Raw genomic sequence first — 144,179 nt, 5'->3', positions numbered from 1 at the left:
TATTCCATATGAAAATGATCATATCATGAATTTTAAAACATTCTGTTGTGGCAAGTGCTCGACACTGAATTTTTTTAAAAAAATCAATAAAAAACCTACTTATTCTGAAAAACTCAAATGAGCAATGATTGCAAATAAAAATACCTCTTGTCTCCTTGGGATAGCAATATCTTCATGTTTCTTCAATTCTTCAAAGGTACATAATTCCAGGTGTGCCTGCTCAATCTGATCCCAGAGATCGCTCAACTGTTTCATGAGGCCTGTAGCACGTGACTGATATCCTCCAAGCAATATCTTGAGTTTTTTCTCCATTTTTGCTGCCTGTTTTGCTTCTGTGGTCATATGATTTCTGTTGGTCTATAATAAGAAAAATTGTTGCTTACATGACTCAAAAAAGTTGTGATGTAGAGATACCGGTGTTAGACTTGTAAGAAGTCTCACAACACCAGGTTTAAGTCCAACCAGTTTATTTGATAGTAATCCCAAAGCTTTCGGAAATGGTGTTCCTTCATCAGGTGTGTGGAAAGTTCTGATCAGAGAAAGACATATCAAGACACACACAGTTTACAGAATACTAATTAGAATGCAAATCTTTGCAGCTAACCTGCTATTAAAGTCTTAAAGATGCAGACAATGCACGGTACATTGGGGAGACCATGCAGATGCTGTGACAACGGATGAATGAACACCACTCGACAATCACCAGCTTAATGCTATCTCCATTCAATTGTTTGCATCTTTAAGACTTAAATAGCAGGTTAGCTGCAAAGACTTGCATTCTAATTAGCCTTCAGGAGAACAGTAACCACGACACCACACAACCCTGCCACAGCAACCTCTGCAGGTCATGCCAGATCATTGACGCCGATGCCATCATCTCACGCGAGAACACCATCCACCAGGTACATGGTACGAACTCTTGCAATTTGGCCAACACGGTCTACCTGATACGCTGCAGGAAAGGATGTCCCGAGGCACGGTACACTGGGGAGACCATGCAGATGCTACAACAACGGATGAATGAACACCAGCTTAATGCTATCTCCACTCACACTGTCTGCACCTTTAAGACTTGATTAGCTGTAAAGACTCGCATTCCAATCAGTATTCTGTAAACTAAGTGTGCATCCCTACATGCTCTGTTTGTGATCAGAACTCCCCACTCACCTGATGAAGGGGCAGTGCCCTGAAAGCTAGTGGCGTTTGCTACCAAATAAACCTGTTGGACTTTAACCTGGTGTTGTGAGATTTCTTACTATGTTTACCCCAGTCCAACGCCAGCATCTCCACATCATAATTCAAAGCAGTCATCGATGCCAATGCAAACTTGGACATTATCAAGTGCATGATGTTAGAATATGAACAGCAGCAAAATTATTTTACGGAACTCTCTTGAGAAATTGGGGCACTGATACAACATCAAAATTCATAAACTGTCTTTAGCTGATCGACATCCTAATTGAACTTGTTTATGACATTCAATGCTGCAGAAGGTTATGGCAGTGGGCTAGCATCATGAAAGTCATAAGTTTAAATCTCGAGGAAAGTTTTCAAATTAGCTTCAATAAATTGGCAGAAGTTATGGACTCTCACTAGAAAACAGCCACTGTCACAGAAACCTGCTATATTTTCAGCCAAATAAACTTTGACACTCCTATTCTGTCCAGTTCAGATTTGATTAGAGTTATGCACTATGTAGTTGATGCTTAATGCTCTTAAGGGAACTAGGATGGGCAATAAATACTATATTAGATGAAAGATTCAAAAGCATTTCATAAAGATAAGAAAATAACTGGAAGTCTTAAAATGAAAGTAGGCAGTTAAGGGGTGATAACTAAAAGTAATATTTAAGAGAAAAATTCTCAAGTGAGGAAGAGAGCAGTAATACACCAAAGGTGCTTCGTACAATATTTTAGAGATGACAACATGGATGAAGATTATGCAGCCAAAGTTGGGGCAGAGATGGGAGACTACAAAAGCGACCGGAGTCAGAAAAGTTGAGTGAACAAGAAAGCATTATTTCAACCCAATGACACATTCCCTGTTGATTAAGCTTTGCAATCACACCTGACGTGCCCCAAATCCATATTCATAAGACTGCAATGAATTCCATATTATGCTGAGAAAATCCAACTTCACTTCATCATCATTCATCTGAAGGAACACGTAGCTATTTATTTGCTTAATCCCAAATTAAGTCCTTGATAGACTAAAATTTCCTTTAGCACAAAATTAGCAAGGCTGAAGTTATCACATTTGGTTCTCCTAAACCTTCAAACCTTACCATACAACTCCCTCCCCATTTTTGACAATTTCCACAAACAAAGCCCAAAGCGTATGCATCTTTATTGCCATATTTGACTCCGAGGTGAACTTCAACCCTGTAGGTAGCAGTTAATGTTCATGAGGAGAGAAGTAATAAGGGGAATAGGTTTTAATACAGGATAGATATGGATAACAGGTTTGGACAAGTTCAATTGGTAGACAGGCTGGCAAGGAAAATTTTGGACCTATCTAGTTCGAAGGCAATGTATCATGGGTAACTCTTTCAGGTACTGTAGTGGGACAGCAAGGTCAACATGGAGTTGGGGTTTTGCAGAGGTGGATAAAGGCAATATTGGTGGCGGCAATAATATAGGGTTTGAAGGGACAAATAGTGGTGGACCATTAATTAACTTGTTAAAATACTATTTTACCCTAGTTCTAAAAGTGTTCATGTTTATATCTGAAATAATGATTTATATGAAGATTTCTCAATGCACTAGATTTCTGATTAGAACAGATTACATTAAAACAAACTGATAAAATGTTCCCTAAATTAACATCTACTCCAATATCTCAACAATAACAGATGCTTAGAGCTCTACAAATATGTATTTTTTTAGACAATACAGTGGTTTAGTTAATAGGATTTAAAAGGGATCCTTCATATTGTTTATTTTTATAAATGCATTCATTTTTATATCTCTATCAAATATGCCTATTTTAAAAGAAAATGTTTAATCACCCTGAAGTTAAGTAATTTCATCTGATAAAATAGCAGTGTAGAAATAAAGTCTTCAAACAACACCAAGCTGTTCAAATTCCTCTTTTTTTCAATATTGTTTAAGTCACACAATGTATAGTTGTGCATTATATTTAGTAGCTGTACAAACTATTAGAAAAGAAACAACAGAAGAGGCCATTCAGCACATCCATTTCTCCTTGTCATACAGGCTGTACTTGAAAGCTTAAGGCTTTTAAATAAAAATAAATTTCCTGCCACTGTGCAGAAAGAGAAATTGAGCCATTCGCAATTTCAATTGCTTCAAAATGTTATTTTAATTTTTTTAGTGAAAAGGAGTGTGATGGAGGTGGTAAAACTGTCTCAAAATCATTAATTATGCTGGGTTTTCAGACTTTATTCCAACCCACTTCACCAGCTATAATCTTTAGTCACTGTTTTGATTCAAAATGGCAGCCAGAGCTTTGACATTTACAATAATGTAGCTTAGGAGACTGGAATGAGGGGCTAAAAACATTTATTAGAATTAAATTATGGATAAATATGGGACATTAAAAAATAATTGACATTAGTAGTTGTCCTTTACTATCATGACTATTTCAAGTCGTCAACTCACAAAAGGATTAAAGTAATGAACACCTTAGATTTGTAGCATACTGACAAACTTAAAACTTTGCTGAAATATGGTTCGCAGCTGTTTTTAATACCAATTGAAGCAGCGTAAATTCTCTGAATGGAACTGCTACTGCCTGATTCTCAGAACTACCCGTGTGAATGATTTCCAACCTACTTCCCACTTTTCCCTGCCAAGATATTTTAAACAAATCCACCCTTTGTGAATAACTTCCTTGATTAACTGAAACTTATCCATACTGGTATAAATAAAACATACTACCCTTGCAATCCTGTTGTGCTTATTTTTTCAACCAAAAATGGAATTTAAAAAAAGAAACATTGCTCCAAATGCTTACTCTGTATTACAATTCTTGTCACTCATTTTTGTTGTAGAACTAATAATTGTACACTATGAAACAGCAAGACTATCCTAAAATAATAGAAAGGGAGGCTGTTAAAACAGATTATAAAATATAACATTCTTTTGCCAGAAATACAAGGCAAAATGCCTTGGTGCACATTGAAGGATTCTTGTTGCACACTGGCTTGCATGATCAGTCCAGCAATGGGTTTAAAAATGCCCTATTGCCAGTTCTATGCTTCAATACTAAAAATTTAAACATTTTGAGTAATTAATATTTAAAAACCGAAGCTAAACAAACTAATCCAAATTAAACACATAACAGTGAAGTTTGGTAGAGCATTTAGATTCACATTCAACTTTGTACATTCTAACTAGTTTTTATAAGCAAGGACCAAGCACTAACAATGAAAAAATGCACAAACCTTCATCTGCAGGCAAATCATAATTTTCAACTATCTTATTTATTCTGCACTGGGTTAAAGTTCTGATTTAAAAATAGGGCTTAATCAGAAATAGACCAATGCTGCACCCTTCTGGATAGCTACCGGTAAGTGTAATTCTTGCAACTGTCTAACAACACTTCTTATTTTCAAACATGTTCTATCTAAATACAAATACTGTTTAAATTTCAATACGTTATAATGTGTGCACCTCTCGCAAAACCATCAGCACTACCCCACATAGTGAAATTGAAGTAACAAAATTGATCTTACAAGCTTTAACATATTTAGAAAGAATCAAGCATGCGTTTATATTGTGCCCATCATGATCGCAAGGCATCATAAACAGCTGCACAACTTATGAATCATCTTTGAAGTGTAGGCAAAAACAGCAGCCAAGTTGTACAAGGCAAGATTCAACAAACAGAAATTAAAAACACCTAGATAACCATTTGTTGTTATTTTTGGTTGGAAGAATAAATGTTGTCCAGGACAGTGGGAGAATTATTCTGCTCTTCAAGTAATGCTATGTAATGTTCAACATTAAAACACGCTGCCTTCAATAATGCAGCATCCATCAACATTGTATTGTTTGAATCTGATATGTTGGACATGACTATAAAATGAAGTCTCTTGGTGGACCTAAAAAATACCATGCTATTATTGAAAAAATCTGATCAAGTTAGGAAACGGATCATAAACTCACGATCTTCAGAGGAAAATGTTGTCTCTAAACCAAGGGGACAATTGGGTCATATTTATGGTCAGCTCTCTACTATCTCTAAACTTCAGTAGTTTACCGTATCCCTCTATTTCAAATGGAACCGCCTTTGAGACTAAAAGTGCCGGCATGTTTTAATATAGTTAAAGAAAAAGAGCCAGAATTAAATATTGCCAACATTATAGACCAGGAGTGGCTTCCCCTTTCATATTGTTTCCATTTTAAATGTAATCAACAGAGGGTTTTTGAAGTGCATTGCAATTTAAAAATTGATTATTATAGGCCTTTGAGTTTTACTAAAAACATTAGTGTGCCATGTCTGAATGTAGTGGACTTGGTAGACTAGATGGTCCACTCATGTCGTTTTTCTGTGGATGGACATCATAATATCCTAAAAAGGTCAATGTTTTGTGCTATTATAACGGATATTAACCATCTAGAACTAGAGTACAACGATTAGTAAAGTTGTCTCCAGATATTACAAAATTTCTTTCAGATGAGTGACAGAGATGCTGTTATGATGTACAGTTCGATACTGTGATAGCGAATCCAGCAACTTTACATTGGATTTGTATATTAGAAGGTAGATTGATCACCTACCAAACTTAATATAAAAACAGCTTTAGACTTTATGAATAACAAGATCTCTATTCTCTTAACAAATACTGAAAAATACCAAGTGTGAAACTGCATACAATGGAAACCGTGCTTCATGCCATATGCATAGCCACGTGTACAACATGTACAATGGGAATAAACTAAAATATATTATAAGCAATTCTTAAAATAATGGCAGGTCAAGGACAAAGGAAAAGAAAAGCAAAATGCTGTGGACGTTGGAGAGCTGGAATAAAAACAAAGGGCTGGAAAAGCTCATTGTTTCTCTATCCACTGTTGCTGTCAAACCCAGAGTTAATATTTGGAGTCCAATATGGACCTTTTAATTGGAACTGAAGAATCATATTGGGCTCAAAACGTTAACTATTTCTATCTCCACAGATGCTGCCAGGCCTCATGAGTTTTTCCAGCACTTTGGTTTTAGTGAAAAAAAATGTTGACCTAGGCAGACATGATAGGGTGAATTTTTAAACAGATTATACTATGGTACAACACACAGCATACGACTCAGTAAAACATGCTGATAACCTAATTGTCTGCAAATTTTGACTTTCAAATAGTGTTAGTCACTTGATTCAATTGATAAATGGATGGAATTGACATAATCAGCAGGTGCTCACTAGAATTTAAGAGCATTCGGAAATAATAAAGCTGTATTTCACCCTTTGGAGGAGTTTCCCAACCTAACATATTGCAAGCTTAGATCTTCCATTTCCTTCTGTGTATATTCTGTTCAAAATTTTTTTCTAAACCATTACACAGAGGCTCACAGGGGATTAATAAGCAGCTTATATCTTTAGTAAGACAGGAAAATCAGTTAACTCTAAAGGATTCATACTGTGCAATCTTCAAAACTGGTTTTTCAAAAAAAAATCTCAATCTATGATCTTTCAAAAATATATTTGTAATGCAGTTTTTAGAAAAACTAATGAACGATGCAATTCTGTAATATTAATTATTTTTAAAAGTTTCAAAAGGACATGGATCAAAAATTTTAAACCCTTTCTTTTAGAGAATGACTGACCTACATCTTCCCAGTGCATTATTTTAAAATAGTGTTCATAAGTGTAAAAATAAATTAAATCAAACATTATTATTGTGATGCAGAACTTCAGCCACTGGCTAAATATTTGCTGCCTGAGCAAGAAAATTTATAGTTCAGCTGAGAAAGGTTCTCTTACTAACTGGTAAAATACTTCCAAAAAAGCCAAATTTAAAAAAAATTAGAAAACAAGCCAACAACAAGCTTAAGTACAATGTTCCTTATCCAAAAGAATATATTGTAAGATACTGCATTCCAAATTGGCGTCTTTACATTAGGAACATAGAATTAGGAGTAGAAATAGATAAATTCAGCCATTCAAGCCAGCTCCACCATTCAATTAGATCATGGCTGATCTCTCCCTGGTCCCAAATCCACCTCCCTAGCTGTTCCCCATATCCTTTAACCCATTAAAAAAAATCAGAAATATACCTATCTCCTTCTTGAAACCATTTAATGACTCAGTCTCCACTGCGCTATGGAGCAGTGAGTTACACAAATTCACCACCCTTTGCGAGAAGTAGTTTCTCCTCATCTCAGTTTTACATCTACTGCTTGTCAACCTATACCTGTGGCCTCTTGTTCTAGAGTACCCACAAGGGGAACCATTTGATCTACATTTACTCTATCAATCCCTTTTATTATTTTCTATAGCTTAATTAGATTCCCTCTCATCCTTCTATACTCCAGCAGATACAAGCCCAAACTGTTTAATCTCTCCTCAAATGTCAACGCTTTCATTCCTGGAATCAATCTGATGAACCTCCTCTGAACTGCCTCTAATGCCACCATAACCTTCAAATAAGGAGACCAAAACTGGACACAAGACTCCAGACGTGGTCTCACCAACACCCTACACAATTACAACAACACTTCTCTATTTTTATACTTCAGTCAAACAGACTGAACAAATGCCAACATCCCATTTACCTTTTTTATTACATGCTGTACCTGCATACTGACTTTCATGAGCACACACCCAGATCCCGCTGCCCAGATGTTTTTTGAATCTGCTTGCCATTTAGGTAATAATTTGTCTATTTGTTCAGCAAAAATGGATAACCTCACACTTACCCACATTAAACTCCACCTGCCAAATTTTCACCCATTCTCCTAGCCTGTCTATATCCATCTGTAAAATTTTTATTTGCTCTTCATTGCTGCGATTTCCCACCTATTTTAGTATCATCTGCAAATTTTGCTATGTTACACTCTGTCCCTGCTTAGCTATATAAAGGTAATTTGCCACCGATTCAATGAGAAATTATATGAATGTTAATAATGGAAAGATGTGGACAACATAAGTATTGATTTTTACAATTTTTACTCCAACTTTACAGCACAAACAATTTAAGGCTACCAGGAAATCAGACAGCAACTTCTGACAAGTGTTCATGCATGGTTAAATACAGTAATCAGGAAGTTGCCAACTGAGTTGTCCTGCTTCTGCAGAGATATTACTGCAATAACATTTCACCAAGAGAATTGGCATTGAAACACATGCAACAGTGTGAAGTTGCTGTAACCTGAATAGTACCTGCTCTGTTGACAGTATTTCGAGCTTGATTCCTTTATCACCAGCACATGGTCTACTTTGCTGGCCAATTACATTTCAATCAGGAGCTAATCCTTAAATAATATTAATTTTCTAACTCACTCTGATGGATATTTATGCAATTACACCATATAACTTTAAAATCATCACTTGGTAGAGACACAACTTCAGTATAGCTGAAAAAAATGTTGTTGTTGAATGTTTTCGTCTTGCACTCATCAGGACAAATGCAAGAATGCCAAGTTTCAAACTGAGCAACAATTTATACTGCATGAGAAAAAGGTACAGAGTTTATTTATAAGTGTCACAAACAGGCTTACATTAACACTGCGATGAGATTACTGTGACAATCTCAAAGTCACCACACTTCGGTGCTTGTTCAAGTACACTGAGGGAGAATTTAGCATGGCCATGGAGGAAGCCCACACAGACATGGGGAGAATGTGCAGACTCCAGACAGATAGTCACCCAAGCCAGGAACCAAACCTGAGTCCCTGGTGCTATGATGCAGCAGTGTTAACCACAGTGCCACCTTGCTGCCCCAGTTAGCAGTGACAGTCCAGAAACATTACCACTTGTTCTCCCCCCACCCCAACCACTTTTTCCATAATATACTGGCACAGCACAAGTGTCTATGGTTTCTTTCAGTGAAGCTTTAATGACCAGGTCCGCAATGACAAATAAGGACATAGCCACAGTGTTACTATCGACATGCAGTTTGTTTATAGTTTTTGCAGATTCTACACTGTGACTGCTAAAAACATGCTCAGAATTGACTGCAGCAGCTCACAACCACGTGGCAAACTCACATTTAGTGGCACCAGTCATAAATAAGAACATAAAAACAGAAAATGCTGGATAAACTCCGCAAATCTGGTAGGATTTGTGGAGAGAAAGACAGTTAACTTTTTGGGTCTATAAAACCCTTCCAGTTTCCCTCCGCAGATGCTGCCAGAACTGCTGAATTTATCCAGCATTTTCTATTTTATTTCAGATTTCCAGCTTTTATAGATAAGGACATAATGCAATATCACCTTTAAGAGTTTTGGACAACTTGTGCACACGTGGTCACAATGAACAGGACGCATTCGCTCACATATGCTACAAGGCAATTCATTACTCAAACAAGTCCAACAAATGTTGTTGTAACTTGCCTTCAAGTAAGGCTCTGCGGTCAATCTTGGTGGTAAGTACAATAGAATTAATTTTGGACCCATCATTATGAAGGGCATGCATTTAGCAATTTTTTCAATTGCCCATAAAGAATTGGAAGTGAGATAACCATCAGTTAATTGTGCTCAGTTTGAAAATCTAATGGTACTAATCTTGTATCCTCTAAGAAACTGGTTTTAGACAGGGTTAACTTTGAACCATGAGAGTCCTTCCATGTCATTGTGCAGCAATTAGCTTTTTGGTGAAAACTAACCTCCAACTTCTTTTCCAGTGATTCTATTCGATCTTTCTTGCTAGCCAGATTGGCTCGAGTGTACCTGTTCTGTCCAGGCAGATACAGCACCTGACTGTAACATTCTTCCCACACCTGGTTATATGCATCAATAGGAAGGTCTCCATGCCCCATACCATGTTTGACAACCTCCATTTCCAGCGTTAACACATCACCTGCCTGAAAAAAAATACAGTAAATATGTTGCAAACTCTTCCAATTAAAGACATTATTAGACATTATAACCACATTTTGGAAAAAAAATAGCTATTTTAGACACTAAAACATTGCACTGTAGATATTGCATGGGGTGGCATGGTGGCACAGTGGTTAGCACTGCTGCCTCACAGCACCTGGTACTAGAGTTGAATTCCAGCCTTGGGTCACTGCCTGTGTGGAGTTTGCACATTCTCCCAGTGTCTGGGTGGGTTTCCTCCAGGTGCTCTGGTTTCCTCCCACAGTCCAAAGATGTGTGGATTAGGTTGACTGACCATGCTAAACTGACTCTAGTGTCAGGGGGAATTAGCAGGGTAAATATGAGGAGTTATAGGAATAAGTGCCAGGGTGGTTTTATGGTTGGTGCAGACTCGATAAGCTGAATGGCCTTCTTCTGCAATGTAGGGATTCTATGATGATAATAGGTGCTACTTCAAATAACTCCAAATCTGAAACTCTATACTGAGGGTCCTGAATTGTATTTTTCCTAATATGCCTCGTCATTTCATTCATTAAAATATTAAATAAGCATTCTGAATCAAAAACCAACAATGTAGAAATACATTTGAGCTGTTGTTTTCTTCACGGCTTTCAAAGGTGAATGAGGTGAAAATTTGAAAAGAACCTTAATTATTTTGTCACAAAAGCAGGCCTATTTTATTAGAAATACTTCCGACTATATGTTCCCATTGATTCATTGCACTAGTCTTGCCAACCTCCGTTGAACACAACTACAAACACATTACTGACATCCTGTGGCACAATTGGTGTATTGTAACACAAATTTTTGTTACACGTTCTATTCCAACCTTAAAGCCATAAAGCCAATGGGTGAACTCAAATCCATTCCTTGCTTGCTTGCTTCAAAAACCAAATTTGAAATCCAATTAAAACCAATTCACTATCTCCACAAGGCAGAGAAATAAGATCCAAGCTGACCAGATAAGGCATTGCACCCATCTTAGGCTTGATCTGACACTTGGCCTGAGCCAAAAGGCTGACATTTGCAGTGATCTGAAGCTGCACTTTCCCTACCAAGTGGATTGAAAACAGTGTCATAGTCAAGAGAAGGCACTTTTTATTGAGGGTAGCAGTATAGTAAATTAACAATTTTGATCCATTGTATTTGATCCACTGTAATGCCTGATGTCTACTGGCCAGGTGTCACTGCATGTTTTTCCACTGCTGATGTCATTGGTGTAGCCTGTCAGCCAAATGACTGGTTTGCACCAGGGTTTGGTAACATCATCACATACTAGCAATTGCCAGCCACTTGCTTTGCCACTCCCTCTGGCTCTGGGTTATAATGTGTCAGTCATTCTGCTTCTTGCTCCCTGAAACTCAAGGAGCTGTAATTATGCCACTGACCCGCTCCCTTTGTCAGCTCTTGCTGACCACACCCCCATTCTATTTCTGAGCACGTTGTAGCATCTCTTCTGGACCCTCGCAACACTCTCTCTTGCACCCCTGCTGTTCCATCTTCTGGGACTTCAAAACCACCCTCTCCTTCCCCAAGAGCCTGCCTAAATCCTCACCACCCCCTCTCCTGAGTATCTGTCACTTGGTGAATCATTCTATTCTGTGATTCACCCAGTCACCTCAGTCTTTGCTGCCCCCTCTCCTGAGCTCTTGTGATCTCCTTTCCTAAGCCTTTTATTATCCCCTTTTCCCAAGTTCATGCTACACAGTGCTCTGATCTTCAGCCTTTGTGAGCCAGAATCTATTATGTTCTCTCTCCTCCGGAACTCACTCTCTAACCCAACAGGAATGCTCCTTCAAAAACTCAAAAATGGCACAATGCCTGCATTGCAACTTCATGTGTGGGAAGTGCACCTTCAGTGGTTACCATTTTGATTATAACCTAAACTGTATCCACAATGCATTATTCCCCAACTCTCTTTTCATTAAAAAAATGTTAACTTGATCAATATTCATATTAGTCAGAGACCTAGGAAAACACATGAAAGGCGTGTGTCTGACATTTTAAATTTTTTCATGCAACTTGCTTCATAAAGGAACTTCAAAATTTGTGGCAAGGAAACAATGTTTACAACTCTATTTAATCATTGCATTGCAAGAATTATTTTCTAAATATTTTTTATGGCACTTGCTAGACTGGCATATCATTACCAGTTTAAAGAATTCAAAAATTCAAGGGCCTAAATGTTTAATGTGTACAAAGGAACTGTTTTGCTTATTCCAGACACAAGTACGCTTTAAACTCTCTGGTTGTTTTGTCCCTACGTCCTTTTGATACTACCTAATAAATTAAATGGTCAACCACTTATTAGTCTATTTCAAAGTATATCACCTACAATCACATTAATCCAAGCTTTTCATTAACTCAATATTACTTAAGCTATGCATGATGCTTTTTTTGAGTTCGGCACTCTCAATAGAAAGAACAAAGAACAACACAGCACAGGAAACAGGCCCTTCGGTTCTCCAAGCCTGCGCTCCTCATGCTTCCAACTAGACTATTCATTTGTATCTCTCCATTCCCAATCTGTTCATGTGGCTATCCAGATAAGTCTTAAACGATCCCAGCGTGTCTGCCTCTACCACCTTGGTTGGCAGTGCATTCCAGGCCCCCACCAACCTCTGTGTAAAATACATCCCTCTGACACCTTGTTAAACCTTGCCCCCCTCACCTTGAACCTGTGACCCCTTGTGTTCGTCACCTGTGACCTGGGAAAAAGTTTCCCATTGTTCACCCTATCTATGCCCTTCATAATTTTATACACCTCTATTAGATCGCCCCTCATTCTCCGTCTTTCCAGGGAGAACAACCCCAGTTTACCCAATCTCTCCTCATATCTAAGACCCTCCATAACAGGCAACATCCTGGTAAACCTTTTCTGTACTCTCTCCAAAGCCTCCACGTTGTTCTGGTGGCGTGGCAACCAGAACTGGACACAGTATTCCAAATGTGGCCTAACCAACGTTCTATATAGCTGTAACATCATACGCCAACTTTTATACTCACTGCCCCGTCCTATAAAGGCAAGCATGCCACATGCCTTCTTCACCACCTTCTCCACCTGCACTGCCACCTTCAAGGATCTGTGGACCTGCACACCCAGATCCCTCTGTGCATCTATACTCCTGATGGTTCTGCCATGTATTGTATAGCTCCCCCTACATTAGTTCTACCAAAATGCATCACTTTGCATTTATCTGGATTAAATTCCATCTGCCATTTCTCCGCCACATTTTCCAGCCTATCTATATGCTGCTGTATTCTCTGACAACGTTCATCGCTATCCACAAGTCCAGCCATCTTCGTATCGTCCGCAAACTTACTGATCACACCAGTTACACCTTCTTCCAAATCATTTATATATATCACAAACAGCAGAGGTCCCAGTACAGAGCCCTGTGGAACACCACTAGTCACAGGCTTCCAGCCCTAAAAAAACCCTTCCACTGCTACCCTCAGTCTTCTATGGCCAAGCCAGTTCACCATCCACCTAGCTAGCTCTCCTTTTAGCCCGTGAGATTTAACCTTTTGTACCAACCTGCCATGAGGGACTTTGTCAAACGCTTTACTAAAATCCATATAGACAATATCCATGGCCCTTCTCTCGTCAATCGTTTTTGTCACCTCCTCAAAAAACTCAACCAAATTTGTGAGGCATGACCTCCCTCTTACAAAACCATGCTGTCTATCGCTAATGAGATTATTCCGTTCTAAATGTGCATACATTCTATCTCTAAAAATCCTCTCCAACAATTTCCCTACCACGACCATCAAGCTCACCAGCCTATAAATTACAGGGGTTATCCTTGCTACATTCCTTAAATAACGGGACCACATTTGCTATCCTCCAATCCTCTGGGACCTCACTTGAGACCACTGAAGAGACAAATATTTCTGTTAGAGGCCCAGCAATTTCATCTCTTGTCTCCCTGGGCAGTCTAGGATAGATGCGATCAGGCCCTGGGGATTTGTCTGTCTTAATGTTCCCTAGAAAACCTAACACTTCCTCCCTTGTAACTGAGATTTTCTCTAACGGGTCAACACATCCCTCTGAGAGACTCCCAGTCAACACGTCCCTCTCCTTTGTGAATACTGATGCAAAGTATTCATTCAGGATCTCACCTACTTCATTGGGCACCAAGCATAATTCCTCTCCTTTGTCCCTGAGAGGTCTGATTTTTTTTCCCTGACAACTCTCTTGTTCCTAACGTATGAATAAAATGCCTTAGGATTCTCCTTAATCCTGTCTGCCAAGGACATTTCATGGTCCCTTTTTGCCCGTTCAAACTCCCCGTTTGAGTTCTTTCCTACTTTCTCTGTATTCTTCCAGTGCTCCATTTTGGCGGGGCAGGCTCGAAGGGCTAGATGGCCTACTCCTGCTCCTATTTCTTATGTTCTTATGTTCTTAGCTGTCTGGACCTAACGTATGCCTCTCTTTTCTTTTTGACCAGACCCTCAATTTCCCTGGTTGTCCGCGGCTCTCAAATCCTACCTTTCCTATCTTTCCTTTTTACAGGCACATGCCTGTGCTGCAGCCCTATCAACTGCTCCTTAAAACACTCTCACATGCGAGATGTGGATTTACCCTCAAACAGCCTCTCCCAATCAACAGCCATCAATTCCTGCCTAATCCGGCTATAGTTAACCTTTCCCCAATTCAGCACCTTACCTGTAGGACAACACTCATCTTTTTCCATTACTATCCTAAAGTTTACAGAATTGTGGTCACTATTTGCCACATGTTCCCCTACTGAAACTTTGACGACCTGACCAGGCTCATTTCCCAGTACTAGGTCCAATATAGCCTCCTCTCTAGTTGGACTATCAACATATTGTTCCAAAGAACCTTCCTGTATGCATTTTATAAATTCCTCCCTGTCCAGATCCCCAGCCCTAAACACTTTCCAGTCAATACAAGGGAAATTAATGTCTCCCACTACAACAACTCTATTTTTTTCTGCACCTATCCAAAATCTCATTACATATCTGTTCCTCCACTTCCCGTGGGCTGTTGGGGGGGTGCCTGTAGTATACCTTCAGCAAAGTGACTGCGCCCTTCCTGTTTCTGAGCACCATCCACAGTGACTTGTTACATGACCCCTCTAAATTGTCCACCCTCTGCACCGCTGTACTATGTTCCCTAACCAGTATTGCTACTCCCCCACCTCTTCTAGCCCCTCTTCTGTCTCACCTAAAATACTTATACCCTGGAATATTCAGCTGCCAGTCCTGTCCTTCTTTTAACTAAGTCTCTGTCACTGCAACCACGTAAGCAGTAAGGCCCTAAATTCATCTGTCTTGCCCTTTATGCTCCTTACATTGAAGCAGATGCACTCCAGACCTCCAATGAGTACACAGGAGCAAAAATCAAACGTTTACCAAATTTGGTTCAAGAACCCTTCAAAGTGCAATGACAGTATACATTGAATCATAGAGCACAGAACAAAGCCAATCAATCCATCATAACTATGACAGTTCTTTGAAAGAGCAATTCAATTAGTTCCACCCCTGCTCTTTCTTCATAGCCCTGCAATTTCCCCCCTTTATGTATTCATCCAATTTCCATTTGAAAATTATAAATGAATCTGCTTCCAACATACATTCAGATAAAGCATTCCAATCACAACTCACTGCATAAAAACATTTCTCATCTCCTCTCTGATTCATTTTGTTGATCAACTTGCTGGTTACTGTCCCTTACATCATTGGAAACAGTTTCTCCCAGGTTATTCCACTAAAACTGCATTAGAGTATTTATCTTTGAATAGATACCACTGATTTTTTTCTATCAAATTTCCAGGCAAACCACAGCAACTCAGTATAAAACATATCTTATCTTGCTTCTGATTCATAAGAACATAAGAAATAGGAGCAGGAGTAGGCCATCTAGCCTTTTGGGCCTGCCCCGCCATTCAATAAGATAATGGCTGATCTGAAGTGGGTCAGTTCCACTTACCCGCTTGCTCCCCATAACCCTTAATTCCCTTATTGATCAGAAATCTATCTACCCATGACTTAAACATATTCAACGAGGTAACCTCCACCACTTCAATGGGCAGAGAATTCCAGAGATTCACTACCCTGAGAGAAGAAATTCCTCCTCAACTCTGTTCTAAACTGCCCCCCCTTATTTTGAGGCTGGGCCCTCTAGTTCTGGTTTCCTTTCCAAGTGGAAAGAATCTCTCTAGCTCTATCCTATCTAGCCCCTTCATTATCTTATATGTCTCTATAAGATCCCCCCTCAGCCTTCTAAACTCCAACGAGTACAGGCCCAATCTACTCAATCTCTCCTCATAAGCTAACACCCTCATCTCCGGTAGCAACCTGGTGAACCTTCTCTGTACTCCCTCCAAGGCCAATATATCGTTTCGCAAACGAGGGGACAAAAATTGCACACAGTGCTCCAGTTGCGGCCTCACCAGTGCCTTGTACAGTTGCAGCAAGACCTCCCTACTTTTATATTCTATCCCCCTCACGATATAGGCCAACATTCCATTCACCTTCTTGATCATTTGCTGCGTCTGCAGACCGAGTGTTTTTTGAAACAATTTTTCCTTATTTACTCTATCAAAAGCCTTAATGCTTTTGAAAACCTTGTCATATCCTGCCACAAGATACTCTGCTTGGAGAAGAACAACCCAGTCTCTAAGCTTATGAGTTTATTCATCCTTTTCTACATGGTTTCTGTTTATCCTGACCTGGCGCCCTCCACTAACACCTACATAACCTCCACTGCTGCCCTTGCCTACATCAGCAACACAAATTGTGAACCCAATAGTCTTTAATCCCCAAAATCTGCAGTTTCATTGTCAACCAATCATCTAATTCCTTTCTAAATTTGCTGACCCTCAGGTGTCTTTTCTAGAAAATTCACTATTCAGTACAAAAGGTGTCTTCTAATCTTAAGTACCACCTGAACAGTATTAATTTTAAGCCCATCTCCACTATTCTGTCCAAGCAAGAAACTGCCTGTCTACACCTCTAATGACCAGTATTTTAACGTCCTGAATCATGTAAGAACATAAGAACATAAGAAATAGGAGCAGGAGCAGGCCATCCAGCCCCTCGAGCCTGCCCCGCCATTCAATAAGATCATGGCTGATCTGTCGCGGCTCAGTTCCACCTTCCCGCCCTCTCCCCATAACCCTTAATCCCCTCTCTTATCAAAAACCCATCAACCCGCGTCTTAAAAATATTTAGCGAGGCAGCCTCCACCACTTCAACGGGCAGAGAATTCCAGAGATTCACCACCCTTTGAGTGAAGAAGTTCCTCCTCAACTCCGTTCTAAACCGCCCCCCCCTTTATCTTGAGGCTGTGCCCCCTAGTCCTACTGTCTTTTTTGAGCGGGAAGAGTCTCTCCACCTCTATCCTATCCATCCCATTCATCATCTTATACATCTCAATGAGATCTCCCCTCATTCTTCTAAACTCTAACGAGTACAAGCCTAGTTTATTCAGCCTCTCCTCATAGCTCAACCCCCTCAACTTATCCCCAATAGAAAAATCAAGCTCTCCGTGTTTCTCTCAGAATGAAGCACACCAAAACCCTCGGATTATTTTCTTTCCTAGATGCAAAGTTAAAAAAGTCAACTTTTTGTTCCACATCTCTTCACGTTTTATTCACTCAATGAAACGTTCCATCATCCAACACCATTACCTGTTGTATTTAAAACAATACAAAAATGAACAAACCTTCTTCATGTCTTCTTTACTGATTTTTTCATATGCATTGTGCTCCAGGAAAGCAATATGTTCAGCATTACTGGAGCTTGATCCTGCCCCTTTCCCTCTTTTACCAAACTGATCCACATATGGATGATGAAGTGTGTCATAGTGTAGCATAATAATCATTTCTTTCTTCACCATCTCTTCAGCTTTCTGCATCTCAGTCAAAGGTGGTTCAACATTCAGAGGTCGCAAGATGGTCTCATTTACCTAAAATTAAACAATAATGCGGCTTATACATAGCAACTTAAAATTCTGAAAGAACATTTCCATGGTTATCTTTGTGATACTTAATCTTAAAAGTTCTGAAAATGTTATTTATAGACTTTATTATGCTGCTATTGCCACTTTTTCATAGTGCAATTCTTCCATTAATCGAAAGCCTTCCTTTCCACTCTGTTGGATATAATTTACTGGTTTTCACTTCCATGTTTATGTTTATTTTCTGTCAATATTTAATGTTAAATTGCAAGTTTTATACTCACTTCTGTTGGTCTTGGAAGATTTCGCTGTACTGTTTGGTGTCTCTTTTTTAATTCCCTTTCACGTTCGGCATCCTTCATTGCCTGAAAAAGAAATAATGAAAATTTGAAACTTACTAATACAAATTTGCCTTTAAAAGCCAGATGCATGATAAATATACCGCATGGTTCCAATGAGCCATTAGCAGATCATTAACAAAGAGCAGATCAGCTTCTAGAATTCAAATACTGGCCACGTGATTCGGGTAAATTCAAAACAATGCATTATATGTTCACAAGAGAGAATTCTGAAAAATGTACTTTGATAAAGCTCTTGAAGAAGCTTACTTGTTTACGAGATTCTACATCAGCAGCATCTTCGATGAAATTATCTTCTGTCTCCTGTTCCTCAAGCTCTCGTTCTGCATTCTCTGGCAGCACAATTTCAAAGTCATTCTTTGGAGTAGGAAGGTTCAACAGTCCCACTCGCAGTTGTTCTCGGTGCTCTCTTTCCTACAAATAAAATTAACTGTGAGTGTTGGGGCCAGATTAGCAAAATCCAGAGTGAAAGCACAAATAACTGAAGGCTTGATCAAATATTGATGTTGGATTTCAATCCAGTATCTTTAATATCATGAAGACTTATAAAAAGAATTATCTACATCAGGCCTTGATAGAAATCTGGCTGAAGGGCAATGATACCTTCCCACGACGTGAAGCCTCCCATCTACCTACACCTTCCACCATGGCCCATTGGTATCAATTCATACAGTCTGTCTCTTACTCCTGTGGCATTTTCTCCTCCTTTCAGCATCCACTCTTCTAGCCTCACCTACAAACTTTAGTCTTCATCACCCACCCAAGTATCCCAAAATTTTTCTCAAAAAACTATTTTCACTGCTTTCCTCCCTCAGCTTCTCCTCCAAGCAACTTCTCATTCTTAATGATTTCAACCTCTATCTCAATTCATCATGCTTCCTATCCTAAAATCTCTGTCCTCCGATCCTTAATCTCTCTTTCCACTTAAACTGCCTAACCCATATTCACAATCACATCCTTGAACTTGCCATCTTGTGTGCACTCAGTATTCAGTGTGCCAATCACAGATAAAACCACCTCTGATCACAGTCTTAGACCCCATTAAAACCATTACTCCCTTATACCCTGCTCATTACACCACTATGGCCTTCACCTCCACTCTCAGATCCAAGTGATGCATACTTGAAAGTGTGTGGCAGACAATTGGTTTAGCTATTCGCTGCCACATCTGGCTGAATTAAAAAGAACATAATTGGGTCCTGCTTTCTTTTGGCAAAACTGCTTTATTTTAGGAACTCAAAGACAACCTCTCACCTCAATTCCTTTTATCTGTGGTAAACTGTCTTTTTAAACTCCCCTGTCCCATCTCTTCCATCCTCACCAACAGGAAGTGCAAGAGGCTCATGGATTTCTTTGCCACTAAAACAGCAAGGTCCTCTAATGCTATCATTGAGGCATCTATCATTTTGATTTTCAGTGTTCACGTGTGTTTTAATATTCTGGAAATATCTAAACTTACAGCCGGAAAATATTTGTCAGTTCAAGTTTACTGCAATTTTGGTTATAATTATAGAACATACAGCAAAAGAGGTGACTATATGATTGATAACACTGTTTCGACACACTGGTTGCATTATATCCACTACTGACAGCAATGAACGATGCAAATAATGGTGGAAACAGTTCAGTACCAAATGGTATCTTCCTTTATTTGACTTTTCTTGTGCCCTTATACAATATTGTAACTTTAGTCAATAGGTTAAATGCAACATATATAAGATCAAGTCAAACTTTCTCTTTCATTCTGGATAAGTTAGTTCCTTCAGGACTAAAAAGGCAAATAACAAATAACTAAATGATCTAGCAATGCAGATGCAAACATTTCACTGATTGGAAATAACTAACCACCTAAATCTTCTACATCTCTTTTGCTTTAATACATACCGAAGTATTACCATTCAGTCTGTTAACGAAAGCCTAAGTTAAAGGTATTTGGGCTCAAATTAAAATAAATTCAAACTATAGCCCATATTCAAACAAAAGCAAATTGAAGGGAAACAATGAGAATATTGCTATTGATGTTGCATAATGCAAGAGGATGTGAAGGGCTTTTACTGTTAAGGCAAATACATAAGTCTGATTAGTCATTGTGTACATTTAACATTGTGTAGATTGCACAATAATATAAATGTATTCTTTTTTACTGATTAAAGATTAGTTCCAGAAATATCCCTGTAGTCCTACCAGTTGTTTGGTGTATGAAGGATCATTATAATCCACCATTTCCTCGCCTGGGTTGATATTCAATTTGTCTCGTAAAGGAGTTCTTCCTGGGGTCACTGCCACACCAGGTTTAGGTGTCATTCCACTTCGTGGAGTTAAACCATCGCCATCATGTGCTGGAGTCCTAAAAAATTTAAAACAAAACCATTTTCTCTTATTAAATGTAAAGACTTCTCTCTTCCAAATAGTCATATAAATGCTGAAAAAGGCGATAAATGAAATGAAAGGTGCAACTTAAAAGCTCAATGAGGATGTTGTTGACTAGGATCACTCCTCTCCACCTTTCCATTTGAAATGCCGTTTTTTGATACACAGAAACATTGAAAATAAGAGCAGGAGTAGGTCATTTGACCCTCCTCCATCATTCAATATGACCATGACTGATCACCCAACTCAATAGCCTAGTCCCACCTTCCCTCCAAAGCCTTTGATCTCCTTCACCCGAAGGACTATTTCCAACTCCTCCTTGAAAACATATAATACTTTGGCCTCAACTGCTTTCTGCAGTAGCAAATTCCTCTGAGTGAAGAAATTTCTCCTCATCTGTTGGTTCTGGACATCCCCACAATCAGGAACATCTTTCCTGCATCTACCCTGTCTAGTCCTGTTAGAACTGTATAGATTTCTATGAGATCCCCCCTCAATTTTCTGAGCTCCAGTGAATATAATCCTAACTGATTCAATTTCTCCTCATATGTCAGTCCTGCCTTCCCACAACTGCACATAATATTCCAGGTGTGCCCTCACCAAGACCCTGCACTCGAATCCTCGTGCTATAAAAGCCAACATACCATTTGCCTTCATTAGCATCTGCTGCACCTGCATACTTGCCTTCAGGGACTGATGTACAAGGACACCCAAGTCTCATCATAAATTTCCTTCTCTTAATCTATAGACATTCAGATTGTAATTTTCCTTTCTACTTTTGTTACTAAAGTGGATAACCTCACATTTATCCACGCTATACTGTACCTGCCATGCATTTGCCCTCTCACTCAGCTTGCCCAAATCACACTAAAACATCTCTGCAGCCTCCTAGCTAATCATCCTCTCACTAGCTTTGTGTCATCTGCAAATTTGGAGATATTCCCTCATCCAAAGCAATACTTTGAGTAGTTAACACCGATCCCTACAATACCTCAGTAGTCACTGTCTTCTATTTCAAAAAAGACCCATTTATTCCTATTCCCTGTCTGCCACCGCGTTTTCTATCCATCCCAATACACTATCCCCAAATCCTGCGTTTTAATTTTACATGCTATTCTCTTACATGGGACTTTGTCAAAAGCCTACTAAAAGTTTAAATAAACATATCCACTGGTCCCCTCTCATCAATCCCAATAGTTGCACCCTCAAAGAATTCTAGTAGATTTGTCAAGCATGATTTCCCTTTTGTAAATCTATGCTGACTCTGTCCAATTCTACCACTGTTTTCCCAGTACTCTGCTATAAAATCTTTGATAATAGTCTAAATTCTCTCCACTGCCGATATCAGGCTGACTGATTTTAATTTCATTTTCTCTCTAATCCACTTTTTAAATAGAGGGGTTACATTAGTTATCCTCAGGAACTGTTCCACAGTTTATAGAATCTTGGAAGATGACCACCAATGCATTCACTATGTTTAGAATAACTTCCCAGTTCCCTGAAATGTAGATTATTGGCCTTCAATCCCATAAATTTCCCCAACACCATTTCTCTACAAACACAGATTTCCTACAGTTCCTCCCTCTTACTAAACTCAGTGTTCCCCAACATTACTGGTATGTCATGTGTGTCCTCCTTTATGAAGAAATAACCAAAATATGTATTTAGTCAGTCAACCATTTTTTTGTTCCCCATTATAAATTTGTCTTCACCAATCTTTTTCTCTTCACATACCTATTGAAGCTTTTACAGTCGGTTTGTGTTCCCCACAAGCTTACTCTCATATTCTATTTTCCTCTTCTTAATCAATCCCTTGGTCCTCATTCTTACTAGGTGTTCTTTGTCCCCACCATCCAGAGGAAATAAAGGATACATTTCTCTCAGTTGGCTTGACTGGAAACAGGGTCACCCAGACCTTAATTTTTATGATCTGGCTTAGCTTCTGCATTCAGTTTTCAAGAGCTCAACATAAATAATGGTGAGAGGATGGATTGTAGTTACATTTTTCAAGAGTGTACACAGGATGTTCTATAAGCTAGATATCATAAATAATCTAGAAGCTATTAATGTCATGCAGCAATATATAAATAAAATGTGGTTTAATAAAAAGAGGAAATATTCTTTAAGTTAAATTAAGCAATAATTCATATCAACCATTTGAGTTGTTCTCTGCAAAAAATATAATCTTATTCAAAAATGTCTACTTTTTAATCCAAAACCAAAGGTAGTAGTATTAAATTTCTGCATGAAAGAGCAACGTTTACCTGAAAGGTGTAGCAAGAACAGTATTTGGTGTCTGAACCACCTGTCTCTGTGGAGTTACTCCAGAGAAATCACTTTCATGGAGAGGGGTGTTCAGTCCACCTTTCAGAGGTGTATCAACATTCGTCAGTGCCATCAAGTTTTGGGCTTCCTACACGATGAAGAACAAGGCAGAGAAAGGTCACTTTGATAGAACTCTATATTTTCTTTTTAGCTTCCTTATCTTTACTTCTCCTTACCTTCCCCCGACCCCGCCAAAGATCATTAATCACCTATTATCAACAAGCCCACTTCTAGCACTCCATCAATCCTACTCTAAAATAGAGCAGATCCCTGATGAATCTTCTCAAAATTAATACTGATCGATGAGCTTGGTAACTCCCTACTGTGGTTCACCAAACACAAAAGTAAAGTTGAGGTCTTACCTGTGCTTTACCTTATAGCACTTCACCTTATAGTACTTCAAAAGAGACTGAACAGCAATCAGAATGCAAAATTTTACATGTTAATTTTCCTCACTGAGCTCAGAGAGCAGCTAATTAAAGGCACCAGCACAAACCCAGGTTTGATTTCCAAGATAGGCCGAGTTAATTGATTTCAACCAGTGCAGCATTAGGGATGCTACCAGTAACCTCATTGCTTCTGGATTCAAGAAATAAAATTTGAGCTACATTTGCCAATGATTCTATTAATAGTTTCTGATGGAAATGCTCACGTGTGAACATTAGATACAGATAACATCCGGCTCAGCAGTAGCACTGTGTAGTCCAGTAGTCTACAGTAAAGGTTCATGTGAATAATGGGTATTAAAGCAAGAGACCAACCGTGTCGGTCGCTATGGAACTGTTTAGCAAGAAGTAAACAGTTGAAGGAAATAGAATTACATTTGGTGAAAACAAATCTTAAATGCAATTTCTAGCCTCCAGAACTAAATATCCACTACTAGACTTCTACAATTACTTGCTGGCGTTCAAAAATATACATTATCCAAACATTAGGCTGTACCTGTCTAGTTTCAGGGAAAAAAAAACAATATAACATTCACAAATCTATCAAATTCTAACAGTTGATATGAGAGAATAAAGAACTGCACACATTACTAAAGACAGTGTGTCTTGCCCACAAAGAACAAAACAATATATGGACAGCATTTTCTACTCTAAGTAATTCAAGGGCATTATAATGATCATTGTACAGTGGGAGAAATATTTGTAAGAGAACTCCATATAATGACAATATACGATTGGTTCCGATGCAAAACATGCACCAATTGAGCTTAAAATGGCTTAGTTACCTGGAGAATCCGATCCTGGGCTGCAGGAGTGCGTGCAGTTCGCAAACTCAAACCAGTGTTGGCAATGCTGTATTCCGAAATGAGAGCATTGGATGCAGAGTTTGGCATTCCAGATTCTTCAACAGTCTGACAGGCCATCTCACTAGCCTGACCAATTTTGACTACTTCTTCCAATTCAGCATCGGAGATCTTAAGGAAACACAAATTTTTTTTATTTGATAACAAAGCGTCAATTCATGAACTTTTCCGAACTTACGGGTTCTATTCAAAATATAACTCTTAACTTTATATCTGAACCTGTTGGATGATATTTACCCAACCACAGAACACAGCAAAGAGTGGCAAAGTGACAAAGGCACAAACGTTTTGTGATATCTGATAATTCATATCCAATGGCTCTCTGCTTGTTGCTTGCATTCAAGCTAAAGGATGAATAATTATAATGAAAGAGAGGTAGTGCCATTGCAGATTGACAGAATACAATCTAAATGATGACAATAAACAATAACACCACAAAGCAGAAGGAGAGAGGGTATGCAGCTACTGTACACAAAAGGATCATTTCAAATGGGCAAACCTGTTGAGTGATTGCAGTATAGTTGCAATGAGATTTAATAAACATGGGATTTCCTGTATTGAGTGGATAATAAGGAAACAGCCAGTAACGGTTAAACTCTCAACATTCTATTAAAGTATAAGGAATAAAAAATAGATGATGAGTCTCATAACATGTCAAATAATGACAGTGCTAATTCTGATTACTAATATGAACTATGGAACCAATAAATTGAAGGTCATAAGGAGTTCTCAGGACTGATCTATTTCTTGGACATCATAGACCACAACAGTTTGTCAGAATGAGTTTTTTATATATACATTAAAAATGTACTTTCATCTATTCAGCAATAAGTGTTGCACAAGGACAGAGAAGGGAAAGTAGACATACTCTGGATGTAGACTTAAGTTATTACTATATATCTTTCCAGGCTGTTAAGCTAAAGTTATCAACACATCTGCAAGTGTGCAATTCAGTCAGATGGATGTATTTTGAAGAAAGAAATTTAGTTAAATTATGCAACCAAAAGGAAAATGGAACTTAAAAACTTGAATACACTTCTCAAAAAAACTTCAAAAGTTCTAGTTAGGGCTACTGTCACTCTGGTAAAGATTAAAGAATGCAAACTGGGTTCTAAAAATAGTTATGTGACCTTTTGACAAGCAAAGCCATCTAGGTTACACAAGGGTCAACATTTTGCTTGCCACAAAAAATGTGAAGTGTAGCAACAGATGCAATTCAAAAGGAAACAGCTGCAGCCAACCTGACTTAAAAGCAATTACCAAGTTTGGTGTACACTTGTGCACAACAGTATTCTTGATTTGATTTTGGGTGCATATTACTAGAAATACAACGATTTCTTTTCTGAATGGAACTAAGGATAAATTAAAAATAATTTGAGCAATTTTACAATTAGACAAATTGCTGCCACTTCAGTTTTTTTTAGAAGAACATTAAAAGTTTGCAGATCTTTTATGCATGTAACTGTAGCTAATATCAAATCCATGTCTTTATATCCATAACTTCAAACATTTAAAATACTGGAAAATAGAACAAACATTAGGGTCCAATCTCAGTTTATAACATCTTCTAAATAATCTGCACTCATGAATAGAAAGCAAAACTGCAGAGCAAAAGACTAACAAAATACATTACTCCTCAAAATAGACATGGTATTTTCATGCAATTTGCAAGTTCAGAAATATCAAACTTCAACAGTGAAATTAGTAAATGGATTATTTTGTTCTGACCCGTGAACAAACTAGATTATGATGACACATGGCTGTTTTGTATTGTGATAGTTTTAATGGGAGCAGCTATGATGTACCACATTCTCTCAGTGCATAACAGCCATGTGCTCATAATGATTTAGTTTATTCAACTTACTGACAGCTATAAGAACAGTTCATCAGTTAGGGTACTTCAACACAACATGTCAAGGCTAAGGAATTAAGCAGAAGTAAAATATTCTATGTGTTAACAGACAAGACTACCATTGCTCATTATATGAATATGAGGAAAGTCTGCATTGAACACTCTGAATGAACTCCCATGAGAAGTTAAAACTAAGTGCAGTATTCAAGTGAATCAGTGATAGAGATTGGGATAATTATAACTCTCTTTCTATTTGCACATGTATATTGGAAGTTGCCTATGTAAATGTATCACACTCTGTAATTAGTGACAAACTCATATTAGGCAGTTTCCAAAATGTAGACAGAGGAAGTTATAATGGAAAAAGTTGATGGCAGAAGCAAGGTTTTTAGTATATTACCAGTCAATCTTCCATGACATTGGACACAGAAAGTCAAATATTATGTTGTTTCGTAACTGCAGGAGCATTAAATGGCAAATATCTCCTTTTAATTAAGTATAGAGATCATGATTAAATTAATGTATATGATTGGGATAAAGTGGCATATTAGAAAGTCTTCATAAACAGGTTTGAGATAAAATATATAAACTGCAGAGCAAAGTGTTTCTGCACAGGCAAAAATGATTTATTTTAAATGAAATATTTCATAGAATTATGTAGTATTAAAAATCAGAACTATGAATATAATTTTACATTTGTGCATTTGCCTCCACATTATTTTGAAGATAAATGTGAAGTTTGAAATATGATGTCTGAGAATAATACTTAAAGGATGGAGGGATATAAACATTAATGGAGGGAACAGTGGGGCTATGGACTGGTGCTGCACCAAACAGCAAAAAAAGTTATGGAAGTTAGTGTGGAGTAAAAGTTGAATAATGAGTAAACTTAAAAGGTTAAAGAAATTTTGGTGATTTCACATTTGCTGTTGAATGTAGAGAACATTGTTGGATCAAGATCAGAGAAGGAATGAAAAGAACAGAGTGAAATCAGTAATTTTTAATTAATTATTTTAATAATTAATAGTAATTAATATTTTTTATTTTAAAAGTTTGCATATGAAATTTAGAATGAAGATGTTGCAAAATTTTACAATGTGTGGAACTTCTAAAAAAATGGAATAAGACTTTTAAAAAAGAGAAGTGGTCACTATTTTAAATAAAGGGCCCAAATGATCAACTTAAGCAACTGAGAGGTATAACGCAATGGTGATCATGACTACCACAAATAGAATTCCTCTAGGGCAAGTTTTTAAAAATATTCTAACTTATGCTTAATTCATGTGATATCAAACCATAAGTGTCATGGTCAGAACTATGCACTATTCCTGCCAGACTAAGTTGACATGACAAGGATGTACCATAACTGTCTCAATCCAAATGTACTGTAAAGAACAGTACAACTGCAACTTTTCTCTATAAATTTGAAAGGCTATGGTATGAAGTAAACAACAACAGAAAACACAAACATCACCTTTGCAGTGTTTAGAATTGATATATACTATTTACCTGTGGCGCAGGGAGAACCAGTTTACTTCTTTTTTTGGTAAACTCAGAGACTCCACTGATCTGTAATATAGCAGAAGGCAAATCCGATTCCTTCTTCTTTTTCAGACGCTGTTTATCTTTCTTCTGTTCAGATTCTTCTTTTTCACTGAATTAAAAAATATATAATCAAAATGGGCCATAACTTGCTCGGAGTGGCAATCAGCATTAGATTGCTATTCTGAAGCAACTTACATCATCATCAAGTCAGCATCATCCTCTTTCAGTCAACACTCAACTTGTGCATCAAGCAGCTACTTAATCACCGTCTTATAATATCACTGAGTACAAATGGCAATTCAGCACATTGCGCCTGTGCAGGCTCTTTGAAAGATCTATCAAAATATTCCCATTCCCCTGTATTTTCTTCACAGCCCTGCACTTACCTTTCTTTCAAGTGCTTATTCAATTCCCTTTCAAAAGTTACTATTGAATCTACTTCCATCATCCTTTCAGGCAGTGTATTCCAAATCACAATACGTCTGCTTAAAAAATGTTTTCATTATGTCACCTATATCTCTTTGGACCATGACTAAATCTGTGCCCTTTGGTAAATGAATATCTTGTCACAGCTTGCAATGCACATTATGGTGAAGGTGGAATCGATGGCAGCAACTTTGAGATTTCCTTGTTTAATCTCTCATGTGCGGTCTCCATGAGTTGCTATCAACTTCAAGGGATTAACAATGCCGAACTAACAGTTTGGTTGTCATTAACACTGCACAATCCCGGCCATTATTTCTGAGATTCTCAAACCCTTTGTAACAAAGAAACAACAGACTCCAGAGGACAGGTGCAGAGTTTAGATTAAATAGCTTTACATGGGAAAAATTTACTATATTTAATGACTCAGATGATCGAATAGAGAACCAGATATCCAAATTCGCCGATTTCACAAAGCTAGGAAGCATTACAAGAAATGTAGATGGAAACATAAAGAGATATTAAGCAATTAGTGAATATATAAAACTCTGACAAAAGGATTTCAATGTCAGTGTAGGCAAATGAGGTCTCCCAATATGTATCAATAAATCATTGCTACACAGCTAAAATGCTACACAGGCACATAGAATAACCAAAGGGCTAATGTAAAAATTTACCTTTATACTTAGACAGCCAAAATGCAAAGATAGAAGTTATACTACATCAATGTGAAGTCCTAAAGAGATCATGGTTGAGTACCGTGAGCAGTCAGGGGCACGTCACCTTGGGAAGAATATACTAGCATTGGACAGAATACAGTGTAGATTTACCAGAATGATACTTGGATTTCAAAAGTTAAATTATGAGGAGTGATTACACAAACTAGGGTTGCATCCCCTGGTACATAGAAATTAAGGGGTAATTTATCAAAGTTCTTAAGACATCAAGGTGAATTGAAAGGACAAAGAGAAACTATTTCCATTAGTTTGGGAGTTCTGAACCAGGAGATATGACATAAAGGTTAGACTCAGGTCTTTCAGCTGTGAACTAAGAAATAAATCAATAAATAAGAAATTTCACAAAGGATGCTGGAAGTTTCTAACCCATCTCAAATAATTATTGGTGCTAGATCAATTGTTAATTTGAAATTGGAGTGCTTGATTTTTTAAAATCAGTTGTTAAATGATATGGGGCAATAGCAGTTAGGCACAGGTTAACCATAATCTCATTAAATGGCAGAAAAGGTTTAATGGACTAAATGGCCTCCAATCTCTTTCAAAGGTTCAATTGTTTATCAAGGTGTGCAATATATTTTAAAATGACATTTTAACCCCTTATAAAAGCAAATTACTGTGGATGCTGGAATCTGAAACCAAAAGAGAAAACGCTGGAAAATCTCAGGAGGTCTGGCAGAATCTATAAGGAGAGAAAAGAGCTGATGTTTTGATTCCAGATGATCCTTTGTCAAAGCTGATATGTCAGGGTTGGACCTTAGGGAGCAAAGGGCAGAAAGGAGAGAGGTTGGAATGGATGAGGGGGGCAGAAAATTGAGACGGCCAATGTCCCAATGACAATTCCCAATGAAAAGATTGAGGGCAGATAATTATCCTGCTGGGTTGTCCAATTGGAAGCAGAATGTTGGAGGCATGTCAAAGGATCTGTGGAATGGGGGGAGGACGCTTGCTTAAAGAAGTGGGCATGGAGACAAAGGCGATGGAAAAAGAGTTCAATATCATGTCGATCCTGGAATTCATTCAAGTGGGGACGTAAGGGTACAAAGCTAAATCCTTTGCTGAGAACAACATGCTCAGCTTCAGAGAGGGGAAGATGATGAAAACACGGCAAGAGTTTGGGCAAGAAGAGATGGAGTTTGAGAGGTTGGGATTGGTGGAGGGCCTGGGATGGTCAGTGGTGTTGATAAGTTGTAGAAGCTTGCATTTTGTTTTACATCCGCAGAAGTTTTTTGTTAAGATGTTGAATAATGCGAAGGATGAAATGAAACTGGGGACATGGACAGCTTTGACAGAGAGTAAGATGGTGTTATTGGAGTGAGAGGTTGTGTCTTCATGTGGTGGTGCATGGAACTGAGTGTGGCTTTCAGGATCAGCTTTGACAAAGGGCCACCTGGACTTGAAATGTCAGCTCTTTACTTACAGATGCTGCCAGACATGCTGCCATTTTCCAGTTTTCTCTTTTGGTTTTAACCCCTTATGATCAATTTTCTCTTCATTGTTTTAATGAATACTTTCAGCAACTTTCCATGTCTTATGACTTCTGTGGATAGTTTTACCTATCAATAAGATCTTTGCTTTTAATTTATGCAGGTTGATCTTTAAAAGAGATGAAATTGAAAAAGCCAAATTGTGATGTCTTGATCTATGTAAAACTAAAAAGGTTAGAAAAGAAAAAGTAATTGGCTAACAGAAATAGAATAAAAGCAGATAATTACAATTTTGTATTTTTATTGCACTTACGATCTTAGCTCTCCATCCAGGTGTTGCTGGCGAAGTCTTTTAAAGTCTGGTTCAAGCGCTTGGTGGTTTTCCTCAGCGGTATCATAAAAACCTGCAGCAGGTTTCTTTTCAAAGGGTATCTCAGCATTATAGTCCACTCCTCTCTTCTTTTTTCTTTTCTTTTGTATCTCTATGCCAGCAGCTCGCAGTTCCCTGCGCTTCTGAAGTGCTGCAAGCCTCCTAGATGAGTTAACATACATTATGAATTTACCATCAAGATTTAGCATCCTAGTTCTACTTGATTAGAAATTCCATTTGATACAATTTTGTAGCAAATTAGCTTGTAGGACAGAAAATGGAGGCTGATTGGAAGAGCTAATCATCAAATTTCATATTGTTCAATTCTTCCCAAATGTTTCTAAACAGGCTTTTGTAAAATCAGCTATTAAAGCACGAAATATGTATTGGTTTTGAAATAGCCCACTACCGATAGTAATAAAAACTTAACTAATTTAATTAACTGTTGCACCATAATCATTGCATATATTAGGCAAACTGAACACACCTATATAAAAGGGTTGAAACTTTAACATCATGCTCTTCACAGTTGTTTCATTCTCCAAAGAAGAATGGATATTTGTTCATAAAATATGATTTGAATTGTGCTGTACAAATTAGCTCAAAGACTAACCTGGCTTCTTCAAGCTGCTTTTCTCGTGCTTTTCTCTTAGCTTTCTTGCCTTGGGTATTAGCCAAACGAGCTCTAGCTTCAGAGAGCATCTCAAGCTCATCTAAAATGTAATTTGGGACATTTGAAAATCAGTACTAGGATATACAATGGGAAGAAGAAAATACTCAATTTATAAAATGTAAAGAAAAATACAGCCGCGCACACCATAACAAAAGGACCAATAATCTCACTGAAAATGAGTGAGCCTCAATGAATCTGACAGATCTCAGTCTGAATATTTTAATATTGTAAAACTTTCAAATGTATTAACATTAGAATTTGAGAAAAGAAATATTTCTCATTTGTACTGTAATAGTAGCAAAGTGAATATTCCCCTCACGAATGATAATAACGATATTAATTCTACTAATGGGCCAAGGCCAACATCATTGTAATGATATGCAGCTCATGTGTTCATGATGTTTAGTCAATATAACAAGGAACATATAATTTTTTGTATTTGAACAGAATTAACAGAAGCTTACACAAGACCACAAATGCTTTGGTATATTTTAATAATTCTTAGCTGTCAGAACATATTTAATCATACATTCTCAATGATGAAAGAACCACAGAACAAAAATCTAAGTCAGGTATCTTTAAAATAGTGCTTGCAACAAATAAATGTGTATAGAATCATAGAATCGCTACAGTGCACAGGGAGGCCTTTCGGCCCTTTGAGCCTGCACTAACAACAATCCCACCCAGGCCCTACCCGCATAATCTCATGTATTTACCCTGCTGGTTCCCCTAACACTAATTTAGCATGGCCAATCAATTTAACTTGCACATCTTTGGACTGTGGGAGGAAACCGGAGCACCCAGAGGAAACCCATGCAGAAACAAAGAGAACGTACAAACTCCACAGTTCACCTGAGTGTACTCTGAAGAAAGTTTTAGACCATAAAATATAGGAACAGAATTAGTCCATTCGGCCCATTGAGTCTGTGCCACCATTCAATCATGGCTGATATTTTTCTCATCCCTATCCTCCTGCCTTTTCCTCATAACGCCTGATCCTCTCGTTAATCAAAAACCTATCTATGTCTGTCTTAAAGACACGCAATGACCTGGCCTTCACAGCCTTCTGCGGCAAAGAGTTCTACAGATTCAGCACTCTCTGCATGAAAAAATTCCTCCTCATCTCTGTTTTAAAGGACCATTCTTTTACCCAGAGATTGTGTCCTCTGGTTCTAGCTTTTTCTACTAGTGGAAACATCTTCTCCACATCCACTCTATCTAGGCCTCGTAGTATCCTCTAAGTTCAATAAGATTACCCCCTCATCCTTCTAAACGCCAATGATTACAGACCCAGAGTCCTTAATCATTCCTCATACAAGCTCTCCATTCCAGGGATCCTCCTCTGGACCCTTTCAAAGGCCAGCACATCCTTCCCTAATTATGGAGCCCGAAATGCTCACAATACTTCAAATGGGGTCTGACTAAAGCCTTATACAGCCTCAGAAGTACATCCCTTGTATTCTTGCCCTCACGACATGAATGCTAACATTGCATTTGCCTTACTAACTGCCGACTGAACCTGCACATTAACTGTAAGAGAATCTTGAACAAGGACTCCGAAGACCCTTTGTGTTTCTGATTCCCTAAGTATTTTCCCATTTAGAAAATAGTCTATGCCTCCATTCCTCCTTCCAAAGTTCATAACCTCACACTTTTCCACATTGTATTCCATCTGCCACTTCTTTGCCCACTCTCCTAGCCAGTTCAAGTCCTTCTGCAGCCTCCTTGCTTCCTCAATATAACCTGTCCCTCTACATATCTTTGTATCATCTGCAAACTTAGCAACAGTGCCTTCAGTTCCTTCTTCCAAACTGTTAATGTATATTGTGAAAAGTTGTGGTCCCAGCACCGACCCCTGAGGCACATCACTAACCATCATGAGAAAGATCCTTTCATCCCCACTCTTTGCCTTCTGCCAGTCAGCCACTCTTCTATCCATGCCAGGATCTTACCCTTAACACCACAGACTCTTAACTTATTTAAGTCTCCTACGCAGGGCCTTATCAAAAGCCTTCAGGAAATCTAAAATTATGAACAATGGTTTTCCTTTATCTAACTTCTTGTTATCTCTTCAAAGAACTCCAACAGATTTGTCAGACATGAACGCCCCCTGACGAAGCCGTACTGACTCAGTCCTACTTTATCATGAACTTCCAAGTATTCTGTGATCCCATTTTTAATAATGGATTCTAAAATCTTGCCAATGACCGAAGTCAGGCTAACCAGCCTATAATTTCCTGTCTGCTGCCTCCTTCCTTTCTTAAACAGCGGTGTTTCATTAGCCACTTTCCAGTCCTCTGGTACCCTCCCTGACTCCAGTGATTCCTGAAAGATCACCACCAATGCCTCCACAATTTCCTCAGCTATCTCTTATAAAACCCTGGGGTGTAGTCCATCCAAGTGAGTTATCCACCTTCAGACCTTTCAGTTTCCTCAGAATCTTCTCCTTAGTGATGGTCACTACACTCACTTGTGCCCCTTGATTCTCCTGGAGCTCTGGCATCCCACCGGTTCATTCTGAAGACTGATGCAAAGTAACTATTCAGTTCCTCTGCCATTTCTTTGTTTCTTGTTGTTACTTTTTCAGCTTCATTTTCCAGTGGTCCAATGTCTATTTTTGCCTCTCTCTTAGCTTTTATATATTGAAAAAAAACTCTTCCTTTTTTTTATATCACTAGTTGCTTAAACTCATATTTCGTCTTCTCCCCATAATTGCTTTTTCAGTTGTCTTCTGCTCACTTTTAAAGACTTTCCAATCCTTTAGCTTCCCACTAATTCTTGCCACTTTGTACGCTTTTTCTTTTGCTTTTATGCTGTCCTTGACTTCCCTCGTCAGCTGTGGATGCCTTGTCCTCCCCTTAGCATGTTTCTCCTTGGGATAAATTTCTGTTGTACCTCCTGAATAACTCCCAAAAACTCCTGCTATTGCTGTTCCACAGTCTGCTAGGCTCCCTTTCCAGTCAGCTCTAGCCAGCTTTTCCCCTCACATCTTTGTAGTTACCTTTACTTAATTGTAATACCGTTAAATCTGATTCCAGCTTCTCCCTCTCAAACTGCAGGGTAAATTCTATTATAGTGTGGTCACTGCTCCCTACGGATTCCTTCACCTTAAGCTCCCTAATCAAGTTTGCCTCATTACATATGATAGAAATGGGACAAGTAGCAAAAGGTACGTTATACAGTACTGCAAAGAAATCACTCAAAAAATGCATTCCTAGAAAATTTAAGATTATCTTGGTCTAGAAAATAGATGTTTAATTCTAAGTTAAATTGTAGCACCCACATAACCTTTGACTGATAGAATCCTCAAAGAAGGGATTGTAGGTTACGTAATGTTACAAAGCCATGATTATAAAAATTACTTTCTGGAAATTCATTGGCTGAAAACCACTGACTGGATTTTTAAAAAGACTGAAGCCACATTCCAGTGACTTGAAACAATAGCTTCTAAGATGGTTGAAAATGTCATCATTCTTCACAATAAACTCCAGAGGTGGAGACAACCCACATGCCTTTTCTTTTTCATATCTATTTATTCTCTTTTAGAGATTTCGATTCTTAATTCTTTATCTCAACCACAGTTCCCAGCTTCTTGCTATTTAGAAGATATCCCAACCTTTCTCTGGTCAAAAGTAGGTGACCTCATACTTTCTAACAGTGAACTCCATAGTTTTACCAATACCCTTAATCTATTCCAATGCATTAATTTCTTTCATGTGGAACCTTGTGAAATTCCTTCTGCTAGTTCATGAAAGCAACATAAAACTCCCATAACTATCATTCCACTACTTCCTCAAAAAGTACAACTCGGGTTGTTATACATGACTTACCCTTTATAAAGCCATGCTCTCTGATCAGGTCATTTGCCCAAATGCTCAGTCACTCTGTTCTGAATAACAAGTCCTTGAAACCTTTCCACATCTAATGTTAGGACCCACAAACCTATAATTTCCACGTTTATCTCTCCTACCATTATAACTTAAATAAAGTTGAGAAATTTCGAATGTAAGGGAACATTTCCTGACTTGATGGTTTTTTGGAATGTCATGACTAATACATCAACAATTTCCTTCCCCACTTCCCTTAATCCCTAACAATGGAAACCATCAGGTTCTGGAGATTTGTCTACCTTTAATTTCAATAGGTTTTCCATGACCATTTTATAAAAATCTTTCATCTCATTAATTCCTCCCCTCGACTTATTTTAATTTTCCTTGCTTCCATCATTCTTTTACCTCTTCCACCACCAATGTAAAGCGGCTATTTAGTAAGTCTGCCATTCTGTAATTTTCAATTGCAATATTGGGGGCAATTCTTCTAGCTCTATGCAGGGGTCGGGAAAGTCAAGTGGGGGCCATTTTGCAGTCTTTCCACTGGGTGCCATGGCCTCCGTGCATTTCCAGCTAACAAGATTTCTGGCGCTGTCAGCCAGAAATATGAATTTTAATACAATTTAAATATTATTAGAGGTCAGGCCACCAGCTTCCCGCTGAAGTGAAGGGGGGGCCATCGAGGCCCGCCAGGAGGTTGAGGGTAAGGGGGGAGTGCACCCTGGGCATTATCAACTTGGCAGTGCCAGCCTAGCCCCTGGCACTGTTCAAGGGGCAAAGTGTGAATGCCCAGGATGCATCTTGGCACTACCCACTGGGCATCCGGCTGTACCAAGGGGACAGAGCCTCTGGGGGAGAACAAAAATCAAAAAAAAAATTACAGCACAGAAACAGGCCCTTCGGCCCTCCAAGCCTGCACCAACTATGCTGCCCATCTTAACTAAAACCCCCTACCCTCCCGGGGACTATATCCCTCTATTCCCATCCTATTCATGTACTTGTCAACAGGCCCCTTAAAAGTCACTACCATATGCGCTTCCACTACCTCCCCCGGCAATGAGTTCCAGGCACCCACTACTCTGTGTAAAATATCTGCCTTGTACATCTCCTTTAAATCTTGCCCCTCGCACCTTAAACCTATGCCCCCTAATAACTGACTCTTCCACCCTGGGATAAAGCTTCTGACTATCCACTCTCTCATAATCTCCATGCCTTTCATAATCTTGCAGTCTTCTGTCAGGTCTCCCCTCAACCTCCGTCGCTCCAGTGAGAACAAACCAAGTTTCTCCAACCTCTTCTCATAGCCAATGCCCTCCATACCAGGCAACATCCTGGTAAATCTATTCTGTACCCTCTCCACAGCCTCCCCATCCTTCTGGTGGTGCGGCCACCAGAACTGAACACTATATTCCAAGTGTGACCTAACTAATTGCCAATTTTTAAACTCGATACCCCAGCTGACGAATGCAAGCATGCCGTATGCGTTCTTGACTACCTTCTCCACCTGCAGTGCCACTTCCAGTGATCTGTGTACCTGTACACCCAGATCCCTCTGCCTGTCAATACTCGTAAGGGTTCTGCCATTTACTGAATATTTGCTATCTGTATTAGACATTCCAAAATGCTTTCCTTCACATTTATCTGGATTAAACGCCATCTGCCATCTCTCCGCCCAAGTCTCCAACCGATCTATATCCTGCTGTATCCTCTAATGGTCCTCCGCAAATCCACCAACCTTTGTGTCATCCACAAACATACCAATGAATCCAGTTACATTTTCCACTAAATCATTTATATTTATTACAAACAGCAAAGGTCCCAGCCTTGATCCCTGAAGTTACAGCCCTCCATTCAGAAACACAGCCTTCCACTGCTACCCTCTGTCTTCTTTGACTGATGTGGGGATGCCACGTTGGATTGGGGTAAAGGCAGTAAGAAGTCTCACAACATCAAGTTAAAGTCCAACAGGTTTATTTGGAAGCAAACGCCACTAGCTTTCAGGGCACTGCTCCTTTGTCAGTTGAGCAGGAGTTTTGTTCACAGACAGAAGAACAGGATACGGCGCTCGACTCATCGATCAACAGTTCCAACGCGCCATAGCGAAAAACCACACCAACCTTCTCAGAAGACAAACACGGGACACAGTGGACAGAGGACCCTTGGTTGTCCAGTATTTCCCTGGAGTGGAGAAGCAACATCATCTCCTCCGGAGCCTTCAACATGTCATTGAAGAAGATGAAGATCTCGCCAAGGGCATTCCCAAACCCCCACCCTCTTGCCTTCAAACAACTGCACAACCGCAAACAGACCACTGTCTGCAGCAAACTACCCAGCCTTCAGGAGAACAATGACCACGACACCACGCAACCCTGCCACAGCAACCTCTGCAAGACGTGCCAGATCATCAACACGGATACCCTCATCTCACGTGACAACACCATCCACCAGGTACAGGGTACACAGTCTTGCAACTCAGCCAACATTGTTTACCTGATACGCTGCAGGGAAGGATGTCCCGAGGCAAGGTACACTGCGGAGACCATGCAGACGCTGTGACAACGGATGAATGAACGCCGCTCAACAATCACCAGGCAAGATTATTCTCTTCCCAGTGGGAAACACTTCAGCGGTCACGGGGATTCGGCCTCTGATCTTTGGATAAGCGTTCTCTGAGATAGCCTTTACAACACACGTCAGCGCAGAGTTGCTGAGCAGGGACTGATAGCCAAGTTCCACACACATGAGGACGGCCTCAACTGAGATGCTGGGTTCATGTCACACTATCTGTAACCCCCAATACTTGCCTGGACTTGTAAAATCTCACCAAATGTCCTGTCTGGAGACAATACATATCCTCTTTAACCTTTGCTTAACGCTCTCTCCGCTCACACTGGCTGTACCTTTCAGACTTCATTAGCTGTAAAGACTCACTTTCCAATCATTATTCTGAAAATTAGGTTTGTGTCTTTACCTGCCCTGTTTGTGAACAGAACTCCCACTCACCTGACGAAGCAGTAGTGCTCTGAAAACTGGTGGCATTTGCTACCAAATAAGCCTGTTGTTCTTTGACTGAGCCAGTTTTGTATCCATCTTGCTAGATCACCTCTGATCCAATGCAACTTCACCTTCTACACCAGTCTGCCATGAGGGACCTTGTAAAAGGCCTTACTGAAGTCCATGCAGACAACATCTACTGCGCTACTCTCATCAATCATCTTCGTTACTTCCTCAAAAAACTCGATCAAGTTCGTGAGACATGACCTTGATCAGTGGAGGTAGGAGGGTCCCCGCTGCCACTCTGCAGACCGGCTGAATGACAGAGGGGGGGAGACCAGTAGTCCAGATTGGCCATCAGGTTGGGAGGTGGTTGTTGACCTGACGGGTTGGGGAGCCGGTGGTGGGAGGGCGGTAATAAAGGGGGATTGAGGCAGGCCAGGGGGGTGGGGACAGGGGGTCAATGCTGGCCTGGACACATCTTGGAGGCCAATGATGGTTGGGGGGGGGTGGGGGGAAGAGTCAGTAAGCCAGCAATATGGGATCGCTGGGCTGGCCAGTGATTGAGCTAGCCAGCAATCGGGACGCCGGCAGTGCGGCGTTATTGCGCATGCACCAATCTTGGCTCTGACAGATTGGCACATTCACAGTGGCTCACTCACCTATGCTGCTGGCCTCTCCAGCAGGAATAGGCTCTGCGCCCTGATTTTTCACATGAATCACTCTGGTTCACAGAATGCGGGAGATTCACTTTGAAACTCTCACTGAAAAAAAAGTGGCACTTATTCCAGTTTTTAAACAAATTCAACCGTTAGAATTTTTTTGGGTGGATCACTCCAATACCTTTGTCTATGTTGCAGGGCTTGACTATTAGCATGTTAAGCAGGGTCACTAAATACTTGGAAAGAGTTTTGACAAAGACAGCATGGCTTGTCACATGATCAATCAGCATTTTCCATTTAAATTTTCATTAAACAAGAATCGTTAATCATTTATCACCAAGATTACAGTATTGTAGCTGTCAAAGACCACTAAAGTTTTAGATCAAATTTGGCTTATCTTTCAAATCCATTGGTGACCGAAAGATCAACTTGACTTTCTCCTGTATGCGTGGAACTTTGTCGCAACTTCGAACAGCATAATGTCCTCATTATTTTTAACCTGCATTTCTGAATTTCATCAGACAATGTCATATCCCCAAAGTCCTGCTATACTACCATCGATCCCTTACACTGAAAATGAGAACGGTAAGAAATATCCACAAGCCTGTTAAAGTAAAGCTAATATCCAGTCCCTGTAACAAACTCCCTAGTCATCAGCTCCATCACCTTCTCTGGCAACTGTATGACGTTGAATCAGGCCACTTGTAATTTCGGTGCCTTATTTGACCCAGAGTTAAGCTTCCAACAAAATATCTGTCATCATGAAGAATATCTACTTCCATTTCTGTGAACTTTGGTCGACTCTATCACTGCCCCAGTTCATTTGTGCTGAAGTGCTCATCTATTCTTTTGTTACTCTTAGACTTTACTATTTCAATTCACTCCTGGCTAGCCTCCCACATTCTACCCTCTATAAATTTAAGGTCAACCAAAACTCTGCTGTCTGTGTCCTTATTCTATCAATTCCTGTCATCCAACACTCCTGTGCTCACTGTACATTATTGGCTCCTGGTTAAGCAATGCCTTGATCTTTAAATTCCCATCATTGTTCTCAAGTCTCTCCAGGGCCTCGTCCCTTCCCTCTGTCATCACCTCCATCCCTCGAGCCTCAGATATCTGCTCTCCTCTAATTCTCACCTCTGATTTCAACTGCTCCAGGATTGGTAACTGTGCCTTTATCCACCAAAGAATTAAGCTCTGGAATTCCCTCCATAAGCCTCACTTCCTCATTTGAGATGCTTCTTAAAACCTATCTCTTTAATCAATATTTACCCCTGTGAGGTTCTGTGTCAAATGTTACTTTATAATGCTCTAATAAAACACACTGGGACACTTTATTACATTAAAGGTGTTAAATAAATACAAGTTGTTGGTGTGCCTACTGTTCTGAAATGCAAATACTGTACTACAGCTGTACTCTAAACCTGATTGTGAAGTACTACCTTAATTACCTTGTCCCTCAACTCCATGCTCAGTGTCTAAAGAAAATTCCACCTCAAAAGAGCAAAAGACCTCTAGTTGGTCTGAAAGCTGTAGTACTTGGCTTTTCTCTAAACAACCTTCCCCAGGGACTCCATAAATTCTCAAAACCCCTTATTCCTAACAAATTCATTATTTTGCTCAGATGCAAAATTCACATTGAACTGCTGTTGATTCTTTATAACAATTTTTCTTGGGCATTCAATATTAATCAGGATACAAGATGTATCTTGCTTGACTGACAAAGGATTAAAGCTCAGGAATCGTTTGTGCTTACCACAAACTCCCTAAGTAAGCATGTTCCAAAGAATAGCAAAGTAACAGGAATGTTGAAAATGTTCCTCCTCTCCGGAGAATATTAGAAGTTAGATTTTTAATCTCTCAGCCAAGTGTCCATAACATGTCCACATGTCAAGGCCTGCCATTTGCTGGTAATCAGGATCGTCTTCAACACTTTACCCCTGTGGAATCACATGGTCTTGTAGCCTGCTTCGTGGTGTTGGATAACCACCAGGCCAACTGCTGCTCCCTGCTCCCCAAATATCTCTGCTGCTGTGTAAAGACAGTTGTTTATTTTCATCACCCCCTTGTATTTTTCTAGTTACCAAGGTCTTAAATCAACATGGGAATGTGTTAATCTAATACTGCATGCCTCCAAAATGTTTCCCTCATATAATGATGGTGAAACAGGTACAGCTAAAAGATGGAGGCAATATCTCCAGTGAGTGAAAGCAAAATCAAAGCAATAGAGTGAAAAACAGCTTGCTGGATTGGGGAGGAAGTGGAGGTACATGTTACCCCATTACTCAAAATGCCCTCTGCCATCCCATTAAATAATGTATTAAAATTACACCTTTTCTTCTCCTCTTCCCTTAACTTGAATTCAAATATTTCCATCTTTTAATTCATCTCAACTTGAATTACATAGGATATCTAGTATAGAAACAGGCCATTTGGCCCAACTAGTCCATGTCAATGTTTATGCTTCACTTTAAGTCTCCCCCATCTATCATTGTATTCTTGTTTTCCCTTAAATGCATCTGTGCTATTCACTTCAACCATTCCCTATGGTAGCAGGTTTCACATTCTTACCATTCTTTGGGTGAAGAAATTTCTTCCGAATTCTCTGTTAAATTTCTTGACTATCTTATTTTGATGGCTTTGCGTTATGCTCTTCTTATCAAAAGAAAACATTCTCTCTGTATCCGCTTCATAAAGACCTTTCATAATTTTAAATATCCCTATCAGGTCACCACTCAGCCTTCTTTTTTGAAAGCTGCTCTTTCCAGATATGTACATGCAAGCATTTCTGGTATCATCCTTGTAAATCTTCTCTGCACCCCCTCCAATGCTCTGTGTATTTTTAATAATATGGTGGCCAAAACAGCACGCGGTACTTGAAATGTGATCCAACCAAGTTAGGCTGAGCGTAACTCCCGACTTTTCAATTCAATCCCTCTAATGATAAAGCTGCGTGCTTGGTTTGCTTCTTTCCAATGGATTTGATGACCAAACCTTTAGTGACTGACATATTTGTACTCTTAAGATCCTTTTGTTCTTCTATCCCATCCAGACTTTCACCTGCCAAATAATAAGTGACCCCCCTATTTTTCCTACCAAAAGGTAGTACTTCCATTTATTTGTGCTGAACTTTGGCACGGTGCCTCAATGGTTAGAACTGATGCCTCACAGCGCCAAAGACCTGGGTTCAATGCCAGCCTCAGATCACTGTCTGTGTGGAGCTTGCATATTCTCCCCATGTCTGTGTGGGTTTTCTCCAGATGCTCCAGTTTCCTCCCACAGTCCAAAGATGTGTGGATTAGGGTGATTGGCCATGCTAAATTGCTCCTCAGTGTCAGGGAACTAGCTAGGGTAAATGCATGGGGTTATGGGGACAGGGCCTGGGTGTGATTGTGGTCAGTGCAGACTTGATAGGCTAAGTAGCCTCCTTCTGCACTGTAGGAATTCTATGATTCATTTGCCAATTATATTTCCATTTGACAAGTTTATTAATGTCCTCCTTTAATCTGCTGCAGTCACCCTCAGTATTAAGTACTTCCCCCAATTTGATGTCATCCACAAATTTAGAAATTGTATTCAAGATTCCAAAATCCAAATTGTCATGTAAATTGTGAACAGCAGTGCTCTTAGCATTGATCCTTGTAAAACATCACTTTCCACGCTTCTGCAAATTTGACTCCCTTCATTTTCCCCTCTCTACTTTTTGTTCTTAAGTCAGTCTGTCACTTGTCTCAACTCTACATTCGCTAACCGTACTTGTTTGTCTATCATAGGGCACCTTATCAAAGGTCATCTAAAATAAACAGATAAATTAAATTTACTGCATTAACATGTTACCTAAAAAATTTTAATAAGATTGACCAAACAAGATTACTGTACATATTCTTGAACTGTACAAACACAAAATATGATGCAGCAGATTGCCCTATTTAATTAGGATACTGTAGAAGTATCGTAAAATAAAAGCAAAATACTGTGAATGCTGGAATCTGATTTCAAGAGTGACAACTTGGTATTTTAAAAGTAAACCCTGCAGAATCATCTTTATTAATTACTAACCTTCATCCATATCAACTGGATCAGGCCTGGCTGGTTTAGTTTCTGGATTTGGGTCAATCTCGCCAGGTTTAAGCTTTCGAGGATCATCAGCCGTTTCTTCTTCTTGATCTCTCTGTGCAGCTTTGTCTCTGAAACATGTTCAGGTCCACCAAGACAGTTGAATAACATCTTATAAAGGTGATTTTCTAATTATTCTTTCAAACCAAGGTCAATAGATGTAAAATCCAGTTGCACAAAATGTATTTGTTTGCTATAATGTGCACACAAATCAATAACTCGATCCCAAAGAATTTGGTTACTTCAGCTAAACATTATAGAGGTTTAATTGTTACAATGACAATAAGATAGTCGTTGGTCCAATCTTTGTACATAGGAAAGTTTTGTTTCCTTCACAAAAGCTTTTCACTACTAGAAGATGATTAAAGCCAATTTAAAACGGCACAAAAAGCATCAATAAAGAAGTTCAAATTATCTGTCATACATGCAAAGACCTATGGTTTACAGAAAATAAATACAGAAAATGCTCAGTGGCATCCTTATGCAAATCCGCAACAGAATGCCTCGTTTAAGCTGTGATTTGCAAATGAAAGCACTTCTCGTGTGCAAGATATGATCAGGTGCATGCTTTAGGGCTTGGATCGGTGGGGTTTTCCCACACACCCCGCGGCATTTCACGAAGACAGCATCTTCTGATCTTGCCGCTGTCAGAGGGGCCTTCCTGTTGTATGCAGCCCCCACCTCTGGGGAACCTTTGGCAGGGGTTCACCGTCGATAGGACTGGAAGATCCCGTTGACGGGGATGGCCGGAAATTTCCAGTCATCGCTCATTGACTTTTTAGCAGTCTAATGATCATTTGTGAATCTGCTAGAAATTAGATTTCTCCAAATCATATACATCAAGTTTGTACCATTTCTGAATGCCACACCAACTTGCTACAGGTCAGATCAGGAAAGAACATTTATGACTGCAAAATATTGAAATCAGGTGGAAATCCCAACATGAGAGAGATGAGTAGTTTACTGAAATATGGAGCAGGTGCCTTTTAAATATCTGGCTTGTAGAACCTCTCCTTTGCAAAAAATCCTTTTCTTCTGTACTTGGTTCTTGCAATGTTTTAAATAAGTGGTGGCTTCACGATAAAAGCAAACAAAAAAATTAAGAACCATTTGCTAGTTTAAGCAGATGATTTGGATCTGTGTCAAGTAGAATCTAAAAAACTGTCCTTCCTCTTAAATAAAACACTGGAACACACAACATAAATCAACACTGTACTTGGTCAGCCTTTAGGTATTTATAGTCAATTAGAAGTCTCTTGTGATGACAGTATAAGCTTTACCCAGAATTTCAAGTCTTTTTTCCAAGCAATTTAACATTCTAACATTTCTCATTGGATTTGAACATGCAAGGTGAAGAATGTGGACAGATTAAATTACCCAGTTTGCCACTTACAAATGGAATTATCTACTGAATTCCTGACAGCTGCAGGCAGCACTAAAGAACTTGGCACATCATTCCAAGGCATAACTAACTGGAACACCAGTGCAAAAAATACACTTTACTCCAAATTTGTCATTTAGATATGATTTTCAAGTTTGAAAAGCTCAATTCCTAGTTTAAGAAATGATTTGCATCAACATCAAACAGAATCTTTAAATAAAGAATGTTTCTCCTCTTAAATAAAAACTTGGAACATATTACATTATCTGTAGTAGTGTACTTAACATGTATATTCAATTACAAGTATCATGTAGTATAAGCTTTTCCTGGGGTTTCAGTAGTCTTTTATTTTCTCTTCCAATTTCTGCTCTAATGCACTACTCAATGGTAACAGAGAAATTTTCTTTCAATTGAACACAAGGAATAACTTAACCGCAATGTCACAAGTAATTACATTTGTGAATTATTGATAATGCAACATCTGTATCGTAATTCCAAACTAGAATTTAACTAAAGAAAAAAAATTAAGGCATGATGTCTGTCAACTTACAGTAGATATTCATAATGTTCCAAACACTGGGCAGCTGTTCTGCCAATAATTGGAGCAATGGTCCTCCACTGAGTTGGCATGAGTTTTGCCAAGTGTAGTAACTTCTCTTCTTCCTCCCTTGACCATTCTGTCTTTTTGATACTTGGATCCAACCACTCATACCTTTAATGTGAAGAATAGCAAAAACATGATTTAAAATAAAAAAGTCTGTAGTTTCATTAGTTTGGATTTAGAGATATCTTTACTGTAACTAGCAAGTGAAACACACACAATTGAAAAGTCTGAATGTCAATGCAACATTATATAATTGAAAAACACAATTACAAGCAATTAAAATATACTTGAACACACAGGCCTACATTCTCTGGTCTCCATCATGATGCACTTTGAGAGCCCCAGAAATCCCAATGTACTGACCATCAGAAATGCCTGGGACAATTAAATTTCTGACGGGCAGTTCTCTGCTCCATGAAGCCCTCAGATAAAGGAGATTTTGACAGATCCAACTTACTTACCTGGATAGTTATTCAGGAAACGTTAGTCAAAAATACCCAGGCTAATTCCTACGTAACTTTATAACTGATCCCCCAGCATCATCACCCCACCTCTGACTTCCCTCCTGAACTTGCAACTCTCCACTGACCTGCCTTAAAATGCCCTGGCTCCTCAGTCTGACACGTCCCACCTGACCCAATTTGACTAATCCCCATCACCCAACTACCCACCTACACAATCACCTATTTACACATACGCTAATTTACTTACACACTGGAAAACTGTTTAACTGTTTCAAATCTTTTCAGTGTATTGGTGAACATGTACCAGAATATGGCAGTTAGTGCTGTAACAAGGAGTCTTCACCCCGATGACCCAGCACAAGTAAACAGTTCTCTTGAATGCATGCTCCACATTTCTGAAGAAGTTGGGATCAGAAAACCTGGCCAGAAATGCAAAACTTCATCATGGCAGAACAGGGCAGGTGTGGAAGATAAATCCGAGAACGATTGCTACATTGCAGCAGATTTGGGCCATTATATTTTGCATTTTACAATCACCGGTAAAGCAATAGAGTTTGCTGCTGACTTTGGAGAAAGTTGCCCACAAAGATTTATCAGTCTCTGTGAGTGCAGACATCTCTTTTCTTGATGGCAGCTTAAATCTTGTGCCAACAGACTCTTCAGGCACATAGCAGTAGTGATGTCAGCAAGCAGGGTAAGTAGACAACCACAATGAACTATTCTCAGAGATAGGAAACCAAAATATTATAAGCTATAATTCCTTTAACTTTAAATTTCAGATAGTTAAAATAATTGATGATTTAAGATAGAAGCTAAAATAGAGATAAACATTTTTAAAAATTCAAAGCTATGTGAAATTTATAACAAAGGGAGTACAGCAGAGGTTTACCAGGCTGATTGCTGGGATGGCAGATCTGTCATATGAGGACAGACTAAGTCACTTAGGATTATATTCACTTGAATTTAGAAGACTGAGAGGGGATCTGATAAAGACTTATAAAATTCTGACAGGATTAGATAGAATGGATTCAGAAAGAGTGTTCTCAATGGTGGGGGAGTCCAGAATTAGGGGTCATAGTCTGAGGATAAGGAATATATCTTTTAGAACTGAGGTGAGGAGAACTTTCTTCATCCAGAGGGTGGTGAATGTGTGAAATCCACTACCACAGAAAGTAGTTGAGGCCAAAATGTTGTCTGATTTCAAGAAGAAATTAAATACAACTCTTAGGGTTAAAAGATGGGGGGAAAGGGGGGGGGGGTGAGAATCAGGATATTGAATTTGATGACAGCCACGATCATAATGTATTGCGCAGCAGGTTCGAAGGCCCATAAGGCCTATTCCTGCTTCTAGTTTCTATAATGGAGAAAATTGATATTCCACAAGTATAAAGTTATCTTTTTTGGGTAAATGAGGATGTCTAGCAGTAATCATGAAGTTACATACCACTAGAAGCTCAGTAACGCCTCAGTCAACAATTTGTTACCTTTTCAATGGATTTTAGAGGATATGAATGGAAATTCTATCTGTTTAAAAAATTCCCATTGATTACAATCTGGGTGGCCTCAACTGTGCACTCTCTGAAGAGGCATTGAATCACTGACGGCATCTTCTAGATTTCCATGCTATTCTGCACATGAACAGGCTCCCAATGGGTTTCCAGAGTGGTAACGACAGAGAATGCCGACAGTTTCACAGTAATTACAGCGTAAGATCCAGGTCATAAAGACAATTTATTATTGCTCTATTTTATGAAACATTTTAACCATAATTACTGAACTCCTCCTTAATCTATGCTGCAAAGTTGAATGATGTTCGTTATCTGATAAATCTAAATCTGGAAAACCAATTGCATCCTAGCCACAGGTTTTTAAGCTTAGGTGTTTCAAACTGACACAAGTACAAGTGATCTTAGATTATATTATTCCCACTGCAGCCTGTTCACCTGTTTTTTACATTTCACAGTATTAGCTTTGAGCTAATTTTAATATGAACTTCCTCCTAACGTCTTTGCAATTAAGTTGTACGCTAATAAAGTCCCAAGTGTTAATTTATATCAACTGTTGCAAATAGCACATGAACTTCCTCCTAATGTCTTTGCAATTAAGTAGTATGCCAATAATATTATATTTTATAGGTTTAATAAATGTTAACAAGTAAGAAGTAGGATGTGTGAGAGTTGTCAAATGGAGAAACAATCTAGCATTTGTTGACAAACTGAAAGAACAGATATGTTGAAGTTTATCGTCTTGCACTCATCAAGGATACTTTGCAACCTGGAAGCTTTGACATGTCTCTTTTTTCAGCAATAGCCAATAAAATGGAAATTCCCGCAAGAGCTTTAATTTCTTCTAAAAAAAACACACAACTTTTACTGGTAACTAACATTCCCACTAAGCTGCAAGGATGTGTGGTTGTGGTGCTGTGCAACTCTTGTTCTGGTATGAATAATGCATGTTTGTGTAGATGTCAAAAAAAATTAATCTTGCAATTTGTGACCTCAAAGCAGTTAATCATAACCAAAATGGAAATCATGAAGGCCATTCAAGAAAAGTTTCTGTAAAACCCAAAAATATAAAGCAAGTGGAAAAACTTCCTTTTTAACTGTGCCCAGTTTAAGAGCCTCTTAGCTTCTGCGGCTCATGATTTCAGAAAAAACTGAGGTCATGAACTTAAACGTGGGCAGCTATAAGCAGATGACAGCATTCAAGTTTCCTGTATAAATAATATTTATTTTTGCTTCAAGTCATAGTGAACAAGGACAAATAAATGTCGTCAAGTTCATAAAAATGTATTTTAGCTGTGATTTGTAAATATTTCTGATCTGTTTCAAACACTGGCCATTCAGTCCTTCAAACCAATTCCTCTGTTCCATCAAATCATGACCGATCTGTTAGTCAACTCATTGTTTCATCTTTTTTCCATATTTCTTGCCTTACAAAAACCTGTTTTGAAAATTTCAAATTGATTGCGTCCTCAGCTTACTGGTGTGCAGGGGCAACGGGGAATTAAAGTACATCTATTACTATTTGTTTGTTGGATTCCAATCTACAACAGCTATGCTCACGAACAGATTTAAATAAAAATTTGGTTAGAAGATGTCAAACTTACCATCTGGCTTTGCATTGTTTGGCTGATTTTCTGTGCAGCAGAGACGCAATACGTGACCACTGGTTTTTGCCATATTTCATAACCGCTGCTTTAAGAATCTCATCCTAAATAAACAACATTAATAATGAGCTGACAGGCAACATTTTAAAGCAAATAAATATGTTTATCATGCAAGGCACTAAGATTGCAGAATGAGACAAATTCTGGTGGGAACTGTGGTTAGTCGGGATACTTCCATCTATAGTCCAATATCCTTTATCCGTACATCCAAAAACCAAACACATCCATAAATCGGGCTTTTTTTGAACAGACTCTAACATGAGCCAACACAATATTCACTAACCTAATGCATCACTATCATCACTATAAACGTACTGTAGCAACCCATAGCTGGCTAGATGGCCACTTGATTTTGGTGACGTGCCAATAAGTCCCAAGTGTTAATTTACATCAACTGTTGCAAATAGCACATGAAGTTCCTCCTAATGTCTTTGCAATTAAGTTGTATGCTAAAAAAATTATATTTTATAGGTTTAATAAATGTTAACAAGTAAGTAGGATGTGTGAGAGTTCTCAAATGGAGAAACAATCTAGCATTTGTAGACTCTACCTCGCCTAAGCTTAAGTTATTGTAATGCAAGTAGGCCTAGGCCTATTATACATACAGTAGCTATAGAACATCTGAAAATCAAAAATATCTGAATACCAAAATGTAATCAGCTCCAAAGGTTTCAGATAAGGGGTACTTGGCCTGCACGCCTTTAAAATGTACTTTGAAAATATTTTCTTGCATGTTATTTTCAAACATTGTTTCTGTTTTATCATTATCAATTAATAGACTGTGGAGTGTGTGATGATTTACTGGTGTATTTGCTCCTAGTCTTGGTTGCACAAGATGGTGGAGACAATGAACGAAGGAACTTTCCACAAATAAATGGACAGTTACCCAAGAATAGATTCAAATTCAACACTGTTAAATTTCACTTGTCTCTGGGAAATAGCACGTGAAACAGATCCAAAAAAAGGATGTAGACAGAGTTACAGCCAAATAAACGAAATGGAACATTTTCTATAAAAAGCTTAGTCCGGTACTGACATCAGCACTGATGCATGCTCAATTAAATTATGACAATACAGTGAACACTTAATAGTTTCCAAAATGAATGGAGATTAAATTCATTCTGAAAATGATCTTGATGTTGGGTTCGGACATAGCTTGGCACAACATCGAGGACCAAAACAGTACTGTGCTGTACTGTTCTACATTCTACGTAAAAGACAGAAATTTACCTTAGAAGGGATTATTGGGAGATTCATTAATGACTGGTGGCAAGGACGAATCCACTATATCAATCAAATTCTCACATTTGTTGGCACCTGAAATGACATTCTTGCAATTCTGCTGAAGACCCTTGAATTAGAACTTCAACGGTCAGTGCTTTCATCCAGGCAAGAGATCAGTGCAAGGAAATGCAACATCCCTTTTGCGCCCATAATCAAGTATTCAGGAGTCGCATCCTGGGGAAGTGCAAACTCCACAAAAATTTCTCAACCCAAATCTCTAAACATTGGCAGTATGAATTTATTTCACAGTAATGATCTTTACAAACCCCAAAATGAGATTGATAGTTTGAACGAATTACAGAAACATTACTAGTTATGGATGATATGAAGCATAACAATGATGCACAATCTCCTGGAGGCCTCAGCAATATGACAGCAAAATTTATCAAGTCTCAGTTTCAGCTTGTTCAAACCCAGACCCAGATACAAAATATTCTATCCTCAATACACTATCTTTAATGGTTCAGAACCACATTCAGAGTGATAACGGTGCATTGTAAAGCACATCACAGCCTAAGAATTTAAAATATATATAAGCCTGAACCAGAGAAATCTTACGTGCCACCTTTAGCTTCATCAACAATAGTTAACCACCATGACTCGATTCCACATGGAATATCTGAGGGATACGTTCCACAAAATCACTTGTTGATTCTTAAGTTTGGTGATCAAGATCACTAATAACAAAGTACTGGAATCTACTGACAGTCCAGCTTTGAGGCTATAATAATCAATGCTTATCTTCAGTAGGCTGAGCATCATGTTAGGATGAATGCCATACAGTTGACAGAAACAGCTTTATGAAGAACTAGTGCATGGCAGATGAAAGCAGGGCAGACAAAGGCACATTCAAGGTTCATTTGAAGAGAATACCTCACTGCCTTGTGAAACCGTGCCCATATCCGTGCAAGATAGCAGCAAAGATCAAATTACAAAACAACCTCCTTAGCAAACCTGGTTTTTCATAGGATGCAGATGATCAAACATTCAGGACCTCAGCTCCTATTGTCTATTCAACTGCAGAGTCTCTGCACCAGTATGGTCCAATTCACCGTGCCCACATCTAGGTGGCAAGAACATGCTGCTGTGTTGCATAGAATCACAACTGCACACCCCTGGTACACTTTTTAAACAAAGGTGTAACATTTGTACATTTCCAGTCCTCTGGTCTTTTACAGTATCTCAGGAAGACCCCAAAATCATACCCAGCACCTCCGAAGTTCCATTTTCACTTCCCTCAGTATCATTGGATCCATCTCAACCAGTCCTGACACCTTATAAACTTTAAATATAATCCATCCAATATTTCCTCCTTGTCCATTTTACTTCCTTCCACTGTTTTAATTACTTTAGATATGGTGATACCATGATTCTTTAAGTCTGAACTTCCTGAATTTGGTTTGTTTCTTGGATTATTGGTTTCCCTGGGCTTTACCGGGTATTTACAGGTAGTGCGGCATAAACGCTGAACCATGGCAGATAGAGCTAGAGCTGGAGAAAAATCTTGAAAATGGAACAAGCTGGCTTTTGAGCAGGTCCTTGCCCAAACCACCTTCACTGAAAATGGCTTTGAAAATATCCTCAAAACAGAAGCTGTCTTTCTCGATCTCACTGCAATATTCGACAATGTTTGGCACACTGATCTCCTTCGGAAAATTTCAAGAGTGCTCCTTCCATTGATTACTGATGCCAATGAACTATTATTCTGAGAAAAATGGTTCAGAGTGCATATGGGTGGTGAGACAAATGTCTGAAGGAAACAGTCTGACTGTTTCCCCAGGAACCTGTTCTAGCCTCAACCTTTTTCAATCTTTATATCAATGATTTGCCTCCAACCCTATCTCAGATGTTTATATATGCCAATGATATCTGCTGTGCCCCTCAGGCTTGGACATTTACTAAATTAGAGGTGACACTAAACAGCAATATCGCAAAGCTGATTAACTACCGCAAGATATGACACCTTCAGCCCAGCAGCAACTAAACAGTCTTGAGTAAATTCCACGTCCTCATTGCCAGAGCCAAGAGAGAACTCAATATTTTCTTGAATGGAAAGAGACTGAGTCATGAAAAACAAAGGTTCATCTTGGTGTTACCATTGACTGAACACTGACATACAAAAAACATCTGAACAAGATAGCAGCGAAGGTCAAATCATAAAACAACCTCCTCAGCAAACCTGGTTTTTCATGGAATGCAGATGATCAAACATTCAAAACCTCAGCTCCTATTGTCTATTCAACTGCAGAGTTCTGCGCACCAGTATGGTCCAATTCACCTCACACTAGTTTTACAGGTACCCAGCTGAACACAATGATGCACATCATCGCAGGTACCCTCCAATCAACTCAACTCCACTGGCTTCCAGTCTGAGCAACATCCTGCCCCCTGACAAAAGGAGGATGCTTGCAACAGGAAAGTCCTGGAGAACGTTTACATCAACCCAAACATTACGCCAGCCTATATGGCTAAGACTGCTGTTACAAGGAATAATTGCAGAAGCCCTATGGCAGCAGGAATGGAACCAACACAACATTACTAAAAACCACTGCCTCATCACGGATCCACTAGCTCACCCGCTGGCTTCAACCTGTCGCACTAACACTGGGCATTCCTCAAGTGTTTCCACACTGGCCAAGGTCTTTGTGCAGCAAATCAACATGTGGGGCTCTATAGGGAACCCAGAAGGCAGCTGAGGTGCACCCTAATCAACGACTCTCATCATTGAAGACTACCCTGACAAAATTCATCGGAGTCTTAGTGCTCTGCTTAGCACTGTGGAAGCTATTGCCTGGCTAAGTGATACCAATAATTCTAAAGTTAAAGTTTAAAGTTCATTTATTAGTCACAAGTAGGCTTATATTAACACTGCAATGAAGCTACTGTGGAAATCCCCTAGTTGCCACACTGCCTGTTCAGATACGCTGAGGGAGAATTTAGCATGGCCAATGCACCTAATCAGCACACCTTTTGGACTGTAGAGAAACCAGAGCACCCCAAGGAAACTCATGCAGACATGGGGAGAACATGCAGACTCCACATAGACAGTGATCCAAGCTGGGAATCAAACCTGGTCCCTGGTGCTGAGAGGCAGCAGTGCTAACCATTGTGCCACAGTGTCACCCTCTAAAAGAATATATTCTAATATATGTTATTACTTCCTCCTTTACCATACCTGGATAGTATCTTCCTCCTTGATAAAGGCAAATGCAAAATATTGATTCAATATCTCAGTTATGTCCCCCTACCTTAATATGTAAATTCCCTACTCTGGCATCACCTATCTCTCCCACTATTGTGTACTTTGATATTCTTCCGATATTACTTCCTGGTTTTACAGCCCTGTCAATTTAAACACTCTCCAATACTACTAAAAAGGAACTGAGGCTTGGTGCCATGTCTACAAATTTCCCATCTCCTCCACAGCCAGTCCACATGTCCCAAGAATCTATAGTCCTCTCTCTTTCCATTCACACATATACTCATTTGCACGTAGCACTGGGAGTAATTTGGAGATTATGACTTCTGAAGTCTTGCTTATTAATTTACAACCTAGCTTCCTAAATTAAGACTGCAGGACTACATCTCTCTATCTACCTATGTTGTTTGCACCAATATGGACCACAAATGTCATTCTTGTGAATGTGAGGAGAAAAGGACATGAGTTACAACACTGTTGCCAATGTGGAGACAAAATGTTGAACAGTTCTTCTCGGCCAAAATTACTCTATTCTAGAATCATCCAGGAACAACAAAATCTCTCTGGAATGAGGTTAAAAGAGATTTATAGCAGACAATATTGATCAATGGAACAAAGTAGTAATTTCCCTACCAGAGATCAAGGAAAATAAGATTCTTAACCTGGAATCCATTGAGATGCAGATTGTAGCTATTTAGGAAACACATATTAAGAATGCTACTATACTGTGGAAGCCATTGTAACAAATCTAATTTTGTCATTGCTGGTTATTCATTTATGCATATTTTAAGCAGAGAATTCAGGTAGTTGGAACCAGTTTATTTCTTACCCTATTCCCTCCCTACTCAGGACTGTCATCTAGCATTTGGTCCTCCATTCAACTTGACATTCCTACAGTACTGATATGCCCACTCACACCTCACTGCCACCAATAATGCTGTTTTCTCCACTGAAGCTATTATACTCTCAACCTGATTGTCCCTCCAGTGCAATCTTCATCTCCTTTAAGTACAGTGCATACAAACCTGAAAGTTTATAATGGATAACTAGCACTACTATTCACAGGCAGATCTAGCAGGGTCACATTAAACATTATTAGGTCCTGCACATCTCTACGTAAACTGTTCCAGGATCAACCTGAAATGCAAAAATCTCCAGATTTTCTTCCCTACTACAAACTGCCTTCTTACATCCCCCTCCCGAGTCTCCTCACCCTCACCTCCATCAACAAGTGTGAGGTATTCATGAACAGTTTTTTCACTGAGATTGAGACTAGCTGCTCTTGCTGCTTTCCTGAATTGCCTGACTCCACTGGGCCAAACCTCCTCTCAGGTTCTCTTTACTGTGATCTTGATTTTGTACCTTGCCTCACCCCGCAACCTCTAATTTATCTTATCCATAATACTAAACTCTGGCTCCCTCGAACCTTTTCCTACTAAAATGCTGACCACCCAACAACCCTGTCCGGCCTCCACATTAGCTGAAATTAGCAGCTCCCGTTCCAGATACTGACCCCCTTGCTCAAAAGATAAACTTCAATCTCTCTTTCCTCTCAAACTATCCCATCTGCAGCCTCCATTTTCTCTCTGAAGTCTTTGAATGTGCTACCACTTTATGAATCTATACTCCATTCTCCCTGTCCCAAAAAAGTCAGGAATCAGTAAGGGAATAGGCAAAATTGAGTTAGCTCAGTTGTCTGGATGGCTGGTTCTTGATGCAGAGTAATGCCAATCACGCGGGTTCAATTCCCATACCGGCTGAGGTTATTCATAAAAGCCCACCTTCTCAACCCTGCCCCTCTCCTGAGATGTGTTGACCCTCAGGTTAAATCACCACTGGTCCCATTTGATGAGGTAGAGCAGCCTATGGTCACTTAGGGCTATGGCGACTTTACCTTGCCACAGTCAATGGCTTCATTGGCTGATCTTGTCCCATAATACTGAAGCCAGCCACCCCATCCAGGATCTGTTTCAGGCTCCCTCGATTTCTTATTTGACAACTAGTGAATGTATCTGGTATTTTCTGCTTTCATTTCAGATTTCCAACATCCACAAATAGTTTGATTTGATTTTATTGTTGGGAGCAAAAAGGCAGCTCGAGAAAGCTGGGACGGGGGGAGTATAACTCTGGACTGATTGGGACGACCCAACATCTTGTACTGGTTTACTGCACTTCAGAAGAGCAGGTACAAGCCGAGCAAAGAGAGCCGGTGATTCCAGGCAGCACAACTCCGAGATTAAACATAAACCCCGGCACTGGGGGCCGCGGGATGCGGGCTTGTACCGCAGGCCCCGCCGCTCTCACCTCCGTGTTCCTCCAGACGCCTCCCTTGATCATTATCCGCGGCATCTTGGCGTTCGGCGAGGGGCCGGAGGGTTATCCTCGGCCGGCTGGAGAAGGTGCGGACGGCTGCGCGGTCAGTTGGTCAGCCCCGGGCTCGGCCCCTGCTGATCAGGACGTGACCCTGCGCGCAGCAACGGGCGGACAGCCGACAACCAGCACACAGCGGGCACTAGGAGGGCCACACGCCACCACCAGCGCCCCCGTGCCTAGCTGACTGACACTGCACCCAAGAGGCACACAACCTCAAACAGCGCCCACTCTGAACCAGCCTGTCTGTGGCAGAGATTAGTTTGGGGCGGCAAACCCTTCAAGGATGGAAGTTTGATCGTCAGGGCTCCCCAGCCAGTGGGAATCAACAAGATGTTTCTAAAATGTTCTTTGAACACTTCCGTTGAGTGACCCTATCTGGAACTGGAAAATAGGGCTGCTTCCATAACTCTGGGAATAAGCGCAGTAAGAAGTCTCACAACACCAGGTTAAAGTCCAACAGGTTTATTTGGTAGCAAATGCCACTAGCTTTTGGAGCACTGCTCCTTCGTCAGATAAGTGGGGGTTCTGTTCACAAACAGGGCACGTAAAGACACAAACTCAATTTACAAAATAATGGTTTGAATGTGAATGTTTTAATCAAGTTTAATCAAGTTTTAAAGGTACAGACAATGTGAGTGGAGAGAGGGTTAAGCACAGGTTAAAGAGATGTATATTATCTCCAGCCGGGATGGTTAGTGAGATTTTGCAAACCCAGGCAAGTCATGGTGGTTACAGATAGTGTGACTTGAACCCAAGATCCTAGTTGAGGCCGTACTCACGTCTGCGGAACTTGTCTATCAGTCTCTGCTCAGGGACTCTGCATTGTCGTATGACAGGAAGGCCGCCTTGGAGAATGATTACCCGAAGATCAGAGGCCAAATGCCCATGACAGGAAGAGAACAGTTTTGCCTGGTGATCGTTGAGTGGTGTTCATTCATCCGTTGTTGTAGCGTCTGCACGGTCTCCCCAGTGTACCATGCCTCGAGACATCCTTTCCTGCAGCGTTTCAGGTAGACAACATTGGCCGAGTTGCAAGAGTATGTACCATATACCTGGTGGATGGTGTCCTCATGTGAGATGATGGCATCCGTGTCGATGATCCGGCATGTCTTGCAGAGGTTGCTGTGGCAGGGTTGTGTGGTGCCGTAGTCACTTCTCCTGAAGGCTGGGTAGTTTGCTGCGGACAATGGCCTGTTTGAGGTTGTGTGGTTGTTTGAAGGCAAGAAGTGGGGGTGTGGGGATGGCCTTGGTGAGATGTTTGCCTTCATCAATGATATGTTGAAGGCTTCTCCGCTCAGGGGAAGTACTGGACAACGAAGGGTACTCTGTCTGCCGTGTCCCATGTTTGTTTTCTGATGAGGTCGGTGCGGTTTTTCGCTGTGGCACGTCAGAACTGTCGATAGATGAGTAGTTTTGTAATGTGATTTTAATTGCTTCACCATTGATGGCCATGTCTTCAGTTAGTCTAAGCTCCAGAATTCCCTCTACATAACTCTCTGCTTTGCCACCGCACTATCTTTCGTTAAGATACACCTTAAAACTCTGTGACTAAGTTTTTCATCATGTGACCTAATATCTTCACATGTGGTTAGATGTCATATTTTGTTTTTTGATGCCTCTGTGAAACACCTTGGGAGTTTTATTACTTATGGGTGCTATTGGAAAATGAGTTGTGGTACCCAAGCAACTGTGGAGATTTATTGAATCGCTCCAATGCAAAAGGAGACTATTTGGCCCATTGAATTTGCACCAACTCTCTGAATGAGCATTTTACCCAGGCCCATCACCCCATCCTATCCCCGTAACCTCAGACATTTAACATAGCTAATCTGCCTAACCTACACATTTTGGAATTCTAAGGGGCAATTTGGCATGGCCAATCCACCTATTAAGAGTAAAACAAGAGAATAGTCAAAAATTAAATCAGTTAGTTAACATTTGAGAGAAAGTTAAATTCTGGTGAAATGTTTGTCTTAGGCAAATATGGGGTAGCATGGCACCACAGTGATTAGCACTGTTGCCTCATCTGACAAAGGAGCAGCACTCCGAAAGCTAGTGCCTTTTGCTACCAAATAAACCTGTTGGACTTTAACCTGGTGTTGTGAGACTTCTTACTGCGTTTATCCCAGTCCAACGCCAGTATCTCCACATCATGCCTCATAGTGCCAGGCATTCCCGTCTTGGGTCACTATCTATATGGAGTCTGTGCATTCTCCCTGTGTCTGTGTGTGCTTCCTCTGGGTGCTTTGGTTTCCTCCCAAAGTCTGAAAGATGTGTGGGTTAGGTGGATTGGCCATGAACAGTTACTTCATTGCATCGTTAATGTAAGCCCATTTATGGTACTCAGAAATAAACTTTAAATCCTCTCTCGGTGTACCCGGACAGGTATCAGAGTGTGGCGACTGTGGGATTTTCACAGTGATTTCATAAGAACATAAGAACATAAGAAATAGGAGCAGGAGTAGGCCATCCAGCCCTTCGAGCCTGCCCCGCCGTTCAGTAAGATCATGGCTGATCTGTCGCTGCTCAGTTCCACTTTCCCGCTTTCTCCCCATAACCCATAATCCCCTCTCTTATCAAAAACCCATCAACCTTAAAAATATTTAGCGAGGCAGCCTCCACCACTTCAACGGGCAGAGAATTCCAGAGATTCACCACCCTTTGAGTGAAGAAGTTCCTCCTCAACTCCGTTCTAAACCGCCCCCCTTTTATCTTGAGGCTGTGCCCCCTAGTCCTACTGTCTTTTTTGAGCGGGAAGAGTCTCTCCACCTCTATCCTATCCATCCCATTCATCATCTTATACGTCTCAATGAGATCTCCCTTCATTCTTCTAAACTCTAACGAGTACAAGCCCAGTTTATTCAGCCTCTCCTCATACCTCAACCCCCTCAACTCCGGTATCAGCCTAGTAAACCTCCTCTGCACTCCCTCCAAGGCCAAAATATCTTTGCGCAGGTGCGGCGCCAAAAACTGCACACAGTACTCCAGCTGCGGCCTCACCAATGCCCTATACAGCTGCAGCAAGACCTCCCTACTTTTATATTCAATCCCCCTCGCTATTTCATTGCAGCGTTAATGTAAGCCCATGTGTGGCACTAATAAATAAACTTTACATTCTTTCTCGGTGTACCCAGACAGATAATTTCATTGTAGTGTTAATGTAAGCCTACTGGCGACACCAGTACAATAAACCTTATGTGACAATAACAAATCGAATGAAACCAGTAACTCAGGTGGTGGAGGGGGGAAAACTACAACTCCCATGATGCTGTGGTGGGAGATGCCCTGTGCGCATGCTCCGGACGGTGGTGTCGCGGTGCAAGCCGGGATGTGAGTTCCCCCTCCCCTCCCCCCCTCAGGCCAGTTCCCGGTGACCATGGTGGGCACGTACTGCTGTGTCCCGGGCTGCTTCAACAACACCCTCAAGAACAAGGAGCTCTCCTTCCACATCTTCCCCAAGGACGAGGCGCTGCGCGGCGTCTGGATCAGGAACCTCTCCCGGCTGGACGAGAGGAAATTCAGCGTGTGGCAGCCCAAGACCCACCACAAAGTCTGCGACGCCCACTTCGCGGGGGGCAAGAAGACCTACATGAACAATGTGCCCATCGTCTTCCCCGTGAAGGTCGAGAGGTCCCGCAGGAGGGAGCAGGCCAGGCTGCTGCTGCTGGGTGCCAGGGGCGCAGCCTCCCCAGGTACAGTCCTCCACTCCAGACTTACAGCAAAAAGGGGGAAGGGGGAGAAGGGGGAAAAGGGGGGGGGGGGATCAAATTAAAAGTTTCTCACCCCACTCACAAAAAAATTGAAAATTGTCTTTCTTTCTAAGCCACTCATTTATCCTTTCAGTTTTGTCCCTCACGCAATATTGCTAATTCCTTGCACAGATGTGGAGAGTTCCCATTTGACCTGTCTTGAGCTGCAATGTGTTGTTTACAGTGTGAGCCCAACTCTAAAGCCGTGCAATTGTTATATAATTCACCAGTTTTGTTGAGTATTTTGTGATGACGCTGTGTAGTTCGAGTGGGTCTGCGATAACAGCTGGTTTAATTTTAGCTTCCTCCATCATGCCATTCGCCTACTATGAAAACAGGAAAGCAACGTGTTCCATTGACACTTGAATATGTCACTGGTATATATGAGATCACTTGCCCTGGAGCACTTGTCCTTCTTTTTGACCCCTCTTTGTAGGTCATGCAAGAAATGAGAGGCATTAAGCAAAACAAAATAGAAAAATCTTCCCCTCCCCCCCCCACGCATCATTGGCAGGAAGTCCCCTGAGAATACTTAAGCTGGGTTGCAGATTATGCTACGAGTGGCACAGTGCATTGAAAAACACTGCCTGAGTTACTTAATGAAGATTGTGAAGTGGAGTTTAAAATAGACAAAAGATATTTCTTCACTGGCAGATCTGTTAGTGAGCATTGATATCCATCCATGAGTTAAACAAAACTTACTGAGTTAAGTAAATAACAACCACGATTTTATTCACATTCATTCACTGTGTCTTTCATATAAATCTGTCTCTTTATTTCTTGTGTGGTTCTACCAAATGCCAGCCATAAGTATTTACACTGGCTGATTTGCTAGATTGTTTTCAAGAATTATTTCCTCTGCTTTCATTGCTCTATATTGTTTAACAAGCATTATGTTGTCAATTCAGGAAAAGTCAAACTTTGATTAATTGTGTCCAATTATGATTGATCAGAAAATGAGGGGTTATGTTACAAGGTTTGTCCTCCGAAGGCCTGAACTAATAATCTATAGGTGTACATTCAAATCCCAGAACTATCTGTAGAATTTAAATTTAGTTAATTACTAAATAAAAGTTTGGGCTAAAAAGCTAGGGTCAGTGATGGTTACAATGAAACTATTAATTGTTGTTTAAAAAAAACTTAATTCCCTGATGTGCTTTAGGCGAGGAAATCTGCTGTTATTATCCAGTCTGATCCCAGACCCACGGGAATGTGGTTAATTCTTAACTTTGTCCTGAAATGGCCTAGCAAGCCCTCAGCTACATCAAAACTGCAACAAAAACCAATGTAAGAAAAAAACTGAAAGGACTACAAGGAATCGATCTCAGTACATATACTTATCCCAGTTGGTGCAAAGTCCTTCTCACTTGCGTCTGGGTATTTGTGCTAAAGTTGGGAGAGTTGGACCATGGACTAGTCAAGCAATAACGTGATAAAATCATACTTTGCAGCCAATTCTCCAGATTCTTGCACTCTGTCCCACAGCAGGACAAGCCCACAAGATGTAATGGTGCATAGTGGAGAGGTAGTGGCCCTGGGAGTCCATAATATTGACTGTGATGCCATGAAGTGCTAAAGCATCAGTTCAAAAATGGACAAGGAAACCTTGATTAGTACCTATTTTCCTCCCTCAGCTGATGAGCCAGTAGTCCACCAAATCAAATACAATTTGGAAGGGGCAATGAGGACACAGAAAATACTCTGGGTTGGGCACTTCAATGTTCATCATCAAAAGTAGCATTACTACAGACCAATCCTGAAGGAATTGCAGAGTAGATGGTGAATGAAGCAACAAGAGAGAATAAAACTGACCATATCCTCGGTATATATCTGCTGCTAATGCATCGTCCCATTTAAATTGGTTGGAGTGACCACCACTAGTGAAGACAAAGTTCTTCAGGTCTATTACGTCTGGTTATGGATATTGGTGGGCAATTAAACAGCTTACAGGAGGAGAAGAGTCTGTTAGCATCATCCTGAATGATGGCAAACCCACCATTTGAGTACAAAAGTTGAGCCTGAAGCTATCAACTTCAGCTAGAAGTGCCATGTGGGTGATCCATGTCAGTCTTCTCCCGAGATGGTATTCATAGATGTCAATCTTTCACAGATGTCAGTCCTCAGACAATTTGATTAACTTTACATGATATCAAGAAACGGCTGAAGGCAGTGGATACTCAAAGGCTATTGACCCTGCCAACATCCTGACAATAGTACTGAACACTTGTACTGCAGGACAAACTGGGCTGTTAGTCAACTTGAGTTGGAAAGCTAATAGCTCAACACCATGCAGACCATTTTATTGGCACCAAACCATCATCTTCAGCATTCGCTCCCTCCACCACTGACTCTCAGTGACCAATGTGTATCACCTACAAGGTGCACTGGAGCAACTCACCAAGGCTGCTTTGACATTACCTTTCAAGCCCATAATCTATTCAACCTTGAAGGAAAGGGCAGCAAAAGCATGGAAACACCAGCAGTTGAAACTACTTCTTCAGGTCACATGATCCTGGCTTGGAACTATATTCCCTCAGAGGTTATTGGGTCAAAATACTGAGAGTCCCTCCTTAATAGCATTGTGGGTGTTCCTCTACCACGTGGACATTTGCGGTTCAAGAAGGTGGCTTCCCAGCACCATACAAATCTATATGAATGGACAAATTATGAGCAGTGAATACCATTAGGCCCTCGAGCCTGCTCCATCATTCAATAAAAACACGGCTGCTCTCCTTGTGGCCTCAACTCCACATTCTGCTTGCCCCTGATAACCTTTGACTCCTGTGTAAGTCAAGAATCGATTTACTTCTGCCTGAAAAATATTCAGTGTTTCTGCCTCCACCACCTGGGGAAATGATTCCAAAGAATCACAACCCTCTGAGAGACCAAATGCTTCCTCCTCGTAGTATTAAATAGGACACCCCTTATTTTTAAACTTTATCCCCTAATTCTAGTTTCTCCTACAAGATGAAACATCCTTTCAGCTTCCACCCAGTTAAGTCTCCTCATGATCTTGTATCTTTCAATAAGATCACCTCTCTGTCTCTGCTGGAGTTTAGAAGATTGACACAACCTGTCCAACCTTTTCTTGTCCTATGGTTTCCAGTGGATAACCCCCCCCATTCCCCAAGGCCAATTGGGGATGGGCAATATATTTTGGCATTGTCAGCAAATTGAATGAATTTAAAGAGAAGGGTAGAAATTCCTCATAAATCTCTATGAACCAATTAGAGCAAATTCAACTTTACATACGGACCACAGATTGGTAGTATTTGTGGCATTTTTACTGAAGATTTCCTACTGTATGTACTGAATGTCTGGCAGTTGAGTGCAGTACCTCCCTCTCTAAAATTCAATTATGATTGAAAATTATTAATTTTAAATAAATATTTTTGGAAATTAAGGCTGTTTGTTAAATTTAAGCTATTCTACCATTGATTCCTTTTCCAAAAGATACAATGAGCTGAATTGTTTGCTTTTGTTCCGTGTAGTTTTGTATATTCTCATGTGATTTCAATAGATGTTCAAGATACTCAAAAGTAAGCCAGAATGAAAATTTTGATTATAAATACTGCCAGAAGGAGTCCAACAATCTATTGATTATATATTGTGGTTGTTCCGGGAATAGCAAAATGGAGAGATGAGGTAGCTGGTTTTACTTACAGGTGTACTCGCAAATCAATGAATGGAGAAGAAGGTCATAGGGACTGCCTGTTCACAGACTGGCAGCAGATGAACAGCAGGTCAACCAGCTAGGTTTGGCCTAACTGAACAAGGGGAAACTTGCTCTTTTCAAGCCCAGAACTGGACAAGATCAGAGGGTTGACGAGGGAAAGGTGAAGCAAACTTGCTAATAGAGAGACTGTGATTTGTCTTAAATTCTGTAATTAATTGTATCAAGGTGACACTGGATTATATGTTATTCTATACATTTGTTTACTGTCTAACAGTTTAACCACGCAGACGCTTGTCCTGTTGGGCCAAAGTTTTGCAATCCGCCTTTGCAAAGATTGAAGAAGTGCATAAAGGCACTTGCACAGATCAGATTACAAGAGGGTCATATTGGTGCACTCCTGGTTACGCTATATTACAAATATATTGTATAGCATTGTTACATTCCACAAATACGATGCTTAAACTACTGATGGGCATGTCTGCTCTGCTGTAGAATATCTAAGGCAGCTTCAAAACATACAAATAGTATGTTTAAAATTAAAGAATACCTAATAAATGTAAATTCTTTATCTAAATTTGGCTTGAAGAAGATAGAATGGGAAAGTAAAGGACAAATAGCTTGTGATCAGTGAAATAGGTGTAGTGAACATTGTCCTTTCACCTAAGGGAGCTAGGTTTGAATAGCCATGAGATGAAATGATCTTTTCTAGATTTGATGATTTTAAATAAAACCAATTTGAAGAATATCAGCCCAGTTTCATAGCATAAAACTGCAATATTGGAAAAAAAAATAGAGCTATAGTTATTCAAAGGTTGGAACAGTGTTGAGTATGCCATGAAAAAGTTCAATAAAAGCATTGCTGTAAGCATCTTGGTGCTACTGAAGTGCATTACTTGAAGAACATACAGTGAATATCATCAAAATTATATCTTTGGTTTGATTTATTATTGTCAAATGTATTAGTATACAATGAAAAGTATTGTTTCTTGCAGGTTATACAGACAAAGCATACAGTTGATAGAGAAGGAAAGGAGAGAGTGCAGAACGTAGTGTTACAGTCATAGCTAGGGTGTAGAAAAAGATCAACTTAGTGCACTTAGAATGGTAGGTCCATTCAAAAGTCCAATGGCAGCAGGGAAGAAACTGTTGTTGAGTTGATTGGTATGTGACCTCAGACTTTTGTATCTTCTTCCCGACGGAAGAAGGTGGACGAGAGAATGTCCAAGGTGTGTGCTGTCATTCATTATACTGGCTGCTTTTCCGAGGCAGCGGGAAGTGTAGACAGAGTCAATGGATGGGATGCTGGTTTGTCTGATGGACTGGGCTCCATTCACGACCCTTTTTAGTTTCCTGCGGTCTTGGGCAGAGCAGGAGCCAAACTAAGATGTGATACAACCAGAAAGAATGCTTTCTATGGTGCACCTGTAAAGGTTGGTGAGAGTCGTAGCTGACGTGCCAAATTCCCTTGTACTCCTGAGAAAGTAGAGGTGTTGGTGTGCTTTCTTAATTACAATGTCAGCAAGGGGGGACCAGGACAGGTTGGTGATCTGGACACCTATAACTTGAAGCTCCTGACCATTTCTACTTCATTCCCATTGATGTAGACGGGTATGTTCTCCACTACGCTTCCTGAATTCGATGACAATCTCCTTTGTTTTGTTGATATTGAGGGAGAGATTGTTGTCATCACAAAGCAAAGGCTTTGGGCCCTGGCAATATTCCAGCAATAGTATTCAAGATTTGTGCTCCAGAACATGTCGTGCCCCTAGCCAAGCTGTTCCAGAATAGCTATCACACTGGTATCCACCTCACAATGTGGGAAATTGTCTAGGGATGTCCCGTACACAAAAAACAGGACAAATTCAACCAAGCCAATTACTGCCCCACCAGTTTACTCTCAATCATCAGTGACATGATGCAAGCTGTCATCAGTGCTATCAAGTAGCACTAACAATAGTAATAACCTGTCACTGATGCTCAATTTGAGTTCCAGCAGGATCATTCAGATTCTGGCATCATTACAACTTTGATTCAAACAGAGAAAAGAGCTGAACTCGAGGTGAAATGAGAGTGACTGCCCTTAACATTGTGTGGCATGAAGGAGCCCGAGCAAAACTGGAATCAATAGAAATCGGGGGGAGAAATCTCTGCTAGTTGGAATCATATCTGGCACTAAAGAAGATGGTTGTGCTTGTTGGAGATCGGTCATCCCAGTTCTGGGACATCACTGCAAGAGTTTGTCAGGGTCGTGTCCTAGGTCCAATCATCAGCAACTTCCATCAATCCTTTGATCATAAGGTCAGAGATAGGGAGGTTCAGCTGCTTCGCAACTCCTGAGATACTGAAACAGTCCCATGTTCGAATGCAGAAAGACCTGACAATATCTAGGCTTGGGCTGGATATTGTCACCATTTGTGCCACACAAATGCTAGACAATTATCATCTCCAATAAGAGAGAATCTAACCATCAGCCCTTGACATTCAATGGCATTGCCATTGCTGAAAACCCCACCATCAACATTGTGGGGGTGATCATTGACCAGAAACAAAATTGGATTGGTCATCTAAATATTGGGGCTTGAAGGGCAGGTCAGATACTAGGAATTCTGCAACGAGTAATTCACCACCTGACTTCACAAAGCCAGTCCACCATTTACAAGGTACAAGTCATGAATGTGCTGGAATGCTCAGCACTTGCTTGGATGAGTGCAACTCCGGCAACTCAAGAAACTTGACACCATCTAGGACGAAGAAACCTGCTTGATTGGCATTTCATCCACAAATGTTCATTCTGTCCATCATCTATGCACCGTGGCAGCAGTGTGTGCCAACCACAAGATGCATTGCAGAAATTCACCAAAGCTCCTTGGCTGCACCCTTCAAACCCATGACCTCTACCATCTAAAAGGAAAAGGGCAGCAGATGCAAGGGAACGTAACCAATTGGGAGTTCCTCTCCAAGGCATACACTACCTGACTTAGAAATATATCATTGCTGGTTCAAAATCCTGGAACTCTCTACCTGACAGTAATGTGGATGTACCTGCACCACATGGACTACAACAATTCAAGAAAGCAGCTCATCGCCACCTACTCGAGGGCAATTAAGGATGGGCAAGAAATTCTGGACTAGCCAGTGATGCTAAATTCAAATTAATGAATTAAAAAATGTTAAAGTACCCCTAATTCCAAATTTTGTAGAAAATAATGAAAGATGACAAAAACTGATGAAATCTGATAGGTCTGTGACTGGTGCTGATGCCAGAAAGTGGAGATGAAAATAGAAGAATATTGAATGAGAAACATATTAAGACCATATCAGAATTAGTTTTTCTCTTTTCTTTTGGTATGTTGATGTTATTAGCATTCAGTAACACCAGTAGGAGTAATCCTTAATTGTAATCCTACTGACCTTTCCTGGTTAGTCTTACCAAGGGGTGGGTATTTTCCATCCTGTTTTTGGTAGGGGAGGGAATCGAGGGGAAATCCCAAAGTAGCTTTTATGCCAGTGGGATTTCTCCAACTTATTGTCCCTGCCCTTCACCAATGATGTAACAAGAACCATGCAATGATGGGAATCCAATTTAAATGCATTAACATATAATTAGTGGGTCACCCTGCTGGAAAATCCCCTCTGTATAAAAATCACAGTGTCAGGGCTCCTGGTAGGTTTTTACAAATGCAGAACTGGCAGGGAGAACCTGCCGGAGCCTCCAGAGGGAGTTGGTCATGCCTGATACAGCCCCTTGACACTGTGGGGATAGGGGAATAAAGCACAGTATAGCACAGGAACAGGCCATTTGGCCCACCAAGTTTGTGCTGACGCAGATGCCTCTCTAACGTAAAATTTACCTACCTCCACATGGTCCATATCTTTTTATTCTCTGCTTATTCATGTGTCTATCTAGATGCCTCTTGAACATTGTTTTAGATTCTGCTTCCACCGACACCTCCGTCAGCACGTTCCAGGTATTCACCACCTTCTATGTGGGGGAAAAACTTGCCCTGTACATCTCTCTCAAACTTTCCCCCTCTCGCTTTCAACGAATGTCCCCGGAGTAATTGACCCTACGACCCTGGGGAAAAAGACTGACTATCCACTCTATCCAAGCCTTTCATAATCTTGTAAACCTCTACCAGGTATCCCCTTGTCCTCCGCGCCAATGTAAACAATCAAAGTTTGTTCATAGTCCATATCCTCCAAACCACGCAACATCCCGGTAAATCGCTTCTGCACCTTTTGCAATGCATCAACATCCTTCCAGTAGTGTGGCGACCAGAATTGTACACAATGCTCCAAATGTGGCCTAACGAAAGTCTTATAGCTGCAGCACGATTTTCCAATTCCTATACTCAATGCCCTGACCAATGAAGGCCAGCATGCCATATGCCTTCTTGAACATCTGAGTTTCCACCTTCAGGGAACTGGGATCGGCACAAATAGATCCCTCTGTATGCTAATATTTCTAAGGGCTCTACTATTTACTGTATACTTTCCTTCTGCAGTAGACCTTTCAAATCGCATCACCTTACATTTGTCCTTGTTAAATTCCATCAGCCATCTTTTGGCCCAGGTTTCCAACTGATTCATATCTGCTGTATCCTCTGACAGTCCTCCTCACTCTCTGCTACTCCCCCAAGTTTTGTATCATCTGCAAATGTACTAATCAGACCACCTACATTTTCCTCAATCATTTATTTATATATATTACAAACAACTGCAGCACTGATCCTTGTGGAACACTGCTTGTCACAGAACGCCAGTTAGAAAAGTACCCTACCGCTGCTACTCTCTAGTTTACTTTGCCCAAACCAGATTTGTATCCATCTTACCAGCTCACCTCAGATCCCATATGACTTCACCTTCTCATTCAGTCTGCAATGAAGAATCTTATCAAAGGCTTTACTAAAGTCCATATGTACAACATCCACTGCCCTGCCCTAGTCAACTTTTCTTGTCACTTCCTCAAAGAACTCAATCAAGCTTGTGAGACATGACCTCCCCTTCACAAAACCATGCTGCCTATCGCTAATAAGGATGCAAATCTTCCAGATGCGAGTACATCTTGTTCCTAAGAATCGTCTCCAATAATTTCTCCATCACTGATGTCAGGCTCATAGACCTGTAATTTCCCAGATTGTTCTTTTGTTTAAGAAGGGCAGAAGAGACAATGTTAGCTACTCTCTGATACCTCGCTGGATAAAGAGGATACAAAGATTTTGGCCAGAGCCTCAGCAATTTCTTCCCTCGCCCCTGTCTTCTGGGATAGACCCTATGTGGCCCTGGGGTCTTGTTCACCTTTGTTTTTCAAAATCTCCAATACCTCTTCCCTTTTTATCTCAATATGTCCTAGAATGTCAACATCCTCCTTCCCACACTCACCATTCTCCACATCCTTCTCCTTTGGGCATACTGATGCAAAGTACTTGTTAAGGACCTCACCCACCTCATCTAGCTCCACACACAAATTTCTTCCACTGTCCTTGAGTGGATCTTTCCTGAGCTACTCTCTTCTTTATATATGCATAAAATGCCTTGGGATTCTCCTTAATCCTGCCTGCCAAAGACATTTCAGGACCCCTTTTTTCCCTTCTAAGTCCCTGTTTAAGCTCTTTCCTGCTATCTTTGTATTTCTCGAGAGGCTTATCGATTTTCAATTTCTTGAAATGTATGTATGCTGTCTCCTTTTTCACTAAGCTCACAATTTCTCTTGTCATCCAGTGTTCCCAAATCTTGTCATTTTTATCCTTCATTTTTACAGGGACATACTTGTCCTGAATTGTTAACAACTGACTTTTAAAAGACTCTCACATATCAGATGTGGGCTGTCCCCTCCTATCAACATTCTCTGGCTCCTGCCTAATACTGTTGTAGTTGGCCTCCCCCAGTTTAGTTTCTGGGATTACTTCTATCCTTTTCTACAAGTATTTGAAACTTAGAATTGTGATCACTCTTCCCAAAATGGTCCCCCACTGAGACATCGGTCACTTGTCCAGGTTAATTTCCCAAAACTGGGTCTAAGATAGTCCAAATTGGGAAGGGACTATCTACATATTGCTTCAAGAAGCACTCTTGGACACACTGAACGAACTCTGCCCCATCAAAGCGCCTGGCCCTAAAGGAATACAGTCTATATTGGGGAAGTTAAAATTGCCGCTCCTCCTGTTCTTGAGTTCTACCCATATGGCCTCACTGCATGATCCCACCAAGTGTCTGCCTCTGTTTAGCTGTGACATTCTCCCTAATCAATAAAACAACACCCCAGCTCTTTTATCACTCTATCTCACCTGAAGCATCTAAATCCTGGAAAGCTAAGCTGCCAGTCCTGCCTTTATTTCATCCAACTCTTTGTAATTGTCACAACATCATAGTTCCATGTCATAATTCAAGCTTTAAGTTCATTTGCTTTACTTGTTATACTCCTTGCGTTAAAGCAAACATACCTCAGATCATCTGTGCTGTCATTTTTTGTCCTCTCCCTATGTTTTATTTCTCTTGGCCTAACTGAACCCATTCACTGAGTTCTCCACAATCTCTGTACCGAGGCCCTTTTTGATTTTTGTCTTTGGTTTCTCTGCTTTCTGTTTTAACCCGAGCAGCCTTTTGTTTCTCTCCCCACTTTACTTCCTTTGGGATAGTTCAGAGTGGGGAGGTTCCCTCTGGGTGGGGTGAGGAGAGCCTGAGGGAGTCTGTGAGGGGGTTCTATGTCCGTGCGAGGGTGCTCCTCTTTTCTACTTTTACTTCTTTTAGATCGGGTGCCTTTTAAAAAGATCTTCTGATGGGCAAGGCTGCTGGTGGAGTGGACTCATTTAGAGCCTGCCCCTCCAGCATGATGTCATAGGAACTGCTTCTGGGATGTTTTTAAGTGCCAAACAATATGTTGGGAAGAGCCAGCAGTGGAGCTGGCTGGCTACATCCCACTTTTCCTACCTGAGTTGATACTTAGTCAAAAGTGAGAAAATTGTATCCATAATTTTAAGTAGGCCATCATTGAGAGTGCTGTCTGATTTCTGGTTATTCAAAAAATATATTGTCTTGCCAAGTGAAACATTACCCATCTTTCTGCTGCAATTTCACATGCATGACTGAAGCCAGTCAGCTCTGAATGAAGTCTTTCGGTTACAATCAATCTCTATAGCATCAAACTATAAATAGAATTAATGCTGGCTTTATGAAGACATGTTTTGCATTTATGTTCCATATTAGGTTATTTTCCTGTCCTACCACAAGTGGTGTTGAGTATGTGTTTAACAAATATCACATAGTAATTTTGTATGATAGCACACGCATGATTACACTACCGTAAATAATTTGAGCTCACAGTAAGAGGATGAAATGGCAAGTGAGAGAAATGGTCTATTTCATATCATTTGGCTGAAAAGCCCTAGCTTTTGGAGTGCACATCCATCTGCCTCTGACCTTGTCCTGCTCACCTGTTTGTTCTGAAGGCAGAGTGCCAGTCCTTCAGCACCTAGACCATTCTCTGTATGCAGAGACAACTGAACATGATGGAAATTAAAATCAATGCAATCAATGATGAGGCAGTTCCAGAGATTGTTGGAAATTTGCTTTTAAAGCATGCTGACTGCTTTAGCACAACCCAAAAACTGAAACTTATGTGGAGGGAGAATAATATGAGAATGGGATATAAAAACACAAGCACTGGAGAGAAGTGACTGTAAGATAGTATAACATCCTTGGTGGACCAATCTTGGCTTCACTTTTCATAAGCATAATGCTTTTTATTCTTGAGTTAAGGTCAGCTGAGACTTGCTTAAAACAGACCCGAAACAAACCTTCAATTACAACATCAGATTGAATTTTGAAGTGACAACCTCAAAACTAATATCTTAATTAAAATATAAATAAAAATGTGTGTGATTAAAATTGGATTAATTAAGTCCTGCAAATGACCTCAGAGCACCTCCATATACACAATCCATTGTTATTCCTAGCAAAATACATAACTTTTACAGATGCACCATAGAAGGCATTCTTTCTGATTGTTTCAGAGTTTGGTACGGTTCCTATTCTGTCCAAGACTGCACTAAACTACAAAGGGTCATGAGTGAGGCCCACTCCATCATTCACACCAGCCTCCCATCCATTGACTCTGTCTACACTTCCTGCTGCCTCGGATAAGCAGCCAGCATAATCAAGGCCCCCACACACTCCTGACATACTCTCTTCCATCTTCTTCTGTCAAACAAAATACAGAAGTCTGAAGTCACATACCAACTGGCTCAACAATAGCTTCTTCCCTGCTGCCATTTGACTTTTGAATGGACCTACCTCGCGTTAAGTTGATCTTTCTCTACACCCTAGCTATGACTGTACACTACATTCTGCACTCTCTTGTTTCCTTCTCTATGAACAGTATGCTTTGGATAGTGTGCAAGAAACAGTACTTTTCACTGTATACTAATACATGTGACAATAAATCAAATCAAAAATATAGTTCACTCAAATCTATATAGACAATGATCCAATTATTCAAACTTGCTTATGTATTATTATTGATATCTAATTTTAATGCAAAATTTCTAAAAAGGAGCTAACACATACACGTTCTAAAGTAGCTTCGTAACTGTGAGACACATTTAAATTATGTGCAATTTGTATTGTTACAAAATAACTGAGTCAGTGTTCCTAAATACATGGCATCAGCTGTTCCTCCGTTTCTTCCCAAATTTTCCCTGCCTCTCGTTCAGCAGATACTGATTCATTTTTCTTGATATCTCCTACCACCTTGCCATATCAGAGAGGAGTTGCTTAACATTTGAGCTTTGATAATGAATTATCAGCCTGCAATGTGACCCTGCGGGAGGGAAAGACAGACTGCCTGCACATACCCAGAGGCACTTTATAGTAGGATCTTCAACATAAGATTTAAGAGCTCAAATCTGATTGACTTGCTTTATTTGATAACCCACACATGCCATTGGCGTTTCCATTATTTCCAGCTGAGATCAACAAACCCAGTTCCAATCAGTAAATGAACTTGGATCCTCCTGGTCTAAATGACTCAGTTGCACTTTGGGCAATGTCTTTCCAACCAAGGTGTCTGAGAATCTTGAGGTTATTGGGATGTTCCTGCACACATTGAGTCATCTGAATAAGAGTGGAAAGCTGTTAGGACCAGGGAGAAGGATGGTTTATTTGCCGGCTTGTTGAATAATGACATGACAGATAAGTTTTGTTACAGAGAATTCAGATTTGGACCTCAATGGGATAGCAAATAGGAGAGAGCTGATGGACATGCACGTCAAGATGTTGGGTGCAATGAGTGGCTGGTCAGGCAGCCTCTCATCACTATCAAGGTCCACAGAGGAGCAGAGAGCATCATGCGAGCTTGCCCTCTCAACAGCTTCTACTCCATTTACTTGTCATCATGCAGATCCTGAAGCACTACTGTTGCTGCCCTCTCTAACTTTTTGTGGTCAGGTACCCTATTCCTCTTTCCTCCTTGGGGACTTAGCAACGTTCTGCAGCAATTCTTGGAGCTCAACACAAAGAACACCTCAAACGCTCCAGAGTGTTCTCCAAATATATTTCAATAGAAAGAACTGTAAAGAGAAAAAAACACCTTACTTGTAATTCATGTGTTTGACCCTTGAGTTTGGAGCGTATCTTTCAGCTGCACGCCAAAAAATAGTGATGAATGAATATATACACAGGACCTGTGTAGTCCAAGTTTGCAATCCTGGCATCACATCAGCTGGTTGTTTGTCTTCAGGATAGTGCTGATGGAGCTAATTCCAGTGTGCACGTGGAATTCACCTGTATATGTGCTTCTGATGTAATGATGCATGGGCTGTGCAGCAGTGGCCAGGGCACATCATAGAAGTGGTGCTAGACCTTCATACTTAACAGAACCATTATGCTGCACTTTTTGAGATACAGTTATTACTGTTAAATAGCCAAGAATATGATGATGATTTTCACTGTTCTATTACCCAACAGAGTCAGGCTTGTATTATAACACTGAGGAGAGGATGATTTTGAGGTAATTGTTGGAAAGACAGCAATATCAGCAACTGGACTCATTTGAATGTGATTCAAACTGCCTTTAAGAAATTACTCTTTTCGTAGAATCCCTGCCGTGCAGAAGGAGGCCATTTTGTCCATCGAGTCCGCATCGATCACAATCCCACCCAGGCCCTATCCCCATAGCCCCTACATTTACCCCAGCTAGTCCCCCTGACACTAAGGGGCAATACATGGCTAATCCACCTAATGTGCACATCGTTGGACTGTGGGAGGAAACCGGAGCACTTGGAGGAAACCTATGCAGAGACGGGGAGAGCATGCAGACTCCACACAGACAGTGACCCAAGCTGGGAATCAAACCTGGGTCCCTGGCACTGTGAGGCAACACTGCTAACCATTGTGCCACTGTACCGTCTGTTTTCCTCCAGACAAATTCAGATTATCAAAAATTGAGAATTTCAACATACGCATGTTCCTGAAACAGTCGTACAATCTGTAGTTGAAAGTAATCACATTAAACCATTTGCTGTATATAATGAATAATCTTTAATTCTAATTAAATAAGACACCACAATTTATGACATTAATATAACAATACTTAAAATGATCTAATTATCAAACCTAAGTAATATTTTCCTTGAGTAAATGTCTAAAACCCTGGTGTTTACTGAGATTAGGGTTTAAATTGTAGTTTCAATAGCAATTTGAATCTGGGTGGTGAATCATGCTGGCTGAGCTCCATGAAGAAGGAAAGTGTTACTGTATGAAAATCAGTCCTCACAGGAGCATAACTTGTGCTGCTGTTATAGCCAGACAGCAAATGTAAAGTTGGGAACGTCTGCTTGAAGGAGAAATTGTAAAACATCAAAAGAAGGACCTAGCAATACTGCCCTATTCAGTACTAACTTTAATTGTATTCTGATTATTTACCATGGCCTTTCTTAATGTCAACAAATTTTACACAGTTTCAGCAAGTTTTCTTATTTTTCTGCAGGCCAACAGCCACAAGGTGGAAATCAGTTTAACTATCCCCAGAATGTCTTGGCATTTCACAAGCGGACAAAGCAAAACTATGGCCAGAGACAACAGAAAAGAACCAAAGTACCTTTTGCTAGTCCTACGGTTCCAAAGGAAGGATCAGTTGTAGCATCTCTATCATTGAATCATCAAGAGGGCGATGATGAAAAAGCTCGGTTTGAAGCTGCACAGACTCTGCTGGATATCTTCAAAGTTAATTCAGGCTATGAAGGTGTTCAGATGACTACTGTATGTGAGGCACTGCAGCATATAAATGAAAAGCTGAACACAGAAATTGCCGGCTTGAAAGATGAGCATCGGTATCTAAAGGCAGAATATAATCAGATCAGTGGGGAGCTGAAGAGATTTAAAGATGGTGAACCCAAGTGTTGCACTCAATTTCCAATATATTCAGCTATTCCACAGCTGCAAACCAAAGTAAGTTCTGAACTCAAAAATGCGGTTTGCAATGTTAATTTTGTTTCTGTTTATGGTGCACAGTAAGTTATTCTTGCTTCATTCGTTTCATTAAGAAATAAAGTTGCTGTTTATTAAATGGAGCTTTGGTGGATGCTGGTCATAGAGGTTTAAGACTTTGGGTGAGTTACTGTTAACAGGAAATCATAAAACAAATGGGATAATCACCAAGATGGTGAGAAGCTGGAAGAATTGTGATTGGCAATAAACTGTTGAATTGCAAAATTGGGACAAGACTAATAAGTCAATGGGGAGAAACCCTGTGAGGTTTGCCTGCAGCCTTCAGTCACTTTATGCCCAATCAAAGAATCTGCCATCGCGAGGGGGAGGCAGAATCTCCTTGCCATGCTGTCAATCCTGCTTCCTGCAACCCTTCCACTCTGACATTCCCCCATCCTGAGAACTCAATTTAGCCCACACTTAACCTGTCTCTGGAATCCTTCACTGATCATTTGTGTGGGCCCTAGTGTAATACCAATGGTGACCACCACTCCCAGTGGCGCTGCTGGTACTGCAGAGTTGCTGGCTTCTGATAGGCACAGTTATCAGGAGTGAGATTTCCAACCTTCAAGGGGCTTAATTTAGTGGGAGGCCTGATGCTGTCCAAATAAGTGCCTGGTTACCTTGAAGTAGCATTGGCCTTTTCACAGAAAGGTGATGCAGGACTGCCAGCAGTTCTGTAACCGGCGTGTGGGACCCATGACATTGACACCATTCTATTTTGTCTAGGTAGGTTGAAGAAGCTACAGTTGTCATTGGAGAAAAGTAGACTGAGGAGAGTTTTTATACAAGTGTACAAGATTATGGCAGGTCTAGATGAGGTAGGCAAAGCTGTTCCTGTTAACTAATAGTAGGAGGGATCTCAGATTTATGATTTTGGGCAAGAGATTCAGGGCGATAGAAGGAAGAACTTTTTTACACATCAAGTTATAATTACATGAATGAAGAACAAAGAAAATTACAGCACAGGAATAAGCACTCCAAGCCTGCATTGATCATGCTGCCCAATTGAACTAAAACCCCCTACCCTTTTGGGGACCAAATCCCTCCATTCTCATCCTATTCAAGTATTTGTCAAAACGCCCCTTAAAAGTCAGTATTGTATCTGCATCCACTAGCTCCCCCCCCATGGAACTGGCTGCTTTCAAGGCTGGTGGAAGTGGAGGCAGCGAATGAGTTTTTAAAAACTAAATTGGATGAGCATGTGAGGGAATGAAACTTGCAGGGCTTTGGGGACAGAACAAAGGAGTGGGACTGATTTGGATTGCTCTAGAGTGATGAGCCAAATAGCCACCTTCTATACTGTAATCACTCCATGACCTACCAGACCTGCGGATAGGTTGGTAGAAAGTGATGTTGGGTAATCCTGTGTTGGGTGGTTAAGTTTTATCTCTGATTGCTTCCCAATCCCTGAGCTGGGATGTGAAGTGGTTACTGTTCACCTTACAAAACATCCCAAAGATACAGCATATTTTCTTCAGGGGTCCATCCTAAGAATTAATCTGAAAGTCCTGGAAACTGACTGTGGTGTCCTAATCCTGGTATAATGGCTCTCAACCTGTTTACATCTTTGTTGTACTGCTGACCAACTTGTATTGGGAGTGCACAAAAAGGCCTGGATGGTACTGGAACCAACGTACGGCTTTCTGGAGTCCCCATGAGGGACTCCAGAATAGAGATGGGAAATATGGAATTTGCCTTTAGGACCTTTTAAATCTGGGTTCTCTGATTTTTATTATTTTATTGCTGATGTTAACCTGGTTAAAATGGAGGGGTTTACTTACTTATCTGGTTGAATTTAAACCGAAGTTTCAGAATAAATAGAAAGATATTGGAAATTACTTCACCAACCTATCTACTCTTTTGAAAATTCAGTATTGTGCTCAATTACAAATAGGTAGGATATGATTTTCAGAATCATTGAATGAACATGAATAAATACTTTTCATTCAACATGTAGTAAAGATAGAAATTACACTTGCATGAAAATAACTCTCACAAGAATATAGCACAAGTGTGACAAATGTCTGTCATCTTTATTTTTGACATTTGATTTTAGGTTTCAGCTGAATGTAGTCCAGTTCAGCCTACTGTTTACTCAAACTGCTATACTGACTGGAGCATAAAGACAAGAGTCCTGATTACCTCATCTACTCCATTCTCCTGGGCAAACTCAAATGCCAAATTGTTATCAGGAATGGGATCCACTCCCAGAACAACAATAAAAGCTGATAAAGTTTATATTAAACAGGTGAGGCCTTTTCAAAAATATTTTTATGGCTAACACATATAATACTGGACAATAACTTGCTTGTTTGGGTTCTGCCATAGCTTGTAACTAAGAATTGCAATGTGAAATAATGTGAGAAGCTAGAAAAGAAAACAGCATTCTGTCCCACCTTTTAAGTTGTCCTCTACTTCAAGTAGAAAGAAATCCTTCCACGTAACCACTGTCTACAATAAAAATACTTAATACTTCCTACGAAGAAGAGTTTTATCATTATCAGCAAGTTGACCTTCCAGTCAACAAAACCCTGTCAGTTTAGACTTTCCTTCTCACTGATAGTGTTAACTATGAGGAAGCCACTTTTCCAGACAGTCACCCTTCCCTTCTTATGCTGTATTTGTAATTTTTCTGAACTTTTATACAGCGTATCCAACAGCTTGGGTAGGAATTGAAAGTAAGAACTTGGATTTATATAATTTCTTGCTTGTCTTTAGTATGTCCCAAAGCATTTAACTGCCAATAAATCAAAAAGGAGAACTTTTTGTTCTTCTTTTGTGGGCATCACTGACTGAGCCAGTATTTATTACTCACCTGACTCATTGTTAACACTATCTACTAAAATGACCTTTTTTAATAGATCCAACAATTGATCTGCTTTTATGACTGAGCATTGTTGTGATGGTTTAAATTTATCAATCAGGAACCCCAGGTCTCTTTGACCATGCATACACATCATTTTCTTTGCTTAAGTTATAATTGCATTCTGGAGTCTTTGTCCCTGTGTGAAACACTAAATTTCCCTACATTGAATTGGAGTTAAGCGCGTTAGCAGCTGATGGTGGCTTACAATGGAATAAAAGTAACGGACGCACTGAATAAAGAGCACAATTGATTTGCGATTTCTGTACTAATGAAGGTGATGCGGATAGGAGGGGATAATGTAAGGGAGCCAACAACTTGTCACTTGATCGGGAGCTTGGCATATCTCAATGGCAGGGAGATCAGCTTAAAGTTATTTACAAGTAATACAGGTGTTTGGTGCAGCAGTAATATCATTGCACTAGTAATTCAGAGGCCCAGGCAAATGCTGTGAGAACATGGGTTCAAAGCCCAATTTACATTCAATTAATAACATCTAGAAATGAAAGTCGATCTCAGTCATGGTGACCAAAAGAATATCATTGTCATAAGAACCTACCTGATTATTAATGTCGTTTAGAGAAGAAATCTGTCTTTCACTTGATCCCAGACCTACAATAAGTGGTTGACTTTGAACTTCCCTCTGAAATGGCTGATCAAACTTAGTTAATGGGCACTTAGGGATAGGCAACAAATACTGGTTTTGACAGCAATGCCCACATCCCATGAAACAAAGGAAAATGAAAAATGAACTCAAAATGAAAATTGCCACATGTAACCAAGTTTGGAAAACAATATGGACATGAGTTTTATCCAATATTTTTTCATTTCTGCAGATAAAGCAAGTACATACAACAATTACATTCACACAAAGGAGTGAAATCATGGCTTACTACATGTGCTCAAAAACTTCAAACTTCCACTAATTAAAATCTTGTAAATTGTCTAGCTTTCTCCCTGCACTACACTATCACTGCAAGGTTTACTGATATGGTAATTTTTAATTACATTTTCTCTTGTTAAAAACTTAGTATGATGAACAGAGACTAGTCTGGCACATTTGACATTGTACTATTCACCCCTACAAAAACAATCATTAAAAAAATGTAGCTTTTGTTTGTACAGAGCAAAATATATCTGTTTGTTAAATTTTAATTTTCTTTGTTTACCTATTCAGGAACCTGAAGATAGTCCCAGTTTAAAATGTGCCTTTCAGCAGAGTATGAGATACTGGATGTACCCGAGGCTGCCATGGTTGAAACTTTTTCCAAGAATTGGTGTTGACAGTGTGTCAGCTGAAGATGGCTTACAGTGGTCCCCGGATTACAAAATACAAAATATTTTAATGAAAGACTGGTAAGTCAGTAAGAACCAGCAACAAATGTTGAAGCAGACAAGCCCAAGTATTTACTTCAGAAAAGATGCATCCATCTCCATGATTGCTGTTCTCAGTTCCAAAAATGTGTGCTCTTCTATGAATGAGACGAATGTGGAACAAAATCAAATCCTTAACCATTATCTCCTGGCTCCCCAGCATCGCATTTGAGCCAAAAATGTGTTGGGGAATCCCTCTTGGGAGTTCCCAGGTAAGGATTTACCAGGCAATTGTCCAGAGGGCTGCTTTCCCTTGGAGAATTGCTTTGGGCTGGGAACCATCTGACAAAGCGATTTATGTTTTGGGCGGTTCTACCAGCTTTACCCTTGTAGTTATTTCATATTTACTCTGAAAGAGTTAGAAGGGGATAAAGCACTTCTAACTTCAGAGCAATTATTTTAAAGACTCGTCCCCTGAAACTCCAGCAGGCTGTCTGATTGGGATTTAATTCTGAGTGGACTCCCCAAAATGACTGTGACAAGTTTGTCGACGGCTCCCCAGTTGGTGGATGGGCCCATCACTGCGAGCATTAAATTCCACCCAGTGACTGCAGAATGGAATTCTGGATGAGGTGGTGGAAGCTAAAACCTAGAAATTGTTTTAAGAAATTGCTGGTTGCTGTGATGTGTGTAGCCTTTTCTGGATCGATGAAGCATGATGTACCGATGGACTTCCTTGCCTGTGTGTGAACTTAACAAACTGGCAGACTGAAGAAGGCCTGCTGGTCCATCCAGCCTGTTTCATGCAATCATATCCTTGGGCATCACATTCTCTAATTCTTAGTTTATATCTAATGATCCAGAATATAAATTATGCTGCAGTGGTTTGCAGGATTCTTCATGGGAATAAAGGAAACATTTCAATTAGAACTGTTAAGAGTGTCATTGTTTTTGGCCGAAGTAATACAAAATCATCATACCTTTTTTAAACTTGTTCTAATTTTTCACATATTGAAATCTGTAATAAATTCTATTCTAGGCTGTCGACCTTTAGCTCACTCTTTGACCTTCTTCAGTCTGGTCATTGCCCTTTCTTTTACATCTGTACATACCAATTCACAGTGCTCTTCAGGGCTGCTCAGGAATCCAGAAAAGAATCAATTACTGCCTTGTTGTACCCAGCAAGTGTGGAAGTTTTAGAAGCAATGAGATTGTCAGGTAAATGATTTATGTTGCATAATTCATTTTGAATTGAATACAATTGCATTGCAATAAACAGCATTCTTGGGAATCGAGTAATACTAATAATGAAATTTTAAATGCCAAGTATTGAAAAATTATTTGCTCTTATGAATATTTTGATGCATACGTGCCAACAGTTTCAGCACTGTTCGGCGTGAAACGTTTAATCATTTGCATCATTGTCAACTCTGACTGATATAATCGCATAAAATGACTGAAAATGAAGATACTGAACATTTATGAGAACTAATGTATCCTTGGAACAAGCACTGTATAAATAGAAGGAATGTTAAGTAATTATACTTAAAACTTTTGGAGCTTTAAGTAGATGAATGGATTAAAATGATTTGGTGGTGTTTTGCCTATGAACGGATTTCATATTTTGCAGAATTTGTATTTTCAACATATTTAGTGGAGCACTCTCCAAAAACTGGTCACATGAACCTTTCTTCACCAGATGGACATGGGTTAGTGCACCTTAAACCAGCTTGTTTGTGAGTAACCCAATTTTTTTTATTATTTTACTGTACCATAAGTTCCTTTTAAGTTTTCAGTTGCATACTTTGCATATTGTTTCCCAGTCATAAATACTCTATGTTGCCAGATAGCAATATGTTGAGGTATGTCAGTTAGTCCCTTTCTCCTATCCTGGAAGATGAACAGTATCTCTTTTCCCACCTACATGAAAAGGAACAAAAGATTTATTAACCAAGGGATGGTAGATCAGTGGCTGCAAATCAAATTTATGAACAAGGGCTTTCCAAAATGAGCGTTTTGATTGCATTTGCTTTTGAGCAAGAGCTTTATGGTGTTTTAATATATATTTTTTTAGTAGTTTTAGAAGGTATTCTGTTTTTAATTGGGTCCAATAAGCCAAGAACTATCACATAGTAATGGACATAATGAATACATTGCATTTGATTTCAACATTATGTTGAGTTTCGCGCAGAATCTAGATGCGTGAATACGATGGTAAAGAGGGAAATGCTAGTAAAGTTGGGCAGGCAGCCCATTTAAATCACCATTGCGTCCGTTTTGGGCATGGTTTGGAACGCAGCCATTTTTGGGCCTTGGTAAAGTGGGCATCTGCGCATGCACAAATCACGCTAATTGCTTTGTGCCCGACTTTACCACGGTTTTGCGCCAGAAAACGGGTGTGATGCAATGGTAAAATCGGGCCCATAATCTCAGAATAAAGGATAGGTCATTTAAGACTTAGATGAATTGGAATTTTTTTCACTCAGAGGGTGAGGAATGTTTGGAATTTCCTACCCCAGAGTTCTTTGAAAGGTCATTCATTGAGAATGTTCCAATAGAAATTGATAGATTCTGGAGTCTACTTAAATCAAGGGATATGGAGATAGAGTGGGAAAATGGTGTTGAGGTGGGTGATCAACTGTGATCAATTGAATGGAAGAGCAGGCTCGATGGGCTGAATGGCCTAGCCCTGTTCCTATATTCCTGGTTGTAGTATTTGAATAACTGCAAATGTACAAGATGATTTGTATACTGTTTTCCTGATGTGGGATTTCAGTTTTATGAAATTATGTAGATCTGGCATCATTTGGAAGGCACCTGGTTATGCAGCTTATTGTAATTTAATGAGTTGCTGTGATGTTCACCCTCTTGCTCTGCTATCCTGATCATTGACTGTGTGGCTATAACTTCTTTGGAGGTTCAAGTTATGGAGCAGAAGACTAAAACCCTGGGATATTCATTTAGGTGAAACATCTGAAGGATGAGTTTATGCTAGTAGTAACATACCAGGAACATACGCAGAGAATAAAGTTCCTTTCAGTTCACACAAGGACAGGAATATGCATGGGCATTCATGATTCTAGGAGTTGGGGGAAAATACAATTCTATCGATACGTTAACTTTCCCCAGTCATTTTGCTTCAATAGTCCTGGAGAAATTGATGATGTCTGTGACCTGTAACCAAATTGTGGGCAATAATTTGGCCAATGCTACAAGTGCTTCCTGTTGTTCAGATGGAAGGTAGTGCAAACATAAATTAATGACCAAGGTGATTTGCCAACTAGCAGTGCAATACAGATGATAGTGATAATCTGGTGTTCTCCCTGTGGCTACAAGAGCAGACCAGAGGCAAACAATTGTGCAGTGAGTACCTCATTTTCTGATTCCCTAAAGTCTGTCCACTATCCTCTAGATCGGAGAGTGGCAAATTTTGTGCCTTTGTTTCAAAAGGGCTGCAGGGAAAAGCCTGCGAACTACAGGCCAGTGGGCCTCACATCTGTGGTGGGTAAATTGTTGGAAGGTATTTTGAGAGACAGGACCTACAGGCATTTAGAGATGCAAGGACTGATTGGGGCAGTCAGCATGGCTTTGTGAGTGGAAAATAATGTCTCACAAATTTGATTAATTTTTTGAAGGGGTAACCAAGAAGGTAGATCAGGGCAGTGCAGTTGATGTTGTCTACGTGGACTTTAGCGAGACCTTTGACAAGGTACTGCATGGTAGGTTGTTGCATAAGGTTAAATCTAATGGGATCCAGGGTGAGGTTACAAAATTGGCTTCTTGACAGAACCAGAGGGTGGTTGTAGAGAATTGTTTTCAAACTGGAGACCTGTGACCAGTGGTGTGCCTTGGGGATCAGTGCTGGGTCCACTGTTATTTGTCATTTATATTAATGATTTGGATGAGAATGTAGGAGGCATGGTTAGTAAGTTTGCAGATGACACTAAGACTGCTGGCATAGTGGACAGTGAAGAAAGTTATCTCCAATTGCAATGGGATCTTGATCAATTGGGCCATTGGGCTGACGAATGGCAAATGGAGTTTAATTTAGACAAATGAGAGGTGATACATTTTGGTAGATAGAACCAGGGCAGGACTTACTCAGTTAATGGTAGGGTGTTGGGGAGAGTTACAGAACAAAGAGATCTCAGGATACATGTTCATAGCTCCTTGAAATGGAGTCACAGGTGGACGGAGTGGTGAAGAAGGCATTCAGCATGCTTGGTTTCATCAGTCAGAACATTGAATACAGGAGTTGGAATGTCTTGTTGAAGTTGTACAAGACATTGCTAAGGCCACACTTGGATACTGTGTACAATTCTGGTCACCCAATTATAGAAAGGATATTGTTAAACTGAAAAAGTGCAGAAAAGATTTACTAGGATGCTACCGGGACTTGTTGGTTTGAGTTATAAGGAGAGGCTGGATAGACTGGGACTTTTTTCTTTGGAACGTAGGAGGCTGAGGGGTGGCCTTTATAGAGGTCTATAAAATAATGAAGGGCACAGATCAGCTTGATAGTGAATATCTTTTCCCAAAGGTAGGGAAGTCTAAAACTAGAGGGCATAGGTTTAAGGTGAGAGGGGAGAGATACAAAAGTGTTCAGAGGGCAATTTTTTCACATGAAGGGTAGTGAGTGTCTAGAACAAGCTGCCAGAGGTAGTAGTAGAGGCAGGTACAATTTTGTCTTTTAAAAGCATTTAGATAGTTACATGGGTAAGATGGGTATAGAGGTATATGGGTCAAATGCGGCATTTGGGTTAGCTTACGGGCAGCATGGACAAGTTGGGCCGAAGGACCTGTTTCCATCCTGCAAACCTCTATGACTGTATCTACAAGGCAAAGTCTGAAGTGTGGTGGAATACTCTCCCCTTGTCTGAGTGCAGCTCCAACAACAGGATCACGCAGGACAAAGCTGCCTGCTTGATTGGCATCCATTCCACAGTCACTCCCTCCATCATCAACATGTAGCAGCAGCACTGTATACCATCTAAAAGCTGCAAAGCAAGAACTCACCAAGGGTCCTTAGCACGTTCCGTGACCAAAACAAGGGCAGCAGATACAATGGACATGTTCCCCTCCAAGCCACTCACCATCCTGACTTGGAAATATATCACTGCTCCTTCACTGTTGATGAGTTAAAATCTTAGAACTCCCTCCTAATAGCACTGTGGGTGTATCACATGGGTGGTTAATCAAGTGGAGTTTCTGGTCAATGGTAATCCCCAGGATATTGATGGAAGGGGATCCAGTGATGATAATGCCATTGAATGTCAAGAGGCAATGTTTAGATTCTCCCTTATTTGAAATGATCATTACCTGACACTTGTGTGGCACAAACGTTGCTTGCCACTTGTCAGCCCAAGCCCCTGGTTATTGTCGGGGTCTTATTGTATTTGGACACGGACTTGTCAGTATCTGAGGAATTGCAAGTGGTGCTGAACATTGTGCAATCATCAGCGAACATTCACACTTCTGATTTTATGATGGAAGGAAGGTCATAAATGAAGCAGTTGAAAATGGTGAGGCCTAGCACACTCCCCTGAGGAACTGAATTTAAGATGACTGGCAATCACAACAATCTTCCTTTTCCCAACCAATGGCGACTCCCCCCACCTGAATCTCATTGACTCCAGTTTTGCTAGTGCTCATTGATACTACATTTAGTCAAGTGCAGCCTTGATATCTAGTGCAGTGATTCACATAAGAACATAAGAAATAGGAGCAGGAGTAGGCCATCTAGCCCTTCGAGCCTGCCCCGTCATTCAATAAGATCATGGCTGATCTGTCGTGGCTCAGTTCCACATTCCCGCCCTCTCCCCATAACCCTTAATCCCCTCTCTTATCAAAAACCCATCAACCCGCTTCTTAAAAATATTTAGCGAGGTAGCCTCCAACACTTCAACGGGCAGAGAATTCCAGAGATTCACCACCCTTTGAGTGAAGAAATTCTTCCTCAACTCTGTTCTAAACCGCCCCCCCTTTATCTTGAGGCTGTGCCCCCTAGTCCTACTGTCCTTTCTGAGCGGGAAGAGCCTTTCCACCTCTATCCTATCCATCCCATTCAACATCTTATACATCTCAATGAGATCTCCCCTCATTCTTCTAAACTCTAACGAGTACAAGCCTAGTTTATTCAGCCTCTCCTCATAGCTCAACCCCCTCAACTCCGGCATCAGCCTATTAAACCTCCTCTGCACTCCCTCCAAGGGAGGGAGTAAGTACGGCGCCCAAAACTGCACACAGTACTCCAGCTGCGGCCTCACCAATGCCCTATACAGCCGCAGCAAGACCTCCCTACTTTTATATTCAATCCCCCTCGCTATGAAGGCCAGCATCCCATTTGCCTTCCTGACCACCTGCTGCACCTGCAAGCTGGGTTTTTGCGACTCGTGCACAAGGACCCCGAGCTCCCTCTGCACCGTCGCCTGCTGCAGTTTTTCTCCACGTAATAATCCTTCCTACCATTATTCCTACCAAAGTGGACCACCTCGCACTTGCCAACATTAAATTCCATTAAATTCTGAGGAGTCACAAATGGAGCTGACCACCACTTCTGACCTTATGATGGGAGGAAGGTCATTGGTGAAGTAGCTGAAGATGCTTGGGCCTTGGACATTGCCCTGGGAGACTCCTGGAGCTGAGATAACTGACCCTCCAGAACCATCTTCCCTTGTGCCAGGTATGACTAAAACCAGCAGAGCGTTTTCTCCCTGAATAAAAACAAATTACTGCAGATGCTGGAATCTGAAACCCTGAGAGAAACTGCTGGAAAATCTCAGCAGGCCTGGCAGCATCTGCAAGGAGAGAAAAGAGCTGATGTCCTGAGTCCAGATGACCCCTTGACAAAGCTTTGACAAAAACTGCAGCATGCGACGGTGCAGAGGGACCTCGGGGTCCTTGTGCATGAGTCGCAAAAACCCAGCCTGCAGGTGCAGCAGGTGGTCAGGAAGGCAAATGGGATGCTGGCCTTCATAGCGAGGGGGATTGAATATAATAAAAGTAGGGAGGTCTTGCTGCAGCTGTATAGGGCCCTGGTGAGGCCGCAGCTGGAGTACTGTGTGCAGTTTTGGTCGTTGCACTTACGCAAGGATATTTTGGCCTTGGAGGGAGTGCAGAGGAGGTTTACTAGGCTGATGCCGGAGTTGAGGGGGTTGAACTATGAGGAGAGGCTGAATAAACGAGGCTTGTACTCGTTAGAGTTTAGAAGAATGAGGGGAGATCTCATTGAGACGTATAAAATGTTGAATGGGATGGATAGGATAGAGGTGGAGAGGCTCTTCCCGCTCAGAAAGGACAGTAGGACTAGAGGGCACAGTCTCAAGATAAAGGGGGGGCGGTTTAGAACGGAGTTGAGGAATTTCTTCACTCAAAGGGTGGTGAATCTCTGGAATTCTCTGCCCGTTGAAGTAATGGAGGCTACCTCGCTAAATATTTTTAAGAAGCGGGTTGATGGGTTTTTGATAAGAGAGGGGATTAAGGGTTATGGGGAGAGGGCGGGAATGTGGAACTGAGCCACGACAGATCAGCCATGATCTTATTGAATGGCGGGGCAGGCTCAAGGGGCTAGATGGCCTACTCCTGCTCCTATTTCTTATGTTCTTATGTTCAAAGGGGTCATCTGGGCTCAAAACCTAAGCTCCCCTCTCTCCCCACAGATGCCGCCAGGCCCGCCGAGACCCTCCAGCACCCTCTCTTTTGCTTTCCCCCTGAATGTGGCTCTCGAGTCACATGTAGACCAGACCAGGGTAAGGACGGCAGATTTCCCTCCCTCAAGAACGTTAGTGAACCAGATGGGTTTTTATAATAATCCATGAGAGTTTCACAGTCACTATGACTTCATATTACAGATTTTTAAAAATTAAAACGTGGATTTCCTTTTTTGTGAAATCAACTGAATTGAAATTGCCACCAGCTGTAATGTTGGGATTTGAACCCTGGACCCCAGGGCATGGGTTCTCAATACTACCAGTCAAGGGACATTTTCAGATGGCAACCACTCACTGCCCACATCTCCAATTCTTTTGCCAGTCATCTTCAAGCTTTCAGCTCTGATTTCTGTTTCTTCAATGTTTATTTATTTGTGTCACAAGGAGGCTTACATTAACACTGCAATGAAGTTACTGTGAGAATCCCACCTTTGGAGTTCAGCTCTTTCATCTATGTTTGGAGCGAGGCTGTAATAAAATTAGAACAGGAGCTGAGTGGCCCTGGGGGAACCCAAACTGAGCACCATTGTGCATGTGTAGGTGTACCATTGCCACATTTCCTTTGCCAGCCAGAGGTGGCAATTGGCAGATACTATGGCAGCACAACCTTAGTTTTCTGTTTCTGAATGACATTTAATTAAACAGCTCCAAGGTTGAAAAGCTGAGTGCAAACTGCTGGAATCTGAATGTTTAGCTTCTAAGACCAGATTTAATACTCAATTGACTCGATGAATGAATAACCGCATAAGTAATTAAACTAGCAACTTTGTTTATTAATCAGATGCACTGTATATCATATGTAATATTTTAATCTTCTTTTTAATAGGAATAATATAGGAAATATTAAAAAAGCAGTTACTGATTCACATTCACAGAAGTCTTTTCCACCCATAAAGACAGAACCTCAGGAAGAAATTCCTGCATCAGACTCATCAGAATGTTATCCGTATCCTTTTCAATGTTATTGGAATTTACTCTCCAGCAAGATGCCAAAAAAATCATGGGTGTCCAGCTTATTAGTATTCACCTTTATGGTAATTTATACGATGGAGTATTACTGGTGTCAAACTTCTCAAGAGCCCATAATTTAATTCAGATATTGTCCAGTTTTCAGAAAGTTATTGGAATTGAAGGTAAACAGAATAAATTATTCATTAGACACGAAGATCCATGTACAAAAAATATTTTCCATCAATACTCCTGGTGGCTGAACTGTGGAGTTCATCAAGGTCCTAGGTTTGATTCCTGGGTTTTCTTTAAATTAATTGATTTTTAGTTCTGATGTTGTTGGGGATGTTATAATTAGCCTCTGTGCTCTGAATCAACCCCTATTATCGTACTCAAAAATTAATACAAAAGTGTTGTAGATGCCACAAATCTGAAATTAAAATAGAAAATGCTGGTAATACTTAACAGGTTATGCAGCATCTGTAGACTGTGAAACTGAGTTCATATTTCAGGTCTATGGCTTTCTGATGAAGGATCGTCGAACAGGACATTAACTGTTTCTCTCCACCAAAACACGTTACAGTACATTTGATTCTGCAATATCATTCATGCAATTTATGCAAACATTCTGTGATCTAATTTTGTTATTGTGACTTGTTAAGATTCATATTTTAAAACATGAGTGAAGAATACAACCAATGTTTATTATGACACAAGCTTTGAATAACAAGAAATGAATGTTGCAAAATTTATTATAAGTGTAGAGGGTTTTTAAATTGTTTTTATTGTTGTAATAATTCAAAGCATTTATTGAATTAAGAGTAATGGATATGAATAACAGGAAGTAACCAGACAAGGCAACTATTGAAATAGGAAGGTTTTTAAAGAAATGTTAACTCAATTATTAGACCAGTCTTTAAAGCATATGGATGTAATTAGTTCCGGTTTCTCAAAAAAGGCACTGCACAACTTAGTCCTTTATTAAGCTTTGCTGGCAAGTGGAAGGTTCAACAGTGAAACTGATCAGTAAGTCCTTAAACAAACTTACTTCATACCAACCTGGAAATCACAAAAATCTGCAGATCAGTTCTATTTTGTTCCCATTTTCTCTTGAATATGTACACATAGAGCAGTCCAAAATCTCTCCTTTTAAACTCTTATGGACTAGATTTACATAATTGGTGCCATGTCTACTCTTTGTATGACGACACTAAAATAAGTTAAACAAACCTGTGTAAACTGAATCTAATAAATAGACATACAACTATCAATAGCTGACAAGAATACTTATCATTTTTTCTGACAAGTATCAGTTAAATTTCTATACAGTTTATTATTTTCTATAGCTAGTAATGGAGCATGGAACCTATTGATATTTTGTCATTAATCATGCTTCCCTTTGTTCTTGTTTATTCCATCTCTCCAGTACATTACTTTCACACTTTGTTGTTCATTTTATTAGTATGGCTATTTTATGATCCAATAAAATTTGAATGCAACTTTCATTAATACATTAGTCAAAACGTAGAATATAAGAACTGGAAGGCTATGCTGGAACTGTGCTGGTTAGTCTACAGCTGGAGTATTGCATGCAATTCCAGTCACTGCACTGTAAGAAAGATTTGATTGTGCTAGGTAGGGTACAGAGGAGATTTACAAAGAGGTTGTCTGGACGAGAGATCAGATTGATTATGCTCAGGTTGTTTCCTTTGGAGCAAAGAAAGCTCAGCGTGGGAACCTGATTGAAGTGTATAGAATTATGAGTGGATGGAATATTCTATTTCCCTAGGTTGAGGGGTCTATAACCAAGAGGCATAAACCTGAGTGACAGGACATTTAGAGGGGATTTGAGGGAGGTTTATTCCTGTACAGGGGTTTGTGGATCTGGAATTCATTTGCTAAAACAGCAGTAGAGGCAGAAACCCTCAATGTTTAGAAAGTAGATCAATATGCACCTGAAGTGTCATAAAATATAAAACTATGGAGCAGGAGCTGGAAAGGAGGACTAGGCTGCACGGCTCCTTGTCAGCTCATCTGGACATGATGGACCAAGTGGCCTCCTATGCTGTGAATTCCTATGATTAACTGCATGGGCAGGATTTTCTGACTGCACTCACTCCAAAACTGGAAAAGGGTCTTTCTGTGGTCTGCTCCTCGCCCGCTACGATTCTTGTGGTGGGTGGAATGGAAAAATTCACCCCTATGTTTTCCATTTTAATGCATTACTTCTATATTCATCAGTTTGGGACTAATTATAATAATGTGATCTTTGTTTGTTGTTACAAATATTTCTTTTCCTCTGCATTGAAAACAGGAAAATCCCACAGCAACATGTACAAAACCAAATGTACAATGTAAGCTAATAATTTACCAGCAGTGTTACAATAATTTTGTATTCAATTCAATTATTGGAAGTATTATCCTTAATTTATTCTGATCAGGCACCGGCAATATCAGGATTCACAACTGAAATTTCTGGTTGTAGTAGAAGGGCCCTATATAACATCCTTAATAACCTTTCTAATGAACTCACCACATATGGTTGCACAAGAGGGCGTACAAAGAGGACTGCCACCCACACTGCTTTGCCCTGTGGCCTTCCCCGGAGCTTCTTTACAATTGCTTCAGGTAAGTTTCTGTTGCATGAATTGAATAAAGTGCATGAATCAAAGAATTGTAAAATCATCTGTCAAAATGATTTAAAAAAATACTTTTCACTTAGTAATTTAAAAAGAAAAGCAAATAGTAAATATAGAATTTACTTTGAGGGGGGAACTGAGGCAGTGTGTATTTATATGTGGGCATTATTGTTTTGCTTTGGTTACAAATCTGATTTGCTGTTAGATGTGGTCTTAACATCAAAGGGGGAGAAAATGATAGCCTTGGTATTCACGGAGATAAGGAGGAGTCTTGTTTGCAAGGGTTGGAGGAAGTCACAAAATGCCAGGGATGTGATAGTCTGCTAATTTAAAGGCAGGGTCTTATCATTTTTTAAACTGTTTCCTGACCAGCAGCCAATTTGATTCAGCTGCCAGGTGGGTAAACCACCAGTGAGAAGTAGTAGACCCCGACTATTGGCAACAGCCCCTAGTAACTGGGATACATTACAGGTTGGGAGCTCTGGTAGGTAGGCAGACAGGGAGAGAGAGGTGAGGTTAGACGATTGTAGTTTGAGGGGCTGGTGGGAACACTCATGCTATTATTGCACAGCAACAGTTCCTTTCTATTCGTTAGCTCCATCAGCCTTTAAATTTAAATCATTGCCAACATATCAGGAATGGAATGGCATTTACATATTACAATTTCAGGCTGGTTGCTATGGAACTGATTACTTGAATACTCCACATGGTGGTTTAAAGGGTAGAGGGCATTTGTATGGTGATTGGGGTCTGGAGTTTTGCAAATTTGCTGCTTCAGGCCTATTTGGATTGAGGTCACTGAACATAGTATAAAGGGGAGTAAGAACTTAGAAAGAAATGCTCACAATTATTTCCTTACTACTTCTTTTGCTGTATTATTATTTCAACATTATGTAACCACTTTTGTTAAGCCTTTTGAAAACACTCCAGAGTATTTATCATATGTAATATACAATATAATTATAGACTTTTGTTTTCTCCGTCTTGTAGGTTGCTAATACCTGTGGAAAAGTCCAGGGTTGCCTTGGCCCGACAGACTCTTACAGTTTAGAAATTACAGGTCCTATTCTTCCTCACTCCATGGACTGTATCAATCATATTCTTCAGTGTAATGAGTATGGTGGAACATTGACAGTGGTTAATGTTCAGGACTGCACCTCTGTCTTCAATGTACATTTACCTAGTTAGTCAAAATCGATGTGTGATATGTATATTGTCACCACTATATCCGGCATAGTTATATTTAAAAAAAACTTAAGAAAACTTTTGCCAAGAACTGTTGTACCCCTCCAGCAAACTGTTCTACATTTCTACAGAATTCTTGCTTACTCTGAGGCCAAGCTGCTGTCCCAAAGCTAAGTGAATTGTAATGGAAAATAAGTATATTTACAAAAAAAAAACTCATACCTATAATTTAAATGCAGTAATGATCTTACCAATGTAGATTTGTCATATGATTAAATGTAATTTTCAAAAATGTCCAGTTTTACTATTTCCATTTCAGGCCAGGATTTTCCCTCACGTGCTATTAGCAGAGTTCATTCACTGATACCTAATTATTCTGTGAACTGTAACTACACTATTATTGTGAAAACGTTTTTTCCTGTACCTGGCACAATACCGATCAATATTGTGAATAAATGTATATCCCTTTTTATAATCTAGTTTGATTATGGCAATAGAATCCACTGAGTTATATTTATATTCTCTATTAATCATTGACTAAAAGGAAAAAATGTGATAATAGCAGAGTCTGGACACAGTGCAGGGAATATCTTATTAACAATTATTTTGCATTAAACTAAAGGTTAAATATTGGGTATAAAATAAATGTTATCTATATTTGGTGCACGATAAATGAAGACAGCTGTAATAAATATTAAATGTATATTAATGCTGTAATGCGCATTTTGTGTCGATGTAATCTGTAATGTTTTTCATGTAAGCTAATACTTGATCCATGAATACATTGCAACATGCAAGTTATTTAATTGTCTGTCAATTAAATGTACATATATAAGATCTATTGTTTAATAGACTAATTATTTCATGCTTCCTGTTATACATTTGTGTTGCAAATTATTTTCTAAATTTATTAAAACAATGAAAAATTAAAGTTAGTCATTTTCAGTTTTTAAATTATTAATGTGGCCTGTTATTGTAATTTCTATATTGCTGAAAGGGTTAAAAATCACAAGCTACAAGGTGGACCTCAGTCACAAGGAAAGCTATGTGCACATGACAGGTTTTGATTAAAGTAAGCCCAGATAATGGTCAATGACTAATTGAATGATGTGCAGCTACTGCCCATTAGAACAACGAACAATGGAAAGGGAGATTGATACACCATTGGTCAGAGATATAGCTATTTTTAATATGATAATATGCACAAGTTTTAATTGGACATTATACCCTTATATATGTATGATGTAACCTTAACTATGATTGGATAGGTATTGGTACATGCTAATTACTTGAAATCAAAGCTGAAACTTTAATTGCCTTTGTTTTTTTTATTTTTCATTGATAGCTATGGTTTGATAAATCATCTTGACACCACTGTTACTTTGGCTACTTGAGAAGAATGAGTGTTTTTGAATACACCAAGAAAACCACTGAAACATTGTGAAGCCAATGCCCTTCATTACAAGCATCATCATGGTTGAAAATGGTAGAGAAGAATAGAGAGGTGTTGATTAGGTGATGTACATCTTTGGTTCTAAAGTTCTGTAGATTATAGGAGAAAGGGAGGACTTAAAGTTGGCTATTTTATGTTGAGATTGTGGGAAAGAACACAAAGAAGGCAATGCTGTAGTAGTTATGACTTGAGGAATTTCAGCATGTAGAACAGTACATATGCAGATTTGAAGGTAGGAATATTCAAAGAAAACTTATTTTCATACATTGCCTATAACAATATGAAATGGCCTGACACATGTCAGGACATAAAATGAAATGACACTGAGCCACATAAGATATAGGAATCTGAACTTCCTAAGAGTCGCAATCAGAGTTGGATTGCCACTCTGCTCCTAGTTTCTTACCTGAATCTTCTTTTCCATATTATCTCCAACCTTCCTATCTGGGCTAGGTGAGATCCAGCCAGTGCAGTGCCTTCCCATAGCCGAGTGTTGAGGGCAGCTTAGTCTAATACAAGGAGACCATACATACCCTTTTAACAGCACTAGCTGCTGTGAACTAAGTTAAAATTTAAAAGTCATTGACAGTTCAGGGAGAGAGTAAGAGTAGGTAGGATTTTGGAGGCGAGGTGGTTAGCCCTTGGTTGGGAGGGGGTGGGTGGGAAGGTGAGAATGAGGCCTCCTGGGAGAGGAGGGGGTGAGAATTTGACCTGAGGGAGTAGTCTGTGTAGGAATTCTGTGGGACCAAGATGGAGAACATCCAGCAAAATAACCAGACGACTCTGCATTCAAGGATGACATCCAATGAGGGTATTGGGTTTCTGCTATCAGTTTTGCATGCAACTGAGCAGGTATATTTTTGACATTCTGCCCCATGGGCCCAAAGATTGTGGGAGCTGGAGTTCAGGATTTGCTTCCTTTACTGTAGCTCTGCCTCATCGTTAAAGCATTGGGACACAAAGCATGATGCAACTTGATGGATAAGGAGATGCCATTCTGAACAATTAATAGCAAGCTCCTCCCAGCCATTACAGTCAATGCTACTCCACTTGAAGAACTCGAGTATCTTTGAAGCACTTTTTGTCCTCCCTTAATGTTGACCACTTGAAAGTTGAGATAACAAGACATGGCAAGGGAGAAAAGGTTCAGCCATGTGGACAAATTAGCCAATCCATCAAAGTTAACTTTACAGGAATGTTGCCTGAATGCTTGTGGAACTGACTTCAAGATAGATAGACACAAGTGTCTGTTCGACACTGTATCTGGAAGATTTGGTGAGGCATTGCTGATGGCATTCCACTACTGCTTTTATGTATCAGATAGACAGCCCAGCTCTTCCTTTTGTTGTCACCAGGCCTTGGTGTCAAACACTGGCTGCCATAATTTGTAGGTGACTGAAGGTGCAGCTGAACTCTTAAGAGGTAACTGCCATGGCATAGGAAGTGCTCTATGTTCCAAAATTCTCAGTTTCTGCCCACAAACAATGGGATAAATAGCATCCTCTGTACTGTAATTTTTATGAAATAGTTCAAGTTCAGACTATAACATCTGTTCTACCAACTCTGGTCTTTGGGCGTAGTCTTACTCATTGTCAATCATTTGCAACCAAATCTTCAGTTGCTAACATCTACAATATAGAATTTGCTCCCTTACCTCATCTCCAGCACACTTTGATTCTTTGAATTCCTACTTCAAAACCTTACTGTCTGAACTAGATTTTGTGCACTTCTCCTAATCTCTTTGAGCACGTTACCAACTTTCCTCAAGTCTCTGAAATGTCTTTTTATGGTAATGATACTATAAAACAAGTTAGAAATAGACCAAAAATAAACATTTTCAGCATTTTATTTTCCAGCTAGACATGACTGTAACTGTTCAATCATGTAAATGTGATTAAATTCTGAAAATATCAATGTTAGGCATTTAGCTTAAACTTACATTTTAAGTATCAACATTCCATTTACACATACCTGTAGAAATTCAGATCATAGATAAGTGAACTGAAATACAAAGTTATAATGATAATCTACAAACTTTCCCAGAAAGTACAGAAGGCAAATGTAATTCGTTATTTTTGATTATCACTGAAAACAAGTTTCATGACATATCTGTGAAATTAAAAGTATTCACTAGCATCCACAATCACATTGATTGCTGCTTCTTGACCAAATTTTTCTCGATGTCAGCAAGCACCTGTAGAGCTGCAACTGGAATTCTGGTACCTGGACCAAAGATGCTGCAAACACCTGCCTTGTACAACATGTCATAATCCTAGAGGAATTAGAAAAGGTAAATGTTAGCACTACCTTATGTTTCAGACATATCAGTCTGGTAACCCTGAATTTGAACATTTTCTTACTAGAACCCTTTTTCTTCAGATACGTAGCATTGCTGTACTTCCACCTGCGTACAGAACATTCCACATAAGGATGCACTATAACTGGGAATTATAATAAAAATGGAAAAAACTAGAACTTTCACTTTTATTAAACAATTGATGAGCATTTGGAAAGACAGGATAATGGCATGGTCCATTCTCAAAGCTCTGGTCAGCATCAGAATTTTCTAAATTGTGCTCCTTTCCTTCATGGCGCAAGGCTGTACCAAGTACTGAAAAAGCATCATTCAGTTGATCATAACATAAGAAATAGGAGCAGGAGTAGGCCATCTAGCCCTTCGAGCCTGCCCCACCATTCAATAAGATCATGGCTGATCTGTCGTGGCTCAGTTCCACATTCCCGCCCTCTCCCCATAACCCTTAATCCCCTCTCTTATCAAAAACCCATCAACCCGCGTCTTAAAAATATTTAGCGAGGCAGCCTCTACCACTTCAACGGGCAGAGAATTCCAGAGATTCACCACCCTTTGAGTGAAGAAGTTCCTCCTCAACTCCGTTCTAAACCGCCCCCCCTTTATCTTGAAGCTGTGCCCCCTAGTCCTACTGTCCTTTGGGAAGAGTCTCTCCACCTCTATCCTATCCATCCCATTCATCATCTTATACGTCTCAATGAGATCTCCCCTCATTCTTCTAAACTCTCTTTATTTGTTCAAGTTGGTTACACTTGCTAAGTTTTTAGCCCAGAGGTTTTCAAATAGTAGTGTCCCATAACAAAGCAGGAATCAATGGAAAGACTTTTGTAGCTTTTCACCTGTCTTTCCCCACCTTCATCTTGAATCAAAGAAAGGTGCACAAGATGGACTATCTAGTCTCACTTAATTCCTGACGACTTAACTTCTCCCTGATCCTACTTTCCTAGTCAGCCACATGCATGCTACCATTACCAATAGTTCCCTTTCCTCAGCTCTATAAAACCTCAGTCACGAACCCCATTTTAAAAATATAACTGGTCCACTCAACACCATCTCATCTCAAACCTTCACTTTCCCTCAAATCCTCCAATAGGTTTACATTCCCCATTTCAGAAACTGGTCAAATAACACCAGTTCAGACTTTGTTTTCCTTAGTACTAAAACATGAGTCACAAATCCTGTGACTATTACCATGGTGCATTACTTGTTCTCAAGTTTTCTACACATGCCATTATCCTCCAATGCTTTGCTATCATCCAGTTCCATGGGACTACTTGTGCATTGTTCTTCTCTCAACTATCTGAACTCTTCAGTAATGACTTCTTTTCCCTTCCCTATACAGGCAATTATTCAGTTAATCATAGACTTCCTTCCCTTATTCGTCCAGTGCTGGGCCTTGGTGAAATCATTTGAAGGCACGAGGTCAATTTTCATGTACATGAATCATATTTCCAGCATGCTTCATGGATCCTCAGGCGCCTCCATGCTGTAGACCTCTTGTCTGATACTGTCCAATGAGCCACAATTTCTTCCAGCACTGTTATTGAAGATCAAAGCCATTGTCTTTAGGCCCCGATAGACTATTTCCTTACCATTTACTCCATACCTCTTCCAGGGACACACTGAACCAGAGAGTTTAGAATATTGACATCCTTATGCGTTGAATGTTAAGCCCTATATTGTATCCATTATAAAGCTACTTAATTTACTATCTACTCCACAGTCTTCCCTTACGTCAGCTAGGGGATATCAATCCAGATTTGACTAACACTCTGTTGATCTCACTTCCTCCATAAGTCTCAAATTGTCCAGTTTGACACACATATCCTCTCCTGTTCACTTATTTCCACATGCTTATTTAGAAAGAACAAAGAAAATTACAGCTCAGGAACAGGCTCTTTGGCCCTCCAAACCTGCACCAATCATGCTACCCAACTGAACTAAAACTCCCAACCCTTCCATGGAGCATATCCTTCTATTCCCATCCTATTCATGGACTGTCAGGATGACCCTTAAAAGTCACTAACGTATCTGCTTCCACTACCTTCCCCAGCAATGAGTTCCAGGCACCCACTACTCTTGTGTAAAAATCTGCCTCATACATCTCCTTTAAACCTTGCAGCTTAAATCTATGCTCCCTAGTAATTTTCCCAGGGTGGAGGGGTCAAAGTTTCTGACTATCCACTCTTCCATGCTTCTTATAATCTTGTAGACTTCTATCAGGTCTCCTCTCAACTCCGTCATTCCAGTGAAAACAAACCAAATTTCTCCAACCTCTCCTCATAGCTAATGCCTTCCATACCAGGCAACATACTGGTAAATCTTTTCTGTACTCTTTCAAATGCCTCCACATCCTTCTGGTAGTGTGGTGACCCAGAATTGAACACGATATTCTAAGTGCAGTCTAACTAAGCTTCTATAGAGCTGCAACATGACTTGCCAATTTTTAAACTCAATGCTCCAGCCAATGAAGGCAAGCATACCGCATGCCTTCTTGACTACCTCCTCCACCTGCATTGCCACTTTCAGTGACCTGTGTACTTGTACACCCAGATCCCTTTGCCTATCAATACAAGGATTCTGTCATTTACTGTATATTTTCTATCTGTATTAGACTTTCCAAAATGCATTACCTCACATTTGTCCAGATTAAACTCTATCTGCCATCTCTCTGCCCAAGTCTCCAACTGATCTATATCCTGCTGTATTCTCTGATGGTCCTCATCGCTATCCACAAATCCACCAACCTTTGTGTCATCTGCAAACTTATCAATCCAGTTACAGGTTCCTCCAAATCATTTATATATATTTTGAACAGCAAAGGTCCCAGCACTGAGGAGCACCACTTGTCACAGCCCTCCATTCTGAAACGCACCCTTTCCACTGACCGAGTCAGTTTTGTATCCACCTTGCCAGCTCACCTCTGATCCTATGCGACTTCACCTTCTGCACTAGTCTGCCAGGAGGGACTTTGTCAAAGGCCTTAATGGAGTCCACGTAGACAATATCCACTGCCCTACCTCAATCATTTTCGTCACTTCCTCAAAAAACTCAATCAAGTTTATGAGACATGACCTCTCCTTCACAAAACCATGTTGCCTCTCACTAATACGTCCACTTATTTCCAAGTGGGAATAAATCCTGCCTTGAAGAATCCTCTGCAATAAATTTCCCTACCACTGATGTGAGGTTCACAGGCCTGTAATTACCGGGATTATTCTTGCTACCCTTCTTAAACAAAGGAACAAGAATGGCTATTCTCCAATCCTCTGGAACCTCCCCTGTAGTCCTCTCCTGAATATAATATTCAGGAATTATAAATATTCAGGAATTATAAATATTCAGGAATTATAAATATTCAGAATTTATAATTCCTGAATATTATAAATTCAAGATCCTTGTCCTTGCTGATAAATATTTGCATGGCTTTGCTCCAACTCATCTCCAATCTCTCCAAGCCTATATTATCAATGTGCAAATTGGCTGCTGCATTTCTTACATTACATCAATGGCTATTATTCAAAGTACTTCATTGGCTGCAAGATATTGAGATATCTAGTGGTGATGAAAAGCGCTATATGAATGCAAGTTTTAATTTGTATTTCCTTCTATAATGTTCCATTCCTCTTATTGTACTTCCCCTACACTCTTTTACCCACCACTGGTGGTGCAGCTTTCAGCTGATTTGGTCATACTCAATAGGATTCTCACTGGGACTTCCTTTAATCAGCCACTATACTTTTGACAGTATTCCCACAAACAAGGTTTCCAATAATAGATTTGCTGAATCTCCAAGGCAATATCTCTTTCTCTCCACATCAAGATCTACCATTATGACAAAACATTCAATCACCACTCCTAACCTTTGCTTCCCGCTTCATTGGTTTGATATAAATCTTCACAGTCAGTCAGTTAAAAGCTTAAGATGACAAAACATAACCCAAGTCAGTCACTTCCATGTCAGTGAGTGACATGCCATGCAAATGTTCCACCTTAGCAGGATAGAAATTCACTCAATTTAAATTAGGCTCCCACAACACACAGTCATGGTGAAAACAAAGGAAACTGAGTAATACTGTGTTGCTAAAGGTTTTAAACAATTTTTAAATAAAAATGTTTTAAGTTACAGAATCAGGATTTAGAATATCATAATTTCTATCAGATCTTTCTTCATAATCTTAATTCATTTGAATTCAACCAAGAACTTACTGTTACATTTTCCATGGTTTTTATATTTTTCCTACAATAGGATACACAGAACTGTACACAGTAATTCAGTTGTAGCCAAACCAATGTTCTGAACAAGATTAGCAAGCAATTACTGGCTTTTATTTACAATGTCTCTATGTTTAAAACTCAAAAACATATTTACATTTTATGGCCGTCTTCCCACATCCCCATCTTTAACGACCAATTTATCTGTATTCATAGATCGTTTCCACTCACTCAGTAATCTTACCATTCTGTGTATGTTTTCACTGTTCACATTTCTTGTATTGAACTGCACATGGCCTTCATAGCGAAGGGGATTGAATATAAAAGTAGGGAGGTCTTGCTGCAGCTGTATAGGGCATTGGTGAGGCCGCAACTGGAGTACTGTGTGCATTTTTGGGCGCCGCACCTGCGCAAAGATATTTTGGCCTTGGAGGGAGTGCAGAGGAGGTTTACTAGGCTGATACCGGAGTTGAGGGGGTTGAGCTATGAGGAGAGGCTGAATAAACTGGGCTTGTACTCATTAGAGTTTAGAAGAATGAGAGGAGATCTCATTGAGATGTATAAGATGATGAATGGGATGGATAGGATAGAGGTGGAAAGACTCTTCCCGCTCAAAAAAGACAATAGGACTAGGGGGCACAGCCTCAAGATAAAAGGGGGACGGTTTAGAACGGAGTTGAGGAGGAACTTCTTCACTCAAAGGGTGGTGAATCTCTGGAATTCTCTGCCCGTTGAAGTGGTGGAGGCTGCCTCGCTAAATATTTTTAAGACGCGGGTTGATGGGTTTTTGATAGGAGAGGGGATTAAGGGTTATGGGGAGAGGGCGGGAATGTGGAACTGAGCCACGACAGATCAGCCATGATCTTATTGAATGGCGGGGCAGGCTCGAAGGGCTGGATGGCCTACTCCTGCTCCTATTTCTTATGTTCTTATGTTCATTCTCAGTTTTTCCAGCTCCCCAATTAAGTTTCACCAAACTACACTGTTATTTATATTCTGCATATGTGAAAACTGAATACAAGAGATTCCATCACAGCTGTCTGTAGCATACACTTATTCACATCCTACCCAAAATATATTCCTTAACATTTGTGGAAGTTCTGCATAAGATTTTCTCTGCAAGTCAAGGTGCAAAAACTAGAAGTTGATGTACATTTTGTTGTTCTTTCCCCTATCCTCTAGTTAGAATATCTCAACATTGTTAAAATTGGCCCAAATCCTCAACAGCTTTGCATGTTAACTGAAGAAAATAGAATCAGGTAAACAAGTTATTTTGCACAATTAAAGAGAAAAATCCAAATGAGAACCAACAAAATTATTTCCTGTTACAGGATACAATAATTTGGATGGTCATCAATTTATTCTTTATGGCAGAAATATATTGCAGGCTGTTTTCACAGCCCTCTACCCCAGTCACTTGTGTCTGAGTGATTAACATTAAACAGAAACTAGAAGCAGGAGTAGGCCATTCGTTCCTTTGAGCTTACTCTGCCGTTCATTTTGATCATGGTTGATCAAATACAATATCCTGATTCCTCTTCTCCCATATCCCTTGATCCCCTTAGCCCCAAGAACTAGGTCTATAAAAATATTATTATTACAACCAACAGAATAGCATAATTGTACATTTATCTCCAGTCGTCACTATCTAACACAAATCTGACAAAAGAAATGTGATTAAAGAAGCACCCACTCAATATCATTTGCATTATTATTTACTGTACAAGAGAGGCCCTGAAATGACACCTTAAATGTAATACCTGAGGAGGAATCACACCACCACAGATGACCAAAATATCAGGGCGCCGAAGATTACAGAGCTCTTTAATCAGTTCTGGTACAAGAGTTTTGTGCCCAGCAGCCAACGAGCTGACACCTACACAGTGTACGTCTGCATCCACTGCTTGCTGAGCTACCTCTCGAGGTGTCTAGAAATAAAATAATGTTTTGTAGAGGTCTAATGACATTATAATAATCTTGTAATTAACATCTGAATTGACTGTATTTCAATGAAATAATTTCAACGGTTTATTTTAAAACAGATTCTTAGACAAATGATCAATTAATAGCACTCTATTTCCTGATGTGTAACATCATGATATTTGTGGCAGAATCTTAGCTTGGCCACATGGATCTGAACTCATTGAACCTCTTAACTTGACTATTGTACAACTGTTAAAACAAACAATCTGTTGGCAGGCAGGCGAAGTAATCTTGATAAATGGATCACTTGGGCAGAGGCCCTCAGAGAATCATGCTTAGCCCCATTTAGTTCCCTTCAACAACCCTAGAGTCTTCTCCGTGATTAACACTGATTTTTTTTTTAAAAACTATAGAATTAAAATTCTGCAAGAGCGTGTTACAGTACAAAGATCTCTTCCACCTGTGTATTTTTTGAAAATACTCAGTGCCAACAATTTTTAGTTGATTGTGCTCTCAGAGAAGGTTGCAGTTTTGAACTCAGGTTTTACTCAGGTTTTGAATTCAAGTTTTACTCCAATAAAATAGTTCCTTATCCCACAATTAACCCTTGGAAAATGAAAAAAACGTGTTAGTCTATCTTGTTTTGAATCAGAAACCTCTTTCTTATACATTGTCAACAATCAGAGATCAAACAAGTCGAAGTCAAGGAACGTGATATTCTCATCAACCAGTACAGGACATGGAATTAGAAATTTGTCAAATCAAAGCTTTATGCTCATTCATGTTTGGTAACTAATTTCTCTAGACAATCATACGAGATTGTGGCCTCGGCTTTTTATCAATACCTGGCAGTAGTAAGCACTGAATAAGAAAGAATTAATAGTGAGATTGCATTTTAGAACATCCACTGTCTTGCTTAAATTTATTAGGTCAGCAGTCATTGTGGAAAAGAGGGAGACAGCTTGGGGAAAATTACTACAGAACTAAAAACTCAAGTTTAGATTTTAAGAAAAACAAACTGAAATAAACATAGTGGGCACCCATTACTTAATGTAAAGATGGAAATACCATAGCTTCAGCCAACTGGAATCATGTGTCATTTTATGTTGCATCATCTAAGGAAACGGTCTTTAAATGTGATGTATTTTACTCGCTAATCTGGTCTAAAATAGTTCACACTATTTTTTAATAAACAATGCACGTGATGCACACCTGCTTTGCAATATGTAATTGTCAAGTCATGTTTTCTGCTATTACAGGAAACTGATAATTTTTTAAATCAAATTAGAATTTAAACAAGTTTCTGCCTCAAATTAAAATACTATCCATTAAACTACCTGAAACAGTGGTCCTACATCAACATCAAAGCCAAGATCAGCAAATCCCGTTGCAATAACTTTTGCTCCTCTGTCGTGTCCATCTTGACCCATTTTTGCAACAAGGAGACGGGGTCGACGGCCTTCATCCTTTGCAAATTTTTCAATCCTACATATAAAAAGGTCAAAGCGAGATTCCTATCAGCAAACAACAGACAATTTTCAGTTGACACTTCAAACAAAAATAGTTAGGAGTAGGTGTAGGTCACTTGCTCTCATGAGGCTGCTCCACTATTTAAAAAGATCGTGGCTGGTCTAATTGTAACCTCAGCTCCACATTCCTGCCTACTAAACATGTGGTGAACATCTTTTAAAATATATATCACTTTGAATAGACTTGGACAGAATGCAGTGCAGATTCGCTAGAATGTTAGGACTTGTATAGATGAGGAAAGATTACATAAAACAATGTTATAATATGGGTTTAGGGGCAATTTGAGGTTTCTAGGATCTTCAAAATAATTTGACAAAATAATTTAAGTAGATGGAAACTTTTCTGTTACTGGGCAAGTACAAGATAAGGCCACATAATACTTACGCAACCTAAATGCAAATCTTCCTCCCCACACTCCCCTCTACTCTGCGGTAGACAGAGGGGAACCGGTGGATGTGGTGTTTTTAGATTTCCAAAAGGCGTGAAATAAAGTGCCTCACAAAAGGCTGCTACAGAAGGTTAGGGTGCATGGAGTTGGGGGTAAGGTGTTAGCATGGATAGAGGATTGGCTGTCTAATAGGAAGCAGAGAGTTGGTATCAATGGGTGCTATTCTGGTTGGCAGCTGGTGACTAGTGGAGTGCCACAGACATCGGTGCTGGGGCCTCAACTGTTTACCATTTATATAGATGATATGGAGGAGGGGGCTGAGTGTAGGGTGACGAAATTTGCTGATGACACAAAGATGAGTGGAAAAGCAAATTGCGTGGAGGGTGTAGAAAGTCTGCAGAGAGATCTGGATAGGCTGAGCGAGTGGGTGAGGACCTGGCAGATGGAGTATAATGTTAGCAAGTGTGAGGTTATCCACTTTGGCAGAAATAATAGTAGGAGGGATTATTATACTTAAAACGCGAAAAGCTGCAACATGCAACGGTACAGAGGGACCTGAGGGTCCTTGTGCACGAGTTGTGAAAACCCAGTCTGCAGGTGCAGCAGGTGATCAAGAAGGTGAATGGAATGTTGGCCTTTATAGTGAGGGGGATAGAATATAAAAGTAGGGAGGTCTTGCTGAAACTGTACAGGGTACTGGTGAGGCCGCAGCTAGAGTACTGTGTGCAGTTTTGGTCGCCGCACTTGCGGAAGGATATATTGGCCTTGGAGGGAGTGCAGAGGAGGTTCACTAGGCTGATACCAGAGATGAGGGGGTTGGCCTATGAAGAGAGACTAAATAGACTGGGTCCGTACTCGTTGGAGTTTAGAAGGCGGGGGGGGATCTTATAGACACGTATAAGATAATGAAGGGGATGGATAGGGTAGAGGTAGAGAGATTCTTCCCGCTTAGAAAGGATAGCAGGACTAGAGGACACAGCCTCAAGATGGGGGGGGGGGGGGGGGGGGGGGCGGGGGCAGGGGGGTGCGCAGTTTAGATCAGGGTTGAGGAGGAACTTCTTCACTCAAAGGGTGGTGAATCTCTGGAATTCTCTGCCCGTTGAAGTGGTGGAGGCTACCTCGCTGAATATACTTAAGTCGTGGGTAAATAGGTTTCTGATAGACAGGGGAATTAAGGGTTATGGGGAGAAAGCGGGAAAGTGGAACTGATCCACTTCAGATCAGCCATGATCTTTTTGAAAGGCAGGGCAGGCTCAAAGGACTAGATGGTCTACTCCTGCTCCTATTTCTTATGTTCTTATGTTCACTTCCAAGACGGAAATTAAAATTTACATTTCTAATAAATTTATTGATGGTTGGACAAATTAGCCAAAAATAATTGAAGCACATCTTCATTATATACTTCCTGAGGAATAACTATCAATATTTTAAGAATTTTAATGAAAGCATATATAATCATTTAGTTTTATGGATGTCAGCAAACCTCCAAAAACGGTAAAGATCATTTACTTAATTTTTAAACTTACCGGTTTATTGCCGTAGACATTTCTTCACCGTCTCCAAATTCATGTCGATATGCACCACTCACCATGCGGTTACTAGGTTGATGTTCACCAAATACCTTTTTCATGGCACTTGTAATTTCTCCAACTGTACATCTAAATAAATAAGTTTATATATTTAGAACATCAGAAGGCTCAAATATTTAGTTATTTTACCAATGATTGTTATTAAATTAAAATGGACAAGGAAATATGCAATGAAAGCAGGTTCCTTGAACTCCAAATCCTTGGTATTACTTCCTAAGATAAATGATGAGTAATATTTATATTGTCAATTCTTCGCTCTATTCAAGTGTTAAAGTGCTCTTTTGAAACAATATCATTCCAATAGTTCACTAGTTGGCTGATTCAATTTATAACTCCTTACACAAAGGGAAGGCAGACTTTGATTTTACTTTCTTTGATTTGTCATATGCATTAGTGTACAGTGAATAGTATTGTTTCTTGCATTATACAGACAAAGCATACCGTACATAAAGAAGGAAAGGAGGGAGTGCAGGATGTAAATGTTATAATCATAGACTTGAGAAAGATCAACTTAATATGAGGTAGGTCCGTTCAAAAGTCTGATGATAGCAGAGAAGCTGTTCTTAAGTCGGTTGGTACATAACCCCAAACTTTTATATCTTTTTCCTGACGGAGGAAGGTGGAAGAGAGTATGTCTGGGATGAGTAGGGTCCGTGATTACACTGGCAGCTTCTCCGAGGCAGCGGAAAGTGTAGACAGAGTCAATGGATGGGAGGCTGGTTTGCATGATTGACTGGACTTCATTCACAATCCTGCGCAGCTTCTTGCAGTTTTGCATGGAATAGGAGCTATGCCAAGCTGTGATACAGTAAGAAGTCTCAACACCACGTTAAAGTCCAACAGGTTTATTTGATAGCATAAGCTTTGAGTGTCACTCCTTCTTCAGGTGAGTGAGGAGCTGTGTTCACAAACAGGCTGTATATAGACGCAAATTCAATTTACAAGATTGGAATGAGAGTCTTTACAAGTAATCAAATCTTAAAAAGGTACAGACAAATGTGAATGGAGAGAGGGTTAAGCCCAGATTTAAAAAAAGGTGTGTATTGTCTCCAGTGAGGGCAGTTAGTGAGATTTTGCAAGCCCAGGCAAGTTGTGGGGGTTACAGATAGTGTGACATGAACCCAAGATCCTGGTTGAGGCTGTACTCCCGTGTGCGAAAGTTGGCTGTCAGTTTCTGCTCAGCGATTCTGTATTGTCATGAAGGCTGCCTTGGAGAACGCTTACCCAAAGATCAGAGGCTGAATGCTCCGACAATGAATGAATAAATTGGCTTGTCAATTGCCAGGCAGGACTGTTTTCTTTCTGTCGGGGAACACTTCAGCAGTCACGGGCTTCAGCCTCTGATCGTAGGGTAAGCGTTCTCTCGGTAGCCTTTACGACACATGACAATGCAGAATCACTGAGCAGAAACTGATAGCCAAATTCCACACGCAAGGCCGGCCTCAACCGGATCTTGGGTTCACGTCACACTATCTATAACCCCCAAAACTTGCCTGGGTTTGCAAACTCTCACTAACTGTCCTCTGGACACAATGCACATCTCTTTATCTTGTGCTTAACCCTCTCTCCACTTACATTGTCTGTACCTTTAAGACTCGATTACTGTCAAAGACTCACATTCCAACCATTATCTTGTAAATTGAGTTTGTGTCTATATACACCCTGTTTGTGAACACAGCTCCTCACTCACCTGAAGGAGTGAGGCTCCAAAAGTTTGTGCTACCAAATAAAACTGTTGGACTTTAACTTGGTGTTGAGAGACTTCTGACTGTGCTTACCCCAGTCCAATGCTAGCATCTCCACATCAAAGCTGTGATACAACCAGAAAGAATGCTTTCTATGGTGCATTTGTAAAGGTTGGTGAGAGTCATAGCAGACATGCCAAATTTCTTTAGCCTCCTGAGAAAGTAGAGGCATTGGTGGGCTCTCTTAACTATAGCGGTACAGGGGGATCAGGACAGGTTGTTTGTCATCTAGACACCTAAAACTTGAAGCTCTTGACTCTTTTTTCTCCGTCCCCTTTGATGTAGATAGGGGCATATTCTCCTCTATGCTTCTTGAAGTCGATGACTATCTCCTTCATTTAGTTGACATTGGGGGAGAAATTATTGTTATTCTTTTGTGGGATGCAAATGTTGCTGACACGGCCACTATTTCTTGTTGATGCCTAATTGTCTTTGAGAAGGTGGAGTTAAGCTGTTCTCTTGAACTCCTGCATTCATCTACACTGGAATTTGTAATTTTAAGCACAGTCTTTGATATCCTCCTCAGATGACTCAGACACGCATTTTTCTCTTTGCAGAGTCTCAATATCTAGTTCCAAAGAAGAGTCATATTGTACTCAAAACATCAACTCTTGTTTCTCCCTTCACAGAGGCTGCCAGATCTGCTGAGTTTTTCCAGCACTGTTTTTACCCCAATATTTACGTATTAATGAAACTGCTCCAAATTGTTCACTTTATCTTTGAAAGATTTATTGTAAAGTCCATTTTCTCATTTTTCCTAGTAGCAAGTCATTAATTTAGCACGCTTCGAGAAAATTCCATGAACCATAAAATTGAGCAGGAAACCCATGCTACAAAAGATGATGTTGTCAATCGCAGAGTCCCACCCTGGGACACCAGCAACTCAATTTCTATTATTTTGTCAACAATTCTTTTCTCTGTAATTTAGGATAAATCTAACTGATCCAATAACACGAAATCATCCTTGCACTGCAAATGCAGAAAACAAATCAAGTAGAAGAAAGAAAACCTTCTTAGTCAGAAGTTGCAAAGCAAGCATTGAAGATGAAGTACAATATTGCTGCGTTACACTTTCTTCAAAAATTAATTTTTTCAAAGTTCCTGGAATTATGAGGAAGGACCTCCTGAAGGAATAGACCCATATAGCAATATTGCACCTGGAATTTACATAGTGATTCCCTGATCATCATATTTTCAGTGGAAATTCCATAGCAATGCTATCCCTTGATCTCTAATTAATATTCATCACTAAGCAAAAGGAAAGCAAATCTCTGTCACAATGCAATCTTAGTAAGCACAAGAGATGGTGGAATCTTCTGGGCAAAGGAAGTAAAAAAATGAAACGCGTGCATTGAGTCAATGAGCTGGAGTAATTCATAGAATCCCTACAGTACAGAAGGAGGCCATTCAGTCCCTCAAGCATGCATCGATCACCTAAGCCTTATTCCTGTAACCCCACATATTTACCCTACTAATCTCCTTGACACAAAAGGGCAATTTTGGATGGCTAATCAACCTAACCTGCAAATCTTTGGGAGGAAACTGGAGCACCCAGAGAAAACCAACACAGACATGGGAAGAACATCCAAACTCCATACAGTCAATCAAAGCCCGAAATGAACATGGGTCCCTGGTGCCGTGAAAGTCTATGTTAACTAATTTCTAAAAAGGTGAGTTTTCAACAGCAGTCAATATACTAATACCAAAGTAGAGAAATGGTAATACCAACATAGAGAGAATGTGGGGGGAGAATAGGCAATGATACCCTTTGCTACTGCAAAAGCAGGTTCACTGTGGCCAGTTTCATAGCGTGAAAGAATAACAAATTAACAGAAAGTAAATCAACATTATTTTCCAAGAATGAACAAGCAACTGCATGACATACTTTTTAATGCAGAAAAACTGTCCCAATGTGCTTCAGAGACATAATAGGAAATTACAGGAAAACCTATGCACTTAAATTCCAATCTTCTTTGAATGAACAAATGTAATTAAGGATATGGAACATAGAAAAACTACAGCACAAACAGGCCCTTCAGCCCACAAGTTGCGTCAAACATGTCCCTACCTACTAGGCTTACCTATAACGCTCTATGTGCTTATCCAAAAAGTCTCTTAAAAGACCCTATCGAATCCACCTCCACCACCACTGCCAGCAGCCAATTCCACGCACCCACCACCCTGAGTGAAAAACTTACCCCTGACATCTCCTCTGTACCTACTCCCCAGCACCCTAAACCTGTGTCCTCTTGTGGCAGCCATTTCAGCCCTGGGAAAAAGCCTCTGAGAATTCACTCGATCAATACCTCTTAACATCTTATACACTTCTCTCAGGTCACCTCTCAGCCTTCATCTCCCAAGGAGAAAAGACCGAGCTCTCTCAATCTATCCTCATAAGGCATGCCACCTAATCCAGGCAACATCCTTGTAAATCTCCTCTGCACCCTTTCTATGACTTCCACATCCTTCCTGTAATGAGGCAACCAGAACTGAGCACAGTACTCCAAGTGGGGTCTGACCAGGGTCTCGTACAGCTGCAGCATTATCTTCCGACTCCTAAACTCAATCCCTCGATTGATGAAGGCCAGTACACCATACGCCTTCTTAACCACATCCTCTACCTGCAAAGCTGATTTGAGCGTCCTATGAATCCGGACCCCAAGATCCTTTTGATCTTCCACACTGCTAAGAGTCTTACCCTTAATAGTATATTCCGTCATCCTATTTGACCTGCCAAAATGAATCACTACATACTTATCTGGGTTGAAGTCCATCTGCCACTTCTCCGCCCAGTCTTGCATCCTACCTGTATCTCGTTGCAACTTCTGACACAATTCCTCCAACCTTTGTGTCATCGGCAAACTTACCAACCCATCCCTCCACTTCCTCATCCAGGCCATTTATAAAAATCACAAAGAGCAAAGGTCCCAGAACAGATCCCTGGGGCACTCCACTGGTGACCAACCTCAATGCAGAAAAAGACCCATCTACAACCACTCTTTGCCTTCTGTGGGCAAGCCAGTTCTGGATCCACAAAGCAATGTCCCCTTGGATCCCATGCCCCCTCACTTTGTCAAATAAGCCTTGCATGGGGGACCTTATCGAACACCTTGCTGAAGTCAATATAAACCACATCTACTGCTCTTCCTTCGTCAACGTGTTTAGTCACATCTTCAAAAAATTCAACCAGGCTCATAAAGCACGATCTGCCTTTGACAAAGCCGTGCTGACTATTTTTGATCATACTATATTTTTGTTCACACTATACCTTTCCAAATGTTCATAAATCCTGCCTCTCAGGATCTTCTCCATCAACTTACCAACCACTGAGGTTAGACTCACTGGTTGATAATTTCCTGGGCTATCTGTTCTCCCAGCATTCTGTTCTCTCCATCTTCCAGCATCAAATGTTTCTGGAGATATATTTTTGTTTTCAGGCGGTCCATCTCCCAGTCTCAGAGTGCTCCCAGGGATTATATTCATTTTCAAGAGGTTCTTTCTTCAATTGTGGGTCAGTGATGTTGGACAGCTTTTCAATAAAGCACCCAGACATGACAGCGGACTATACACCATCCAGGACGCCCTGCCTTTAAATAGTGTAAAACACTTGGGTGCATAATTAACAAAGTCAGGATTGAGGATTTGGTGCATTTTCTAGCCAGCCTCCACAGTGGGATAAATTCCATGTTCCGTCCCTACCACAGCACTTGGTCTCAAAATGGGAGAATTCTGTCCAATGTTTCAGTTACTTTAAATTACTCCACTGGAGTTAAAAAAAAATCCTAACAAATAATACATAAAAGAATCAAAAACATAGTGACTCATTTTTAGCAGCAGGCATTTTGTCTATTATCCTGTTTCTGAAAGTTAGCAGGCTAGCTCAGACATGATGAGTGCAGAGGTCAAGAGGTTGTGAGTTCAAAGTTGTTTTCTTCTCCAAGGTTGCAGATAATTTTCAAAGTCTAGGCACCCTTATTCTGCCTTAAAAAAAAAGGGTGGTTGGCACTTAAAAACTAGGATTGAGGAAAGGGTGGGTGTGCACTTGGTTACCTGAATAATCTTAAGAACCTTAAGAACATAAGAAATAGGAGCAGGAGTAGGCCATCTAGCCCCTCGAGCCTGCCCCGCCATTCAATAAGATCATGGCCGATCTGTCGTGTCTCAGTTCCACATTCCCGCCCTCTCCCCATAACCCTTAATCCCCTTGCCTATCAAAAACCTATCAATCCGCGTCTTAAATATATTTAGCGAGGCAGCCTCCACCACTCCAACGGGCAGAGAATTCCAGAGATTCACCACCCTTTGAATGAAGAAGTTCCTCCTCAACTCCGTTCTAAACCACCCCCCCTTTATCTTGAGGCTGTGCCCTCTAGTCCTACTGTCCTTTCTGAGCAGGAAGAGCCTCTCCACCTCTATCCTATCCATCCCATTCATCATCTTATATGTCTCAATGAGATCGCCCCTCATTCTTCTAAACTCTAACAAGTACAAGCCTAGTTTATTCAGCCTCTCCTCATAGTTCAACCCCCTCAACTCCGGTATCAGCCTAGTAAACCTCCTCTGCACTCCCTCCAAGGCCAAAATATCCTTGCGTAAGTGCGGCGACCAAAACTGCACACAGTTCTCCAGTTGCGGCCTCACCAGTGCCCTATTAATAAGCAGAAAGGTTGGTGTAGTGGTATTATTACTGAATTGGGAATCCAGAGATTCAGGGTAATGCTCTGGGGATCAGAGTTCAAATCCTACTACAGTAATTTGAATTCAATAAAAATCTGAAATCAAAGCTTTCATGATGACCATGAAATCATTGTCAATTGTCGTAAAAACTCATCTGATTCACTAACCTGGTCTGGCCTACATGTGACTCCAGGCCCACATAAGTTTAAAGTTTATCTATTAGTGTCACAAGTAGGCTTATATTAACACTGCAATGAAGTTACAATGAAAATCTGTAGTGATCACACTCCAGTCCCTGTTTGAGTACACTGAGGGAGAATTTAACATGGCTAATGCAGTGAACCAGCACATCTTTCTGCAGTAGGGAATGGGTTAATGAACTTTGTAATACTTGGAAATTGGTAGAAAGGTATTGTAAGACTTGTTTTCATGTGTCCCAGACAGATAAGACTGCAGCTGTCCCTGCTGTTGTACACAAATTTATGATAGTTCGTTCAGAGATGTAGCTGACCCAGCTCATATTAATTTGTGTCTTTAATATTATGGACTTCTGCCTAACAGTGAAGCTTGCATGCCATAAACATATATTCATTAAGTACTACTTATGTGTCATGTACCAGCATATTATATGCTATACAACCTATGAAATTGTTATACCAGCCAAGTTATAACTTTAACTTGTTTTGCCGGCCAATCACACCACCGATGTGGAACAATTGTGGCCTTGAGATAACCATGAAGAAATGCCGAGGCAGCCATGTTCCCTCAATGGAGGCTCAGCCACTGCCTGGGAACCTGCTGAGAATGAGAAGATGCATATGACTGGGGGGGTATAAATATGTGCTCTTAAGTTGTGTTTGGAGAGAAGGCTGGGGAACCGCTGTAAGGTATCAGGTGTACTTCCCAAAAGCATTTGAATAAACTTGCTATACTTTGACTCACAACTGGTCTCACAGCTACCTTTTACCTACATTTCAGACTGTGGGAGTAAACCAGTGCACCCAGAGTAAATCCACGCAGACATAGGGAGAGCGTGCAGATTCTGCAGAGACAGTGACCCAAGCCAGGAATTGAACCTGGGTCCCTGGCGCTGCGAGGCAGCAGTGCTAACCACAGTGCCACATTGGATGACTTTTAAAATATCTTCTGAAAGTCACTCAGTTCAAAGGCAACTAGGGATGAGCAATAAATGCTAGCCCAGTCAGTGATGCCCACATCCCATGAATGAATAAAAAAAGCCTGAAAGCAATCTCCAAGAGAGCTTGTAAAGGAAGGAAGGAGAAAGTCCTCTTTATGAATGGAGAATGCTTAGCTATGCAAATCTCAGGGCAGAATTCTCAGGCCGCACTGGTCTAAAAGTTCCCGCCCGATTGTCAATGGGGTTTCACATTTTCTGCAACCCGCCCACTAAAATTCTAGTGGCAGGCGGGATGGGCAAATTCCAGCCAGAATCTTTTTCTATTTACAGGACTTATTTGTACCAGACAATTAATTAACGTGGGCACTCTGCCCCAGGCCACCCTTCCACCACAACTGGCAAACTATAATAATGCTTTTTGTCTGTTGCTTGCAGCAGCAGTAACATGAAGCTCAGAATGGCTTTGCCCCCTTCCCTGCCATTCCCACTCCAGTTCTGGGCAGGTGATACAGCTAACATCTCATTCAATTTGGATCGAAATTGAAGATTGAACATCTTACGTAAAACGTGGAAGACTCAAACAAACGCAAGTCTGTTCCTTTGCCCTGATTTCAGGTCACTTATTTGTAAGTGTATTAAATTACACCTCCAACACCTTGTTTGCAAATCCATTTAAACAAACGCAAAGTCTAAATTATAATGAGAGCATTAAAAAAATCTTAAATACTAGCTAAAAATACACCAAAAGATATAATTTTTTTCACATTAGAAAACTTACAAAAAAGTTTCAAGACAAAAATACATTTTGACTTCACGAATGAGTTGACTGATCAAATCCACAAGCCAGATATGGTCAGCTCTATAAAGTAACAATGCATCTGATCATGAACGTTCATTCTTGGCATTAGGGAGTCTTGCTTTACCTTGCACGAGCAGCTTCCACTGCAAGAGCCAGCAGGTTTTTCTCTCCTGAGCGTGAACATTCGGTGATGGCATTAAGACATTTGTCTACTTCTTCTTGATTTCTGGATGCTTTTAGCTGAGTTGAAAAAGGGTATTCTTTGAATCAAGCACAGTGCTTACTGAACATAGAACATTACAGCACAAACAGGCCCTTCGGCCCACAAGTTGCACCGATCACATCTATACCTACCAAGCCATAGAACTATCTGTAACTTCCAATGCCATTAGATCCCATATACTCATCCAGAAGTCTTTTAAAAGACCCCAGCGAATTCGCCTCTACCACCACCGATGGCAGCCGATTCCACTCACTCACCACCCTCTGAGTGAAAAACTTACCCCTAACATCCCTAAAGACGGATAAATCTCCGGGGCCTGATGGCATCTATCCCAGGCTGTTAAGGGAGGTGAGGGATGAAATTGCTGGGCCTCTGACGCAAATCTTTGTCTCTTCTTTGGACACAGGTGAGGTCCCAGAGGATTGGCGCATTGCAAATGTAGTACCGTTGTTTAAGAAGGGTCAGAGGGATAACCCAGGGAATTATAGGCCGGTGAGCTTGACTTCGGTTATAGGCAAGCTAATGGAGAGGATCCTCAAGGATAGGATGTATGAACATCTGGAGCGCTGCAATCTGATCAGGGATACGCAGCATGGCTTCGTTACAGGGAGGTCGTGCCTTACGAATCTAGTGGAATTTTTTGAAGAGGTGACAAAAACGGTTGACGAAGGACAAGCCGTTGATGTCGTCTATATGGATTTCAGTAAGGCGTTTGACAAGGTCCCTCATGGTAGGCTGATAGAAAAGGTGAAGGCTCATGGGATACAAGGCCAGGTATGTAGATGGGTGGAGAACTGGCTTGGGAGGAGGAGACAGCGAGTAGTAGTGGAAGGCTCCTTTTCCAATTGGAGGCCTGTCACCAGTGGTGTGCCGCAGGGCTCGGTACTTGGACCTCTTCTATTTGTGGTATATATTAATGACTTGGAAGAGGGGGTAGGTGGTGTGATCAGCAAATTTGCTGATGACACTAAGATGGTTGGATTGGCAGGTACTGAGGAGCAGTGCCTGGCAATGCAACAGGACATAGACAGGCTGGTAGATTGGGCAGATAGATGGCAAATGGAATTTAATCCGGAGAAATGCGAGGTGATGCACTTTGGCCGGAATAATGTGGAGGGGAGTTATACGATAAAAGGTAGAACTATCCGGAGCATAGATACGCAGAGAGACCTGGGGGTGCAAGTGCACAAGTCCCTGAAGGTGTCGGTGCAGGTGCAGAATATGATGAGGAAAGCGTATGGTATGTTAGCCTTCATAGGAAGAGGTATAGAATATAAGAGTAGGAGTCTGATGTTGCAGTTGTATAGAACGTTGGTTAGGCCTCACTTGGAGTACTGCGTCCAGTTCTGGTCGCCGTACTACCGGAAGGATGTAGAGATCCTGGAGAGAGTGCAGAGGAGATTTACCAGGATGTTGCCTGGTATGGAAGGGCTGTCTTACGAGGAAAGATTGAATGAACTTGGGCTGTTTTCCCTTGAGAGACGTCGGCTGAGGGGGGATCTAATAGAGGTTTATAAGATTATGAAGGGGATAGATAGAGTAAATGGTGGTAAGCTTTTTCCGCTACTAGAAATGGATAGAACGAGGGGTCACGGGCTTAGGGTGAGGGGGGCTAGGTATAAGACAAATATTAGAGGGCAGTTTTTCACGCAAAGGGTAGTGGGGGTGTGGAATGCACTGCCGAGTAAGGTGGTGGAAGCAGGCACGCTAGGGTTGTTTAAGAGTCACTTAGACAGCCATATGAGCGGGCTACATATAGGGGGATATAGTAGGCCTTACTGAACATTGTAGGCTTGGGAATACGTTTTGCCTCAGGAATGTTAGTCTTTGCCTGTTTAATAATGAATTTTTTTGTCTCCACAGGCATTTAAGTCCAGCAAGGGGCATGCATGCGGCAGGTTGTAGTGGGCTGCTCTTGGATGTTGCTTTGGGAGTTGCCTATTGCTTCATGTCGTTAGTGTGCTTAAACTGGACCATCTCGAGGGCAACATGACAGCTCAGAGACTATCTCTGTTGCTGTGCGGACACATGGATTTGGGCCTGTGTCTGTGGGAGTTTGCACGTTCTCCCCGTGGTTGCGTGGGTTTCCTCCGGGTGCTCCGGTTTCCTCCCACATCCCCCAAAGATGTGCTTTTAGGCTGATTGATTGGGTACTAAATTGTCCCTAAATTGGACCTCCCTGATCCTCGCACGTTAGGCGTAGACTAAAATCATGAATAGGTCACTGAGACAGTAGGACGGCGACGCGGGCTCGTTGGGCCGAAGGGCCTGTTTCCCGTGCTGTGTTGTTCTTTGTTCTTATCTCCTTTGTACTTGCTTCCCAGCACCTTAAACCTGTGTCCTCTCATAGCAACCATTTCAGCCCTGGGAAATAGCCTCCGAGAATCCACCCTATCTATTCCTCTCAACATTTTATAAACCTCTATCAGGTCGCCTCTCAACCTTCGTCTCTCCAGGAATAAGAGACCTAGCTCCCTCAACCTATTTTCATAAGGCATGCTTCCCAATCCAGGCAACATCCTTGTAAATCTGCTCTGCACCGTCTCAATAGCTTCCACATCCTCCCTGTAGTGAGGCGACCAGAACTGCGCACAGTACTCCAAGTGGGGTCTGACAAGGGTCCTATAAAGTTGCAGCATTACCTCCCGACTCCTAAACTCAATCCCTCAATTAATGAAGGCCATTACACCATACGCCTTCTTGACCACATCCTCCACCAGTGAGGCCAATTTAAGAGTCCTATGGACCCAGACCCCAAGATCCTTCTGCTCTTCAACCCACCTAAGACTCCTACCCTTGATATTGTACTCCTGCATCCCGTTGGTCCTGCCAAAATAGACCACTACACATTTATCCGCGTTGAAGTCCATCTGCCACTTCTCCACCCAGTCTTGCATCCTATCTATGTCACGCTGCAACTTCTGACATCCCTCCAGACTGTCCACAACACCACCAACCTTCGTATTGTCGGCGAACTTACTAACCCATCCCTCCACTTCCTCATAGTATTAATCCGATTAATAGGAAAAATAAGGAAACTTTTTAAAAAAAAAACTTTTTTTTTAAACACCAGTTTTCTACTTGGTCTAAGTGTGCATTTTACTCAAGAACTTTATCTTTGTTACATAGTCAACTGTGAAACAGGAATAATATTTCCACAGGGGAATCCCAACCTCCACTGAAACCCACAGCCCTTTGTGTTTTACTGGAGTTTCTGAAGATCCTGCGAACTCTTATCATAACCTTGAAGGTCTCCACAGAAATGTTAAAAAACCGCAACATAACGAGTGCCAGTACAATATTATGCTTAGCTCTACTAGATGAAACAACTGTGGAAACACCTTACCTTTTCCAATTTTGCAATCTGTTGCATACGTACAGCAGTATTATCAATAACCAACACATCAACAGCTTCCTCTTTCTCCAGACGATACTTATTCACTCCTACGATTACCGTAGCACCTAATAAATGATGGGTGGTGTGGGGGTGGGGGGCAAATACACTATATTTAGTTATTGTTCAAAAAGAACCATTAAGTGTATTATTGAGAAGGTACTACACTTCATCTGAAGTAAAGTCTACAATATATGAAGGGTTCTTGCAGTAGATGTCAAAGCCTCAAATTTCTCTTAGCAGATTTTGATACTGAAATTTAGGATTCAAATGCTGTACGAGCAAATTGATTCTCAGATGCCATCATATTGGCTCTTGGTAACATTTTAAATGAAAAGAAAGCAATCAAGGCTTTGAGATTTTAGATTCCAGTCAGATGAAGTACCAACAGAAATCTTGACAACTCAAACGATGTATTAACAACTAGTATTTTATCATTGGTAACAAACAACCCCTTTATCTCTAGTCTTCCTTTGTATTAACTTTACAGACTGGTTTATATAATTTCTAAAAACTTGAGGAATTAAGTATTTTAGAATGTGGTAGTGAAAAGTCCCAAGGCTTTTCACAAAGGAATCAAACAAAAATTGGGCACTAATCTACATAAGGAGGCTGATGACCAGAAGCTTGGTCAAGGTTGAAGGCTTTAAGGAGCATCTTGAAGACAAACAGAAATTCTAGAGCTTAGGGACTAGGCAGCTGAAAGCATGGCTAACAAGGGTGGAGCGATTAATATCAGGGATGTATAAAAGACCAGAGTTGGAGGAGAAGAGATTTCAAAGACTTGTGATGCAGAAATGGAGACAAATGTATGCATTAGACTGGATTCAGAGGACAGCACAAGACTTATTTCAACAGTACAGGATGAGATATAAGAAAGAGAAAAATTCAACATCTATTGTCCAAAAGGAGGCACCTCATTGAGATAAAATATACAGATATGGAAGATTTGAATTCATAAATTTAGATTGTAAAATGTGAATTTAGAACAACATTTTAGAAAAAACATCTTTGCTTAGGGGATGAAGACTTTTGGTATACTCTGCCAGGAAGGTCATTAGAGACCCAAACATTTACATTGTTAGAAATTGGATATTACAGTGCAACAGCAGAGATGAGTTTTGACAAATACCCTTTTTTCACTTTTTTCCCCCCTCTTGGAATCTTTGATTAAGAATCCTAATATGCCAGCTTTTGCTATTTGGCCCTATTGCACAGTCACATTTGTTCTACTTTAGTCTTGTTCTTTGACATATGCACAGATAGACTTTAAAATAAAAAGAGAAAGCAAACAGAATCACCAACGTCTACACACGTCATCTATGTTTCGTGCTTCAGAGACATGAGTGACTATTCATAAGCTAATTGCATTCAGGATGTAGACATATTGGAGGATGTTTTACATATCCTACATACGAAGACTAATGAGCAAGTATTGGGCTGGAGAAAAGGCAAAATTAGTTCATATCATCAACAGCAGATACAATATCTCAATCACATCAATACAGCAGATAGTAGACAGCAACAGTTAATGATGAAAACAGCTGAGGGAAACAGGAGAAAATGGATGACAGATACATTGGACTGGATGCAGCTGTCTTATGTGAAAGGTGTAGGGGCAACACATGACAGACAAAGGTGAAGACCCATAGTAGTCAACTTTTTGGAAAGATGATATCAACAAATTGTAAATCTCAAACATTAATTTAAATTAAACCTAGACTGTCAAATTACACAAACTCCAATTTGTCCAAAACTCTGCTTTCCTCATCTCAGCCTGCTTGCCCATCATCCCAATGCTCAATGACCTAGACAAGATTCCTCAACTCCAATGTGGCAAAATTTAGATTCCTATTCTCATTTAAAAATCCCTCCACAGCCAGAGTGTCACTGTGACATCTGGAACTTTCTCCACCTATTATCCCCTTCCATACAAACAGTAGCTTTCCTGTCCACCCCCACTCTCTTAACTGCATCCTCCCAAACACACAACTTCTACCATCTAGAAAGACAAGGGTAGCAGATGCTAGGTAACACCACCTACAAATTCCTTTCCAAACCACACACCATCCTAACTTGGAATGATATCACCATTCCATCACTGCTGCTGGGTTAAAATCCTGAAACTCCCTTTCTCACAGCATGTGGGTATTCCACATGGACTGCAGTACTTCAAGAAAGCAGCTAACTGCCGTAGGCAATTAAGAATGGGCAATAAACACTGGCTTTGCCAGTAACATCCACATCCCATCAAAAATAAAACAAAAATGAGAACAGCCTTCAGTTATTTCATCTCTACTTTTAAATTCTCTCCAAATTGCTCCGTCTTTAAAACTTTGAGATTGTAGCTCTGCCCAAAATGAGTGAATATACTCTGTTTTTAAGGGCCTCGACATCCTCTGAAAAAAAATTCACATGCATATAAAAAACATATTACAACCGAAAGGTTTGGAACATTTCTGGAACCCTATTACACTATTATAAGCTGATCACTAACCTAGTAGATACGTCAATAATATTACATACAATTGGTATAGTTCTAGATTTAACAGAACTTAGCCGATTGGCATCAAGTCACGTAAAAGCTTAACAGAGCATTCTGGTGACTTAGTTTGAAGAGATCCTCATTTTAAATGGCAAAATTATTTTAATTTATGTGCTTGAACTGTTTCTTGTAGTATTGTTTCATGCTGAACAATATTGCCTCTTCCCAAGTTCTTAAATGACAGAATGGTATAAAACCATTATATTGCTCAGATTATTCAGCACCACAGCCAAAACAATGAAGAGACAGACCTTAAATTTTGCCAACAGTAATAGCATACTTAACCAGGGAAATGATTATCCATAATGGGAGAAATCAGCCTTGGTAATATACCTAACTTCTGACAAATCTACGCAAATTGCTAATTTTGCTCCAAAATCTGCATGTTTAGAACATTAAGACTAGAATTTAATCGATCTACTGAAGCAAACATGGATTGCAATTCTTACAGTTTGCTGGAGTCAAGAATCCAGAACACTATTACATGGAACGCTACAAATGGTGAATTTCACTTACCTACTCTGACTGGAAACCAAACAGATGTTTTCTGGTAAATAAAACTTTAATGGCAAAACAATTTTTCCAAAAAATTCTCAATTGCATCTGCAATGATAATCTATATCTACTTCATCCAAAAAAGTGAATATATTACAAAATAGGCTTAGCTACACTATGTACTAAAAATAGATTTAGCACATATTCCCAAGTCCTGAAGATCTTCAGAAACTAATTAGCTTGAAGAAAACCAGCATGGCCAATTTTTAAAGAATAGTACCCAGACCCCGTATGGGTAACAAAGATAGGTTGTGTAAATATTACATGAATTTACCCAGAAAACATTCAGGGTGGGAACAGCAAAAAAATCCTCGCAAGTGCATCAGGTGAGTAAAATTAATTAAGAAGCATGTGTATCAAGGATGATAGTGCTTAAATATGAAAATCATGTAATTAAGTGATCAAAGTAATTTACACATTTCAGATACAAACACGTGTTAAGCAGTACATAATTCATAAGTTTGAAAGATTGGTGTGTAGAGAATTGGCATATTGGTAAGTCACATTCCTACAGTATGAATCAGGATCAAACTGGTGAATAGTCTCCTTGGTTTGTTCTCTCTAAGGGTCTTAATTCCTTGCAGTATCACAGTATATGACAGGTACTGATAGCTTGCAACCTTATTTGGAAACCCATTTGGCACAGGACCACTAGAATATCAGTGGAGCAAATGGAATTTGCAATCAGATACGGTTAGGGTGTCTTCAAGATTGAAGCTGGGCCATTTTGTTAGAGTAGATAAAACAGGCTTAACTATATGGTTGACTGTGTTAAACTTTTTCTGGAAATGCTTGACGCCGACACCGTGGGTGGGATTTTCCAGCCACGCTCGCCTAAAAGCAGAAAATCCCATCCAAGATCAAGAGATCTTTGCATGCTCCGCCCCAGCATGCTCCGATTCCTGTGATAGGAGGGACAGGAAAACTGCCCACAACCCCCCATTTGGCTCAGATATGCTCCTATTCCAATAGAGTAGAAATATCCCCAATCTTAATTTTGAAACAATTTTGACCTTGAAGTTTGTTAGCTTATGACAATCAAAAAAATTCATTGTTTGTAGGAAACCTGCAAAGTTTTAAAAATACAAATCTTTTAAGTTTCCTTCAACATTCAATGAGCTGCAGCAGTTAACCAATGGCATAGCATGGTGTCAAAGTTGTGTGGTGTGTTCTATGATACATTTGGCCATGATGGAGTCTTCCTCACAAAAATGTTTAAGTCAGATATATTTCTTAAAACATGACAATGCAGGTTGTTTTGTTCTTTTTTCCATTAATACATTGTCCTCCACTACTCTTTGCTAGGGTACTGTTTCATGAGAACTGGAATACCTCATCTAAGTGACCATTTCCAATTGCAATTCCAACAAGGGTCAGCAAGCTATTCAACTGTAGAAAGCATTACAACCAAATCATAGACACCAAATCTTCCCTTTCACATACATGCAGTTTCAGCAGCAGCCACTACAATGCATTAAAAGAACTGGAATCCTGCATGATTTCCCTGTTCCAAACAAACTGTAGCCCCTCTACTGTCAGTCTAGTTAACATCGGTAAAAACTGAACAAACTTACAGCCTCCCTGATCCATATGGTTCAGCTACCCAGTTAAGAACTACTACATGTAATTTCTAATTATTGTCCAGCTTCAGTGAAGCATATACAGCAGTGTCCTTCATACAACATGCAGCTTAACAAGGAGGTGCAACTGAAAAGCACTATCCAACAAATGCAAAATTTGATAATATTAACATTAATCTTTGAATTTTTTAAATGCCAAATACTTGATATATCACAAATTGCAGATATATGTCACAATTGTTTTTGGGTAATCCAAGATTATATATTGCCAAGATTTATTTCATAAATACAACTGTGAAGAAATGCAATGATCTTTATGAAATCATACATGGAGATTCAGTGAAAATTGTTAAACAATAATTAACGTAGAGGCTAAATGTGTGAAAAGTCTGACAACACCAGGTTTTAGTCCACTTAGCCCAGAAAATTACAGGTGAAATTTTATTTTCTTCCAGAAGACAGAGTGGGAGATGGCGGTGGTGGTTGAGGAGGGGGTCATTCTGTTAAATTGGAGAGCTCTCTCCATTCTCTGATTAAGGGAATACTCAGATAGCCTTTCAATGGAACCCAATTAAGGCCCTCAACCCACTGCTGCTGGTATTGAACCAGTGGGAAGTAAAGGGGGAAGTGCATAATGGGCAACCTGACACATCAATGTTGGCGGTGAGGGACCTTGGGGAAACCCATGCCCAACAGAGGTAAATGCCTGAGGCCTGCCCTCAACATCAACACCCAAGCATGCAGACTAGCCCCAGCAGGGGCCCTGTGGCCAATGGACACGTCCATTCTGCAAGCCTTAAAATTCTGTTCTGCATTTCAATGTATCAGAAATTGGTGGGATGGACAAGCATCGCGTATTTTTTATTTGCAGAATCCAATGCAAAAGGTAGCAATAAACTGTAATTGTAATTACAAGATTGAGTGCTGATAATTTCCTATCTTTTAATATAGTATCAATTTCTTTCCATCAAACTAATTTAATAGAAACTGTGTTGATTTGGCACAATTTATAACTCAAATGCTTTGAGTTTGTGTTATTACTAAAAAATGGATCTTTTTAAAAAGACTAAAACAATGTCTGGCCCATAAAACTGGTTTTCACCCTTCCATCCACCATTTCAACACCAATTAATGATCATTTTGTTTACCAGAGTCAATCCTTGCTTGGTTTCTAGCCGCACACTCTTCAATACGAAGTTTGGGAATACCTTCAGCTACCGCTTTAGCCATACCACCCATTTCTTCAATCTCATTAATAAGCTAAAATTAAACACAATTATATTTTAGGCTAAATTCCTGTAAACAATATTTTCATTTGACTATAATGTTGCACTAGATTCGACTGTGGATGGAAAGTAGATTAAGTAGGCAATTTGAAGGAATGAGAAAAACTGGAAAATGGTTATGTAACCTAGACTTCAATTGAAGAACAGATGAAGATAAAAAAGGAATCCAAGATAAAAAATTTTGGACTAGAAATAAGCTATCCTTGCAGGCACGAAAGACCTAGCTCAGACGGACTGGAAAACAAAAGGTCAATCAAAAACTGGATCACCAAGGTGATATTTAAATTAGAGATGACGAACGAACAGATAAATATATTCCAAAGAGAAGAACCAGGGTTTCATGAATAATGAAAATCAGAATTTTTTTGAATAAAGATACATGTTAACCAGGGACATAATACAGAAAGAGGAAAGCAGAGGCAATGACCGTAAGTCTTTAAAAACTCTAAAATTGGGAATTATGCAAAAAGAGACAAATGCTTTAATTATTATTCAGGAAAGTAAAAAAGTCTAAAAATCATTGACCAATAAGTCTATCCTTGTTGTGGGTAAATTTTTATTGTCTCGGATGAAGTTAGTAAATACTGAGAAATGATTATTCAGGAACATTCGGTATACATTTGTAAAGAGCAGACAGTGAATGATTAGTACAGGGAGTCATGCTCCACACCTACTCTGATGTTTCCCATCTCTCTTTGTAACAGCTCTGTTGATCCCTTCAAAGTCACCGAATTGTTAGACTACTTGTCCAACATCAACAACTTATATGTTGTGCCTTCAACAAAATTAAACTACCCAAGTTCTTCACAGAAGCACGACTCAAAGCCACAGAGGAAAATATTAGGATCAGTGCCCAAAAGTTGGTCATTAGGTTTCAAGCACCATCTTAAAAAGGAGAAAAAGAGAGAGACAGACAGAAAACTTCAGAGTGGTAAGCCCAGGTTTTAGGGCCTAGACAGCTGAAGCTTCAGTCATCAACAGTCAATCAAAATAAACTTGGTGTAGGTACACCACAGTGCAGGGAGTTGCAGGATTTTGACCCAGCAACAGTGAAGGGACAGTAAAATATTTCCAAGTCTTGATGATGTGTGGCTTGGAGAGGAGTTTCCAGATAATGGTGTTCATATGTATCTGCTGCCCTTGACCTTGTAGATGGTAGTGGTTGCGAGTTTAGAAGATGCTAAGGAATCTTGGTATATTCCTGAACAGTATACACTGCTTCTACTATGCATAGGTAGTCAGAGTGAATGTTTGTGGATGGGGCACAAATGAAGTGGGCTTCAGATGAGAATAATGGGGTTCTATACTGTTTTTCAGAGTATTGTTCTTATAGCCTACCAAACTAATAGGAGGGGTAGTCTGAATCAGAGTGATATATGTTTACAATCCGACTGATACAAGTAGGTTTGAGGAATTGCTATGTCTTCTTAGGTACAATGACAAATGCTCATCATGGTTCAACATTCCCATCGTGGAATAGCATTCTTGCCTCAGAGTCAGAAAGTTGTGGGTTAAAGACATACTCCAAAGACTTGAGCACAAAATTAAGGTTGATATTCTAATTCTGAGGGAATTCTGAGTGTTAATGTCCCGTATGAAAGTTAAGTAAGTACTTCTTTCCTCTCAGGTGGATGCAAAAAACCCAAAGTCACAGACAGCAAGAGTAGATTTAGTGCTGACAGGTTTCAGATAAACTTCTAATCAATAAGCCTACTAAATAAGAACATAAGAAATAGGAGCAGGAGTAGGCCAACTAGCCCTTCGAGCCTGCCCTGCCATTCAATAAGATCATGGCTGATCTGTCGTGGCTCAGTTCCACATTCCTGCCCTCTCCCCATAACCCTTAATCCCCTCTCCTATCAAAAACCCATCAACCCGCGTCTTAAAAATATTTAGCGAGGTAGCCTCCACCACTTCAACGGGCAGAGAATTCCAGAGATTCACCACCCTTTGAGTGAAGAAGTTCCTCCTCAACTCTGTTCTAAACCGCTCCCCCCTTTATCTTGAGGCTGTGCCCCCTAGTCCTGCTATCCTTTCTGAGCGGGAAGAGTCTCTCCACCTCTATCCTATCCATCCCATTCATCATCTTATACGTCTCAATGAGATCTCCCCTCATTCTTCTAAACTCTAACGTGTACAAGCCTAATTTATTCAGCCTCTCCTCATAGCTCAACCCCCTCAACTCCGGCATCAGCCTAGTAAACCTCCTCTGCACTCCCTCCAAGGCCAAAATATCCTTGCGTAAGTACGGCGCCCAAAACTGCACACAGTACTCCAGCTGCGGCCTCACCAATGCCCTATACAGCCGCAGCAAGACCTCCCTAATTTTATATTCAATCCCCCTCGCGATGAAGGCCAGCATCCCATTCGCCTTCCTAACCACCTGCTGCACCTGCAAGCTGGGTTTTTGCGATTCATGCACAAGGACCCTGAGGTCCCTCTGCACCGTTGCCTGCTGCAGTTTTTCTCCACGTAAGTAATAATCCTCCCTACCATTATTCCTACCAAAGTGGACCACCTCGCACTTGCCAACATTAAATTCCATTTGCCATTTCCTGGCCCATTCGCCCAGCCTATCTAGATCCTTCTGTAGACTCTCCCCACCCTCCGCACAATTTGCCCTTCCACCAATTTTGGTGTCATCAGCAAATTTCGACACCCTACACTCAGTTCCCTCCTCCAGATCATCTATATAAATGGTAAATAGCTGAGGCTCCAGGACCAATCCTCTATCCACGCTAACACCCTACCCCCAACTCCATGCCCCCTGACCTTCTGCAATAACCTCTTGGGAGGTACCTTGTCAAACGCCTTCTGAAAATCAAGAAACACCACATCCACCGGCTCTCCTCTATCCACCGCCCTAGACACATCCTCATAGAACTCCAGTAAATTTGTCAGACACGACTTCCCTTTAACGAAACCGTGCTGCGTCTGCTCTATCAAGCAGTTCCCCTCAAGATGCCTCGCTATTTCCTCCTTGATGACGGATTCTAACATTTTACCTACATCAGACGTTAAACTAACAGGCCTATAATTCCCCGCATTTTGCCTGGCACCCTTCTTAAACAACGGCATAACATTAGCCGATCTTCCGGCACTTCCCCGGAATCCAGCTACATCTGGAAAATAACCACCAAGGCATCCACTATCACCTCCGCCATTTCTTTCAGGACCCTTGGATGCATTCCATCCGGTCCTGGGGACTTGTCCACAATCAGCCCCTCCAGTCTGTCGAGCACCACCTCTCTAGTAACAGTAATGTCATCGAGACCCTCCAGTCCTACCACCTTTCCATCTCTAACATCCAGCAAATTATTCACGTCCTCCCCCGTGAAGACCGAAACAAAAAAGTTATTCAAGACCTCAGCCATATCCCCATCCCCTACCACTAAGTCCCCCTTCTCATCCTCTAAGGGACCAACGTTCACCCTAGCCAGCCTCTTCCTTTTTATATATTTATAAAAATCACGGTGTACTTCATTAATTTGTTAGAAAAACATCACAAAACAGATCAAAACTCTAAATGTTCATAAATTAAACATAAATCAGCACAGTGATTTATATTTTGTCTCATCTCGTTATTGTATGTTGCACTTGTCATTTTGGAAGATGGGAGATGTACATGATGGCGAAGGCGGAAAACTGAGACTATAGTATCCAGGGGTAAACAAGGGGTTTCATGGTTATAATCTTGGGTCCATGATTAAAAATTAAGACAGCAAAGATAAACTCCTGTTCATAAGGAATGTGAGACACAAAAGAAATTAGTGTAGTGACACTGAACAATATATTGAGCAGATCTGAAATTTCATAATGCAAGGGATAAGGGAAAAAGACTGGTGATGTTCCAAATGGCCAGGTCTTGTTTTTAAATTTAAGAGATGTCAGACACAGTTTCAGAAAACAGCAAAGGTAACTGAAGGAACAAAAAAGAAAAATCAAATATGCACCATGTAAGTTACCATCATCAACAAAGTATTTGTTGCCACTGGTGCTTAGATGTACTGACCTCTGAAGCAGCATCATACACCTCATTAGTAAGAGACTCCATCATAAATGAACCTGCCCAAGGATCTGCTACTTTTGGGATGCCAGATTCCTCCTGTATGATGATTTGAGTATTCCTGGCAATCCGGGAACTTTGTAATGTGGGTAGACTCAATGCCTCATCAAAGGAATTAGTATGCAATGACTGAGTTCCTCCAAACACAGCTGCCATTGCTTCAATCACTGTGCGAACAATATTATTATGTGGATCCTAAAAGTGAAATAATACATTAACTTTAAACAATATAAATTTGAAAAACTGATTATTTTACTTAATACTCAAAGTGAAAAAGAGAGTTGTTCCAGAGACTACTTTGGACAAACAAACTATTGAGAGATACTTGGATTTCAGCTCAGGAATATTTGTATTTTTGTTTCCCCCGTAAATAGAGATACTCCATATTTAAAAAGCACAATTCACCATGTGTAACCTAGGGGAATGATGTATATCTGGATGTGATTCTATTTGAACAATAAATGTAAAAGCTATGTCCCAGCAATGAGAAGTAAGGACGGTTACATCACACTCTCCCTTTCCTTTTGATTGAGTATTTGGGAACATTTGCAAGATCATCTCAGGTGAAATTGTGATGTCAACTTTTATTCCTCTGGATAGAGGCAATTGGATCAAAAGTCCCTGCATAGTAGACAATATACTTCAGATTAGTGAAACAGGTCATTAAAAACATTATTATCCTTTACTTTTTGATCATTTTACAGATAATGAAAGAAAATTTGGGAAATACATGAGATTGAGCTAGCTTTCAGAAGGCACAAAGCATGCTTGCTTTCATCAGCTGGGACACTGTGTACAAGAGTTAGGAAATCATATTGCAGCTATATAAAATTTTGATTAGGCTGCATTTGGAGCACTGTGTGCAGTTCTGGTCACCATGCTACCAGAAGCATTTGGAAGCTTTGTGAGACAGCAAAGAAGGTTCACCAGGGTTTTGCCTGGTCTCGAGGATGTTGACTATGAGGAGAGGTTGAATAAACTAGGATTGTTTTCACTGGAAAGATGGGTCTGAGGAGAGACCTGACAGAGGTGTACAAAATTATGAGAGGTATAAACAGGGTGGATAATCAGAGGGCTTTTTCCATGGGTGGAAGTGTCAATTACATGGGGGCACAGGTTCAAGGTGAGGGGGTAGAGGTTTAAGGGAGATGTGCAGGAGGACGATTTTCACGCAGAGAATGGTAGGTTCCTGGAACGCACTGCCAGACGTGGTGGTGGAAACAGGCACATTAGTAACACTTAAGACGCACCTGGATGAGAAAAAAAAAATAGGGGGATATGGACCAAGTAAGGACAGAAGTTTTTTTTAGTTTAGTTAGGGCATCATAATCGGCACAGGCTTGGAAAGCCGAACAACCTATTCCTGTGCTACACTTGGCTTTGCTCTTTTTGTTTAAACATATCTCTAAAATTTTCACATTGGAGAAATATGACATTCCACAAATTCTAAAATTAGATTTTCAGGGTCAGAGAAGTTGTTCAATTATCATTATGAACTTAGAATATCACTAAAAATTCAATTACATCTCCGTAATCAAAGCATGACTTTTACAAGTAGTTTTACAATGAGACTGAAAAACTGAACATTCACATTAACACAAGTGAGTTTTAAAGATATCCATCTGTGGGGATTTCGAAATGCACAGGAGATTGGGAAAATCACTGACCACAACTTCTGGATTTCCCCTTTAACCACACATTAATGTCAAAAGTTGCTTTTGTTTTCACAGTTGTTATAGCCAAACTAGTTCACACTAGTTCTTGTCATGACAACCATAACATCTAGGCCATTGTTCTAGTACTTTCAATAGTAGATTTCTATTACGTATACTAACTTGCTCAGTGAGGGACCAACCAGAGGTCTGGCAATGAGTTCGCAGCAGCAAAGATTTTGATTTTTTAGCATTAAATTTTTCTTTCATTAAATGTGCCCAGAGCCGTCTGGCTGCTCTCAGCTTTGCTATTTCCATGTAAAAATTCATACCGATTCCCCAAAAGAAAGAAAGTCTGTAACATAAAGGTGACAAAGTTAATATCAGAAATAATTCTATACCATAAAATTTCCCACCATTAGAATTACTTTTCATATTCTCAATCATGTTTTCTGGTGAATATACACAATTGTAAATTGAATGGTCTAGTTAATTTTCCAAACCTGCTTCAATTATCAAAATAATTTTCTGAATTGAAGAGAAACATAAAATGAGTTTATGACTTTACAGGCAGTAAAATTTAAAATATTTTTCAACGAACAAAATGCAAGTTGCCAGAATATACACATCTGCAGCATGGTGAGCTATAATGAATATTCAATTGGAACTCGATTTGGTAATGTGACAACTCTAGTCACCAGCTTTCCTCTGAATTGGTTCAGGTGGTATTGGAAATGTAGCTCCTATTAACACTTCTGTCACATGGGAAGTAGAACTCCAGATTAGGAATGGGGTCCTTTTCTCATGCTCTTTCAAATTTGACACTGATCTGGTCAGCCGTAGCTCAATAGCAGCACTTGCATCTCAGTCAGAAAGTTGTGTATTCAACTTGCTCTCTAGAGATGCGCAAAATCGTGGCTGACACTAGAGTGAGTGAGTGTTGCACTGCTGAAAGTGCCACCTTTCAGGTAAAATACTAACCAGGGTCCTAATTTGTCCTACCAGCAGGATGTAAAAGATCTCTTTGTAGTTTTTTTCAACATTAATAACCAATAATGTGCATTTTGAACCAATGCAGTAAAACCACATCCTAGAATATTATATTTTTGAAAATAAGGGAGAATTTAAATAGGCACACAAATGTTCTCTATTTTCTAAAAATTATAATGCTACATGTATTTCTCAATAGTTGGCATCTTTCTTCCATGTTATATTGTCAACTTATTTCCCCATTAAAATAGTTCTGAAATCTAAAGGTAACTAAAATACCATGCATCAAGTAAATGCATGATTTAAAGACGTCTGACAAGGTCAGGTTAACAAGCTTTATTCAAAAACTAAAAAAAAATCAACAAGTTGTCTTTGTTTCACTAAAAATGCTAAATTCTGTTATTAATTACCGTGGTGCAAAATCATCAATGTCAAGTCCAACTTGGATACCAGTCCTGCAATATTCTAAACCATCTGCTATGGTATAAGCTAATTCCAAAACAGCACCAGCACCAGCTTCTTGGAGGTGGTATCCACTGATAGAAATCGAGTTAAATCGAGGCATATACTGTGAAGGAAGAATGCAGGTTTTAAAAACTATATCACTTAGCAACACCGCTGCTTCTATAAAGATAAATTAAAGCAGAATGAGAACACAAATGTTTCTTTACCAGTATGGAAATTGAATGTGAAACTAAAAGAGAATGCTTGTCTCATTCCATTTGGTAGCAGAGAATTGTATTTAAACACTTTTTCCTTCTGTATCTTTCATGGTCAGACAGCGAGGCTTTTGTAGTTCAAAAGTCCTGTTCTTATTTATTTTTCTTATCCTGAGGAGTAGTATTTCTCATTGCAGAGAACTTATAATGCAGTTTGTTCTCTATTTTAACAGCAGAAATGTGCTAATACTTCACCACGTCAGAACACCCTGATGATTTTTTAAATTTTTTTTTACAATTAACCTCTACACCAACTGCAATGTTGCTACTGAATCCCTTTGCTATTCAGGGTGTGACTTAGCTTGACTACCTATTTTAGGCACTGAAACATAACACAACTTTCCACAGATTAAAAACTCAATTTTGAAAATATTCCCACCATGCTTAATAGCTATTTGATGCATGTTTTAAACAAACATTAAATTATCCTTTTGTTTATTCAGGTGCCAGCAAAGCTTCATTTCCTGTTTCAATTTTTAAAAAAATATTTAATACCGCTCCTTAGAAAACGCTCCATCTTGGTGACTCCTGTAAAAATCCACAATATTTTCCACAGCACACATCATAATGGAAACTAATACAATTACATAAAGTTCAGGTTAAACTGCATTTAATTCAGCTACATGTCGGGAGGGATACATATTTGTTTTAGAGGGAGATTGGGTTTGTATTTCCACAGACATAGAAGACTAAGGGATGGTCTACTTAAAATGTTGAAGATAATTAAAAGGGGTTGATTAGGTAGATTCAGAAACGATTTCCTGCAGAGTGGAAGCCCTTAACAAAGGGGGATAAAATTAAAATTAGAACGAGACTAGTCAAGGATGATGCAAATCAGGAACTCTTTCCTCTAAATTACTTTTGAGGCTAGGCCAATAGAAATTTCAAAGAACGTAATAGATTTTTATCATTAAATGGTATTAATTAAGGATTGCAGAACTAATGCAGATTAAGGGAGGGCTCAATCATGATTTACATGAATGGCAGGCTAACTTGAGGGGGAAAATGGTCTTTCCTTAGTCATATGGTCACTGTATCTCAAGGGTTCTCCTTATGAATATATGGACACATCAGAAACTTTTTCATGCGAGTGCTTAAGACCTGGAACGTCCTGTCTGAGAGTGAGGAGGAGACAGGATCAATCAAGGAATTAAAAATAGAACTGAATTTTTATCTGAAAAGAAAGAATGTACAGGGTTATGGGGAGTAGGTAGGGGAATAGTACTAGGTGCATTGCTCAGAGTATTTACGTAGGCATGACTGACAAAACAATTTCTTTTTGTGTTGTAATAATTTTGTGCTAAATGATTTTTAACAAAACATATCCACATTCCTCTTATAATAGTAACTTAACAAAATATGTTTGATATACAAACCAAAAACATACTAACTTTAGCTGTATATTGGAATATATCAGCTATAATCTTCATGGAAGGTTCAGGTGGGAAAATGAAAGTGTTCCTGACCATGAATTCCTTCAGTATGTCATTCTGAATGGTGCCTGTTAACTTCTCTGAAGGAACACCTTGTTCTTCACCCGTCACAATGAACATAGCCAGGATTGGTAGCACTGCACCATTCATAGTCATGGAAACGGACATCTTATCCAAAGGAATTGAATCAAATAATAATTTCATATCTTCAACACTGTCTATTGCAACTCCTGCCATTCCAACATCTCCACGAACACGGGGGTTATCTGAATCATATCCTCTGTGAGTGGCAAGATCAAAAGCCACCGAAAGTCCCTGTTGGCCAGCTTTGGAAGAATAAATGAATCAGCATTATCGCAAGTCAGAATTGTCTATGTTAAAATACACATAGAAACACAAAATTACCTAGTCAACATCAAGGAACACGTTACTATTGAGCCCTAAGCTGGTAACATAATGAGCTAGATACTGCTGGAGCAGTGCATCTTGTACATGCAAAGTGACCAAATTTGGGAACTAAATATCCCAGGATTATTAGTAATTTTAGAAAAGATAGGCAAAAATGGAATGGGAGAATGGGTTGTCCTTATAACAAAGGATGGACAAAGACAGTGGAGAGAAAGGATCTTGGCTCAGAAAATAAAGTAATATTGGTTCAGGTGGAATTAAGAAACAGCCAAGGATGGAAAACATCGGCTTGTTTATAGGCCCTTGTTGTCAAGGGAACAGTTGGAAATTTGGGGTATCTGTAAAAAGAATAATAGTTATCCTAGAGGACTTTAATCTTCACGCAGATTGGGCAAACCAAATTTACAGCAATAGTATGGAGGACAAGTTTATGGAATTCAATCAAGATAGTTTTCTAAATCAGTATGTTGAGGAATCAACTAGAGATTACACTATTCTGGAAGAGTTGTTTAATGAGAATGGGTTATTTTCTAATCTTGCATTAAGGGAGCCTTGAGGGAAGAGTGACAGTAATATGATAGAATTTCATAGGGTTTGAAAATGTATTAAAGATCAAAAATTGGTTCTTCAATTTAAACAAAGCAAACAACGTAAGTACTAAGTGTGGGTTGGCTAATGTAGAGTGGGAAAACACGTCAAGATATGATGGTAGATAAACAATGACCACCATTTAAAGAATGAGTATATGTCATTTACAAGAAAAATACATTTATTTAAGGCACAAAAATCAATAGGGAAAAAGTGTTCAAACCAAGGCTAACAAGTTAAAGATAATATTAGATCAAAAGGGGAGGCTTATTAAGATGTGAAAAGAAGTTGTAAACTTGATGACCGAAAGAGTTCAGAATTTAGCAAATGGGGACAAAAAAAATTGATAAGAGAATACAATAGTAGACTAGCAAGAGACATACAAACAGATTGTAAATATTTTTCTAAGCATGCAAATAGGAAGAGGTGAGTGAAAGCAAAAATAGGCCAGAGGGACAGATAGGTGTAAGTATAGTGAAGAAATGAGAGTTTCTAAACAGCTACTTCGTATCTGTCTTCACAATAGAAGACACAAAAAACATTTCCAAAAAGTAGCAACGAATGGTCTAGTGAGAATGAGAAATTTAAAGGACTCACACAGAGTCAAGAACTATTACTGGACAGATTCATGGGATTAAGTGGAAACAAACTCCCCTGGATCTGACAACCTGCATCCTTGCGTTTTAAAAGAGGTAGTTCCAGAAATATTGGCTGCATTAGTTTTGATATCCAAAATTCCTTAGTTTCTAGAGTAATTCCCAAACAGTAACCCACTAAGAAAAGAAGAGAGAAAATGGGAAACGATAGGTATACTCAGCAGCTGAGCCAAATGGCCTGAGATGGAAATCGATATATTTTTGGGTACTAAGGGAATTAAGGGCCTTGGCAATATTGAAAAAGACAAAATGGAGGCAGAATTTTAGCTATAATCTGAATGAGAGAAAAGGCTTGAAGAGCCAAATGGCTTACTGCAGCTTCTATTTCTTTTGTGGACTGTTAGCTGGACTTTATCATGCACCCTTCAGCTTGAATATAATGTGTCATAACTTGTTGAATATGCAAGTTGATAACAGCATGTTGAGGGCAAAAAGGCATCTAGTAATTTAGCAGGACAAATGGTGCCTCTCCATAATAGTAGATACTATGTATTTCAATTTCCAAAAATCTTTTGATATATTACCACATAGTAGACTCATGACAAAGGCCAGAGCACGTGGAGTCATGGGGTAAGACCAGAATAGATAGTGAGTTGGCTACAAAACAATAAAAGGGTTAAAGGCCTCAGTTTGGCAAATGGTGGAAGTGGTATTCCACAAAGATCACCGTTGTTCACAATTTACATCAGTGGTAGGCAACCTAGGCTGCAGACTGGGCCGCAGGAGTGGCTCTCCTTCATCATATTGGGCCATAATATTGAAAATCAAGCATGTCCGTTAACCATAATACATGAATATGAATTAATCCATTTAAAAAACATTAAATATTTCATAATGATTTACAGAAAATGCTTAAGCTTTCATATATGAATAGAACTAGCAACTTCAAAGGGTAAAAACAAATTAATTATGCTTTGATTAAACACAGAGGGAGCCACACAGCTTTCACAGTCAATATTGTGTGCTATCAGCATGCACCTCACTTTACATGTCCTTTACCTGCGTACCATTTTAATCATACTGCTAGGAAAAGAACTACATAGACAGAAGCAAGCAGAATATGGCAACTCTGCATGTGGGTAACAGTCAACAAAATGTCTCGTGGGCTACACTCAAAATCTTGATGCGACCTGTGCCCACCTGGCTGCAGGTTGTCCACCAATGACTTACATAAAGCGGTCTGGACTCTGGAATTAGAAGCACAATTTCAAATCTCCAATAACAACAAACTGGGAGATGAAGGTGGGTAATTAACACAGAGGAGGATTATTGTTATTATTATTATTATTATTGTTATTATTATTACCTGTATTAGGCCTTCCAAAATGCATTACCTCACCTATATGTGCATGTATTAGGCCAATCACATCATTTAAAAGGTATTTATGGTGCCAAACCAAAGCTATTATTTTCTGAAATAACTCTAATGAGCAATTAATACGCAAATCCAGCAAGTTCTTAAGAAGTGCCAGGAAAGCTAATGATGAGGCACAATTAGTGCAAAGCAAACAACAGAATGGTGAAAAATCAACTAATAAGTTCTGGTGATTCACAACTCGTGGAATACCATAGACATTGGCATCTTAGTCAACCATTTAAGCCTCAAAATCCTGCCAAAAACAGGGGTCACTTATGTATGAAGCTAAAAATGAGCTGCTGGCATAGGTGGTCACTATTTTGAAATGTGATCAACACCTGGTGCAAAGAGTAATTGTGTTTTAAATTTTTGCAATGCATCCTGTATCATCTGCTTGACCCCTGACATATAGTTAGATCACTATGTAAAACATACATTTGTGGAATGAGAAATTGCAGTCGACTAATAATGCCATTTCATGTTAATTAGCACAGTGGCTGAAAATGGGGTAGCGCCAACTTACATTGCTCAGTCCGGCATGCACTCAATCCAGAAGAATGAGAAATTGTGTGAAAAGACATCAGGCACACATCCCAACATCACTGTACACTGGCAGAATATTTAAGTTGATGAGAGGCAGAAGCCCATCCGGCTACAATCAAGCCAGCAACTTAGCCTATTAAGGAGTCAATTGAAGGCAATTTTACATGGCTGGCTACTTTTACTATTGTTGGTGGGCTGATTGGCCAGGCAGCCTTTACGTTTAGCTTCAGCCCTGTACTAGGAATGGAATGAACTACCCAGTTTGGAATAAAACTAAAACAGATGTCTGGGGACTGAAGTTTGTCTTTCAACGTGCTGACTTGACACTCTTTGCATAATTTTCTGATTACAATTCCTTTTTCAAACAGTTCTGCAGCTCCCTGAGACAGCTCTGCAATGGGCTCCTGCTGAGCGAGCCCATTAGAAGCACCAGTCCACATTCACTCTTCTCAATGCCCATCCTCTTCCCCACTTCCCTGGCAATGCCAAGCCTTGCCCCATGGGTTTCACACTGGCTGCCCATTAATTGGCTAGTTTTTGCAAAGCAGTGGGCTGCTCTGTTCTGGATGATATCGAGCTTTTCGGGGTATTGTTAGAGCTGCACTCAGCTGGGCAAATATTCCATCACATTCCGGCCTTGTAGATGGTGGTCAGCCTCTGGGGAGTCAGGAGCCAGTTGCCACACACTATGCATAAAATAGTTGGGTTACAGTTTGCTGCCTGAGCCCTGGAACCATTGCCCCCAACGCTTCCTCACCACCCACCCCCCAGTTACAGTTTGGGTACAATACTGCCTGAGCCCCAGAACCATTCCACCACAAGCAATCGGGAGCTTCCGGATTCTACAGGCTGCTGTGACGTCAGAGATGGTGTTTGCTGACGTCACAATGTTTACATCACGCGCCTAGCCCCACAACCCAGGGAAACCTCACCGGGCCCAGGCTGACCTTTGATGTTATCGCGATAAAAGCGGTTGCTCTCCTCCACCGTGCTGAAGCCGGCGTACTGGCGGATGGTCCAGGGCCTGTATGTGTACATGGTCGGATAGGGGCCCCTGGTGTAAGGCCACATGCCCGGCAGCTCCTCGGGAAGATCCGCCGTGTCCCGCTTGGTGTAGACGGGTTTGATGACGATCCCCTCCGGCGTTTCCCATAGCAGATCTTCGGCTTTCTTTCCCTTCAGCTGCTTTTCTGCCAAAGTGACCCACTCCGGGTGCAGGACGTGCCGGCCCCGGCGCACCAGCTCCTCGCCGGAGGGCCGAGACCGCAAACAGTGCCAGAGGAGTGGACGTGCCCGCAACATGCCGCCGATGTGTCCAGGGCGCCTCTACCCGCCCCCTGCCTGAATGCAGGTGCTCAGCCCTTCACTGCAAACCCCGGGAGTGATTGACAGCAGCACCCACCAATCAGAACCTCAACAGATCACAATAGAACTTGCCACCAGCCAATGGGAGTAAGGGGTGGGGGGCGGGTCATGTGACGGTGCAAACACTCAGCAAGGCAAGCAGTGTTTGTGCAGAGAAATGTGGGCGAATGACCATGACCTTCAGAGACTCAGCTCAAAGTGTGGAGGTGTCAAACGCTGACTTTTTGTGGGAATTACCTGCAAAGTTCGAACTTTTGATAAACAAATTCCCTGGGTCTCTGAATCAGAGTCGGGGACATTGGGTAACTAGCCAGGCCACTGTCCAAAAAAAATCCAAAAATGATCTTACTGACCATTCAAGCCACAGTCCCGCTGCAACGAAGTCAGCGAATTTGGCAGTCAGTCAAATCTCCGTTCACCATGCCGGGATTCTCCCGCATGATTAGTGATGAGATTCCGGCTATAGTCTTGCTGTGGGCTACTGTACAGCTAACACCTCTACTCCCGTCTGACAAATCCCTCGAACCCTATCCGGCCCCGCCAACCAACTCTTCGAATACCATCCGCTCCCCCAAACCAACTCCTTGAACATCATTCCCGCCTCCCTGACTCCCGACTCCTCAAATGTCCAACTCCCATGGACCTGACCCAACCTGATAACCATAACCAATCCAATCACCCCAACTCAATTTGACTTAGCCCCTAACCTGCCAGCCTCCTCATGATTGAACCTGATCTAACTCCTCGCCCACCTTTCACCCCGCTACTCAATACCTGACGTCTGAAAACATAGAATGGTAAAAGCCTGAAGGAAAACATTTGGCTGGCTCTTATCAAGAACAATTAATCAAGTTCCACTCTGCCATTTTTGAATTCTTTTCCCCTTCATTAATAAATGATAGAATGTGCTAAATAGAGCTCAGATGCAATGTGCCTCCATAGTCATGTCATAATTGTTACAAAAATCCAATGTCCTGCCAAACAAGTGATTTGAGGATACAAGAGCGACATATTTGCGGTATGGTGACACATAAATTGGCACTGCTGCCTCACAGTGCGAAGAACCGAGGTTCAGTTCATGCCTCGGGTCACTGTGGAATTTGCACTTTATCCCCTTTCTGTGCAGGTTTGCTCTGGTTGCCCTGGTTTCCTCCCATAGTCCAAAGATGTGCGGGTTAGGTTGGTTAGCCATGCTAAATTGATCCTAGTGTTAGGGATATTAGCAGGGTAAATGTGCAGGGTTATGGGGATAGGACCTGGGTTGATTTGTGGTCAATATAGATTTGATGGACCGAATGACCTCATTTTGTACTGTAGGGATTCAATGATTCTAAGAAACTTGTACCTGGTTCTCCTTCCTGTGTGTTTGAATGGGTCTGTAGTTAGGCCATCTCTCTCAGGTTATATGATTGCCTGAGCAATCATGTGAGCATCAATGTTTTTTAAAAATGTTCAGAAGAAAATAATCTTGTACAAGCTAGAAAAAAAGATTTAAAAGTGAGAATTCCTCAAACAAAATCACGCAAGTAGCCCTGGTTAAAGATCTTATATAATGCAAAGGCAAGTACTTGGCTTCAGCCTTACACAGTGCCAAAAACAACTAGTAAAATAGGGATCCAATGTAAATCGTACCACAGCATTATTATACATAAACACACGGAACAGGAATAGGTTATTCAGCCTCTTGAGCATGCTTGACCGTTTAATCAAATCATGACTGATCTGATAGCAACCTCAAATCTGCATCCCGTCTACCCCCGATAACCAATTTCCCCCTGCCTACCAAGAACATATCCACCTCTATTAAAAATAACCAGACTACTTTCGCCATCTTTTCAGAAAGAGAGCTCCAAAGACTCACGATTATCAATGAAAACATTTTGCCTCATCTCCATTTTAAATGGCCACCCCTTATTTTTAAACAGTAACTCCTCGTTCTAGATTCTCCTACAGGAAGAAGCATTCTCTGCACGTCCACCCTGTCCAGGCCCTTCAGGACCTTACATGTTTCAATCAAGTCACATCTTACTCTTCTAAACTCCAGCTGATACAAACCTAGTCTCATGAGACAATCCATCCATTGCATGTATTAGTCTGGCAAACCTTCTCTGAACTGCTTTCAATGCAGTTACATCCTTAAATAAGATGGCCAGTACTGTATGTAGTACTCCAAATGTGGTCTCAGTAGTGTTCTGTAGCATAATTTTGTTTTTAGTTCCTCACAGAATAAATGATAACATTCTATTAACTTTCCTAATTACTTGCTGCACCTGCGTACTAGCCTTTTGTGATTCATCCGCTCGGACACCTAGATCCCTCTGCACCTCAGAACTCTGCAATCTCTCATCATTTAGACAAAATGCCTCTGTTTCATTCTTCCTGCTAAAATAGACAATTTCACATTTTCTCACATTATATTCCATTTGCCAGATCTTTGCCCACTCACCTATCTGTATGTTTTTGTAGTCTTCTTAAGTCATCTTCACAACTTACTGTTCTACCTATCGTTGTGTCATCAGCAAATTTGGCAATAATCCCTTCAACCCCCTCATCCAACTCATTTATTTAAGTCACAAACTGTTGAGGTCTCAGCACTGATTCCTGTAGCATAACAGTCATTATGTTTTGCCAACCCAAAAAAGACCCATTAATGCCAACCGTTCCTGTTCGCCAGCCAATCTTCTATCCATGCCAATGTTACTGCACCACTTAACTGAATTAACCAATGAGTGTAAGTGCAAATGAGGCTCCTATAATGGAGAAGTAGGATACTCATTATTTGTGTGTTGAACAAAAGAGCATAAGAAATAGGAGCAGTAGTAGACCATGCAGCCTCTCGAATAAACAGTGCCATTCAATAAAATTAAGGGTTGGTTGGAGATTGGCCTCAACACTTTTCTGCTTGATCCCCATAACCCTTGATAGTTCAAGAAACTATCTATCTCAGACTGGACTATATTCAATTTCACACTTCTAAGACAGAAAATTCCAAAGATTCAAAACACTGAGAAAATATATTCCAAATTATGTTCACCTCAAGTGGGTGATATCTAATTCTGAAATCATAACCCCAAACTCTGGATTCCCCACCCCTCCAGCTACCCCGCCGGAAGGAAACTATTTACCTGACATTTCTGTACCACAACTCTGCTCCACTGCACTGCCCAACTTCTGATCCTGGCTTCTTCAGAAATGTGAAGTGGTCTTCCATCAAATTGCTTCCACATAGAACTGGATCATCAGGGAGAAGTCAAGCCGTGCCTCTTTTTTACAGTGCAAGCTGCCATATTCTGCTAAATATTCATGAACATATTGAAAAGCTTTCAGACATTTAAATAGCTTTTCAGTGCATGAACGAATTTGTAGCTGTCAGTAAGGTGAGCTAAGTAGGTAGGAGTGTAGGGAGGCAGCTGGGTAGGGTGGGATTTGGATAGGATGGGTAGTGGTAGGGAGTAAGTGGGTTGGCTGATTTGGGAGGCATTGTCAGGCTGAGGGCTGGTCAGGTCTTGGGGTAAATGTGGGGCAATGGAGTGCAGTAGAGGTTGGGGTAGTCAGGAGGTGAGGGAACAAACTGGGTCATGGGGGAGTCAGGATTCACCTGAAGAAGAGCTTAACCTCAAAAGCTTGTGAGTTTACTATCAAATAAATCGGTTGGACTTAAACCTGGTGTTGTCAGACTTTTTACTGTGTTTACCCCAGTCCAATGCCGGCATATCCACATCAGGAGTCAGGATTTCCAGAGAATAGTTGGTGGGGAGGTGAGATGGGATGGGGGGTGGGGGGGAGGTGGAAATCAAGGGAGATGGCTGTTGTATAGTTTGACGAGGAGTTAGATTAAGATTTTTCTGTCTAACATTTTCTGCATAACTATCCAGCTCACAATATTAAACAATCTGAAGTCTCTGACTCCGACTGAGAGCTGGAAACATTCCAGAAGAGGGCCTAGCAACAGAGGATTTGCCCATCCAAAGTCAAACTTCTCAGGAAAGTCCCATAGAGATCATTGCATTGCAACTTCTGTTGGGTCTCAAAATGCAAATTGGGCTATGTCCAATCTGGAAGATTTAGCCATTAGCTGTTTCTTCCCAAATTCTGACCTGGATAGTTATCTGGAAACATTGGACAGAGAAATTCTAGTCTATCTCCTGGGAAATTCCACAACTGACATCCTGACTCTCCCCTTGACCCCAGGACACACCTGATCTTCCAACTACCTTCCTTGACCTCATTCCCTGACTACCCCCAACCTGACTTAACCAGCCCACACCACCTGACATCCTCCAACTCAACCAGACTAGCCTCCACAATCTGACACTCCCCAATCTGAACAGATTAGCCCCCACCACCTAACACCCCCCAAACCGATCTGACTGGCCCCACCACCTGATACCCCCAACCCAGCTTGACTAACCCTCAACTCCCTCCTGACACCCAAATCCCCCCTGACCTCATTTGTTTAGCTCCCAACACCGAACACTTCCTGGGTCACTATCTCCAACTGTCTTCTGACTAGACCCCAACATAACAACCCTCCCAATCTACTACCCTTGACAAACCTACCCACACACCTCCATCTGCCACACCCAGTTACCACCGTACCCATCTTTTGTCAACCGAACTGACCCATCTTCTTCTTAGGGAAGTTGAACACAAAACAATACGATGAGTATCCCGGCCACCATACTCACTATGCTGAATGAACGGTTGGACAAGAAATCAGATCATCTCCTGGATGAATAAATCCAAATAAAGCATCCCTATCTCTGGCAACTTTGTTCACCAGAAGGGGAGGATACCAACATGATCTTTTCAGTGGAAATTCTAGAACAAAGTGCAAAAATTCAGAATTTAATGCAAAGCAGAGTTTGGGCTGAAGGAGGAGCTGCCTTGAACTCAGTTGATGGTAAATGTTGAGAGAATGCTCCCAATCTGAAGTAGTCTATCAATGAGGCTAGAATTATAATCCACCTCATTAGAAGACCGAAGAGAATGTAAAGAACAGCAAACAATGACAAAAAATTGACAAGGTAGGAAAAACTAGAGTATGAGAGAAAGATGGCTAATAATATAAAACAGATAGCAGGAGGTTCCATAGATACTTAAATAAGAAAAGAATTAACCAAGTGAGCTTTGGTCCTATAGAAAATATGTCTTGGGAACCGGTAATGGAAATAGAGCTATGGCAGATGAATTAAACGGATAGTTTGCATTCGTCTTCACTTCACAAGTAATGTCCTAGAAATATTTGCAAATCAGGAAATGGAAGGGAGGGAAGAACTCAGGAAAATCACAATCACCAAGGAAATGGCATTGAGCCAATTGTTGGATCCATAGACTGACAAATCCCTGGTCCTGATGGACCTCGCCCTAAGGTCTTGAAAGAAAGTGGCCCATGAGATAGTTGATGTATTTGTGTTAATTTTCCAGATTCAGGGAAGGTTCCATTAGGTTAGAAGATAGCAAATTTATTCAAAAATCTATTCAAGAAGGGAGGGTTAAAGAAAGCAGAAAGCTACACATCAGCTGGCCTCATATCCATCATAGCAAAATATTAGAAGCCATTATTAAAGATGGCACTTGGAAATTTTCAAAGCAATCAGGCAGAGTCAGCATGGCTTTGTGAAAGAGAACTTATGGGTGAGATTTTCTGGTCCTGCCCGCTGCGAGAATTGTCACGGTTGGAACAGAAAATTTGATGGATCATTTAAAGGTCTATGGACCTCAGGCAGGAATTTCCGCTCTTGGGGCTCCTGCAGCTGGACAATCCCTTCTTATGTTTAAACGATTTATTGGAGTTCTTTGAAGGAGTCACATCTGCAGTGGATAAAGGGGAATTGCTGGATTTATTATCCTTAGATTTCCAGAAGGCATTCTGTAAGGTTCCACATCAAAGGTTATTGCAGAAAATAAAATCTCATGGTTTAGACGCTTACATATTGGCATGAATTGAAGATTGACTAGCTGACAGAAAACAGAGTTCATTGAATCTCTCCAGTGCAGAAAGAGGCCATTCGGCCCATCAAGTCGGCACCGACGTCATCCCCAGGACTCCCCACCCTATGGCTAACCCACTTAAGCTACACATTTTTAGACTATGGGGGGAAACTGGGGCACCCGGAGAAAGCCCACACAGACATGGGGAGAACATGCAAACCTCACAGAGGCACCCGAGGCCTAAATTGAACCTGGGTTGCTGGCACTATGAGGCAGCAGTGATGATCACCGTACCACTGTTGTTTCAAATGACTCTTTTTCTGTGACATGATGTGCCTTTGGGACCACTGCTGGGGCCTCAGCTTCTTACAGTTTATTCAGCTAACCAACAGAATTTCCCAAAACCAGGGAGTGAGAGAGAAAGACAGACACTTCTTTACAGCTTCTTACATCAATGCGTTGGATGAAGGGACTGAAGGTATGGTTGCTAAATTTGCTGATGACATAAAGATAGGCACTAAAGTAAAATGTGAAGGAGACATACGGAGACTACTGTTAAGGTTTAAATCAGAAACTGCAAAGCGTTTTCTGGAACCTGCCCGGATAATGAGTTTTGCATCTTGGATTTGGCTAGTATGTGGTTGATAGATTTCACTTCAGGCATGATTTAAGTGACCCACTAGGGAGCTTTTACCAAACAAAGTTTATTTAAGAATATAATTAACATGTATGGAAAGAAAATTAGCAATAACTTTTATCAATTACACACAAAAACAAAATAACCACGATCATATATAACCCTTAACAATATATCTAAAATAGTCCAATCAAACAAAAACTTCCTTTAGACAAAAACCTTCCACAGGTTTAATACAGCAAAGATTAATGCTCATGTGATACTAGAACTGAGGCCTTTGGATGAATGCCACAGTTCTATTAATACACTCAGAACGGTTTGAAGTTTAGCTTCCTGGAACACCAAGGAGAGACTCTAGTCAAGCCACCAACAGCAGATTTTCTATTGCAAGAAAGCAAGAAGTATTGCTTCCAGCTAACTAGCAAAATTTCCCAAAACCAGGGAGGAAGAGATGCTTCTTTCCAGTTGATGTCCCTTCTAAAACTAAAACCTGCACTCAAAACTGAATATGAAAGAGATCCTGTCACCTGACTGGCAAACATTCTTCCTTCTGACAATGCAGTGTCATAAAACTCATTCCCAAAGTCAAAACAAATAACCCCCATTTAAGCCACTTAAGGAGCAAAAACAAAAGTACTCCTTGTATTCAGCCCAGCAGTAATGACATCAGCTAAGGCTGTGAGCTACAGAGAACAGGATTTTAAAAAAAACTCTTAAAGGTAGACTAACGTCAAACGACAAAAAGATATAAATGAGTGAGTGGACAAAGATCTGGCAAATGGAGTATAATGTGGAAATGCGTGAAATTGTCCATTTTGGCAGGAAGAGTGAAAAAGAAGCTTATTATCTAAATGGTGAGAATTTGCAGAGCGCTGAGATCTGGATGTCCTTGTGTACGAATCACAAAACTCTAGTTTGCATGTACAGCTAGTAATTAGGAAAGCTCATAAAATGTTATTGGCCGTGATTCACCGGAACTGGGACAAAGTGCCTATGCTGGCAGGAAAACAAGAATGTTTCTTGGTGATGTTAGAAGCATCTTGTGAGTGGGATTCACCCATCTGAAAGATGCAAACAAATTCATTTTGAGCAACCGCTGGCCAGCCCAGCTGTTCGAAGACCAGGTCACCATTTTAAAGGATACCCCAATCTCTACTTGCAAGATAGACCCCCACAAAAAAATTTATAGTGCACTCCCCAACCGACACTGACCAGGGGTGCATAGAATCAGAGAATGATAGAATCCCTACAGTATAGAAGGAGACCATTCAGCCCATTGAGTCTGCACCAATCACAATCCCACCCAGGCCCTATCTTCATCACCCCATATATTTACCCCAGGTAGTCCCCCTGACATTAAGGGGCAATTTAGCATGGCCAATCCACCTAACCTGCACATCTTTGGACTGTGGGAGGAAACTGGACCACCCAGAGGAAACCCATGCAGACACGAGGAGAATGTGCATATTCCACAAAGACAGTGACCCAAACTGGGAATTGAACCCGGGTCCTTGGTGCTGC

The 144,179-nt window shown here is 40.3% G+C and overlaps 3 protein-coding genes across 3 annotated transcripts in view; 1 reads left to right on the top strand and 2 right to left on the bottom strand.

The window, feature by feature from the left end:
• The window catches only part of cdc5l (CDC5 cell division cycle 5-like (S. pombe)), a 56,878-nt gene extending 1,348 nt beyond the window's left edge, over window positions 1–55,530 (bottom strand). The window contains exons 1-15 of the mRNA XM_080192370.1: window positions 55,321–55,530; window positions 48,474–48,577; window positions 44,847–45,008; window positions 42,859–42,986; window positions 31,254–31,353; window positions 30,584–30,802; window positions 27,651–27,795; window positions 24,212–24,400; window positions 22,920–23,068; window positions 20,470–20,632; window positions 18,535–18,699; window positions 18,211–18,291; window positions 17,693–17,935; window positions 9,786–9,983; window positions 145–357 (exon numbers count right to left, since the gene is read on the bottom strand). Coding sequence (XP_080048496.1) covers window positions 145–357; window positions 9,786–9,983; window positions 17,693–17,935; window positions 18,211–18,291; window positions 18,535–18,699; window positions 20,470–20,632; window positions 22,920–23,068; window positions 24,212–24,400; window positions 27,651–27,795; window positions 30,584–30,802; window positions 31,254–31,353; window positions 42,859–42,986; window positions 44,847–45,008; window positions 48,474–48,577; window positions 55,321–55,365 — 2,304 coding nt within the window. The 5' untranslated portion in view covers window positions 55,366–55,530. The remainder of the gene's footprint in view (window positions 1–144; window positions 358–9,785; window positions 9,984–17,692; window positions 17,936–18,210; window positions 18,292–18,534; window positions 18,700–20,469; window positions 20,633–22,919; window positions 23,069–24,211; window positions 24,401–27,650; window positions 27,796–30,583; window positions 30,803–31,253; window positions 31,354–42,858; window positions 42,987–44,846; window positions 45,009–48,473; window positions 48,578–55,320) is intronic.
• A 3,209-nt stretch (window positions 55,531–58,739) lies between these two features.
• Window positions 58,740–91,796, top strand: LOC145344967 (protein downstream neighbor of Son-like). The gene is made up of 9 exons (XM_080192367.1): window positions 58,740–59,081; window positions 73,799–74,259; window positions 76,358–76,549; window positions 78,342–78,520; window positions 79,518–79,696; window positions 80,109–80,214; window positions 87,014–87,133; window positions 89,577–89,763; window positions 90,765–91,796. Exons 1-9 carry the CDS (start codon window positions 58,766–58,768, stop codon window positions 90,960–90,962), a joined length of 1,938 nt encoding a protein of 645 aa, XP_080048493.1. The 5' UTR covers window positions 58,740–58,765; the 3' UTR covers window positions 90,963–91,796.
• A 2,444-nt stretch (window positions 91,797–94,240) lies between these two features.
• Window positions 94,241–136,109, bottom strand: mmut (methylmalonyl CoA mutase). The gene is made up of 12 exons (XM_080192366.1): window positions 135,670–136,109; window positions 131,129–131,496; window positions 129,429–129,586; window positions 128,212–128,383; window positions 126,323–126,571; window positions 122,173–122,284; window positions 116,297–116,412; window positions 112,852–112,967; window positions 104,306–104,437; window positions 102,199–102,346; window positions 100,699–100,866; window positions 94,241–94,684 (listed from the first exon to the last, which is right to left on the bottom strand). The coding sequence occupies exons 1-12, from the start codon at window positions 136,022–136,024 to the stop codon at window positions 94,556–94,558; spliced, it is 2,223 nt and encodes a 740-aa protein (XP_080048492.1). The 5' UTR covers window positions 136,025–136,109; the 3' UTR covers window positions 94,241–94,555.
• Between the last annotated feature and the right edge of the window lie 8,070 nt (window positions 136,110–144,179).

The sequence above is a fragment of the Carcharhinus amblyrhynchos genome, chromosome 7 (genome assembly GCF_965287045.1).
Source record: "Carcharhinus amblyrhynchos chromosome 7, sCarAmb.v2.hapA, whole genome shotgun sequence".
Taxonomy (NCBI): Eukaryota; Metazoa; Chordata; class Chondrichthyes; order Carcharhiniformes; family Carcharhinidae; genus Carcharhinus; species Carcharhinus amblyrhynchos.
Note: the sequence above shows the minus strand (reverse complement) of the source record. Positions and strands in the feature narration are given on the sequence as shown.

Bases quoted from the DNA above. Each gene is read 5' to 3' on its own strand.
- LOC145344967 (XM_080192367.1), top strand. From the start codon at position 58,766: ATGGTGGGCACGTACTGCTGTGTCCCGGGCTGCTTCAACAACACCCTC. The intron at 79,697-80,108 runs GTAAATGATTTA...CATATTTTGCAG, and splicing joins AGAAGCAATGAGATTGTCAG to AATTTGTATTTTCAACATAT. The intron at 89,764-90,764 runs GTAAGTTTCTGT...TCCGTCTTGTAG, and splicing joins CTTCTTTACAATTGCTTCAG to GTTGCTAATACCTGTGGAAA.
- mmut (XM_080192366.1), bottom strand. From the start codon at position 136,024: ATGTTGCGGGCACGTCCACTCCTCTGGCACTGTTTGCGGTCTCGGCCC. The intron at 126,572-128,211 runs GTTAGTATACGT...TTTCACTTTTAG, and splicing joins GTTGGTCCCTCACTGAGCAA to GATCCACATAATAATATTGT. The intron at 116,413-122,172 runs GTAAACAAAATG...ATCATTTATTAG, and splicing joins CCAAGCAAGGATTGACTCTG to GTGCTACGGTAATCGTAGGA.